This window comes from Micromys minutus, assembly GCF_963924665.1.
Source record: "Micromys minutus genome assembly, chromosome: 1".
Classification (NCBI taxonomy): domain Eukaryota; kingdom Metazoa; phylum Chordata; class Mammalia; order Rodentia; family Muridae; genus Micromys; species Micromys minutus.
The window spans coordinates 90,599,080-90,743,258 of record NC_137969.1 but is presented as its reverse complement, the minus strand read 5'-3'; the positions used below and the strand labels follow the sequence as shown (position 1 = coordinate 90,743,258).

Genomic DNA, 144,179 nt, shown 5'->3' with positions numbered 1-144,179 from the left:
GTGTGCATATGAGTATGTGTGTTTTTCCATCTGTGTGAGTGTGTCTGTCTGTCTGTGAATATGTGAGTATGTGTGTGTGTGTATGATTAATTACAGAGGACTTTAAACGCCACTGCAAGATCTTTGGGTTTTAATCTGAATAAAATGAAAAAGCATTTTTTTTCATAGTCTTAAACAAATACTATTTTTAATTAGCTTTGTCACAATACAATTTAAAGACGATTCTTGCCAGTCTAAAACTCTGAGTTTTGGCAAACATCTAGCTGCATGGAAGCCCTGTCATCACCCAGAACATCTCCACTGCCTGCTCAGTGGAGGATGGAAGCTGAGAGGTAGCTTGGAAGATTGTGGCAAGAGACTTGGTAACAGAAAATGACAGCTAGCCTGGGAGAACATGAGGGTGGAACCGGATTCTGGATGTAAACTGAAAGTAGAGCCAACAGGTTTTTCTGGCAGTTTGGCTCTAAGTGCGAAGGGGAAAGTCACATGTGACTCCAAGGTTTGGCTCAAGGGCTAGGGCTGTCACTGATGGAATGGAGGTGTGAGTGCATTTGTGTGTGTGCAAGTGTATGTGTGCATATGTGTGTGTGCACGTGTGCATGTATGTGTGTGTGTGTAGGGAGCAGACAGGAGTGTGGATGAAACGGAGGGGTGTGGAGGGAGCAGACATAGGGGCAGAATCTCAATCTCAGATGCCTCCAGTTTAAGATTCTAAATGACATTTACTCGGAGCTGGAGAATAAAGAACTCTGAGATGTCCAGCTAGTGGAGCAATCCACTCAGGAGATTTCTGAGGGAGGGGATTTAGGAGCGTGCACAAGATCCAACCTAAGCTTCGTCGTTTCCAATGAGAAGGCTGGATTTCCTGGATTCTCCATGATGGAAACATCCAGAAATATTTCTAGGATTTACGGATGGCTGCAGGACCACATAAGAATCCCTCACAACAAGACCAGCTGTGATCTTGACTCTCTTTTACCGAGCCTGCACACTTAACCATAAGCAGCCAGGAGGGACTTCGGTGCTCATGAAGATAAAGATCTCACAGCCACAGAGTCAAAGGCTTGAAAATATCAGAAAGATCACCCCACTCCACAGTTACACCAACAGTCCAGCTAAGAGCTCCTCAGTGTCATCCGAAGGGACGTGTCTCCCACTTCCAAGGTTACTCTTCCCGGTTCCACTAGAGTTCTGTCTTGCATGGAGCACAGACCTACCTCGATGTTGTTCTTTTGTTTGCATCTAAGATACCGGAATAAATGCTGAGCTGTGTATAAACAGAACAAGAGTTTTGACTGGACCACAGAGCTCTTGGCTTTCAGTACTTTATGGGGCCTGTCAGATGGTTTAGGTTTCAAAACTTAAAACTCTTGGCTTCACTCCCCCCTACCCCCACCCCAATCTCTCTGTCAAGAGGTTTCCTGGATGTTGGGAGGGAAAGTAAACCAAATGGGCGTTTGTTTCTCATCAGTGAAAGCAAAGAGCTTGGGAGAGGTGCTCTGACCTATTTTTGTCCTTGTGTGGTGGAAGGTTGCCAAGGTTTTCCTGTGGTCAACACCAGAGTTCAGAGGTCAGGACGGCGGCGCTGGAGAAGTAAGATTCAGGAATGGGATTCAGTATATTGGAGCCATCAGGACGGTCTTAGATTCACATTCAAGACACCTTAGCCTTCATATCCCTAAATCCTCGGCACCTGGGCCAACATTGTTCTGCTAATAGAAAGTAGACACAGGCCTATGGGCAGCTCTCAGCACCTCCAGATCAAGGCTGTGGGTGCCGTGGCCACTGGCATTTGTTCTGAGCCCCAAATGCAGGTGGCCGGCTCTTTTTGGCTACATTTCTAGGGTGGCAAGACATGAGGTTATGGATTAAAAGATGAAGGGGTGGAGTTGACTCAACTCATTTGAGGACTGTCCCAGATTCGAAGGAACACTGTGGGACCCAGGAGAACAGGGACTGAGTGAAAGCAATTTGGGTAATGAGTCACCAGGAGGTCCTGGATTACTTTGCACTTGCATTTTCTTTGATGATCCATCCCAAGTGTGAATTCAAAGTGCATTTTAAAAATATATTTTTAATGCAGATGTCAAAAATCAGCATAAAATACAGCTTTTTTAGTAAGTCCAAGATGACTCAGAAAGTTTAAGCCTCTTTCCCCTTTAACAGAGGGGACAGGCAGACACTTGGCTGCTAACTTCTAACACCATGCCCTCGCTTCAGGGGCTGTACTGACAGCCTTTTTCTTGACTGCCTGGGTAACTTAACACTTGATTACCAGCCTGTCCCTTAGCAACCCCCCTCCTCCCCCACCCCATCCCCTGCCGCCCCTGCTGATGAAGGGAGCTAATGTGTCCTGATCACTCAATAAAAGCCAAGTGTTTTCCAACTCTGATGGCGATGACTTAACCTACCTGAGCGTCTTTCCCATGGGGCATGCTGTCGGGTTGTCCCCCTGCCTGCTAATCTTCCCTCCCTCCTCCCTCAGCAAGCTTCCTGCTTGGCCCTACTAGGTACTACGGGCGCCCATCTGACTTTCTCAGATTTGCTTTCTATTCTTTTGGCAGGCTCTGGAGCAGGTGCGATTCCCTTTGTGTTTGTTTAGAAATGCTCTTGACCACTGTGAGGACTCCCTTAGAGTGGTTTGGTTTGCTTCCGTTGCTTTGTGGCTGTGCTTACAACTTTGTTTATATGGGTACAGTTTCTTGGAACTAGAATATGTATTCTCCGGAGACAGCAGCACTGGGTAGACATAATGACATTCCTTGGATTTGGAGGGTCCCCAGAATGTAGTAATCTCTCTCCAGGCACTAGAACTGTGCAAAATGGGTAGGACTTTATTATTAAAACTAGAGCAAGGGCCATAACATGGCTCAGCAGAGAAGGAGGCTTGCTGCCAACCTGATGGTCCGAGATCAATTCCCAGAACCCACAGGACAGAATCAGAGAACTGACTGCTGCGTGCTGTTCTTTGGCCATACCCACATCCACATAAAATTACCAAATGTTAAAAAAAAAAAAAAAAAGTTAAAATATACATAAAAGCAAAAAATCTACTCATTCATTCAGCTATTCAGAAAAAAAAATATTCTTTTTTTTTTTTTGAGACAGTGTCTCAGGCTGTCCTTGAACTTCTGATTCTGGACTACGGTGTACGCCACCATGCTGAGTTTATGTGGTGCTAGGGTCTGAGCCTAGAGCTTCATGAATGCTAGACAAGCACTCTACCCACTGAGCTACATCCCCAGGCCCTGTGAGAGTGTCAAAGCCAAGAGCTGAACTAATGCAGCCGCATCCATCCCAGCCTTGATCTCTTGGGGCCATGCCTGTCCTGCTAGGATGAGCTGTGCACCTCGGAACTGGGAACCAACTTGAGCCCCACTTCCCCCGTAAGTTGCTATCGTCAGGAATTCCGTCACACCAAGGAGAAGAGTGACTGGTGCAGGCAGGTCACCCCTCACTTGTTCATGCTTTCAGGTTTTGAAGGCTTAATATTGCTGGTAGTCGATAATTGGCTTTATCGACTAAGGGGTGCCTGGGTGAAATCGCTGTCCCGGGAGTTCATAGTTTGGGAATTAAGCAAAATCAGAAACATAAAACTGTGCTATTTCAAGTTCAGTTTGGAAGGAAAGAAATGGTCTTCTCCCATGGGCTTAAGCAGTGAAGTCAAAATGTAACAAACACGCACAGACAGGAGCATCGGAATGAAAGCTGATTCCACCCATTTGGAGAACATTTGCTGACGGCTTCCTTAAGGCCCGTGGCTGGCTTGGAACGGAGAAACAGTTTCTGGGCTTTTGTTTTTGTTTGGCTTGGGTTTTTTGCTTTTGTTGGTTTGGTTTAGTTTTTGTCTTGTTTCTCCGTGTAACCCTGACTGTCCTGGAATTCATGATGTAGGACAAGCTGGCCTTGAACTCGGAGATCTGCCAGCCTCTGTCTTCTAAGTGCTGGGGTTAAACAGTTTCTGTTCTTATGGGGCAGTATTCAACAGAGCGGGCTTCAGATAGTAAGAGGGAGGTTGCAACCTGAACCTACTGCTGCTGACTGTACCCTGAGTGAGCTGCTGACCCTTCCTGAGCCTCACAGTCCTTAGCCAAAAAAACGGAGGGCCAGCAAAACGGGAGAAAGTTCCACAGGGTTGCCCTCTGACCGCTGCAAATACACGTGAACATATACACCATCCATACACACTGTATCTAATTTAAAAAAACTTGGTTAGGTTTGGTTTTTCAAGACATGTTTTTTTCTGTGTAGCCTTGGCTATTTTGGAGCTCTCTCTGTAGACCAGGCTGGTTTCGAACTGACAGAGATCTGTCTGCCGCTGCCTCCTGAGTGCTGGGTTTAAAGGTGTGCACCACCACCACTTGGCTGACAGTTGTATCTTTTAATGTTATATTCATCATTAATGTGAGGAAGCATACACCATGGTGGTGTACATGTGATCAGAGGGCAGCTTCGTGGAGTCAGATCTGGACACCTTGGCATAGGTTCCAGGGACTAAACTGAGGTCACTGAGCTAGCAAGACAAGTTTTGTTTCATCGATAGAACACAGCTGTGCTCCGTGCACCATCACATGTAAGCGTGAGCTGCCCAGTGTGTGACTGCCAGACTGGACTCAGTCCTTGTCTGTTAGAACAATTGCTTGTGGGCTTGACTGTCCCAGCTAACACTGGGGTTCAGAGTCTGTAAACTGGGTGCCCTGGGAGCTGTGTCCCTGCTCTGGACTGAGTCAGTTCTCACTGTGTGGGTGGGGCCGGAAGCTGCACTGATCAGTCTTGTTCTGTGCAGGCTCCTAATGTGTCCCTCGGGTTTCCGCTCCCGCCAGCCCCTAGGTTCTTGGACTCGCTTGGCCCCTGCCTCGGCTCTTGCTGATCAGGTTGGCACTGGTTTGTCTGCTTGCTGCTGATTTCCTGTCTGACTTAACTGGCCAAGTCCAAAACCCCCATCTGTCTTGTGAAGACAGTGTTACCTGTCTTAGAAGTCACCACTAGGCTCTCTGTCTCTCACCTCGACGCAGCAGCTGCTATCCTCTGCCCCAACGGGACTGTGCTCTGTTCCACGTGGCCAGCTCATTATACATTCTGAGTTCCGAGAGTGGGCAGGGCATGCGCAGAGATGAACAGCTTGGCTTCTCCGAGACATTGTCACAGTCTTCATCTGCACAAAAACTGTGCTGCTATCGGAATGGCGGCGCGCGGCTTTAGTCCCAGCAGTCTGGAGCAGAAGTGGACTGATCTGTGAGTCTGAGGACAGCCTGGAGCGCGGACTGAGCAGAGACTTGGTTCATCAACAGTCCAGTGAAGAAGGTGAGAGGATCTGGATTCAGAGGGACATATGCAAAGTTCCCCGGGCTGACTCTTTGTCCCAAGTTCTCTGCTTGGAAAATGAATTTGACTCAGAGTTTAAAATGTCAACAGTGAATAGATAAGTTAGGGCATATTCATCCATGGAACAGTATTTAATAAAAGGCAAATGAAGGGGGGGATGGGAGCAGGGTAGACGAAGGGGATACATTTCAAATGTAAATACAGAGTGTCTAATAATTTTTTTCTAAAAAGAATAAACAAAACAAAACAAAAACAACAACAAAAACAAAAAAACAAAAAAAGGCAAATCACCCTTCCGCAGGACCTTTGACCCAGTGATTTTTCACGAGGAGTTTATGATACACACACACTTTCCCAGTAGTTCAAAGATGAATATACAAGAAAGGGCCCTGAAGAAGTGTTTCTACTAGTAAAAAATTAGAAGCTAAGGGGACATCATAAAACCTGCCACCAAAGCTGGTGACTGGAGCTCAGTTCCTGAGTTCCACATTGTGGAAGGAGAAAACCGGTCTCCACCAGTTGTCTTCTGACCTCTGCATGGCACTGTGCATATGTGCATGTGTATAGGTATAAACACACACACACACTAGCTCATACACATGTACACAAGCATACATACACACACATGTACACATACACACATACTCACACACAGATACACACATGTACACATACACACAGATACACACATGTACACATACATACACTCACATGTACACACGTACACACTCATATGTACACATACACACACTCACTCATATACATGTACACATATATACACACACATGCACACACAGATACACACATGTACACATACATACAGATACACACATGTACACATACATACACTCACATGTACACATGCACACACTCATATGTACACATACACACACTCACTCATATACATGTACACATATATACACACATGCACACACAGATACTCACATGTACACATGCACACACTCATACACATATACACATACACACATACTCACACAAAAAAACACACAAACTTTCACACACTCACATACATGTACATATACATACACATACTCACACATGCACACACACACTCGTACACATACATGTACACATATATACACACTCACACACAGATACTCACATGTACACATGCACACATTCACTCACACATGTACACATACACACTCAAAAACACACAGTCACACAAACATACACACTCACACAAACAAATGTGATTTTAAAAAGAACATTCTCCATGAAAAGAGGTTGTTGGTTTTTTTTTTTTTGTTTTGTTGTGTTGAGGCGTGAGGCATGAGGCACTGTGTGAACTCACAGGATGATTTTTGTGGCGTCAGCTCTCTCTATCCACCTTATGTGGATCTAGGGGTCAAGCTCATGTAAGGCTTATGTGACAAGTACCTTCATCTCCTGTCCTATGAAGAGACACTGTGACCAAGGCAACTCTTATAAGAGAAGGCTTTGGACTGAGGGCTGGCTTACAGTTTCAGAGGGTGAGCCCATGATCACCATGGTGCTAAAGCAGTCACTGAGAGCTTTACATCCTATTCACAGGCAGTGAGCCGAGGGAAAGACTGGGCCTGGCATGGGCTTTCAAAGCCTCAAAACTCACCGCAGGAGCACTCTTTCTCCAACAAGGCCATGCCTACTAATCCTTCCCAGACATCTCAACTAACCAAGGACCAAGCCCTTAAACCTATGAATCTATGGGTGTGTCTTAGTCAGAGTTTCTATTGCTGCAGAAACATCATGACCAAGAAGCAAGTTAGTGAGGAAAGGTTTTATTCAGCTTACACTTCCACATTGCTGTTCATTACCAAAGGAAGTCAGGACTGGAACTCAAGCAGGTCAGGAAGCAGGAGCTGATGCAGAGGCCGTGGAGGGATGTTACTTACTGGCTTGTTCTGGCTTGCTCAGCCTGCTTTCTTATAGAACCCAGGTCTACCAGCCCAGGGATGGCACCACCCACAATGGGCTGCCCCCCCCCACACCTGATCACTAGTTGAGAAAATGCCTTACAGCTGGATCTCATGGAGGCTTTTCCCCAGCGGATGCTCCTTTCTCTGTGAGAACTCCAGCTCGTGTCAAGTTGACACAAAACCAGCCAGTATAGAAGGCCATTCTCATTCAAACCAACACACCCACTGAGCAATCTTGCCATGTTTTTTTAGGTAAAAAAAGCCTAATGTCTATGTCCGGCATGTTATTTTTTTCCTCTTAGAAAAGAACATAGTCTCATACTTACATCTGCATAAATGCTTTTTAAATAAGAGTAAAAGCTGCTGCTTGAAACATTGTAAAGTTATCTGGAAAGAAAACACCATATTATATTTGTTTTATACTCATCCCTGGGGACTGGTGGCTCTGGAACCAAATCCAAGGTCTTGTGCATATGAGGCAAGTGTTCTAACCACTGAGCAACACTCACATGCCTTAAGTTACTTTTGTAATAAAGACATGGATTCACTGTCATAAACCTACCATCACAACTCAAAATAGACTGGGGGCTTGAACAACAAAAATCTATTTTCTCTCAGTTCTGGAAGCTGAATATTCCGGCCTAGGATATCAAGACTGTTGGTCTTGTGTAGATTGATGCCTATATGCAGGTAAGGGCAGGCACAAGGAAAGGCAAGACCTGTGATTGGGCAGTGGAAAAGAAAAGTGGGACAGAGAGTACAAAAAGGAGAGAAGAAAGGAAGATGGAGGAAGAGAAGGACGACCCAGATCTGTGTGGCTTTAAATAGCCACAGGTAGCTATGAATATCTTGCAAGGGATGGATTATCACAGGAGAATTTGTCTTGTCTAGGTGGGCAGATTATATCAATATCAATTGGCTCTGAGTTTATAATGTGGATGTTTTGTGGGATGAGAATTTACTGATATAAATCTGATTGAATAATTCCAAGCCTCCAGAGTTCTGATTTTGACGGGTTACAGGGATTTGTGACAGCTAACCACGAGATGGGCAGTCATTGCATGGGACTGTTGTGGCAGCGACCCACCATGGGAACTTAGTGAGATGGGTGGTCAGTATTGGGGCTAGCCATGGAGGCAGCAAGACCACTGGGGCCAGAGCGTAGCTGGCAGTAGGTGGGATGGCATTTCCAATTTTTAAATATTTCCTGCTACAGTCCTGTTTTATGACTAGATGGTTATGATTCCTTCAGAGAATCTGAAGGAACTGTCTAATATTCATTCTCTCTCTTTCTCTTCCTTTCCTTCCTTCCTTCCTCCTATAGGCCCATATTCAGTCAGATTTCAGTGTACTCTTAGAACCTAGTTTAACCTTGAAGACTTCCAAACCGTCCTACCCGCAAACACAGTCGCACAGTGGGTTAGATGCCAGCACGTGAGTGGCTGAAGGGACTCCGCTGATGCATTTCTCAGAGGAGCCCCTGGGATAAATTCAGCTAAAAACTGAAAGACTTGAGTTTCAAAATATTTCATATTGGAAAAATCAGAAAATACTGATGTCCCAGCTCTCAAAAGGTTGAGGCATGAAGTCCCCCCCTCCCTCCAGCCTCTGTGGTACTGAGGTCTGCAGATGAGAATAAGCACACACACACACACACACACACACACACACACACACACACACACACACACACCGGCTCAACTGAGGTCTACAAACTCATTCAGACATGGCTTCGCTAACACATCCAGAACAACCTCTGAGAAAACTTCGGGCACCTCACTGCCCTGTCAGGTCTACTCGTAGAATGAAACATCAGGAAACACAAATCTGGGTCAATGCATCCCTTTGATGATGAAAATGAGATTTTGGGCTTGGGGGCTCGGTGTAGGAGTCTGGTTTGTTCAGGGCCCTGAGTTTCGTCCCTGGCATAAGAAGGCAAATAAAAACCAAATAAACAAAAAAACAGAGGAGAGTGAAAACTTTCACAAAGGCTGAGAAACTGAGTATGCTTACATTTTTTTACAGTTTTTTTTTACCATTTATAATTTTTTACAATTTATTTTACTATTTTAAAGTGTGTGTGTGTGGAGGGAGACTTGTGTGAAAGAGCTCACAGAAGCCAGAGAGGGCAACAGATCCCTTGGAGCTGGAATCCCAGGAGAATGTGAGCTGTCGATGTAGGTGCTGGGAGCCCACCTCTGATCCTCTTGAGTGAGCTCTATGTGGTTTATCTGCTGGATTCTCTCTTCAGCCCCAAGTCACTTTTCAAATAGACATGGGGGTAGAGAGGTGGCTTCTCGGTTAAGAGCTTACTCTTCTACAGAGCATGTCGGGGTTTAGGACATGTCGAAGTTTAAGTAAGAATGGCTTCCATAGGTTCAAACGCTCGAATACTTATTCCCCATTTGGTAAAACTGTCTGGGAAGGATTAGATGATGTGGCCTTGTTGGAGGAGGTGTGTCACTGGCCGTGGACATTGAGGTTTCCCCAGTGACTTGTCTACCTCCTGTTTGCAGATCAGGATGTGAGCAGGCAGCTGTTCCTTTGCTTCACCATCATGGCCTCTAACCCTCTGGAACTGTGAGCAAGCCCCCAGTTAAATGCTTTCTTTTAGGAGTCGCCTTTGTCACAAGTGTTTTGTTAGATCAGTAGAAAAAAACTAAGATAGGACCCAAGTTCATTTCCCAGCACCATGTCAAGAGGCTCACAACCACCCTTAACTCTAGCTCTGGGGCAACGGATGCTCTCTTCTGGCTTCTGCAGGCACACACAGACACATAGATACACAAACAAACACATTTATAAACAGAAAATAAATCTTTTTTAAGCTACAAACTTTCCACTCAGATTAGAAGAAACAGGTGTCAAACATCAGAGAAGTTTCCCCCTGTATAATAAAGGTGACTTAGATGGTGAAGTCACACTTGCTTTTCTCTTCTTCACTTAAAAAAAAAAAAGCCACATTTTAAAACTTTCCTTTTTTTGTTAAGTTTTTTCCAAGAAGGGAAAGGTTGAATTTCAGGTCACTTGTCCACGCACTTCCTGAGAAAAGCCACTTCCTTCATTAGCATTGGGGACCTGCCTGAGACCAGGGGAGAGCCTAGGCTGGGAAGGCTGGGACTGTTGTCAAACTCCTCAGAGAGGTCGGGTCTGTCTAAAGACCTGCTGGTTTCTGTGGATTTTTTTTTTTTTAATCCTGAAACTCTCAAGGAGAAGGAGGGGTTAGAGATCAGGGTCACAGAGTGAGAACAGAGTCAACAAGGGCAGTTTGGCTGGGCTGGGATTTTGTTTTTGTTTTTGAGACAAAGTTTCACTGTGTATCCTTGGACCTGCTGGGTTGACCAGGCTGCCTGAAGCTCCTCCCGAGCCACCTTTGTGGCTCTGCTTTGTGACTGTTGGGACTGCAGGTGTGAGCCATCAAGTCTAGCTTCAGCTGAGGTTTTGATGCGGGGCAAGCACAGATAGGGGTTCTTTCATGTCCATACCAAAGACACACTTGTACTCCATAATAAAAAAAAAGAATCAACTGGCTTGTGTTTGTTCTTACCACACACACTGCTGCTGGCCTGTCTGTTCTGAGTTAACTCCTCCTACACCAGATGCCCCTGGAAGTGAACAAGGTTGGCAACATCAGAAAGGAATCAGACTACATTTCAAGAAAGCTTGGGTCAGACATCCAGAGAATGAAGGGAGAGTGGGGGGGGGGGGTGTAGCAAGAAAGGCACAGATTTCACGAGTCTCAGAACAGTGGCTGACCTCCTGAGAGAGCTGAAGATGACTGACTGTGCAGTCTTCTGGCTAGAGATGACACAGACACAGGCTGTGTGTGTGTGTGTGTGTGTGTGTGTGTGTGTGTGAGAGAGAGAGAGAGAGAGAGAGAGAGAGAGAGAGAGAGAGAGAGAGAGAGAGAGAGAAGCTCTACATATCTATATAGCCTGACACTGACTGTTCTGGAACCTGCTTCAGTGAAACATTCCTTCACGTGCTTGCCCCAGTAAAACACCATCATCCAACACAACTGACTTTCCTAAAGGACCGTGACCTGTGAACTGCTTAGCCAAGTTCCAGACAACACAGGTGGGAGTTGCTCCAAAGAACCTTTCTAAACGGGTCCACTCCCCCACCCCCATCCTTTCCACTACCTCTGGTGGGTGGCAGGCTAAAAGGGAGGTGAAAGTGTTTAAGAACCATCGTTAAAAATCAAAGTTACGCTGAGCATTGATATTATCCTAAAAAAGAGGGTGGATCTTAAAAATGACCTGAAGAACTGTAACACACACCAGACTGTTGCTCTCATCACAGGTACAATGAATGCTCGGATCCAGGCTTCTGGGAGAGCCAGTGCCACGCCCACAGGAAGTCTTGAATTCTCTGAGCTGCTCTTACAAACTGTGACCTACAACAGAGGCTGGAGGCTGGGTCACCAGCCATCTATTGGGCCAAAGCTAAGCCAGTTGGAACCAGACCCCCCAACCCCTCTACCTCTTTACCCCCCACTCCCCCACCTCCAGACCCTCCTATCCCCACATCCCATAGTAGACTTGGGTTTGCTTATCAAATCCCAAGCTCCTACAACAAACACAAAAGAGTCACTTCCCATGAGGAGGTCAGCCTTCTTAACTCCCTGACTGGCTCTCTCAGGATATACAGTGTGTGGTCTCAGGGCAGAGCCAGACCTCCACTCAGCAGGCTCCCGTAGCCCACACTAAGCTGGGCTTGTATGGAATCATCTGAGCAGTCATATCCTCCCCGGATATTGAGAGGAGACTTGCAGGGCAGTGCAGAGGCTAAGAATGAAAGCTCACGAAACTATGAGAACCAGAGTTTGGATCTCAGTGTTTACGTAACAAGCCAGGCATGACCTGGTTCCTTAAGGGGAGGAGATAGAGGTTTGTTGGGGTTTGCTGGTTCCAGCCTAGCTGAGCCCTCAATCCAGGTGGAGAGACCCCATAAAGGAGTAGACAGAGTCATAGGGGAGTCTTTTTTGCTTCCATATTCACACACCTGCAATACACAAGTATGCATACACACATGCATAGCATATATATCTTAGTTAGGGTTTTACCGCTGTGAACGGATACCATGACCAAGGCAACTCTTACAAGGACAACATTTAATTGGGACTGGCTTACAGGTGCAGAGATTCAGTCTGTTATCATCAAGGTGGGAGCATGGCAGCGTTCAGGCAGGCATGGTACAGGAGGAGCTGAGAGTTCTCCATTTTCATCTGAAGGCTGTTAGGAGAAGACTGGGTTCCAGGCAGCTAGGATAGGAGTCTTAAAGCCCATACCCCCAATGACACACTTCCTTCAACAAGGTCACACCTACTCTGTTGTAGATTGGTTCTACTGCTATTTGTGTTAATTCAGCTCCCAAATTACACAGGAACTGGCATGTCTGCCCCCAGCTGGCTTTGACTGGTGAAACAAAGTTGCCTCTGGAATCTTCCAGTTTGCATTCTGACTCAAAGTTAACCACAGTTGCAATCACTTCTCCAGAGGACTGGGCAGATGGACATACAGCATGCATTCTGCTCAGAGCTTGGAAGAATCCACACTGCACCGGGCCTGTGTCCCTGGAAACCTATTCTTTGAGGAAGCTGAGGTTTTAGCATGGCTTCTGTCTGCCCTTGGCACTTCTGCATTTGTAGGTCTTTCTTTGCTTAAAAATAAATAAATAAATAAACCAGGTGTGGTGGCACAGGCCTTTAATCTCAACACTCCAGAGGCAGGAGAATCTCTGTGAGTTTGAGGCCAGCCTTGGCTACATAGTTCCAGGATGGCTGCATAGAGAAACCCTATCTTAAAAAAAAAAAAAACAACAAAAAAACAATAAACATACATACATACACACACACACACACACACACACACACACACACACACACACGAAACTGGGGAAATGACTCAGTGGTTAAGAACACTTACTGCAATCTCACACCCACATAACAAGCCAGCTGTGTTCTCACAGTCTCACACTCTCACCACCCAGTGCTGTCAGGGGTAGAAACAGGACCCTGACTGTAACTGGCTGCAGCTGAGCTAAGACAACTTCAACTCCAGATTCAGGGAGAGACTCTGCTTCAAAGAAGGTGGGAAATGGTAGAGGGAGGCTCCCAACATCCTCTTCTATTATCTGTGTGTGCGTCACACACCCAAATGTTACAATGTCACAAGTTAGGCCTTGTAGTATGTTCCCACAATTCTCGATGTCTGGGAAACCTGAGCCCAGAAATGTGAGGAAAGCCTAGGCAAAACAGATAGGGACTCTGTCGCAGAAACAAAACTAAATTCAATAAAACGAATTAAAGAATTGGAGTAGGGTAGCAGCAGAACACCTGTGTGTGAGTGAAAGATTTGATCCACAATACTGCACACACATAAGCAATGATAATCAGACTTACATAATTGGTAGAAAGGTATGATTCATGATGATATCACTACTATGAACTCAATTATTAATATATTCTCTTTCTTTTGCTTCCTCCCACCATTGGCTTGAAATACTGAAATTAGCATTTCTTTTTTGGAGGGGAGGAGGCAGAGATTCTATACCGTCCTGGAGGCTGGGGTGGTGGGGGTTCTACACCATGGGTTCTACACTATGTGTGGAAATGTTGGCTCTAGAGAGGAGCCACACTGTTTTAAATCTGTGCCTGTGAGATATTGGAGGGGAGTGGGTTTAGGGTCAGTCCAGTCTACCCTCAGGGGAGTGACTGACAACCTTTTGAGACTCATAGACGCAGGAGAAAGGTTTAAGATGCCTCCTTAGCTAGAGGCCCTCATTCCTCCTTCAGGCTCATCTGTTTGTCCAAATAAAAATGCATGTGTTTGTCAGGGCCCCCGTCCTTCAACTTAAACACCAGGATACCTTGTCATGTATGGGATAAGAAAAGGGTGGGTGTGACCAGATTAACTAGTGAGGAAAGTTGGGAAGACCACCAACCAAGCAGGAACTCTGGGCCCAGTCCACACCAATACTAATTCTTTCGTCCTGAAGGTTGGGTGGCTATTTGTTTCCCTGTGGGGGATCATAATTATTAGCAGTTCAGAGAATCAATATTTAGTCTTTTACCCATCCTTACCCTCATCTACCTTCTCTTATGCTAGAAAACTTTGTTTTTAAGAGAGAAAGTGTGCATCTGTGTCTTGTCTGCCTCTCTCTCTCTCTCTCTCTGTCTCTTTCTGTATGTGTGTGAGTGTGTGTGATGTGTGTATGATTGCAGGTTCCAACAGAGGCCAGAAGAGGGTGTTAAATTCCTTGGCACTTGATTTCCAGGAGGTTGTGAACTGCCCAACTTGGGTGCTGGGAATTGAACCTGGGTTTTTTTTTTGCATGTGCTTTTAACCCCAGCACTATCTCCAGCCTGAACAGGAAAGTATTACCAGTTCCACTGGGTCTAGGGAACATCCTCCGTTATTTTAGACATGGTCATCATATCTAGGTTTCCAGATCAATAGACTCGACCAACTTTTGAATAAAAAAGAAAAAAAAAACCCTTTAGGGGAAAAATGTGTCTGTGTCTGTGCTGAGCTTTTGAAAACATGTTCTTGTCAGTATCCTCGGATAGACTAGGTGCCTTTCTTCAGAGACCAGGAGTTAGAACTGCCCCTGAGGACTGAGCCACCGGCATTTCACACACTGGTGTGGAGGAGACATTTTTGTATGTGGGTGAGATGTCCCTTGTTTCTCTCAGAAACTTGTGTGGATGGAACCTTTCTGCCTGTCAAAACTGTCTCTCATCCAAAGGTGTTGAGGCCACACTTGGAATCCTAGTACCTAAGAGGTTGAGGCACAAGGATCGTGGTGAGCTCCAGGCCGGGCACAGACTATACAGATGGAGATCCTGTCTCTCACACACAAATAAGTCTGTCATCATTTTAGAAAGCTCCAAGGCTGACTCTGTGAGAGCCTGACTGTGGCTTCCTAGGAAGAACGCCTGTGGCTACATAGCTTAATCCCTTGGGCTGTATCAAACAGCACAATCTGAGGTCTTGGGGTCTTGTTTTCACTTATCCAAGCTCACTACGAAAATTATTGTGTGGGGCATATACACGTGTCTGCATGGATGTTTGCACACCATAACATGGCTGTGGAGGTCATAGGGCAACTCTGTGGGATGAGTTCTCTCCTCCCACATCACACTCCAGGGACCACTTCAGGCTGTGTGAAGCGATCACCTTTACTAGCTGAACCATCTTGTCAGCCCCTCCAGGACATTTTGAAAGCAGTTCCGGTTTTCCTTTGTTAACCCACTCATAACGGCTAACTGCTTCTCAACCAGCTGGCTGGTTTCCCAATGGCAGCCACTACTGAGCTGGCCAAAGGCTACGGCGTGGTAGAGAAGACTGCTCGAGTCTCTGTAGTTGCCGCTGAACACAGCATCCTCCTAGGCAGCATGGTGCCTTTAAACCCTTACCTGCAGCCAGTACACCGTGTCCCACACGTGTGCAGTGAGTTGTAGAACCGATGACACACCCGGAATACGGAGAGCAGCAAACACAAGTACCACCGCTGCTCCCCAAACCCTTGGCAAGCACTTCATCCACTGAGCCACACTGCCAGCCAGATGCTAACTACAAAGTTGGAATCTAGCTAAGCCCCTCCCTTCCCGAGTCACACTAGGCTCTCAAAGCAGCACACGCAAACACTGCACACTGCCCGACCACCAAATAGGAGCAGGGCATGGAGGAAGAGTAAAATGGATATCTTAGAGATTTAGAGGGGTTCTGTTTAGGCCTCAGAAAAGAATTCGATCCTGGGTTTGGACTGAGGGTTAAGATGAGGGCAGAGGAGGCCATTCTCGTCTTAGCCGCCCTTTTTGTTGGCCCTGGGCTTGTGGTGGGAATAAGGAGAAGCCCTTTGCTCACTGTTCTCTGGAAGGACTAACAGGCAACCACGCCTGCTGTTGGGGTGGAGCCTTACCACTCAACCCTATTTCCCCAAGGTTTTGTGATTAAGGGAGGAGCCAGGAGTGGGACTCGGGCTTGGCACTGGTAATGAGCTAGATGAAGGCTTATGGAGGACAGGGTGGAGCTGGGTGGCTCTGGGTAGGACCGCCTGTGGCACGCAGGGGCAGATCTGAGGAAAGTGTCCCTGCATCACCCATGACTAGGCAGCCACCATCCATGGGAGGTCTGGGACATCCTGGGCTCAGATCTCAGCCTAGCTGTTTGCTCTCTGTGGTCTTGGCAACATCTCCGAATCAGATTTGCCCTTTTATAACACAAGTCCAGACAACTGGGTGAGATGATGCCTGGCCTCTTGTTTCTCTGGCTCTCACCTTAGAGGAGAACTGTGCCCATGGGACCAGACTGTGGTTGTTACAGGGATGGCTTTCTCTGCCGTAAAACACACCTAAAGTGACAGCTGATAGCCGTTTGGCCACACGGCTGAGGGGAACCCAGCCTGGGTTTGTCATATCTTCATTGTACTCTTCTCATTCCTTCTAATCCTAAGAGGAAGGAAAACATTCCTGCAGGCCCCTGAGCTCTGCACCTCTGAACCTGATTGCATTCTGCAATCAGGCCACAGTCATGTCAGGCTCAGTTTCCCTTCCTCTCGCTGTTCTGACACTTGTTGCAAGCCAGATGGACTGAAGTGGTGAACACACACACACACACACACACACACACACACACACACACACACACACACACACACGGAGGCTACCCAGCAAGGGAGTCCCCAGTAGGCAGCTGTGGCTGGTCACACTGTATCTTTTCCTGCTCGCATCAGCCACTTTTCTCATTTCTTTGATACATTCTTTTCCTTCACATACAGTCAACCACACTTCACCCTGGGCAATCAATGTGGTTATCAGACTCATTTACAGAGCATGGGTGACCCAAATCCGCCTCTCTGGAAGGTCTGCCCCCAGCATGGATGATGGCTCCTCACCCCAATGGTCGTGTAGATGGACCTCCTTTCCCTAGGCTTCCCCAGCCTATACACTTCAGGACCCCTGCCCCGGCCCCGAGACCCCAAGGCCTTGTACAGTTAGGGCAGCACTGGGTAAAACTGGCTGGGGAGAGTTGCTGGGTACACTAGAGAGGGTTCAAGGGTCTGCCCTTGTTCTGTGAGGGAATGTTAGCTAGTCAACAAGCCCAGCAAGGATGATCATTTGAAGACTTGTGAAGATGATGGGTAACCCACTTGGAGGGTGGTGCTGACACAAAAGCCACTCAAGGGAGGGTCTGGCCTGAGGAGACACACCATCATGGCATTTGGAAGGCACAGCCCGAGAAGTGTGAGCACGCTGGTCACACTGTATCCGTGATGAAGAGGTAGAGACCTAGCTGATGCTTAGGGAACTTTCTCTTTTTACTCAGCCCAGGCCCCCAGCACAAAAACTGATTGATGTGTTTCCAGTCCATCTGAGGCTTCCAACCTCAACTAACCAGGTCTAGAAACTCCTCACAGACAAGCCCAGAGGCATGTCTCCTCAGTGGCTCTAGATCCTGCTGAATTGACAGTTGAGATTAACTGTCACGGTACATCGGTACATACAGTATTTCTGTGGTTGTTTTGATGTATTGCAGGATATAGCTGTCTTCGGTGGGGGAGGGGTAGTGAGAATACTTAAATGATAAAGTCTTCAAATTTTGTTCGTTACTTTTTAAATAAAGTGTCTACCGCAGGCCAAGAGCTGTTACAGGAACTGAAAATTACAGGGCAAAAACTTAAAAAGCCGAAGTTCCTGTCCTCAGACAGCTTGACTTCTGGAGGAGGAAGGCAGACACTGACTGAACCAGCTTCCGAGACCGGCTCAGCATTGCCCAGATCCCCATGGACTCTCTGGAACCTGGATCACAGTAACCTTTATTGTCCTTGTCTGCCTCCGGACCCGCCCCTTCCGGTCTGTTCCCGTCCAATCACATCACCCCTCCAACTCACTCTAATCTGGCAGCTTCTCTTCTGCTGTATTCAATGTGAAGGAACCAGAGAGAGGAAGGCATGGAGGAAGAGAACTGGGGACCCGATAAATAAAAAGAGTGAACCTGGTAGTTACCGTTCTAGGTTTGTGTCTGAAGAAGCCGCCAGTTTGGTGAAAAAATAAGGTCACTGAAGAGAATGTGCTACTCTGCGTTTTATTTTGTCTCTCTGCCAGAATAACTAACTTAAAAACAGTTTGAGGAGAAGAGAAATTTATTTTGCTCATGGTGAGGCAGGCCGGATGGAGCAGAACCCAACATGCCAGCCCGGAAGCAGAGAGACAGATAGGTCTGGAGGAAAGATAAGCCTCTGCTCTCCCCTGACTTATCTTTGGGACCTCCTTCCTCCAGCTGGGCTCCACCTCGTACAGTTCTCAGAACCTCCCAAAATAGCACTGCTTTCTGGGGACCGATCCTTCAACAGTGAGCCAGTGGGAGACATTTCCTATTCAAGTCTTAACAGGTGCTCCTGAGAGCTCACATTGAGGCTGTGGCTAGGGCTCTATCCTCCCGTGGGGCAGCCTGTGGACTTGGGCCTCCCCCAGCGCCTGGAAGCTCTCTGCGTCCGACTGAGCAGTGTAGAGAGAGAGGCCCATTGGCAGCCTCCTGAGTGTGTTAGTCCCCGGGTGTGGGTCTGGGTCGTTTCCTCAGTTCTCCACTATGATCTCTGACCATACTAAGTGTCATTCACACCTAACTGCTTCTGGGACTGGGCTTTTGCCCTTTGGAAACTTCCAGAAGGCTAGTGGGATGAACCAGCCCGTCTGCCTTCTGTCTCCATTCCTACATCTAGTTTTGAGATCACACCAGTAATTGTCTCCCTTCTCAAGACCTGTTCAGAGTTCACTTCCCCCTTACTACAATTTCTACTGTTTCCAGGATCTCCCGTGATGGCATCACACTGACTTTTGTCCCTAAGCTTCGAGATACTATGCCCTCCCCAGACGGGGCTGCTGTCCTTTCCAATTAGGAGGGGGAGTGTCTGAGATGCCTCGGTGAGCACCTCAAGTGCCAAATAAATTCTCTGTTGCTCCCAGTGTCACCAGCCTAATGCCACCTGATGACTACCAGCTAATTACCTCCTCCGAGTGGTGATTCCTTTCCTTAAATCCTGGTCTCTTGGCGCATTGAGCAGACTACCCCATGGAGCAGACAGCAGCTGCAGTGTGAAGGTTTCTGGTGTTAATAGACTCCCCCTGATGACAGCACCTTCCTATCAGAAACCAAGACTTTTAAAGCCCCAGATACTAAGGTCTGGGGACAGAGAGCACAGATTCCTCAAGCAGGTCACTGGGAAGGGTGATACATGGAGCAGTCTTGGGCTTAGACTGAACCTGTTGGGGAGACAGTACCTAATGATGGTTGTTGAGTAGTACCTCAACTTTTGCAGGCTATTAACTCCAAGATGGTGCCTCAGCTGCCGCCGAAGTGCCCACTTTGTCGCTCTGAGGCCAGCAGCTTTGTGTTGCCTACAGGCTGTGCTTACTGAGCCACCGCCTCTTTGCTGAAGGGGAGGCGCCCAGCTTAAGGCAAAGTCGAGTTTAGTCTCATGGCAGTAGGGAAAGTAAACCTTTCAGGACTGGTGCCGGTCAAGGCTCTACTGGTTAAAAAAAAATAATAATAATAAAGTAAGAAGAAAAAGCAAATCACAATCTGGATTATCAACTAAGAATCTGTCTGTCTGTTTCTGGCACACCCCTGTTGGTGTGACCGCCTCTACTCTGTAGTCTTTGACAACCACCGACCAATTCCTCATTTTAAAAATGCCATTTCTCAAACATTTGGTGGGGGAGCTGGTGGCACAGCTCAGCCAGCTCAGCCCCTGCACAGCTTGCAAGAGCTCTGGGTTCAAGTCTCAGCACAACAGAAAGACAGCAAGCAAAGAGTTGTTTTTGTTTTAGAACAGAGTCATACAGTGTGTGACCTCTTTGGAATTGCTGTTTCAGGCTGCATAATTTTTCTGAAAATTCATCCAAACAGTTGTGTTCATCACCAGTTTATTGGTTGTCATGAGCACACTAGTGTGTCTCACAGTCACCCACGGAATGACACCTCAGCTGTTTCCAGGTTTGGGGCTATTCTGAGCAAAGGTCCTGTAAACATTTGTACATAGATTTTTGTGTGAACATTTCTCTGGGACAAATGCCCAAGAGTATATTTGCTGGTACTTAGTAACCGGATGTTAGAGTTATTAGAAAGTGCAGGCATGTTATTGTATGGTGTGTAAAGATTATCCCTGTGTAATTCACATGCTGATTTCTCTGTCCCCATCTGGTTGCAATCCAGACCTGGCGTTGTAATGCTTATTCTAAGAATCTTCCTCTCCATGTTGTGTCAACACTGCTCCCCATTTATCCTCTGATTTGTCAATAACAGACGATCAGCCAATGGCTGAGCAGGGACGAGAATAGGGCTGGACTTTGCGTCCCACCCAGGGAAGTGGGGGGAGGGAGGGGGGAAAGAGAGGGACCTGGAGCAGAGAGAGCCAGATCAATATTAAAATGCGAGTCTCTCGGGGAATTTGGCTGGGAGATAGCCAGATTAGCTCAAAGGATTAGAATAGATTAATAACTGCTCAGATATTGTACTGTAAAAATAAATTAATAAATAAATAAATCTTATAGTCTCTGTCTCATTCATTTGGGAGCTAGCGGGGATAAAGAAAAATTTATCACTTAAAATTGCACTAACAAAAAAGGTGCTAAATAGTTCTTCAGAATGGACACAGGTCAGCGCTCACCCTTGATGTCCGAGCGACTCGCCCTCAGGTCTTCCCTGCATGTGTGGTGCTGTGTTATCTCACTATGGCGTCTGTTCCCTACTGCCGGTGCCTAATTGCTTCTGTCTTCCTTAGCACAACTCCCTGGTTTCTAGCTGCAGTCTTTAAAGTGTTGGGTTTTAAGAGTTCTTTGTATACTGTAGACACTAATTCTTTGTCGGGTGTGTGCTTTGCCAAGTTGTAGTTTTTCTCTGTCTCTGCCTCTGTGTCTCTCCGTCTCTGTGTGGTTTAGTATTCACACACATGAGTGTGGAAGTCAGAAATTGATGTCTGGTGTCTTTGTTTCTTTTCACATTTGGAGACAGGGTTTCTCACTGAACCTGGAACTCACTGACGGGCTAGAGGCTGGGCAATAGGCTGAGGTTCTGCTGTTTCCACCTTCCCCAGTGCTGGGATTAGAGGTGGATGCTGCTACACCTTGCTTTTGATGAGGGTACTGAGATCTGAACTCAGGTCGTTAAGCTTGTGCGGCGAGTACTTTACCCCTGAGCCATCTCCCTAGCCCTGTGCGTTGTCCTTTCTCTCTGTACAGCCCAGCCGTCTGGTCTTCAGTTTACATTCATCGGGTTTTCCATCCATGCCTAACTTTGTCTATCCCCAGAACTCAGAGAGGGTTTCTATTTTTTTTTTTCCTGAAATTTTCATAATTTCACATTTAACCTACAAACCCATGATTCATATCAAATTATGATATTGAAGCATGCAGATTATGTTTTATTCAGACCAGGTAAACTTATTTTTCCAGAGTTGAAAAGCCTATTGTTAGCAGGGCATAGCAGCACTCATTTTTAATCCCAGCTCTTAGGAAGACAGAGGCGGGTGGAACTCGGAGTTCAAGGTCCTCCCGGTCTACAGGGCACAGAGCTAGTTCCATGACCACCTGGGATACACAGGAAAACACTGTTTCACTTCGCACTCTAGTGGTTGGCTTGCTTTGAAAGGATTGGTGCTTTCCTGGGTGCTGCCGGTAACGGTGTCTCTTTTTGGCGGGCAGAGGTGCACACACCTTTAATCCCAGCATTTATGAGGCAGGTGGATCTGTGAGTCTGAGGTCAGCCTGGTCTGCAGAGCAAGCTCCAGGCCAGCCAGAGCTGCATAAGAAACCCTGCCTAGAAAAAAATGAAAACCAACAAAAACACCCCTGCACCCCCAACATACACACATACAGAGTGTCTACATACGGCAGGTTGGACAGCAGAGATGTGCCTGTTGGGTAAGTGCCTCTGGCACCACGGTGGCCAGGAACTGGAGTTACAGGCAAATGTAAGTCATTGTGTAAGTGCTGGAAACAGGGCTGGAGAGATGGCTGAGTGGTTAAGAGCACTGACTCATCCAGAGGTCCTGAGTTCAAATCCCAGCAACCACACGGTGGCTCACAGCCATCTATAATAGGATCCCATGCCCTATCTGAAGACACCTATAGTGAACTTATATTTAATAAAAATAAGTTTTTAAAAACAGAACCTGGATCCTCTGAAAGGGAAGGAAAGCCAGTCAGTGCTCTGAGCCATCTGCCTGGCTCCCGTTTCTTTAGCTCCTTGTCCTGCCTTCCAGGGTCATCTTGAAATGGGTTATAACCAGCATCTGTGGCTGTATCTCCCAAGGAGCTCTTCCCGGATCCTCAGAGACCACCCATGTTGGCCCCAGTGGTAGGTGAGGAGAGGTGGTATAGCTTTGGGTGTCTGGAAGCTTCACGGCCTTTTCCAGTCTGGCCCAAAGCCAACACTACACCACTGCACTCAGGTGGCAGAAGCCATGGTGAAGAGAGAATGGGCTTCAACTTTGCCTTCACTGTGGAAGAGTATGCGAAGTTGGCAGAGCCGAGCCATCTCTGGAAGAAAGACACCATCGATCACAAGGTCTCTTTGCTCTGGCAAGCCGGAACTTTACTGTTTCCAGCCGGAGCTGGCTCTATGGATTTTCAGATCGTTTCCAGTGCCGCGCCTTTGGTGGTTGCTCTCTGGCTGTGTGTGGAGTTTCACCCTGTGTTTACAGACAGGCACTCAGCCACAAGCGACGTGTTACGTGGGGGCTCTTTCTCCTTCTTGGCATTTTATCTAGAAATTTCCAGATGACCTGGATTCTGTCTGCATTCTCCATTCTGGCGCTGTTATATGAGAATCACCTCCATGACTGCATGCTCATTTCATTTGGCTCCTTCCCTTGGCTCACAGGTCTGTGCAGCCTCTTGTCTGATGTTGGAAAACCTCTGCTTTGTTTCCTTGACTCGCTTTCCCAACTGTTTATAAGAGAGTGAGTCCTGTATTCATTATTCCTTTGTTGATGGAAGCAGAGATAGAATTGTGGAAGTAGGCCCAGAAGAATTTGATGAACTGGGTTTGGTCTGTGAGAAAGAAACATACATTGGAGAATGACCAAGTGAAATTTGGGAGGTGGTATTACCATTAACCAAGACTAGATCAGCTTTTTTTGTTGTTGTTGTTATTAATTTTTTTTTAAAGATAGGGTTTTTCTGTGTAATAGCCTTGGGTGTCCTACAACTCAGTTTGTAGACCAGGCTAGCCTTGAACTCACAGAGATCTGCCTGCCTCTGCCTCCCAGTGCTGGGATTAAAGACATTAGCCACCATACCTGACTTTTTATTTATTTTTAATTTTTTATCTTTTTTCTTGCAGATCAGCCTTACAAGGCTTTAATTTCAAGCATGTTAAATTTGAGAGGCCCGCTGAATGCGCAGGTGGGCATACAAACATTGCTGTTGGATACATAAGCCAGTTCAGGTTGGAAGTCAGGTTACAAACACAAAATTCGAGAGTTGTCTGGGCATAGATGGTGCATGGAGCCTCGTTAAGATCACTATGGAAGTAAGGATAAGCAGAGAAGAGATGCTGAGGAAATCCCAAATCATGTCACCCTGTGTCTGCATCTGACCATTCTATCTGCAACCAGCCTACTCTGGCGCTGACCTCTGCTGGCCTCTCACTTTTCACAGCCATCTGGATCTAGGCTGACTCAGAAATTTCTTTAACCAGTGAACAGTCACAGAATCTTCTGGAATCACTTAAGTTTCACCTGGCTCCCAGCAGATGGGCTCTTCTGCCAAAACCCGGGATGGGAGTAAGATAAATGGCCTATAACTTCTAGAGTGAGCTGTACCTTGGCCAGAACCCCTTGGCAGTCCATGGTGTTGCTCATGCTAAGGACTCAGAAGAGGAAAGACCAGACCTATTGCCCTGGGCCAGATGAGTCATGGTTACACACATGAGCCAGGCATGGTGGAGCGTGTCTTTAATCCCAGCACTTGGAAGTCAGGGGCAGGCAGAAATCTCTCAGTTCCAGGCTAGCCTGGTCTACAAAGTGAGTTTCAGGATAGCCAGGGCTGTTTCAGAGAAAATCTGTCTTAAAAACAAAAACGAACAAAAATTTCACTTATATTTTTTGTGTGTTTGTGTTGGGGGAGGGCACAGGTAGCATCACACACATATGGAGGTCAGAGGACTAGCTGTTTCCTTCGCCGTCTGAAGCCTGGGGCTTGAACCCAGATCTTCAGAGTTGGTGTAAGTATCCTTAACCACTATCTCGCCAGTCTTATTAGTTACATGCAAGAAATGTTGCACAAACATTCCTCACGAAGCTGCTAATAAGTTAAAATATTGAAAACTACCACAGGGTTAGCAAGTAGGTTATATCTGTGGTGGGTACTCACTAAAACAATTCTGCAGATTCAGGGAGACTTTAGGGTATACACTTAATAGATGAGCATTTTGTTGGTCAGTTTAGTGTAGTGTTTGGGGAACTGAGTAGACAGACTTGGGGTTCCTTGTGGTGGACTCAAAGGGTGACAAGGTGAAGGATAAGCCTGAGCCAGGGTGGCCAGAGGTGAGGAACTAAACCCACAGAAGGCACTGGAGATTTTATCACCAACAGAGCAGTGGTCACCCAGCCGTTCACTAGTGTCAAAGCTGAGGCGCTGACAGCTGCGTGTGATGGACGGCTGACAGCAACTGCCAGATGGTGTTGAGGGCTGAGTGTGTGGGAGGGCATAGCCAGGGAGCTAGGGAACTCTTTTGAGTAGTTAGAGTGAGCAGAGATCAAGAAAGACACACATGGAAAATGTATGTTCACAACTCATGTTTGTGATGGTAGTGTCTTTAAAGAACCATGAGATAGATCCAATAAAGGGGGAACAAAAGAGACTCTGCGGGGTTGGGCTAGTACACAATATGAGGATGGTTTGAAGATGGAATGGGGAGGGGGGCTGGAGAGATGGCTCAGAGGTCCTGAGTTCAATTCCCAGCAACCACATGGTGGCTCACAACCATCTGTAATGAGATCTGATGCTCTCTTCTGGTGTGTCTGAAGACAGCTACAGTGTACTCACATACACAAGAATAAATAAACCTTAAAAAAGAAAATGAAATTGATCTCAACTTGACAGTTTTGGAAACACCAGAGAACTCACAAAGGATGACTCTGAAGAATGAGGGGTGGGGAGGATCAGAGGTTTTTACAGAGTGGAGGGGAAGTCTGCTATAAACAGCAGGTACATGGAGCAGGGATGTGAACATTTCTGTTACCCAGGACCCCATCTGGCCAGAGGTGAGGCTTTCTCCAGGAGCCTGGTTGTCTGGGTGCAGGCAGGAAGCAGGTAATTTGCTTCATCTGAGGAAGAAAAGTGTTAATCACCAAGAGTGACAGAAGCTTCTCTGCTCAAAGGTCTGGGTAAATGAGAGTAAACAATTTGGGTTCTTCTGGGGAGGCACAGATAGTGGGAAAAGGGAGCTCTTCTGTCTCTACTAACCCAGCTTCCCTTCAGCTCACTTTCTGATCAACCTCCTGTCCTGGGACCCAGGGAAAGCCACCGAGCTTTGTCATTAAGTAGATTTCCCATGTATCCCAGTTCACACATGCCATATTGCCTCTGCGGGCTTGTCAGAAGTGGTCTTTCTAGCCCACGGAGGTTTTCACAGAGGGATGCTTCTTGCTCCACACTCTGCCTATTGCTTAGGAGTACCTAGAAGAGACACTGACCAAGGTCATTGTTACGGTCAAGTAAAGACAAAGCCTCCTTCTTTGATGCTTCCAAACTGTCCTGGACACGAGTCTCACTTTGCTCTGGCCCTTGGCTTCCATGAAACTCAAGAGCATGATATAATCCATTTCCTCAGCTCCTAGCTTTTTATCCAAAGAGGACAACCAGGGCCACCAAATTACAGCCATACAAGAGTGACTCCTAAGCTGGCAGCTGGCTCCATGTTGGTGCAGGAAGGGGAGCTCCTGCGGCCTAAGGGAGTGAGACTAGCACTGTAAATAGAAGGCTTTAGGGGACGCCCCATTTCCAAATGGACACATCAGACACACCAGGGACCACAGGGTTTTTCAGAGCCTGAACTGCTAACAAGGAATCTTATGGACCTATTTAATCAAATCCTATAATGCTGTTTTTCAGTAATTCTTAGAAGGGCTGGAGGTGTCTGTAGCGTGGTGGCATGCGCGAGGTCCTGGCTCTCAATCTCAAGCAATGCAGAGAGCAAGGGATCATGAGAACGTCAAATACTCCTTGGAAAATTATGAACATGCATTTTGGAGGAGGAGGGGTGGTGCTGAAAGACCCTCAGTGACATGGTACATTTGCCAACTCCATGTCAACAGCAAGGCCAGAGGCTTGAGAGTCTGTTTCATCAAGGGTTACCTGGTGTGCACTTCTAGAGGAAAGCGCTTCTCTGTAGAATTACCTTTAGACTTTACAAAGCATCACTGTTGACAGGGATGGGAAAAGGCTCAGCTTATGACATTTTAATTAGAATCCACATCTTGGTTCAAACCAGGGAAGGGGTCAGGCAGCAAGGCAGACAAGAGGATGCCACATTCTGTATGATCCTGTAAACTGGAAAGCAGCATCTGAAGTACACTGGGGGCATGGGCTTGTTGAAACCACAGCGTTAGATTTATCATGGGTAGTATCTCGGCACCCATGTGACAATGGTAATAAATCTGACTGGCACCTGAAGTAGCCTGGGGAAAGATGTCATCGTGGGAGAAAGACGGTCTAACCAATATTCTGCATGTCAGTCTTCTGTGTGGGGTAAAGTGGGTGCTCACACAGCCAGGCATGTGCTCTACGCTGTCTTAACTCTGCTCATTGCCAAACTACAACAGAACCAGCTCTGCAGGGCCACTCTCATTTTCTTGAAAAGGCGGGCACATTTGCTATGGGTGAGCAACCTGAGGCTTGTAGCTGTCTTGATATAAATCTGTAGTTTATAGCCTGTTCCAACTGTGGGCAGCAGATAATTTTTAGTGACCACCTGTTGTAGATGGCAAGCTTATAGACAGAGAAGAGGATTACTGCTAAAACATTGTCTATCAAATGTGGCCAACAACTCCTGCCCTTCTTGCCCTATAAAAATAATGGCTCACAGTAACTATAATTTGCTATTGTGTGCCGGGCAACATTAAAAAAAAAAAAAAAAAAAACCTATGTTTAAGAACCATATAAACCAACTTTATAGACAGAGCCAACAGGGTTGGGATTCAAAGCTAGAATGTGATTTTATTAAAAAAAAAAAAAAAACACAATAAAAACATGTAGAATATAAGCATTTGTTAGCTTTCTCTTGTGACAAAATACTTTGGGTAAATCAACTTTCACAAGAGAAAAGGTTTGACTCAGTTTCAGGTTTCAGCCATGGTCACCTGGCCCACTTTTGGGCCAGTGGTAGCCAGGAAACAGAAGGCAGGAAAGACCTAGAATCAGAATGTCCCCTTCAAGGGCATGCTCCCCCCTCACCTAACTTCTCCCCACTAGGCCTGGCCTTTAAGGGTTCCATCCTCTCAACAGTACCACAGGCTGGCAAGCTCAGCCTTGACCACCGAAGTCTGCCAGGGGATACTTCAGATCCAAGAACTACAGGCATTAAGAACAGGAGAGGAACTAAATTCTAAATTTATAGGGAAGCAATTGGTCCTTCACACAAGCAGGTTCACTCAAAGGGCTTGGCAATCAGTCTCCCATGCTGCCTTGAGGTCATGAAGTACCACCAATAAACCCATGTGTCACACAGGACTTGGACCCAGAGATGAATGACTAGCAGGGGCAGGTGAAGTTTGCCACTCAAGGGCATTTTGCAATGCACCACTGCTATTTATTCCAATCTACAGAATGGCTTAAATACAAATTTGTGTCAGGACCGAAAAGGGCATGTGGCAAGTTATGGAGTTGAAGAGAAACGGGATACACGTAGAACATTCCTGTACCCTTGACAGTTTTTCCTGGTGTATCAGAGAAGGAAGAAGCTATTGAAACCACACAAACCCTTAGTGATACAGCACTCCTCAGTTGGGTTGATGCTTGCTGCTAAGTACACTTAGCCTGTGTACATGTACATAGAGGGCATACATGTACATATTTCTTCATGTGCATATACGCATGTGTGTATATAGAAGCACAAAGTAGACATCAAGACTCTTCCTCGATCACTCTCTACCATATTTTTGGGGGCAGGGTCTCTCCTTTGACCACAGGACTTTCCCTTCCTAGAGCTGGAATTACAAAGAGGTGGCCACACCCATTTGGCCTGGGGATCTGAACTCTGGGCCTCTGTTTTTAAAAAGGCTGAGTTTATCTATAACATTCTTTAGTTAACCCCATACACTCTAGTTTGCATTCAAATATTGGTCCACATAAAAACAATTTTTAGACAAAATGGCTATTCTAAAGTCCTAGTGAAGCATTAAATTCACTTCAAGTTCAATAAAGTGTGTTCAGCTTGCCTGTAACTTTTAACTACTAATATCTAAAGGACCAGAACACGAAGATTTTCCATTACTACAAGACTTAATGAGATAACTGGTTAGTTTGTAATGTGACACAGGTCCCCATGAAACCCTGTGAACCGGTGAGATGGCTGGACAAGCAGTAGGCAAGTGCCTGCACTGAGCCCTTCTGAGGACTGCCAGTTTAACTCTAGCTTCCTAGGGAACTATCCCAGGCTCCCTTCCCACTTTGCTGAGGGAAGTCTTCACTGCCAGGGTGAGTGGATCTGTGAGATTACTTGGCCTTCCCTTTGAGAGCAGTACAAAGGATGTCTCTTGGGATTAGGAAAAGCACAAAAACAACCCCAAAAGCATCAGTGTTATGAAAGACTTTCCACAGGACCAGACATGTGACCTCTATAAGAACATGGCCATAGACTAAAATTTTTCTAAAAAAATTGTGTGGGGAAAGGAATATGCATCTCTAGTATATGATGGTAGGGCAGTTTGTGGGAGCCCTCTCATGGGCCCCATGACACACACACGTACGTAAATACACTTTTTACTTATTTATTTTTTAGACAGGGTTTCTCTGTGCAGTACTGGCGTCCTAGATCTTACTTTGTAGATCAGACCAGTCTCCAATTCAGAGACCTGCCTACCACTTTCTGGGATTAAAGATGTGTGCCCTCACTGCAGTTTAAATAAGGGGTAGGGAAGAGGTTGTTGGCTGACCCTTTCTTAACACAAACAGCCAGTTTTATATGTGCAGCTAACATTTAGAGACATTTTAAAAGACCTGATTATTCAACTACAAAAGGCTTTGAAATAGCAGAAAGAAACGAGTATTTGCACAGCAGCACTGCTTGATATATATCCAAATAGTAAAGTTTGGGACTAAAGTTTTGGACCAAGGACTTTTTACCCATTCTCCTCTACCAAGTGTCATAGGCACTGTTCTCTTGCTGTGGTGACTAAGTCTTTTTCTTTTATAAAGGAAAGCATTTAACTGGGAGATGGGAGGGACTAGCTGAACAGTCTCAGGTTTAGTCAGTTGTCACCACCGGAAGAGGCGTGGCAGCAGACACTGGCAGAAGCCATGCAGGGAAGGCTATGGCCAGTGTCCTGGAGAGTCTTACATGGCTGCAATGGGAGAACCCTGAAAAGATGCAGTCCCAGCTTTGTTCTGGGATTGCTTCTTGCTGCTGCTGTGCCTTCTCAGTGTCATTGCTGTATTCCTCATTTCTCTGACATCCTGTGATTGGGCAAAGAAAGACCCTTTCTGCCTACAGTCTGTTATGATTGATTCTTAGACACTAGTCTACACTATAGGGCAGATTTCTCTGCAGAATCAATATGAAGATGTACTTTCATAAATTAATGTTGCTTAGATGAGTTAAGGATTTTATAGAATTCCTGATTTGGTTCAAATAAATTTAGGAAGTTAAGATAATACTAGAAAGTCTCAGGAGAGGGTTTTAGTTGTTTTGCCAGAAAGATAAATGCGAGTACAGTGAGCTCTCACACACTAAAGCACACAAATTGTACTATGAAGAAAAAGTCTTGGAACAATGAATGATCAATGAAAAACATTCATTTATTCTAGGTCAGGTCCAAGGGTGAGGTCATGGGTGTACACCATGATAAAGCAAGATCATGTAAACTGTTACTTTTAACTTATGAACTTACAGAATGAAACACTGCTTTGGACATCATTCTGCTGAAACATTTTATCTGAGTCATTCTTTTCTTAACAAAGAGAACTTTTGTCTGAGAAGCTACCTAAAGGCTGAGAAAAATAAAGTGTGACTGGGCTGTGCATCCACCACACATATGTATCTGTATGTATACATACATGTAGGCATGTTTACACACTTGTGAAACTGATGAACTAGTGATCGGGCCCTCTAAGTATGTGTATGCAGGATTTCCCCTCATTTCTTGTTTCTTGCTTGCTTTCCTAAGAGTTCAGAGTTTCCCAGGCCCAAGTAGTGAAGTGATTCTTTTTCTGATCCCCTAATGCTATCAGCAGGAATTAACTGCCAGAAGCCATCAGCTCTACACCCCAAAGGACAACAGAGCTGAGTTACCAGAAGCTATCAGCTTTTGGTTCAGTCATTTTCTCATACCACCTCAGTTTACCTGGATGTCAAAGCCAGTCTTTGATAAAACATGGAACAGTCGCTGAGAGCTACATCTTGATCCACAGGCCAAGGAGTAGGGGGTTGGAAGTAGAAGAGAAAAGCCTGGGCCTGGCATGGGTTTTCGAATCCTCAAAGCTTGCCCCCAGTAACATACTTCTCCTCTAAAAGGCCACACCTGCTAATTTTTATAATTCTTTCAAACACTTCCACTTCCTGGTGACCAATCACTCAAATATGAGACCATGTCATTCTTATTCAAAGCAGCACACCAAGTAACCAAAGACATAGTAAACATTCAAGGTTTGATGAAGTAAGACATTTATTAGAACCTCTTTCAGTTTGAACTAGATTATAACTTTGAAAACAAAACCATTTTACTCTACCAGCAAGCGAAAGGGACTCTAGTAGATTACTTCCTTTTGTGTAGATTGCTTTCAGGTCACCATATAAAGCTTAGGAAAGGACATCAGATAAGGTAAAAGGCTTATTATTCAGGGTTATCGAAAAGTCACCAGGCAGGGATAATTACCATTTTGTTACACATGACCTTTGACACCCATTTGTGGTACTAGTTCTCAGAGCAGAGCCTGAAGTTTCTGACAGCCACTTACCCCAGCTTCACTTGGCAGTGCCACAAGACACAAACCATCTGCTTTACTGACCACTAGCCCTGGCTTTGAAAGCAACAGATATTCAACATTATTGGTAGTTCTGCATCATTAAAAGATTTCTTCCTACTGCTTACTACTCAAAAAACTAAATCATTGCAGACTCCCCAGCACTCAGTGAAAGCTGTTGTGTGACTGTAATCTGACTTCCTTTAATTTTTTTTTTGAATAAAACTATAGAAAACCTAACCTTCTCAGTTCAGTTTGTTTTATAAGCTTAACTTACAATCTCAAAGGACTTAAAAGTTTCTAATAAAATATTTAAAAATCATGAGAATAGAAATAAAGTTTAACCAGTCCCCAGAGATTTGAATGAAACACACTTTCCTAACTGTAAGGGAATGCCTTTCTCAAATAGTTTCTTTCCAAGAGTCTGCAAAGGGTGATATGATGCTCATTTCATGAGGACCAACGTGGAACATTTAAGGGAAAGAAAGGCTACAGTATTTTGAATACTGTTTAGAGTCAGCTGACATACCCTCTGCACTAGATAAAGTGCTATGTTTATTTTTTGCTTACCAATATACTAGAGAGCTAGTGCCTTTTGAAAAATAAGGCTTAATTTCCAGGTTTCAGATTTTCAGTTTAGTAGTATCGTCTTTAAAAATACTAATAACTACTTTATGTTAAAAATGTGATGACATTAAAAAAAAGAAAAAAACTCACAGACCCTAGAAAACTGAGAACTATACCTAAATGTTAGCCCTGGTTTCATTATATGCTGATTTTATAAACCATCTCTCAAGAAAGTGCCCACCCCCCATGAGTGATGCTGGTTTGTAATAGTAATCTGGTAAAAGGGATCTCCACAGCTTTCATGGAAACAAACCCAGGTTTCTGTTGTTTTCTCCTGTGTTCTCTGAAGAGTTCACACTGATCACTGCATTTAAAACAGTCATGACCTCAACTCAATCCTGTACATGAAAACAATTTGTACTACATGAATATCACATTTTATACAGTTTGAGAAACAAACACACAAAAGTATAGTGAACAAATGCTATATTTCAGATAAGCTCACGATTGCTTACGGCACCGTCTACAGAGGATGTCTTCAGACTGGCCTTCACAGGTGACAATGTGGACTAGAGACACTTTCCACCATCCACAGAAGCACTCCTTGCTTTCTGCATCCATGAGCAGAATATGATCATCAGACTGCTAGAAGACCACAGAGGACAAACAATCCAGTGAATGAAGACAGCACTCACCCCAGACAGTTGTGTCTATATAAAGTGGGGTCTGACTAGGTCTGCTGAAGAGTAGAAGATTTTTTTCCAAAATAAAACATGACCATTTTCCTAAACACCAGAATTTACGTCTTTTAAAAAAATCCTTGTAGACCCAAGTTCAGTGAACTTTCAGATTAGAATCTATAGTTCAGTTGAGTGTTCAGGACTACAGAAGTCATCTTGAGTTTTTCTACGAAAGTATGTACATATCTTCCTCATGGAGTTGGGAGTTATGGTTACCTAAAAGAAAACAAAGAGAGACATCCCAAGTTAAAGTTCAAAGTCCTCACTCACAGCAAGTGTCTAGGTCATAACTACCTTTCTCTTAAACAGATCAGCCCCTCATTTGATAAAGCAAACAGTACTTCCTTATTCTCTTCCAATAAAGGAACATTTTTTTTTTCTGGTAAATAAATATAAGTTATATATAGTGGCACACCCCACAATCTCAGCACCTGGGATGCTAAGGCAGGAAGGTCATAAGTTCCAAGCCAGTGTGGGGATACACAACGAAAACCTCTAAGTCAATAAAATGTAAACACCAAAACCAAAACGCAACAAATTCTAAAACTTAAAAAAAAAAAAAAAAAAAAAAAAAAAAAAAAAAAAAAGATCAGCACACTGGTTTTAAAACTTAAGGTTTACATTATCAGTGAAAGTAACTTTCACCTCACCCCTTATCACAAGGGTCAGGAAAGACGTATGGGAGACTCAGGGACACTGATGACAAATTTTGGTTCAGCTAAACACCCTTTATGTGTCCCTGTGCCCTTTCCCAGAAGCACAGGCTAGGTTAAGGTTAGGGCAGGGCACTCAGCACATTAGTATTTTCCTTTCCAACTCTTCAACTCAGAACAAGAGCCCTGTGAGCCCCAGCAGCTGATGCCCCTCTCCCCTAACTTCGCACTGAGTGGCAGCAGCTCTCCATCGCTCTGCTGGAGTAGGGCTTAATGCTCAGTTACTCCTGTCTTCTCTCTTAGGCTTTACAAAGCTCACTTATTTCTGCCACAATAATTAAATGTCATGTCAGTCAATGAAAAATGAACCTTAGAAATTCAGAACATTGCTATATGCAAGACAATCATAGACTTGAGGAAAAGCCAACAAATAAAAATAAATTAAAACAATTCAAGGATTCTGTAATTTAATTGCTTTGAAATATCTACATTTCATTTTAATCATAAAATGCAATTACAAGCTGAAAATCTACTTATGAATGTTGGCTAGTTTCCCAAGAATAAAGTTTACTTAAAGAAGAAAACAAAACAAAACATACTGTCTACCAGGAGAGCTATTTTTGAATAGACCCTCGGACAATGAGAAGAAGACTTTAGTGAGCCAAGCAGCAGGACTGAGGAATATGAGCAAATAAAGGGATTAATGGAATAACAGGGCTGTCAAATAATTCAGCAAAGTTATTGAGTCCCAGACAATCTTGAGAACTGCATTTGGTCCCCTTCAAATAGGACATGCATTCTCCCACACTGCAGGCTTACCGGGCCTGGTGACGTCTTTCCACTCTGTCTCCTGGAGCTGGGTGTCTGGGATGATGGACTTCTCGGGGATGAACTCTCTGCCTTGCACTTGGCTGCCATGGCCAACAACCAGTTCTTATTCTCTGGGGAGCTGTTCTCCTTGCCCACCATGTCAGATCCTTCCCCACAAGGTCTCATAGAAAGAGGCAGTGGTCCACAGCCTTCAGAAGCGTAAGGACTGACAGGAGAAGGAGGCTCTGAGATGCTCGTGCCGGCACTTTCAGGCTTGCTTGATTTGGTAGGACTGGCAGAGTCTTGGCTAGGGACTTCCTGGGTGCCGGAAAGGCAGCACAGATCCAGATGAAGACTCTCCACTTGGCCGTCAAGCTCAGTGACACAGCTGCAACTCTTCACACACTTTTGCTTCACACTCTCCAGACAGCTCGAGTCGAGACGCCTCTTCACTCTACTTCTAGATTCAGAGCAAGCATCTGCTTTCGATGACTTCTGGCTCACAGGAATAAGGGCTTTTCTAGGAGATGAGATCTTTGTCTCAGAAGCAGGTGGAGTGACAGGTGGCGATGAGGAAGGTGTTCGGGTCACCCAGTTTCTAAGCGACATCTTGAAAGATGAGAGTGGCTTGGGAGACACAGAAGAGGTGGAGCCTCTTCTGCTGACTGGAGAACGGGTCTTGGCAGGGGTAGTTTTGACTAAGAACGTGGGGGTATTTGAAGGAAGAGGGAGGTCTCCTGCACATCTTGGAGGAGAAGCTGCAGAGGGAGAGGAAATGGATGGACTGCTTTTGGCCTTGGGAGCTTTGGCAGGAGTACTCTGGCTATTTGGTACTGTTGCTGAAAATGAAGAGAAGCATGAAAATCAGAAAGAAAACCAAGTAGAGTCCTTGATTTTTCATCATCTAAAGGCTGTTTTGCCAGTAAACAGCTACAATCATTCCATTTCTACCATACCTCCTAGCACTTGCTTTCTCTCCCCTGTCTAATGCCAGCTTCCTAAGCACCTGATGTAAAATCTACTTGCTAAGCCTAGGAAAGATAAAACGATTGCACCAGCAAACCACTCAACAGTCTCCACATGCAAATGACACACAGCACACAAACCTGCTATAAATAACGAGAGCAAAAGGCACATGGTGTGTCACCATCTTTTACAGTTGTACCTTTTATCCTAGGAATTTGGAGATAAACGTGATATTCTGACATAATCTATCACCTCATAATATGAACATTTACAAATGTATTCCAAGCAGTTTTCAAGTACATCATTATTGCTAACTGTAGTGACCATGCCATATAATAACCATCTTTTCCATGTTCCTGCTGATATGCACACAAAACTTTAGATTCTTCAAATAATATCTCCCACTTGCTAATCTGTTCTTCTCATTAGTACCTGGTCATCACCATTCTATTCTGGATTTTTTTTTCCCTTAAAGACAGAGCTTTACATGCAGCTCTGGCTGTCCCGCTTAAAGTCAAGATATCCACCCCCTCTGCCTCCCAAGTGCTGGGATTAAAGTGTACAGCATTACACACTCAGCTCTCCTTAAAAAAAGGGGGAGGGGTGTATTGGTGTTTTGCTTGCAAAACCTAAGTATGCCTGGTACCCAAGGTGTCAGATCCACCGGAAGCAGAGTTGTTAGCCACTAAGTGGGTACTGGAATTTAAACCCAGGTCCTCTGATAGAACAGCCAGTACTCTTTAACCACTGGGCAATCTTTCCAGCCCTCTGTTATTATTTTTTTTTTTTAAAGACAGGGTCTTGGTTGAGACATGAGAGTTCTTGTTGTTTTTCTCACCTGACTTTTCCCCCAATACCCATGCTTGACCCATATCTGGCAGCTTACTACAGCTTATAATTCCTACCCTAGGGAATCTGCACAGGCAACTGCATGCAGGTGACATATACTCACATACATAGATAAACAAAACAAATTTCTCATATCTTTATGACAAATATGAAGGAGGAAAAGGAAGAAGAGAAGAATGTGATGATGATGGTTTCTTTCTAATTCCAGTCTTTAAATTTAGTGTTTGGATTCTACATAGAAGAAATATCATGCAGTATTATTTCCTTTTTGTGCTTGGCTCTCTGAATGGCTGAACAATCCAGGTATGGTGGAATACATCTGGACTCTCAAAGTTTGTAGGCTGAGACAGGAGGATCATAGGCTAAAGGCCAACTAGGGTTATAGAGTAAAATCCTGCTTCAAAAAAAAAATCTGATCCCTCCCCCCAATCTAAAATTTCCCATTAAGCAGTGTTTTTACTGCTTATACACAATTGTCTTTATTCTCTTGTGATCACACCTATGCTGATCCTGTACCTCGGATATTATGCATAACCTGCAGTGACTATGTGAATGCAGGTGTCTCTTCCACACGTGGACAACTGCTGGATCATACGGGAGCTCCCTTTTTAATTTTTAAAAAAGAAATTGCTGTCTTATGTTCTTGAAATTTCCAGTAGAAATAACTTATAGGAACACTGATAGTGGACATCCTCACCTACACTTGTCACCCTTGTTAATTCCCTTTGGGACAGGGTTTTACCATATTCCCAGACTGGCCTTAAATCACAGATCTCCTTAACCTGGGATTCACAAGAGTTCTACACTATACTTTTAACAAAAGCTGAGGTGACTTGTGTCGCTGTGGTTTGAATTCATACCTTCCTGTTGACTAGTGGCATTTAAACATTTTCTAAAAAGACATGCCTTTTGAAATGTTTTCTTTTGACAGATGTTTACTAACAGCATTTTGCACATTTAAAAATTTCTAACATAAAAAACTTTTTAACGAGATCCTGTTTCTTTTACTCTATCACTAACACACTGTACATGAATGCAGGCTCCACTGACATTTCTGGCAGTACACTAAGGAACAGATACAATATAATCTTTAACATGGACATATACATTTTAACAGGAATGCAGGTCATTAGTAGAATCTTAGTCCTAAACAAGTGACACTGCTGTTCGGTTCTCCAACACATGTACAGACCTAAAACTTGGCACAATCACTTGGTACTTGACTTGGGCTCAACCATCCACACAACTTATCTTGTCACACCTGTGAAGTGAAACATCCTCACAAGAAGTGATCCTATCCAGGTTATCAGCTTTCCCACTTAATTAACAAATGGCTACTTATTTTCACAAGTCAAAGAATGACAAAGAACATTCAGAATTCAGTGCCCCAAGGCAAAAATCCCCATGTTTCAAGGATCTGGTAACACTAACCTCATATTCAAAGATAGACTCTTTCTCCAAAACAGCTCCCCTTCAGAAGACATGGCTTCTTAAGCCCTTCACTAATATAGCCAGGAGAAAGGTTTACAGTACAGTTATCATATAATTTTTGCATCTGTTTCCTAAGCTTGATAGTGAGACCAGAGGATGGGGATAAGGACTTTGTGTTTAGTAAGAATTACTAAACAATGTGAAACTTCACAGATGCTAATGGTGAGGTGCTGATAGAAGCACTAGGAAACAGACAGCAATTATCCTGTCTAATACAATGACAACAAACCCTGGAGCTTCATGTCAGAGTTCTGTATCTTTGCAATTAGGATAATCGTCTTGTCATTTAATGCCTAGACCAGAGCATCTCAATCTTGGCTGCATAGCACTAACCTAGAGAATCTTATGAAAATACAAACAGTTGACCTCCACTCACTACTTAAAAAAAAACCAAAAAATCCACGAGTAGCAAAGTATAAACTTTTCAAAAGTTCCACAAATTCTGATGCTTAGCCAAGACTGAGAACCTCTGGCCTCAACAGTGCTGTGAGATCCCCAACTGAAGCACTGTTAAAAAACCAGTAAGTAATAGAGCAGGTGCTGGCTGGAAAAGTAGGTCAGAGGGAGGAAGGTTGTACTTTGCAGTTAGTATCAAGAAAGTCAGAGAGCCCATCTGAAACCGGGACAGAAGTAATTAAGTAAATAGAACCTGGGAAAGTAGATGAACATAATTCTCAAAAGAAGCCAGCAGTGCAGTTAATAGCAGACAATCTGTTATAGAGTGCAATGCTAGAGAGAAGGTCAGGCTAGTTCAAACTCACTCTTCCTGACATCAGAGGCATGTCACAGAGGCTTTGATGACTTCAGTCATGCATGAACTTCATTTTCTGCTACTACTACTTTCCCGCTGTCCCTCAGTGCGTTAGCAGAGGAGGCATGCCAGCGTTCTCCTGCTGTACACCTTTAGCCACACCATGTCGTCTTCCAAAGAGCCACACATATGGCTCACCAATTACTTCACTTAACTAAGTCAGTGAGGCCCCTCTAACACAGAAACATTTGACAGCAATTTTCATTCTTTTCTCTCACTATGCTAATAAGCACCTCCTTTTACTTGATGTATTTACATCTGAGATTTGAGTCTTCAGGTCATTGCTAAACAAAACTAAGAGTTACATGACAGTCCACAAATATTTGTTAGCTAAGTCCATTGCTGTGCCTTTCATAGATGATAAACAGAGCTGTGCGATCAGGATATTTCTTTTAAGAAATGCCAAGGGAGAGATGGCTCAGCAGTTAAGAACACTGACTGCTCTTCCAGAGGTCCTAAGATCATTACCAGCAACCACATGGTGGCTCACAGCCATCTGTAATGGGATCTGATACCCTCTTCTGGGCTGCCTGAAGATAGCTACAGTGTACTTACATACATAAATCTTAAAAAAAAAAAAAAAGGCAAGATGGTGCTTTTCTTTTAAAATATTACAAAACAAGAGCAAACCTAGCCTCCCATAGTACACAGCAACTAATGAAACAAACCAACAAGAAACCTTGGAGAATGCATATATATATATATATATATATAAATATAAATATCCTTACCTGGGCCAGTGCTCACTTCTCTTTTCTTCTGAGAGGTCCAACCCACTATGGAATGTTTATCGCTTCCTGGCCTCTCCTCTAGGCCCCTATTCAAGCGCCAGATTTTTAGTGTATTATCATCAGAGCAGGTTGCAATCTAAGAATGAAGAAGAGAATGTGAAGTCTCACACTAACAAAATAAGAAATAGATGTTGGCTGAGGGCTCATGAGTGGTGACTGACTGCGCTGTAATGTGACACAACAGATGACACCTGAAGATCCCTTGTGATGAGCCATTCTCGATTTCCAATGGTACGTTAGTTTTTACATGCACATGCATACCAATGAAGAAGGGAAGAGAGCACCAGATTCTATGGGAATGAAGGTACAGATGGCTGGGAGTTTTGTATGTGCTAGGAACAGAGACTGGGTCCTTTGCAAGAACAACAGATGGCTCTCTCCAGCACACCATTCTCTCACCTACAGCTTTATAGTTGCAACTCATACCTTTAACTTTTTAACATAACATTATGTAATTATAGTTTCCTTTTATGAAATGATCAACCAATACATATCAGTTCTACAAGTTTCTTCTAAATTCTGCATGCTTGATCTTATTGCTAAAGCAACAAGAATATTTCCCAGATCAGACATAGCCCATGTCTCCAGCAATCCCTGACAAGTGCAATAGAACCACTCTTCCTCAGATTGCTCCTTCAGATAGGTAAAGGAGCAATCTGGAAAAACAAAAGTTCCCTAGTCTGAAAGAAGTTAAAAATAACCTTTGCCCCCTTAAAAATATCTGACCATTCCAGATCTTGGTCCCGAGCCTTTTATGGCAGAGAAAGCCCAGCTTGAAGAGCTAGAGGCAAATGGCCACTAATGCCAGAGCTGTTCCCCAGCATTTGTTTATACAATTTCTCTATTTCAGTCACTAAACAGAAAGGAAAAAAAGAACACACGTTCTTTTAACTTGTGGCCCCCAAGAGACTGGCAACATTTTCCTTCCCTTACTGGGAGGCCAAAAGACACATACTTTACTCAATGAAAAATGTTTGGAACTCCACAATTGCTCTATAGTGACAATAATTATATTTATAGACACTTATAATCTACTTCTTCACATTCTTCATCTTATTTAAAAAGCTGGGCACAGTGACATACACCTGTACGCCAAGCACCTGGGAGGTTAGGGCAGGAAGATGGTGAGTTTGAAGCTGAGCTGGACAGAAGCAAAATATTCTCTCTCAAAATCAAAAGTCTACAAAACAAGAAAAAAAAAACTGTTCAAAGTATCATGATGAAATAGAAAACCTGGAATTCAAAATAAGACTTCTATTCTTGAATTTAAGGCTTAAAAAGACAAGCTCAACCTCCCCAATTCTACGTTTTCTATTCTTTAAAATTATTTTAAAGAAGTTTTAAAAGGAGTGGTCACTAGATGAGTGTAGTCTTGCTTGCCATTTGAATCTTTTCTCATAAAAAATACAATACTTGGGAAAAGTTGGCATAATTAAACAATAAAAAGCCGTTTATCTTAGTTAAGTTCACAATGGTCTTTAAAAAAGCAAGGCATTTTATTTGATACTACATAGAGTCTTGGAGAGAAAATGTCACTAGGATAATAGCTACAGTGGTGAGTTTAAGAAAGGTCTGTATGAACAGGAACAATGCTGCAAGCACATGAAAGTGTCATAATGAAGTGCGTCCTTGTGCACACTTACAAAACTGAAACAATGGAATAGCAAGACAAACAAGCAAACAAACAAAACCCTAGGAAAAGTCCATAGCAGCTCTGAAACTAACAGGCCGCCAGTGCCATGGATCTGGGAGATTAGAAAGTCAAAACAAAGACAAAAACAAAGCTTCCTATATATAAGCATAGCTTCTTCTACTTCTGGCCTTTCTACATTTTAAGCTGTTGGCTACTAGTTAGTTTTCTGATCTGCTTCTTGTGGTTTAGCCACAGTAACTTGCGCTGTTAAGACTGGATAGTAACTACTTTGTCAGTTATATGTGAAACTCCACATCACTTTGTAGCCAATAGCCAGCAGTTACTATGTAAAAAGGGCAAAAACTAACTTTCAACTTATTTTTAATTTCTCTATATCGAATTTCCATTTTGTTGCTATTTTCTTGACCCCTTCACACCTTCATTTACTGCTCTGAGCCTTAGAGGGTTTTACGTATGTGTGAGTAGGGTATGCATGGGCACACAGGAGGAAGAGGAAGTTTGGGTATGCTCCTTCTATAGCTCTTCTGAGACACGGCCTCTCACTAAATCAGAAGTTTATGACCATCCAGCCAGGCAGGCTAGCTGGTCATCATGGTCCTGGAATGTTCCTATCTCTGAATGCCATTGGCAAGATTATAGGCATATAGCTTTTAAAATTGTTGCTGGAGATTTGAACTTTGGTCCTTATGATTGCATAGCAAGTGCTTTTACCCAAGGTGCCATCCTTCAACCACTTATTTTTTTCATCTTTGATTTGATTTAAAAATTTTTAAATCTATTTATTTATTTGTGTGTCTTTAAGCTTGTGACAGCAGGCACACATAAAGGCCAGATGTGCCGGATCCTCTTACAGCTGGAGTTATGGGCAGCTGGTTACGAGCCTCCTGATGCTGATGTGGATGCTAGGAACCAAACCCAGGTCTAACTCTTCAAGAACAGTGTCTGCTCTTAACTATCGAGCCATCTCTGCAGACTTTCACTTCAGATTTTAAGATTAATCTATCTTCAATTCAAAATTCCATTCCATATTTAAAGAAAGGAATGACTTAGTGAATTAGAAATCCAGTACATAATAATCTGTCATATTGGAGAGAAAAAGCAGGGAGGAAAAGAGTGTGTGTTATAATGAGCATGTGATAAACATTCTGGATTCTTTTAAATGTCTAAACATGAAAGCCTACCACTTTAAATAAACTATGGAAAATGCACAAATCTAGAATCCATTTTAAAAAATCAGTTATGAAGACTCATTCACAAACCTTAGTAAAGTCTGATGGACACCAGCACACAGATGTGACTTCTTGAGAATGACCCAGGAGCACAGTAGGAGGATGCCAGGGCATAGAAACCTAGCCAAACCAAAGAGAGCAAGTCAGTAGGACAGAGGCCAGAGCTTCCTTGACTATTTCTTAGGCTTTAGGGTGGTTAACAAAGTTAGAGCTACCTAAGTTCAACAGTCAAAGGCAAGCCTACAAGTTCAAACAGCAGCTGGCTCTTATCAATTAAAATGCAATTTTGGTACTGTTCCTCAGCCACTGAATGCTGAAGTTCAGTTCCAGGTACTGTTCTTCAACCCAGTCCCTCTTTACACAGTATACACATATCTACATCTTCTGTAGGCAGGCACTTGCAGGACTATTAGAATCAACTAAATTCTGAAGGTACCTGAAATGGGCAACTGGCTGTTTTAGGATAAGAAGAAAGGTTTATTTTTCTGCTTAAAGCAAGACACACAATTATGGCCAAAATCCAAAGTATCATCCTTTTATTTTAAATCAGATAACCTTCAATTTGAAGGGAGGGACATGAGCTACATTTTTATGATTTTTCATTCAAACTCTCAGTTAATCTGTCTGAAGGACAATTTAAAATTTCCAATAATCTTACCACATTTTAACGTACTAAGATTTAATGTATTAAGAATTCAGATTGTGAAGTACTGTGTATATCACTAAGGATCCTAAATGGATGCTTTCAGTGATAGGCACTTGATAGCACTGTACAGTCAACTCTTTCCAAAACTATCGAAATCTTTTAATGCAAACGGGAACCCAGCTTAATAAAGAGTACAAGCTCACGTGGCTATCATTGGTACATATATTTGAAAAGGTGCATTGTGAACATAGTCTCTATTTTCCTGATGCTCTGAATCATTTGCATAAAGAAGGCAACTTTGAAAAAAATTCTTATGACAATGAATGAGTCAGCTTAACAAATTCTTCAGATCACAGCTAAGAGAATAGACACTGGTTCATAAGTTAACTAACTCAATCATCACTCTTGGCTCTGTTATGAGGCAAATGTACAACGACCAAAATCACAAAAACAAAGAATATACTCTAATTTGCCTTGTTAAAGTTTAATGTGTTAACAAATACATAAATCATTCCTACAATGCTACAGACTGTAAGTCATTCTTTCGCAGAAAAATACACTTTAGAAAGGATGTTAAAAGGCGGTTTCACACTATCCCAGCAGCCAGGAATTCTTCCTTTCTATTTGTAATGACCCCGGTCCATTAGGTTTCTCTTTACCCAAGACTCAAAAGATGGAAGGCAGAGGAAACTCCACACATAAGTGTCTAGGCAACATTTCTTCATGTTATTCTATGGCCCTGCTCCTTCCTTAGTTTCTAGCTTAGGGTCTACCTAGGGGAACTTAACTCTATATACAAAATAGTAAAGTTTTAAGAAAAATCACGTGCCTGCCAACAGAATGTACTCAGTTATGAACTTTTCTACAGACTTAAAGAAAAAAAAAAAAAGACCCCTATAAAAACTCAGAGCAAAGCAGTAAAGTCAGCATTTAGTCACTGAATTCATAAACCAGGTACTTTATATAGTATCAAAAAATAGGTAGAAGTTACCTAAAAAACAAAACACATGTAATTAAGCATCACATGACCTGTTCCTTGGTATATATATTCTTTAATGTACTAGGAGAGATGAAAAGATCCTCTAGCAAAACTGTACAAACGGTGACAGAACTTTAATAGTACAAAATCCCGAACAAAAACTGGTAAGCCTATAAAGCAGAACTTTCTTTAGCCTTAGAAGTACTGACTGGGTTAGAAGTAATGTGCAATTGCCCAAACCTCGAAAACATACTTAATCAAAGTCAGACACAAAATGGCACATATTATGTGATACTATTTATACAAAGTGTCTCAAATAGGCAAACATCCATGAAGAGAAAAAAAAAATAGTGATCACACTGAATTGCACACAATGATGCAAAAGCATTATTTAGTGATGCTGGGGAATCAAATGCAGGGGTCTGTATATGCTAGGGAAATAACTTACTATACTCTGAACTCTTAAGTAGATTTTAGCCAACTCCTAAATTGTTTTAGTAAAAAGGGAAGGAAAGAAGCCAATTGCTGATAAGGTTTTTGTGAACCTTGGTAAGCTCAGGACTATCTTAGGGTACTTATTCTCAGACTACTATAAAGAGGATTAATTTTTCTCATGAATCTCAAATGGCTTTGAATTAATTTTCCAATTAAGTTTAACACCAATCTGTTATAAAAACCATTCCTATAATTATTTGATTTCATTTCTTCCCTTGAGTAGGATGGAAACTATTTTAAAGTTAAAAACAAAACAAACACTTAAACATCTTGGGGTGGTCAATACAGAAAACTGTCCTTTTATACATGTTCTACTTTTTATAGAATGTTAAAGACACAAAGAATCTCAAAGTTAAAATTCTGAGGGACCTCTAGAAGTAAATGGCTCTCACCTTTAGACCTCAGAAAGCACTTTGAATACTTAAGCATACAGGGAAAAAAAATCTCCCTACTCTGCCCAATTGGAAACCAAATCTAATCTTTATTTTTGCCATGAGATCATTTACACTTCCTAAAGTGTCAGGCTCCATGTTCCGCCAGTCAGCGGCAGAATGACCATGCCAAATGAGTTTATTTATATCCACTTCAATACTATTCAGTAGTTGTATCAGAAACAGACAGGGAAAGAGAGGGTGGAACAAGGGGTGGGAAATTAGAAAGCAGAACATTGTCTTTTTAGAATGTTGGGCCTTAGGATCAAAGTCTACAAATGTAGTCCATTCTCTTTCCCCGAAGATATAACTCTTTTCTGATGCAAGGCCTTTAACACAGATCAGTTTCAATGAGAGCCTAATCTAACCCATTAGAGGAGTAGTAGTAGCAGAGTTAAGACGCCCCAGTGGTTGGGACACTCAGCATAAAAGGAATTCTGCTTAAACTCCTTCTCCCTTAAATAATGGAAAAAGGAAACTGAGCCATCTCACTGGGTAAATTCAAGTTTAGGAGCAGCAAGCTTGCCAAGATCTCAAATATCAGGCCAGCACAGTGAGCTATGTGCAGACAGGCAAAATGTCCATCCTGTCTGAACCATGTCGTTCAGTGGTGATGTGGAACCAAACCTGGAAATTTAGTAAGGGTCTCCAAGATTTCTAATGGGCCAGAAACCCCAACAAGTACCTAGTGTGCGCCACCTCAATTCTCACTAACCAAATACAACATTTAAAAAGGATCCTGTGCTAGAGAAATTTAAAGAATTGCCAAGAAAATGTGTATGTATATATTTAGTTACATACATAATCACATAACTGTAATTAAATAACATCTAAAATGGCTTAAAACAATAGTTGGTATAAATGTATTTTTGCACGAATACTTTAATCTAGTATTTATGTATGGAATTGGCCATCCTATGTTATTTAATATGTCTAAATTTTCAGTTGGTGTTTTTCTTTCCAGAAAGAAACCACAAATGACAAAGACTTGTAGACTGAATGAGATTCTGTAGCTTGGGAGTTAAAAGTAGAGAAAAATGCAGTAAGACAGTGAGGAAAGAAGAAACAAAATACAAAGAGCAAAACTTTGAAACTCAAAAATTCAAATATAAGAGAAGCATTTGTACCATGTAGAGACAGTTTAAATGAGGAGAGCTATAGTGTACTCATATACATAAAACAAAAACAAAAAACTTCAGGAAGAGTAAAGAAAGCAGGTAAAAGGCACTTTTGTAAGATGGGAGTCTCAGATATACACTCATAAAAAAATTTCATTAAAACTCCAATAACCAAGATGCCCATTAGAGACAGGCCAAACACAGCTGCCTTGGCCAGAGTGGCATGTCTATCTTGTGACCACTGGGAAGACTGTCACTAGAAGCTGTCTGTGGGGACCCTGTCATTCTTGCAACTCCAGGGGTAAGAATCATCCTCTGCCCTTCCCCCAGGACTTCTTTCCATTAACATCATTTAAGTTTCTTGGCTTATGGCACTTGCTTTAGAATATGGGTATATAAAATAAAGTTTTTAAGAAGCATATATTCATTTAATAAACAGTAATAGAGAATCTATAAAATAAGGAAATATTAAATAATTCTATTAACTGCATTAAAATACCTGATAATAGCCTGAAGGCTAGATATTGCTGCAAGAGAAAAGAATAAGGAAGAGTTATTACATTAACAGCTGTGTGCAACTGTTCGAATGAAAGTCTATGATGGACACCCCAGAGTCTGACGATATGGAACAGAATGCGCAGTGTACATAATTTTCAAGAAGCAACAGCATTGGAGGTTATGACCACTTTTCAGAATTCTCTGTCTCCTGACATCCTGTCCAGCAGGACACAGAACGCGCCCCCCCCCCCCTTTTTGATACATGGTAATAGTCCTAAAAGGAAGTGCTCAGCAAGAAGTGACCTTGCAAACACTTGGTGGAAAAAGCAATCAGTGTGTGCTTGTGCTACACAAACCTCACACTGGACCACAGTTTTCTATTTGTGTGGGGACTTGACAACTCACCTTCCAAATGTAGGCAGCTTCATCACTTGAACCACTGACTAAAAACTGGTCATCTGGACTAAGACTTGATTTTACATAAAAGGTAGAGTTCTGGTGTCCATTGAAGACAGCCACTGCCAGGGGAGAAAAAAAAAAAAAAGACTTGGCTGCCATCATTTCCAGTATTCCAATGACAAAACATACAAGAGTTACCACTGTCTCAGCTTATGTTACCAAATAGTAGGGAGCCAAGTGTTGAGACAGAACAAAATAAAACACAGATTAAAAATAAGGTTTGTAGGCTGGAGAGATGGCTCCAGTGGCACTGACTGCTCTTCCAGAGGTCCTGAGTTTAATTCCCAGCAACCACATGGTGGCTCACAACCATCTGTGATTGGATCTGATGCCCTCTTCTGGAGTGTCTGAAGACAGCTACAGTGTACTCACATACATAAACAACTCTTCAAAAAAAAAGTTTGTATTAGACCCAATTTACTTAACCCAGCATAAGCTTGCTATGAACTGACCAAGTGTCATATGACAATGTCATGAAAAAGAATGCAGGGCACCTAATCCTACAGTAAATACAAACTACACCTATCTTAATATCCTACAGGATTTTCTCCACTGATAGCATACTAATCTTACTACTGTGAGCTTCTTGAGTGTATGTCTCACTTTTTCTAGGCTGTAGTACTTTAAACAGAATAAAACTTCAAATATTTGTTGCATGAAAAGGTAAAAATAAGGGCAAAGAATCATTTGAATTCTGGCTGACATGCCAAAGTTTATTATTTTATTATTATTTATTTTTTGGCTTTTTAAGATAGGGTTTCTCTGTGTATCCCTGGCTGTCCTAAACTCAGAGATCCACCTGTTTGTTTTGTTTTTCCCTAATCTAACTCTCTAACAGACTGACCAAGAGGGACACAATGTGTGTTCATCTGTAAACTGCTTCTTTAGGTTTCTGACTAGACACAGAGAAAGAGCAAGTAACCACATCTTGTACAATGTGCTCAAGAATACTGGCATCAGAACACTACTAGAAAATTTAAGCTTAGTTACCAAAGAATGTAAAGACAAAACAGGAAAAAACCCAAAACATTTGAATGCTTCACAGAGGAAGAGGCAAGAGTAAGAATGTCAATGGCTTTTGTTAAGTATCACAGAAACCCATACCATTTAAAAAAAAAAAAAAAAACACTGGAAAAAAAACCAAAACCTTTGTATTCATACCTTTTAAACAAAAACAAAAACTTGGTTCCAAAGAGATGGCTCAGAGTTAAGAGCACTGACTGCTTTTCTAAAGGACTTGGGTTCAATTTCCAGAACCTACACTGTGGCCTTTAACCATACATGCAGATATAACACACAACAACAACAAACCCCTCACTATGATAAAGACCTTCATAATAGAAGTTCATTCATTCTGAGGACTGCTTTAAAACTGAAGTTATTTATACTTTGCAATGAACTAAGAATGGAAAATTATAAATTGAATTTCCTAACCCCAATTTTTTGTTTTTCAAGACAAGAGTTTCTCTGTGTAGTCTTGGCTGTCTTGCATTCTGTAGACCGGACTAGCCTTGAACTCAAGAGATTTGCCTGCCCTTGCCTACCAAATGCTGGGATTAAAGGTGTGCACCACCATTGTCGAGACTAACCCTGTTTTTTTTTTTTTTTAATGCCCTCTGCTGGTCTAGGAAAAGCTGGTATGAAGCACATTACAAATGTTTCAGATATGGCCAAAACTCCTAAAACCGAAAGGTAGCTTTCATTATAATTAACTCACTTTGACATGTCACTCTGAGGTGAAGACAGAGTCTTATTATGCAGCCAATGATGGCCTTGAACTCCTGATCCTCCTGCCTTAGTCTCCCAAACACTGGGATTGTAAGCATGTGGTATTATGTCTGGCTTCAACTTAAAATTCTATGCTAAACTGAGCATGAGATGTCATTATTAGTACATTCATTCATACTGTGAATTGGAAAAAACAACTCCCCCCCCCCAAAACACATGCATGAAGTCCTTGTCCTTTCCAAAGTCTTAGAAAAGCAAGTACTTAACACATCCTGTTTATACATACATTTAACTCTTTTAGTTTCTGCCACAACCCAAGGTCTCTTTATCATGTAGTCTTGGCTGTCTTCAAACTCAGTGACCCAGTTAGCTCTGTGACCCGAGTGCTAGGACTAAGTACGTGCCCGCACACCTAGATAGCATTCTAAACAAACCTATCCAGAACAACTTTAAAATTGCAGAAAGGCAAACTAAACTCAAGACTGTTTGGTACTATATTAAAGGAAATTATACTTAAATAGTATACACTTGATAATGAACCAGGATTCAGTTCCATCTTGTGTGTATGTCCTGTGAGCTGTATATAATCTGTGGGGGTCAAAGGTCAAAGACACCAGGTGTTTTCCCCAGTATTCTATCTCCAAACCTAGATAAGTCTCTTACTGAACCTAAAGCTATCCAATTCTAAAAGACTAGCTGGCCATAAGCCCCAGAAGTTTTAGAGCTTCCCCAGGAGAGACTATAGGCGTGTGCCACGGTGCCTGTTTTCACGTGAATGCTAGTGATCCAAGCTCAGGTCCTCATGTCTATGTGACAAGCACTTTACCAACTGAGCCATCTTTCCAGGCTGTAAGTATACCCCTCTTCCTCTTTTTTAGTTGTACTGGGGATTGAACCTAGATCACCAGATACGTACTCTACCAAAGGGCTAGATTCCCTAGCCTATTTTGTCTTTTGGTGAAAGATTTGAACAGTCATATTAATTATGGTTATTGCTACAGCTCATGTAAGATGGCTAGGGGAAAATATTTAGACATTTCTCTAAGAGTACAACCAAAATGACCCAATTCTATAGAATTTCAGGGATTTCTTGTTTATCAGTGCATTTGGGAACTAAATGGCTCTGGGATGAGGTGTGACATTCAAAGGTTTTTTTTTTTTTTTTTTTTTTTTAAGCAAACTAAACTTGAGGAAGAACTATGGTACCAGAACATATGTATATTGCTTAAGTAACTGATTATCTTAAAATAATGCAATCCCTAATTCCCTTCCTTTAAAATATATTTATTTTTATTTTATATGTATGAGTATTTTCCTTGCATATTTTTATACTATGTGCACACCTGGTATCTAACAGTGAAGCCAGGAGTGGGCATTACATCCCTGTGTGCACTGGTAATTGAACCTGTGTCCTCTGCAAGGGCAGCAAAAGCTTTTAACTGCTGAGCCATCGCTCCAGCCCCCACCCCTAATTTTATATTCTTGAGAAAGACAGAAAAGAAAAAAGGTAAGTTTGGAAAAAAAAACCCCAGGAAACAAATGGTTTTATCTAACATTGAGAAGGCAAAAACCTATCAGGAAAATCTACAATCCTCTAGTTTTGAAAGAATAAAAGTTGAGGACAGTTTTCTTTATTTGCAAGTGTATTAAATTGACAATCAGGATAATTTTAGGGCTTGGAGTGATGGCTTAATGGTTTGCAGCATTGGCTCTTACAGAGGATCCAGGTTTGATCCCTAGCACCCATTTGGTGGCTCACAACTACGTATAACACTAGTTACAGCTCTGTAACACCCACAGACATCAGGCATGTACTTGGTACACATACATATAGGCAAAAAACCCCAAACCAAACCAACCCAACAAACAAAAAAATAAAACCCCCAACCCAAACAAACAAACAAACAACTAAAGCAAACAAAAAAAACTTCATACATATAAAACAAGTAAATCTTAAAAAAAAAAAAAAAGAAAAAAAAAAAGAAAAAGATAACCCTGAACATAGATGAAAAAGCATGGTTTTGGGAGACTCACAGTAGGAATCTGTTAACTTATAAAATGGTCATAGTAACACATACTCATGATAACAGCACAGGAACTAATTAAAGATGGCAGAGTCCTCATGTGGCTAATGTTAATTAAAAAAAAAAAAAAACAAAACAAAAATGAAAACCACTACTGAATTATCATTAACAAAAGAGCAAATCTTAGTTTCCTGATAAGAGAATTTGAGTAACAACTCACCTGGAGAAGTCTTTAAGCCAGTCATATTGAACATATAGATGTTGTCATCTGTGCAGTTAGCAAATAAAGTAGAGCCAGTAGAGTCCAAAACCAAACTCGAGTATCCTGGGAAAAGTTAACAGAGTGTTAAGTGAGGTTAAAGTGTGGGAACAAAAACAGTATATATGCCGTAAGATTAATTGTTTCAAAAATAAAGAAATCAAAACTATTTTAAGAATTTTATCTTACATCCATAGAGAACATTAACTGTTTCATAAGTTTTTGCTGAAATTAGCCTGGTAGTAACACTTTAATTCTTTTTCTATTTAATGAAAATTCATATTTCACCCCAAATTCTATAAGGCTTACCCAGTTTTCGAGTGCTGGTTCCTGGGTAGAGGAAAGACTTGGATGCTACGGGCTCTTGTCGATAAGCAGTGTAATTCTTGCGTAAATCCCATACCTTGATTATTCTAAAACCAAGACAAGTACTTTATAAACCATCTCTTCATAGACCAGTGCTTCTCAGTCTTCCTAATGCTGGGCCCACTAATATAATTCCTTATGTTGTGGTGACCCCCCACCATGGAGTTATTTTCATTGCCACTTCGCAACTGTAATTTTGCTACTGTTATGAATTGTAAACATCTGAGATGCAGATGGTCTTAGATGGCCCCCGGGAAAGGGTGGACTGACTCCATAAGGATTGACACCTGCCAGTCTACACCTACCCTATCAATTCACTTCCATGAGTGTGAAATGACTTTTGTTTTCTGGCACACTGCCCAGGTACACGGAGGACAGCTCACTGGAATCCAACTTAACTGTTGCATATGACTGTTTCCAATGCCAAGCTTATAGCTCGTATAAACGGAAACAGATGTGATGTGACCCAGTGATGAGTCACTGACACTTATTCCAGGGCAGCGGGAAAAGGAAGATGGAGGTCAGATGTCGATAGTCATTGCTCCATTGTTCTTCTAGAAAAAACACTTCCTAACCTCTAAGACTGCATATATCCCCTGAAACACAGGGTGGACACCCCACACTTTATTTCTATACATAACTCCTTAACTAAACACATTTTCCTGTGAAAGAGAAAAATGTTTTCATTTTACCTATTGGAATAATTGTCTTGTTCCTTACTTTTTTTCTTTGTGGGTTATCTAGAACCACACATTTATCATAAAATAGCAGTACCTTTAGTAAGAAATATTTTAAATTAAAAACTTGAATACAGAATTATATTTGGAAATACAATTGGCAAAGATGTACATGTAAAGAATCCCTGCATATAAACAATCCATTTTTACAGTACTCCGTAGAGTAAAGAACAAATGAACAGGCACTGCAGACGTACTTGGCTATCAGTATTTAGATCAATCACAGATAACACATACAGTAGTATGTAGGCCTTAACTGTACTGTTTATAACACAAGCAAGCTACCCACCCTGCAGCAGCTGACACTGCTATGTGTTAGAGACACTGTATTATCTCAATACACACATGTATTAGCTCAATTTTTATTTTCCAGTGTGACCTGTAAACTTCCCAACTCTAGCATAAACTGTGTCTAAGATAAGGCACATACATAATTACTTCAATGGGACTAGGTACTACCATAGCTCACAAAAGGCAGTGGGGTAAAAAGCAGAAGAAATAGTCTTTTACCCATCCACGGCTCCTGCTGAGACTAATGTATTCTCATCCTGAAAGAGGACCACAGTAACACTCTGCTGGGAATCCTAAGAGTACAAAAAAGAAAAAAGAAGGAAATTCTGTTTGGGGCATCACAGCTTCACCAGGGTACTGAAAACTAGCTTTTCTGAAGCTGCTGTGAGACTGTCTTCTAAAAATGTCAGGATGTCATGATGTCACTGATGACACCTCAACAATACAGCTGCCTTATAAACAGGACCCAAAGATGTCCACTAATAGACTGCAAACATGAAAGAGGGACTCTCATAGGGTCCCACATATAGACAAACAACTATAAGCAATGAAGAAATTCTGAGAGCAGGAGAAATAGTATCCCCCAGAGAGGATACTTCCTGTCCAATTATTCCATACCATGTGGTCAGTCCTGAAATCATATGTACTAAACAAACAGAATGTCATATTTATATATTTAGACATGTATGCATGTGTATATAATATACAACAATAACAAAGAAGCCATGATTTTGAGAGGGAGAGAGGTAGGAGGCAAGAGTAAAGGTAAAGGGAAAATGTTAATTAAAAAAAATTATTGAAGAAAAAAAAAAAAGCAAGGCATGGTAGTGCATTTCTCTAAACTTAGCAGATGGGAGACAGAGGCAGGTCTCTTGTGGGTTCAAACCCAGCCTGGTTACATAGTAAGTTCTAGGTCAGTTGGGCTATTTAGAGATCCTGTCTCAAGAAAACAAAATGAAACCAAACAAAGTCATGCTTACAAGAAGCAAAATTTCCCTAGTAAGATGTTTCAGTGGGCATGACACCTGGTGTGGAGCCTCAAGAACTGAGCTAAGTTGTCCTTTGATCTCTCCATGCCTGCCATTGTTTACGTGTATAACATGTACACAATTCTCTCCTTCCACTGTGTGAGTTCCAGGGATCAACTTTAGGCCATCAGGAATAAGAGAAAGCTCCTTTACCCACTGAGCCACGTTGCTGGTCCCTTAATCTTTTTCCAGTAATTCTACATGTTACTAAGGAAACAGCTTAAACACTACTATTAACATAAATATTAACATTTTCATCAGCAACATGGTCCAGAAGATAAAAATGCACTTGCTCTGCAAGCTTGGCAGCCTGAGTTTGATCACAAGAGACCATGGTGGAGAAAAATGACTTCTAAAAGTTGTCCTCTTATTTCTATATAGTCACACCAACATGAGCACACCACACAAATAAACAGGCTACGACTTGTTCCAGTCTACTCAGAAGCTCAACACAGAAAATTGATCTCTCCTGTGTCTGATTCACCAGAGAATGTTGCTATATGTTCAGTTACGTGTGCAGAAAAGGCACTGGTTAGGGGAACTTTATCTCCTAAGTGCTACTCCCTTAAAAGTTCTCTTAGAATCCAATGAAATTTGATATTTTAATGTCATCTGGTCTCCACAGATTTAGGGTATGGACTAAAGAATGCACTGTTTAAACACAATAGTTTAGCAGCTACACTTCCCCCCTAAATATTTATTCAGGCTGTACATAAATATCAGAAAACTGCATTGAGATCAATGGCCACTTTTCTAGAAAAAATATGTGGGCATGTTTGAGCTTCTGTCTACTACACACACAACTGCAGCAGTACATTCCATATACACGGTGTATGGGTGGTAAACTACAGCAGGGTCATTTGCTGGTATGCCTAATCCATATAGTGCCAAGAGGCAAGGCTGCTGATAGGCTGTGGTGTCTTATAAGCTGAACTTGACTTCCCATATGCCTGACCCTGCCCTTAATGATGTAAGAAGCACCCACTCACTTTCCACAGTCATAGCAATTCCCCTACCCCAGCATCATCAGCTACTGAGTAACCGAGTCATCCTCACTAGGCTATATCCAGTAGCTGCTGGCTATCCTCAAAAGGTTGGGGAAAGAGATCAGACCTACACTCTACAAGGCATCATGCATACTCGAGAATGGGTTCTGGGATGTTGGCTTAAACAATCTTAGGTAGCCTACTTTTTATTTCTGAAGGCTTTCTCCCATCTTTCTACAAGATCAAAGGGTACAGTTACCCTCTCCTGTTGAGATAAAACATTTTGCAAGTGTGGCAGTTAATTCACTTTCATCTGGTTAAGAAAGTGAAACCACATCCTTGAAGCCCAGGAAAAGATTTTGCAGTTAAGATGCTTGTTTAAAGTAGCTAGTAATGACTCAGTTTATTTTTATTTCTTTAACCACTGTTTTAAAGCAGTGATTCTCAACCTTCCTAATGATGTGACCCTTTAATACAGTTCTTCATGTCGTGGTGACCTACAACCTTAAAGTTGTTTTCATCATTACTTCATAACTGTAATTTTACTGTTATGAATTGTAAATATCTGATAATGCAGGATATCTGATGTGACCTTCAAGGGGACACAACCCACACATGTTGAGAAGTGCTGGTCTAAAAGCTGTGCATATGTTTATTCTACATCAAACTACTGTGTCCCAAACATCAGGGTTCCCTTAGTTTTTATCACTCAAGATGACTTGCCCCTTTTCCCCAAGTCCATATGACTCTGAGATCTTGATGTATATGTATTGTACATGGGACCAGCAGCCGGCATACCAGTCAATGCAGTTCCTGTTTAATAGTCTTTGCTTAAGCATTTGCATGTCTGTGAGTGCTTGGGCCTTTCTCTAAAAAATGTACAAATCATATAGAAGAACAATCTACCAGATCTGGCAAGCATCCCCAAAAATTTAATACTAAAATTGTACAAATTTCAGCATTTCTCTTTCAGTAAGTTGACTAAAACATCTAGAAGAAAATAACTAAAACTCCATCCATCTTTATATTACCTATTTTCATTAAAAATAACATAGTGCATGTTTCAAAAAACAAATAAAAAATGTACATCTATGACTCATTTCCCATGAAAAGCTTGCACTCGAAATTTAACATGCTTCTTCAAACTACCTTTTCACCTTTTAACAAAAAGTATGTGTGCCTCAGAAAACTGAATCTTTACCATGCTCCCTATATAATCCACTGGAGTTGAGAACCATTGCAGTGGCACTAAGTAAGTTATAAACAGTTAATACCAGAGAAATGTTACATCCATCTTTTTGCCTAACAAATTCCTTGATTCTCTTTACTGTTAAGAGGCACTAACATCACACTTGGTGGCTCATACCTATAGTCCTAACACTTGGTAGGCTGAGGTAGAAAGATCACGTATTCCAGGCCAACCTAAGCATACAGAGATCTTGCCTCAAAAAGCAAACAAAACAACAACCCCTATTTACACACACACTTCTCTAAAACCTTACCACAGCCGGAGCAAGTCCTTTTGAACTCTGTTTCTTCTTGGGTTTTGAAGGGGTTTGTTTGTCTGCAGTATTGTGAGCTCCACTGATTTGATTCACTTGTCTATAAAATCCATCTGAAAGGTTCCAAGGGAATTGACTTTAGTGTTTTCTGATTTCAAACTAAATGTAATATTTAAACATTTACATACAACCTCAACATTTTGTGATTTTTGACTAACTAGTAAAATATAAAATAATTATTAAAAAAAAAAAAAAACCTGAAGAGGCTCAGAGGTAAATACCTGTGGCCAAGCCTGATGACTTGATTCCCAATCACAAGGTCAAATGGGAGAATGGATCCACTCTTGTGTGCTGGGTTTGTGCATACACACAATAAGTTAAAAAACAAAAACCCCAACAATCCCAAAGAGCTAGTTTATCTCCCTTGGTGAGTTTATAACATATGCAAAGAAAAACAGATATAGTTATACCTGTTTATTCATAACAGCTAAAACATGTAAACAATCAAGGTATTCTTCAGTGGATACAATGTGGTATACCTGAATGAAAGAATAATTCTGTGCTAAAAAGAGGTGAGTTATACATGTCATCTATGTGTCAATATCGCTAGCATGTATAATATTAAAAATAAACCCTGATGCAAATATTGGATTTGGGGTAATTATGTATCAGCCAACACCCACCAGCTGAAAAATTTACCAACTGAGTAACAGGAGAAGCTGTGTATGTGTAGGTGTTCAGTACACATGGGACTCTCTGCACTTTAATGTTACTATGAAATTAAAACTGCTCCACAAAAATGGCTTAATATTTTAAAAACAATACATAAATCAATGATAAACACACCAGTGACCATCTCCTTTAATACCACAATTTTACAATACAAGCTTATATTCATTTAATTTGACTTTTTAAAAAGGCAAAATTAATTTTTTTTAATGTAAGGGGAGAAAGGGAATGTACCCCATGATGCCAGAGTATGGAGCTCAGAGGACAACTTGAGGGAGTTTGTTCTCTCCTTCTACATATAGGAGCTGAACTTGGGTAGTAGGGCTTTGATGACCAGCACCTTTATTTGATAAACCATCTTGTCAGAATGAACAGGAAAACTAAAAACAAAAACTCCTCAAACAAACCTTTATTTAGTGAACCTATGCATTAGTAGCTTTAATTCTATCAATATTGTAGGCAAGTGGAATTATAATTCAGAGACAATATGAAAATAAAAACATGTATTAATAGCTTTGCAATAATCATTACCTTGAGAATTGAGCAGGACCCGGAACACAAGTGCCCCCTGCTGGTATCAGATAAAATCACTAGCATTTTCATTTTATTTTAGTAAACACAGGGTGAGTCACACTTATTAAAATTAAGACAGAATCAGTTTACCTTTTTTGTTGCACCTGGTGTCCCAGATCATAATGTTGCCATCTCTGCCACCTGTACAGAATACAGCTGTGGGAACAGTTCATCAAGATGTTATAAAACTAGTCAAAGGTCAAAGACACATTTCCATTTAAATTTTCCAGAGAATACATTCTCCAAAAGTACTGAGTTTGGCACCAGATATTATAGTAAGAAAATGATAGCACAGCAATTGTTAACACATAGGAGAACTTACTATCATAAGATATCTTAAGTTCTACACACTTTTCACACACTACCTCAATTCTGCCTGTGATCTAGTAGGTAGGCACTACTCTTCCTATTAAGTTAGGTAAGTAACATCTAAAAGTCTTCTTAGCAGGTAAAAGTACTGGGTATGGAAGAGGCACCAGCACTGAACAGAACACAACTTCCATTTATTTGTAGTACTGTATTCTCTAGGTAAAAGTAAAAGTGAAGTATGTAGCTTCAGCTGCAAAGCACTGCCTGGTATATATGCACATTTACAAGAAATTTAAAAAGCAATTCTGCTTCCTATATGGAAGAATGAGCAATTAACAAACTAATTCAACCATCATAGCTATAAAATGAACAAAGTACCAAAACAACTACTTGAGAGCTTTGTGAATACTGAATAAAAATACCTAATTTTGTAGGAATTAACAACTAAATCAGGTGATTAGACTGGAGCAAGCAAGGTAAAAGGTAACTAATTGCCAATAGATAAACCTGTCAGTTTCCTTTTAAGACAGAGGAACTAAGGAAAGAGGATGGGAGTGGAGAGAGGCTCTATCACAAGAGCTGCCCAAACAGGCGAGCTAGACAGAGAACCTTTACTTATGTCTTCAAACTCAGCCCCATCTCTGGATGACATGTTAAATTGAATGTGGATAGATCCACTGCCCTCCTACATTAACTGCTGTACAACTCTGAGTAAACTAAAAACTGTTTAAATATACAGTTTATAAAAAAGCAAATATTGTTGTATGTAATATGGTTTGAACAGTTTACCCCCTTGTGTACCAGCCAGGTAAAAGTAGGGCTCTACCCTCACCAAAGCAGCTTCTTTTGCAGCACACGGAAACTGTTTACAGAGACCCACAGCTGCTCAAAATGCAAATAAGTCATTGTTGTATGACTACCCTCAATTGGTCCATCTATAACATAAGCCCTATACCCAAGACACAGTGAACATTGCAGAAGCCAGAGTGTTATAGATTCTGAGAGCCAGAAGAGCAGAACACCTGCTGTGAGATAGTGACTTCTAGATATAATATGGTCACTGTGCCTTTGAAATCTCAACAGGATGGCTGCCTAATCAAAACCCATAGAATGACAGTACCACTGACTTGTTAGCATGGATGGAGGGACTTTCATAAAGCTTTAGATGAAAAACTATAGGAAAATCAATTTTCTCCCATAGTTCAGCCTCCTGATAAATTTCTAATCCCCAGTTGTCAGCCTTAAATACACTCACAAAAAAGCAACATTACATGGACTCAGTAGGTTGTACATTGATAGTGTCAGTTCCAAAGGAAACTCCGTTTCCCCAAATTCCAAAAGGCAGATGGGGCAAATGGCTATCTGTGGTGCTTACTGGCATTCCAAAGTACACTTTGGCCTCTAGGTTTCTTTGGAATCACAAGTACCTGTTCTAGTTTTCTAAGTCCTAGCTCTTCTCACCACCTCCTCTACTCTAAACTCCCCCCACTCCCAATTACTAGTTTTCCTTATAATCCTGCTATTTCAGCTTTGCTCTCCCTGTCTGCACCCTTCTCACTTTGTCCCTCCTGCTTTGCTCATGGTCAGGTCCAGTCTGCTGGCCACGTTTAGTCTACTTTCTCCCTCAACTTTATTCTTCCCGATGCCTTCGTCTGTTTTCTCTCATACCTACAAAAAAAAGCTCTCTAATACCATGGAGCAGTCATGTTGTCAGTTTACGTGTATATGCTAGTGTGGCCCACTTTCCCTGAGGCTGAACCTAATCTGCTTCACTAACCAGCGAGTGGGACACTGTGGGCAGTTTCCAACTCTGCTAACTCATGTACCACCAGAAGCCAGGATAAAAGCCACTAGCTCCACATCCACCCCAATGCATTTTCTTTTACATGACACTGGCATAAACTTATCCACTGTCAAAAATTAGGCAAATGCAATGACAGATATGGTCTTTCCCTTCCCAACACTGTTAAATTAGGTAAAATTTAACAATCATTAATTATTCCTATAAACATTATGTAAACTTAAGTTTAAATCTAAGAGGTCAGCAGATGAGAACAGACATTCTCAACTTCACACAATATATCAAAACTCATGATATACATTGCCTAACAACAGCAACTACAACAGAATAAACTTAACTTTGTGACCTGAAAATGGTGGCACATGTCTGTAATCCCAACATGAGGGTGAGGTGGAAGATCGCAAGTTTCTGAGTAGTCTGAGAGCCTGTCTCAGCCCAAAGTCTAAACCACTCAATAGCTTAGTTCCATATTCCTCAGCATTTGTACGAATAAATAAAAACAGGGTATTTTGCCCAGTAAAACAGCACATGCCTTTAATCCCAGCACCTGGGAGGAATCTTGGCGATTTTGAGGTCATCTGCTTTACATGGTGAGGTCTTCATAGTAAGACCCTGACCCCAAAAACTCAGTTGGGGTTTAGTCTGGTGCTAGTATTCAAATGCTAAATATCTGCCCCCCCAAATCTAGTTGTGCCCCATTAGCAGATCCTCACACACACCAAGTGATGCTATGTAAACTCTGCTCTGAAATTAAAACTATTAGTTAAATAAAGGTGGCTACAGCCAATTAATTACTGAGGAGAATAAAGAGAGGTGGAGTTTGAGTTACTGGCCTGGGGGTGGCAGGGAGAGACCATGAAGGATAAGAAGAAAGAAGAGCTCAGAAGAGAAGATGGAGAAAACAGGTCTCCAGCAGTCATGATGGACCAGCAGCATGGGCGAGAACAATGCCCCACAACACCACACTGCCTGAGCAGAAATGACCCAGGAAGATTCAAACACCAAGTATTTGGGGGAAGCAGCCAGTCTAGCGTTAAGAGATCTGATTAATGACAATACCCCGTAACTGCACAGAGCCTAATAAAAAAAGTTTGAGTCTCACCCATTAGAAGCTAGACAGGGATAAGAATAAATCAATTATTTTACAGCTAACAATACTATCTTACCCACCTGCAAAGTTGGTCATAGAAAAAGTAAGATTGTTCTAAGTCTATTACCTTCCCAGGAAAAGCTGAAGATAATACTAAAGAATGGACATAAGGGGCTGGAGAGATGGCTCAGAGGTTAAGAGTAGATCTGGTTTGATTCCCAAACCCTTCACCATGGCTCACAACCTCCTTAGCTTTAGTCCCAAAGAATCTAGTGCCCTCTTCTGGCCTTTGCAGGTACGTCACACATGCAGTGCACAGACATACATGCAGGTGAAAAGACCCATACACTTAAAAACATATAATAAAAACAAATTTAAACAGGCCTTAAGATTCTCAGTTAAAATAAAATCTCCACCACTTAGTCAGTTAAGTAAAGTGACAACTTTGAGAGAGCAAAGACAGAAACAAAAATGTCATTGTATCTCCCCACCATTAAGGAAAATGACAAATACCAACCTACCTTTTTGAAACTTGGAAAAGGCTACAGACTTAAGGCTGCACTGGTGGCCTTTGCATGTTCCCATTAGCTCACCAGCTTTTACATCCCAAAATTTGGCTGTCTGATCACCGGCTGCTGTAACCTTCCAAAAATAATATAGTAAATTTAAGGAAGAAATCCTTCATCAGCATCTACTCAGACCTAATAAAATGGAAGTCACTTACAAGTTTAAGTTCACCAGGAACCCAGGCCAGGTCAAAAACAGCATTCCAGTGAGCCATCCACTCTAAACAAAGAAAATATAAATGTGACAAGCCCAGAGTGTGTTTTATGATAGTCATACCATAGAAGTTTAAAACACCTTTTATGGTCCTTTAAATAGAAATGTGTGTGAGTACTTGGACCATAAGGAGTAGCACTATTAGGAGCTGTGACCTTGTGGGATAAAGTGTGTTACTATGGGGGCTGGCTTTGATGTCTACTATACTCTGTGCCTAGTGCAGCAGTCTCCTGCTGACTGTGGATCAAGATGTACAATTTTCAGCTCCTCCAGCACCTGCACCTGCTGTCTGCCTGCAAGTAGCCATGCTGACAATGGATTGAACCTCCAAACAGTAAGCCAGCCCCAATTATATGTTTTTCTTTATAAGAGTTGCTGTGGCCATGGTGTCTGTTCACAGCAATGAATCTGTAACAAAGACATCTTGGGAGTTTTCATTGTAAGATGGTAGCTAGTACTTTACTGTGTCACAGACATCACAGCCTCTCCAGAACACATGCAAGAGCTAACAACATCTAAAGTCAAATGAGGGAGAAAAATGACTCAGTGGGTAAAGTACTTGCTGTACCAGCAAGAGGACCTGAGTTCACAAGCCCAACACCCAAATGAATATAAGGTGCAATGAGTTCCATGTCCAGTGAGAGAGATCTTGTCTCAAAAAGGCAGAGCATGATTCAGGAGACCATCTAACAACTTCTGGCTTCCACACTCATGTACATGGGTGTACATGCACTTTCTCAAAGTCCCCCTCCCCCAAAGAAATAAAATTATTTTCTGTGTATTAGAAGTATTCTCTAAAATAGGATCTTCTCAAAACATTCTCTATGTCAAAAGCCTTCACAAAGTCCTAACAAGGAAATAACATTAGTCTGACTTTAGTTTGGCATTTGAGGTCCCACTAGCTAGTTCTGTGGAGGCACTTACCTCTCCCTGTTCTTTTATCTACCTTACTCCATTCAAGCTGATCATCACCCTTGTATTAAGACAATTTACCAAAGGTTTTATGAATTAAAAATGTTAAAAATTACAGACTCACCCTTGAGGCATGTCTTTTTGCTAGTTTGTGATTCTGTATTATATAATCTGACAAAGCCTTCTTCATTAGCAACTGCTAATATGTGTTCCATACTGGGAGCTGCAGAGAAAAAAAGGATATATAAGAGTTTTGAAGATGAGTACAAAGGTATCAAATGACTCAAAACAGGGCTAAGAGATGTCTCAGGTCAAGAGTATTTATTGCTCTTACAGAAAACTGGGGTTTGATCCCCAGCACCCACATAGAAATTCAATCGTCTGTAACTGCAGTTCCCAGGGATCTAAGGCCCTCTTCTGGCCTCTGTGGTACATAAACATATACACAAGCAAAACACCCATACACATAATATAATTTTTTAAAAACTGACTCTAACCATCAAAATAGTTTTCAGATATCAATGGCAAATAAAAATACAGACCACCAAAGGATAGAATCTATTGGTTTTAAACTTCTTTTATGACCTTTCTGCAATTAAACTATTAGACTGGAGACAAGAATTTCTATTTACATTTTCCTAAATGATTGCTAGGAAAAAACCCTCATTTTAAAAACATCTCTGTACCTTATAAATCATCAGCTATGAGAAAAAATTGAACATCTACCTGTTACTTTTCTTTTAAAGTCTATTTTCCCTCTAAGTAGGAAGCAATGTTCTGTTCAAGCTCAGTGTGTTTAGTCATTTTCTTACCAGTACAGAAGGTACATCCAAAAGGAGGAACTGGGACTCCTGTTTCTCCGTAAGATGTGTGTTCATCGTTACAGCTGCACTGATAACTACTTAGAAGGGACTGTAGAGGGTAATGTGAAGACCACCCTAAAACAAGACAATTTCTTTAAGAAATGTGACATGTTTTAGCATTTCCCACAAATTCAAAGATAAATACCTTTATCTTGTTTGTCTTTTTGAGGCATAGAAGAAATGATCCTGCTTCTGCCTCCCAAGAGATGGGGATGAAAGGTACGAGATACCACTATACTTGGTTAATATAGAACTTTACATATGTAACTTAGATCTACTCACTATCTACGGTGCTCCACAATACCATTTTTGGTATTTTCATTTCATTTCTTTCTTTTTTTTTGACACAGGGTTCAAAACCTGTTTTACAGGTTTTGTGTAACAGCCCTGGCTGTCCTAGAACTCACTATGTAGACCAGGCTGGCCTTGAACTTAGAGATCAACTGCTGAGATTAAAGGGATGAGCCACCACTGCCTAGACATTTCTGCTATTTTCTTAAGCCATTTAAAGAAGAAATCAAAACACACAAGGTATTTGGGTTACATTATTTTTTTTTTTTTTGAGGCTAATTATGTAGAGTTCTGTCTGGCCTTGAACTTACTATATGGCATAGATCAGACTAACCTTGAATTCATTGATCCACCTACCTCTGTTATACCATCTTAAATGTAGAAAATTTGTGTATTATGATCAGCACCAGTAAAAAAGAGATCTGACTCTTCTAGCAGACACAGCCATTAAAGCATTACCAATTAAATTGCTACTCCATTCCAGAAAAAGTTGGTTTTTGCTTTGGGAGTGTCCAATGAAGAAAATCAAGCAAACAGCAATCACAATACAATCAGCATTCAAAATTCTAAACCAGTCACAGTATCTGAGATAAGACTCAAAAAAAGTGGTCTGTCCCTTCCCCTAAGGAATGGGGCTTTACACTGATTGTTCTTCCAGAGGTCCTGAGTTCAAATCTCAGCAACTACATGGTGGCTCACAACCATCTAAAGCGATCTGATGCCCTCTTCTGGTGTGTCTGAAGATAGCTACAGTGCACTTACAATAAATACATAAATAAATCTTTAAAAAAAAGGATTGGGGCTTTAGAGAACAACTCAAAGTAAATTTTCATTTCATTCAGAAAGAAAGTCAACTTTCTAATGCACATCATGGCTCTAAATAATACGTCATCATCTAAAATCTGTTTAGTATGTACGTGTAGGTTGGCTCACTTAAATATATAAAGGTTAAATGTTTTTATTCAAAACAACTTTGAGACCAAGAATGTTTTGAATTTGCTTACATTTTACTGGTTGGGTGTCCTGAGGCTTTTGAACATCATTTTAGCACTCAAAAACCTTCAGATTTTTTAGATTAACATGCTTAGCCTCAGTAAGAGAAACATTTCATTCAAGAAATAACTGCTAATCAAGGATCAGATGAAGTAATAAGCTGACAAACTGCAAGTGCTAAAAATGTTAAACTCAGATCTTAGGGTACAGCCAATTCTCACATTTTTGCTTATTTAAAAACCTGTACTGAACATCCAGCAAGTTGTCTATCCTGAGACACTGCAAGGAAGGTGTAAGATGGGGACATGAGAATACCTTCCTTTTGCAAAGTAGAAGGAAGGGATAAAGATGATGGGAAAGAAGCCCTCTCAGACAGAGAAAGATGATAGGAAAAGGAGCCCTCTCAGACAGAAGACATTTCAGCCTAACAGAAACACCACTTAATCTAGTTTGAGAAGAAATAGTAGAAAGGAGAAAAAGGAACTTAATCTAGATTTTAAAAAAGCTTGTGGGGGCATGGCTCCATGCTTTCAACAGTAAGTAACCCTGTAAGCAATCTGTGAAAGACCACTAAAAATATGTTATATATACAAATACTCATCTAGAAAAAGTAAATTCGAAAACAAAAGGCTACATGTAAAGAAATGTAAACACACTTGTATAGTGTGGGATTTTAAGTCTATTCAAAGAGGAATCCCGTAAAACTGAAAATACAATTTGCTTTGGATATTTTCACAATTATGCTAATTCTTTAACTCTGCCTCTTTACCTCAACTAATATTCATACTAATAAGCTAAAGTGACTCACTGAGAAGTCCTACTTAGTCCACTATGTCTGCATCTCCCCACAATCTACTTTTGGATCTTTATTGTGCTATGAATATGAACCTGTAGTACTCCCTAGTCCAACACTCATCTGGAGTCCATTCTTCCCTCAGTGCACAGCTCAAGGCCACACTCACAAGAAATAAACAAGGCTTTGCATTTTCAGAGGACCAACACCTTGACAACTGAACCCACGTTATTTCCAAAAGCTCCCTTTCCTCACTTGCTTCACTTCCTTTCTACCATCACAAAAGGAAGGTATTCTCTCATCTTCACCTTATTGTCAAAAGCTAAGCTACTATGTGTCCATTGCAAAATTTTAAATAAAAACAAACAAACAAAAAGGAAACCAGTGAGGTCCTAACTGAGACAATGAGACTATAAGGCACCAGACACCTAATTAAATTCATTTCTTTAACTATGGTGATAATTAAGCACAGGGGAAACCTTCGAAACTATCGAACCCACAGAAAAATAGCACTTTATATGCTTTTTGATGGGGCATAACAGGGTGAGAAGAACTTTTAAATTACAATAGGATAAATTTGGGGGAGAAATAAGGTAGAAATATTCAGAAGAAAAAGCAACCATATAAAACACTCAACAGTTGAAGCATTTGCTCACCTTTAAAAAAATAGAGACCAAGACTACACCAAGTTGGTATGGTTGTTTATAATGTCCGACGTTATTTAAAAGGTTAAGATATATTTTTGCATGTTTAAAGCTTATACCAAAAACTTTTAGATATGGACTTAAAAATTCATAAAAATTAATAAACATCAGTAGAGAAAGGAAACTAAGCATATTTGGAGGCTTTTTATAATCCAGGGAGTAAAGTATCAAGTTCCAGTCTGGGGAAATGAAACAGAGAAAATGGAAGACTCAGTTTGTGGTTAAGAAGCTGAGTCAGTGGAGATAAAAAAGTGATAGAATCAAGCAAGCTTGAAAGGAATATTTTTGAAAATGTCATAATGAGAAATATGGAGTCTCTGAATGACCAGTTTAATAATGTTACTCCCCAAAATAGGTTAACAGATTTTGAAAAAACCCAACTCAGTCTGAGGCATAAAAATGTAAGATGCTTGTATGCCTAACTGTCTAGATTAAGATCAACACACAGTTTTTACAAAAATTAACCCAAAATATAAGGAATGGAAGAGTGGGCAGAAGTGACCAAGGGTGGCCCAGCAACACCAGAGGGGAAAGGAGATGCACAGATTTCAGGAGGTAACAATAAAGAAATTCCAGGCTGAAAAGTGGATAGACAGAAAATGTACCACACAGGAAAAAAAGGTGGAGTTGAAACTCAGACGCAGTGACTCTAAACACCGCTTACAACCATTGTGCAGGGCGGCCATTCCTAACACAGGGAAAGTTACTTCTGTAAAGTTCTAGGAGAGAGGCAGGATGTAACTACAAGAGTATCCAAGCAGATAGTACGAATACAAAGTTTTAAATCGGAGCAAAACCTCAAGGAGCTTTTCCTTTTCAAAGTCTTCAAGGCCCACTCTTCAAAGTCTTAGTTTAAAGGCACATAAACCTAATCGTATTGCCAATTACAATTTCTGTAAAACTGCCCAAGAGAACTGTAGGAAGCTGGCTTCCTATATGCTAATAGGAGAATATGGCTGAATTCCATCGTGAAGAGGAAAACGAATTCAATCCCATTTCGGGAAATACTTCGGCACCAAAACACATTTTAAAAACAACATCCTTCCCTCTATTACAACGTGGGTGTGGCTATGGGCATCTTTTAAGTCTGTATTTTAGAACTTTACAGAGCCTGCAGAGATGGGGGAGGGGGCTTTGGCGCCGTAAAAGCAGATGTAGCGACTTCTCCGCCTGATTGACACAGTCAACTGCGGGCAGAGCGCGCGGGTGCATAACAACGAACTCGCAGGGATCGCTAAGGGTCTGCAAAGATCGCACGTCGCCGGTGCCAGTGCGTCCCCCATCCCCGACCCACACCAGCGGGCTTGCTCTAGTTAACGCGCGATATTGACGTAAGCAGCCAGGGGCCTGGGGCGCCAGTTAACGTCCTAACTTCGGCCTCCGTCCCGATCGAAAAAGCTCGACTGCGGTGAAAAGCGTTCGGAAGGAACCCAAGCACGATGTGCTCCGGCGGTCCTCGCTCGCCCAGATTCGCTCCTGCCGCGGGAGACCTCGAGGCCTGGATCGGCAGCGATCCAAGGTGGAGCGCCTGAGGGGAGGTGGTTCCCGCCACGGCCAGCAGCCGTTGGGGCCGTTACTCACCGTTCCTCAAGACGCCGAGCTGCGGCTGGCGGAGCACCGAATTGAAGAGCATCTGGGCTTGAGGAGAAGGCTCAGCTGAGGGGAACGCCGAGAAGATCGCCCCCAAGTTCCGCAGGAGCAGCAGTTTGCACCCTCCACAGCGCGACGGGGTTTTGCCTCCAACTCCCGCCACTGCGAGCCCCGGCCGCCAAACTCCGCGCCAAACTGACGTCACGCTTTCTGATTGGCTCTCGTCTCAGCGTCCTGGCGCCTCCAAGGCTCGGCCCCGTTCTAAGCCCCGCCTTCCTCTTGCTCAGCCGCGGGAACCCAGGGTTTACGAGCTCCCTGAGCGCCTGCGCGGGGGGCCCACTGAGGCGCTGGCGAACCGCGGGGCTACCGGGGCGCATGCGTACACTGCCTGACAGCTCGCGGAGGGAAAAATTCGCGAGACCGCGGCGGGAGAAGATGGCGGTGCTGGGGTAGAGTTTGCAATCTTTGTGATTAGGCGAGTCGGGTAACTATTCGGGCCATGGCGTCAAACTCAACCAAGTCTTTCCTGGCCGATGCCGGCTATGGCGAACAGGAGCTGGACGCTAACTCTGCTCTTATGGAACTGGACAAAGGTACGGAAGGCGGGGAACGGGCGAAGCGCCTGGGGAGTAGCGCCACCTTGTGGCGGCAGCTAGAGGGGTTAGAAAGGCGCATGCGCCGTTTTATGGGGCGGGAAGCACCGCTGCTAGTCTTAGAGCCAGCACTTAGGTGCCTACAGGACTGCCGGAGTGGCCTTGCACAGTTGAACCAGAGGAGGGCGCCTTTGACCGCTTGGGGGCACAGTCTCCGATTTCCCAAACAGCAAATGACATAATTCCTAAAAATACTGAATTCTGAGGTTTTTTTTTTTTTAAACGTTCAATGCAGGTGAAGCGTTCTTCAGGAGAGCCAAACGATTTCCTGAGCGTTTCGTAGCGATTTGTCTTGTGAAACTGCCAATTGCGAGTTCTAAAACAGGTTCCATATGGATGAGAACGTCTGAAAAGCATGGCTGTATGAACTCATTCTCTGCAGACAAGTCCCACAAGTTAGCTTCCCTTGTACAGATAGCTAAGAGAAAAGATTTTAGGGTTAGGAGTTGAATTCTCCTAAAGTGATTATGAAAAGAGTCGTTCTCATCTAGCCTCGATTTGTCCGCAGGGTGGGCACAGTTTAAATGGCAGTGGTGTGCAAAAAGATGCATTTATTAAATGCTGAGGAGGTTCTCCTTTATCTCGAGACCGGTAAGGGAGGCAAGGACAGATAGTTATCCATATAGAAGTCCTGTGTTAATGTGAGTGTACTTCCGGGATTTCTACACTATAGATAATTCTTGGTTAACTGTAACCTGTAGAGGACTGGACTAGAAACTACGGATCAACCTGCAAGTTCACTTTAGTTCCTTTGACTTGAACATGTTTATTGACCTTTACGGACTTAAACAAAAAAAAAAAGTTAATGTTTTTTTGGAGTTGTTATTGATAGGTTATTTCTCTAATGCTGGTGAAATGAACCAGTTTAAGCCAGATTAGATTGTATTAAAGACATGTTTATTGGGAAGCTGCTCTGTGGTGGGTGAGTTCACTGGCCCCAAGGACCGAGGCCAGGCAAGTCACCCTGAGAAAGGGGAGTGAGGTTAGATAAGGGAGACAGAAAGAGAGAGGGATGATGTGTGCATAGGGAGAAGAGGAGAGAAAGAGACCAAAGTGTCTGGATTCTATAGAGAGAAGCCTCTGAGGGAAGGGCGCCCAGCCCCTGGGCTGGTAAGTTCAAGGCTGGAGGCAGGGTATACCAGGTAGACTGAGGGATGCTGGGAGAAACTGAAGGTCAGGTCAGCTTTGGTATGTAAAATATGCACCTCAGTCCCCAGGTTGAAACCAGATAGTTATAGGTAAGAGTTTTTTACATTTTACTAGTCTTGTGAAGTCCATGTTGACCTGGACTTCCTAAACCCAAGATGACTCAACTTTTGATCTTCAACCTCCCAAATCCTAGTCCTGGTGTGGCCCACTACACTCGTTTATTCAGTGCCAAATACTTTACTATTTGAGCCACATCCTACCTAGTGTTGGATTCTTAAAGAAAGCCTTTACTTTCTCTAATACACCAAAATGTTACAGAATCTGAATTGGGTGTACATTCTCATCACAGAAAGACTGATGTCAGTCTGCTATATTGGTTTTTACTCCTAACAAGTTATAGATCTTTTTTGCCTCTGAAACATATAGTTATAATAGGAACTTTTTCCTTTAGTATTGTATAATAATTCTCTTCCCACATTTTTATTGCTCTAGTGTAGCTGGTCTTGTCCCATGCTAAGACTAGATAGTATTGTAGAACAGGGATAAGGATGTGGAGCATGGGCAAACAGATTCCTAGAGTTACCATCCAAAAGTGTGCTGTGAGCCTGTGTGATGGCTTACCATGTGCAACTCTTGCTGTGCAAGCCTACCGGTCCGACCGGTCCTTACAGCCACAGTGGGAGAAGAGAACCAACTCCTGCAAGTTGTCTTCTACTTCTACAGGTATTCCTGTGCTTGCATTCACACACATGCACATGTGCACACATACATAAAATAATAATAAGGTTTACATCTTTAAAAAAAAGTTGCCACAGCTGCAGGGATGACAGCCTTTGAGAGGCCACACTGCTTTTTTGTGGGACCAGAGTTCAGTTCTCAGCACTCACATCCCAAACCTCACAACTGCCTGTAACTCTAGAGGGTCTGTTGTACACATATCTCCCCCTCCCCTACATACACATAAAAATAAAGATCTTTAAAAGAAAAAGGTGCAGTTAAAATGAAAAATTAATACAACCTTTATAATAAGAGTCAAAATAAAAATACATATGTATAAGAAATAGGTGGTTAGTGAGTGTTTTACAGATGAGTCCCATGCTCACCAAAATATGTTGTATAAGCCAGAGACAAAAGTGTGACAGATGGACCCAGGAAACAAAGCTAAAGGCTTGAGTCTCACATATTACTCTAATAAGTATAGCTTTTCCTAATGTAGATTATTATCATCAGACCAGGAATTTTCCCCTCGGGTGATTGGAAGTTGTCCAGATGCAAACAGGCAAGATCTTCCTGCAGAGAGAAAGGTTAAGTGACATCACTAGCCTGATGACTCTGTGCACACCTGGCTTTGGAAAGGATGGGGTGGAAGTGGGGAATGAATGTGACTCATTACCTTTCTTGCTGCACATGCAGTGGAAGCTGGTGAACTTAATGCTGTGGGAAAGCCTGATCTTGGAGCCCTAATTCACTCTTGAGAACTGGGTGAGAGTCAGGACAGAATCCACACTAGGATTTCCCCTGGGATGTTACTGTCCACCCAATTCCACACATCTTAATTCTCCCTGTGAAAAAGACCACTGTTGTACTGCCCACATGTGCATGAATGTAATTGGTGTTAGGGAAAGTGAGGACTTTACTTCTCAGCCCTTTTTAAGAGAGAATGGCCTTAGCCACTGGGTGTGTACCAGGCGACCGACTCCATGTCATTACTAGTGGTTTTAAGTGTGGACACATGGGCCATATGGGTTCAGACTCCTTTCTTCCTGAGGATATTTATTACCAGACTACATTTAGTTTGACAGCATTGGTAAGTGAACCTTTAAGGTTATGTAGAACATAGGACAAATGCTAGATTTAGCAACTAGTTTACCACATTGAAGCTGAATTAGGGTGGACTCTGCAGTCTGGTTGGTGACCTGTGATGGACAAGGTCAGATAAAATAACCAGGAATCCACTTACTGAAACCATGACCTCACTTTTATGTATGACTGTGAGCTGTTGTCTTATGCTTTACAATGGGAATTATTAAGTAGTCTCGCTTCTTATTTGTTTTAAACCAGTATTTTCTCGTGTGCAGTCTGCATTATTATACATCAGTTTGTTCATTTGCAGTGTTTTCTGACGTTTTGGGTAAGGATATTTAGTAGTTATGTCAGAAATTGACTGCCATTTCTACCTTCTAAATATGAAGTGACCTTTGTTAACTGTTTATTAAATTGACTATGGGTTGCCCTCTATTGTGTAGTTATTCTTGGTTTATTTCTTTGTGGTGGTGCTGAGGCTTGAACAAAGGATCTTATTCCTGGTGTTCTGTTGCTTTGCAGTTGAGCTGTATTTTAGCCCTGTGTGGTGATACTTGGATTTTTTTTTTCTTTTTTCTTTTTTTTTTTTTAGTCCCTGTTAGCACCTTTAAAAAGATGAATGAGATGTATACATATTAATGATTCAATTTTTAACCATATTTATCTCAGCTAAAGAAAATGCACAATAATTGTCTAAGATGCTCTTTCATGGTAATGCTTCATTAGTGGTGCTTTTAGTGAATATTGATGGTATTGGTTACTTACTGTCTCATGACTGTTTACTTGAGGAGTAGCCTATATGAGCCTCTTCTTATAAAGGTGGAGGAAAAAAATTCTCTAGCTGGTCTTTCAAGACTAGCATCTGACATATTAGGCCCTGCCAGTAAGACCATGCTTTGATTTAGCAGCTAGAGATGGCAAAGAGCTCAGGGTGCTCATAGTTTCTGTGGCAGCAGCAATGTCAGCTGCATAGGTCCTAAATGACAGAGCTCACTGTAGCATCTTTTGTCTCTTAGCAACAGTAGTTGCTCTCATCTAATCAGTTTGGCAGTGTGGTATTAGGTATTCTTAGAAGTTTAGCAGGCTTAAATGCCAGGTGTGGTGACACACCCTGTAACCACAGGGCCTGGGAGGCAGACAGGATAGTCACTCCTAGTTTGAGATCATTCATAGTGAGTCCCAGGGCAGCCAGGTCTGCATAGTAAGTGCTTTTAACTGCTGAGCCTTCTTTCTAGGTCCTAAATGGATTCTCTTAGACATAAAGCAATGAAAAAGAAATTATTTTTAAAATGTTGAAAGTTGATTAAGACTATTTAGGAATATAGAATATCAGTGAATTTAAAAGGCTGTGTGGAAAAGCAAGACTGTGTCTCAACAATCAAAACCCAAGAAGTTTAGTCTTAAAAATATTTAAGAGATTGTTTTAGTCAGGATTTCTGTTCCTGTAAAATTCATCATGACCAAGAAGCAAGTTGGAGAGGAAAGGGTTTATTCAGCTTACACTTCCACATTGCGGTTTATCACCAAAGGAAGTCAGGACTGGAACTCAAGCAGGTCAGGAAGCAGGAGCTGATGCAGAGGCCATGGAGGGATGTCACTTACTGGCTTGCTTCCCCTGGCTTGCTCAGCCTGCTTTCTTATAGAACCCAGGTCTACCAGCCCAGGGATGGCACCATCCAAATGGGCTGGGCCCTCCCCCCATGATCACTAGTTGAGAAAATGCCTTTCAGCTGGATCTCACAGAGGCATTTTCTCAGCTGGGACTTCTTTCTCTGTGATAACCCTAGCTTGTGTCAAGTTGAAACAAAACCAGCCAGTACAGAGATTAACTACATAGTTAATCAGGTAGATTTTGATGATTTCAGCTAAGAAATTCCAACATATGTGCCTGAGATTTATGTAGTTTAAAAACAGTTTATGGTGTTGGAGAAGTAGCTCAGCAGTTCAGGACACTGGCTGCTCTTTCAGAGAGCACTGGCTCAGTTCCCAGCACTCACATGGTAGCTCACTGCCTAGAGTATCAGGTGATCCGATGCCTTCCTGTGGCATCTGCAGGCATTGAAAGCACAAAGTACACATTTATACATACAAGCAACGTGTGTATGTTTATAGCAAATAAATAAAGTCTCAAAAATTATAATTATAGCTCTTAAATTTAGGTCTTATGATTTATGTTTTTAGTGTAAGTTTATATATAATCCAGGCTAAGGGTCAAGGTTCATTTTTTAGTTAGGCGTTTTCAGTCTTTCCAGAATCAGTGTTAAAAAGTTGATTTCCATATTAGTCTTGGTCACTATTGTCTTGTGAAGAGACATCATGACCAAGGCGGCTCTTATGAAGAAAGCATTTAATTGGAGGCTTGCTTACAGTTTGAGAGAGTTAGTCCGTTACCATCAGGCATGGTGCTGGAACACTAGCTGAGAGCTTTACATCCTGATCCACAGGCAGCAGGCAGAGGGAGAGATTGGACCTGGCATGGGAAAGTCTACCCCTAGTGGCACTCTTCCTCCACCAAGGCCACACCTCCTGATCCTTCTCAAACAGCTCCACTAACTGGGGACCAGACATTCAAACATGAGCCTATGAGGGTCACTGTTATTCAGACCCACAGCTATGTTGGTTCTGTTTTCTTCTTTTCCTACCATGAGTATTTGATATTGTTAACTCTTCCTTGAAATAATAAGTTAGTCATGACCTACAAACTGTATTGTCATTTTCATTCAGTTGAAAATACATTTTCTTATTTTCCTTCTGATTTTTTTTCTTTTCCCTGTGGATTACAAAACAGAATATTGATTACCAAATACTTGGAAGGTTTCTGGGTGTTCTTCTGTACTGATTGCTAATTTAATTCTGTTGTGATAGAAACCATAAACTGTTTGTGTGTGTTTTTGCTTGCTTGTGTTTTATTTTTATAGTACTGGGGATTGCTTTTGAGAGTGCTAGACAAGTGCTCAAACACTGAGCTGTAGCCCTAGTCTGTCTCCCTCACCCCCACTTTTGAGGCAGAGTTCTTACCAAGTTGCTCAAGCTGACCTTTTACATGCTCTGAAGGTTAGCCTTGAATTATGATCCACTTGTCTCAGTCCCAATATGCAAGGCTATATGCTTATATTACCAACCCTAACTGACTTTAGTCCTTTAAATTCACTGATATATTCCTGAATAGTCCTAATCAACTTTCAGCATTTTAAAAATTACTTTTTCATTGCTTTATGTCTAAGAGAATCAGTTTAGGACCTAGAGAGAAGGCTCAGCAGTTAAAAGCACTTGTTACTCTTTCAGAGGACCCAAGTTAGGAGACTCACCAGGTGTAACCCCATCTCCAGGGATCCAATACCTTCTGGCCTATGCAGCCACTCACATGTATACATGAAATTAAAACTTTAAAATGAATGCTTATGAAATTACTAAGGCATTTACTTATTTGTTTGGTGGCTCTTTTGTTTTACTTTTGAGGTATTTTTATGGTATTGTGTTTTGCTTTGTTTTGAGATAGCCTTAGGTGTCCCAGGCTGGCCTCAAACTTGGTTTGTAGCTGAGGATGGCCTTGAACTGATCTTTTGCCTCTTCTGTGTGGTGCAATTACAAGTATATGCCACCATCCGTGCCCTGCCTCCAAATAACTAGGATGTATGCCATTTCATTTATTTTTCAGTGTTGGCTGTGCTGTTGGACTGCAGTCTTCCTGCCGTGGACTCCTGGCTGTCTGGCTCTGGGCACGTGCCATCTTGCCTAGCCTTCCATTCTTAGTTTTGAACAGTGCTTCTTTTACTTGTTGAAAAACCGCTCTTACTGTATTGATAAGTCAGTATTTGACACTTCTGCCTGGCGCTACACATCTGTAATTAGTTCCTCTGGTGTTGTTTCATTAGGTCTGAGGTCTGGCAAACTCGGGGAGCAGTGTGAAGCAGTCGTGCGCTTTCCTAGGCTTTTCCAGAAGTACCCGTTCCCTATTCTCATCAACTCAGCATTCCTAAAGTTAGCTGATGTTTTCAGAGTTGGGTAAGTGTTCATAATGCCTCAGCATCCTAAAGGACAGGTTTCTTGTATTTCTGTTTGATGCTGTGTCTTTTCTCACAGTTACTCTGTGGATTTGTAATGCTTTGTACCACACTTTGGTATGAGATTTAATGACAGTTTTAGAAAAATTAAAAGGTTCAGAGAGCAATTGTTTCTTTAGGAAACAAGATAAATCAGAACAACCTTATTCTGCAACTGTATATGTGTTTTGTAAAACTGTAGGGTTTTTTAAAAATATATATATAGATTGTTTTTAGAAATTCCTGATTTCATTTACTGACCTGTGACATAAGATGCACTTATGTGCAGTTTTTGGAATGTGTAAACTCTGGATAGATGCCCACTTCCTCATTTCTCTCCTCACCCTTATCCCCCCCCTGCCCCCCCCATGGGTGGAGGAAGATCACCTGACACACTGACTGTGGCCATGGAGTGACTGCAGAGGTTAATTCTGTCCTGGAGCTGTTTCCTTTGTCAGGCCTTTAGGCATCTTTCAGCAGGGCTACAGGCATTACAACTGCTTCTGCTCAGGATCCACCGTACGCAGACTTTAGTGGTTCTTCATGGTGAGACACATAAAGATGGCAGGACCAGCACTGGCCATTAGCACTGCTCTGACCCAAGTTCTAGACACCTTTCCTAGAGTGAGCAAATTCCTTTCTCATTCTTTTTTCTAGAAACAACTTCCTCCGGCTGTGTGTTCTCAAAGTGACCCAGCAAAGTGAAAAACACCTGGAGAAGATCCTAAACGTGGATGAATTTGTGAAGAGGGTTTTCTCAGTGATTCATAGTAATGACCCTGTGGCGAGAGCCATAACTCTCCGGTACTGTGTCACTGTGATTCAACACAGACTGATTAAGCTGTCATTATGTATCTGTAAGGACTTGTTTTTTTACTAAGACTGCAAGAATATGGTAACCATCCTCATTTGTAATTAGGTTAACATCTGTAATGCTGCTTTTGGTTGTTAATTGCTTTGCTTGTGTTTGAAGCATCCCAATACATAGGAGCTCCAATGTGAGAACTAGGTAGATTTCAGAACAGAGTAGCCTTGGCCCCTTTTAAACTTGTGAAGTGTCTCAGGTTGGCATTGAACTTGGGAATCTTCCTCTGTTGGCCTCCTGAGTAATTGGGGTGCCTTGTCCATGCCTCTGTGACTGGCTGAATTCTGTTTGTATCATTACTGTATAATTGGGAGGACATTTTCGAAACTCAGATAATTAACTTATTGGTCTCCTTTCTGGGTTTTTCTGTTTGTATAGTCCTCTTTTTAACTAGAAGGTGCAGGAAATTACTACTTCACTGAGTTTGATTCTTTTTCTGGGTCAAGCATAGGTTTGGAATTAGTGGCTTTGTCATCCTTCTGCCTTTTGAGTAAGTTGAACATCATGTGATATTTTAAAGTCAGTTCTTGGCTAGGGATGCAGCTGATTTGGCTGTCCTAGCACTACTGCTATGTTCTGGGTTCAATTCCCAGCACTGCGTGATACTGAGTGTGGTGGTGCACACCTGTAATCCCAGCTTATGGGAAGCTGGGGCCACGGGATCAGGGGTTCAGGGTCATTTTGGCTACACAGTAACTTCAGAACCAGCCTAAACTGAATGAGACATTAAGATGTCATTGATTGTTACCTTTAAAACCATCCAGCAAAGCAGTGGGGATTTATGAATTTAGTCTCAGCACTTGGGAGGCAGAGGCCAGCCAGATCTACAGAGCAAGTTCCAGGATAGCCAGGGCTACACAGAGAAACTTTGCCTAGGAAAAAAAAAAGAAGTAACAAAACAAGACTATCCCAGCTAGCACACTCGAGGCAATAGGTTCACTTCGAAGCACCACAGAAACAAAGGGGCTGGGAGAGTGGAGACAGTAACCATCTGGGAACTTAACACTGACACAGCCTCGGCACAATGGACTCCGAGGCAGAAGGATCTCTGAGTTTGAGGACAGCTTGAGCTATGGCAGCTCCAAAGAGACCCTGTCTTTCCATAAACTGAAAAGGTGAAGAAGATTGTACCTCAAGGGCTCATGGATAGAATATACATATGCTTACATTAACACAGAAAGAGATAGTGCTAAGAAAGATGTTGGAGTTTCATGTGTACGCGTGAGTGCGTATATGTATTTATGCATACCACATGCATATCTATTACCCTTGCAAGGCCAGAAGTGGGTGTCCAGTCCCCTGGAACTGGTGTTATAGGAATTATGAGCTGTAATTAGGCGGTAGGCGGTAGTAACTGAACCCAGGATCTTTGAAGGAACAGCAAGTGTTGGCATCTGTATTAGCTGATCCTTGTCAGTGATTATAAGGTCTCAAGGAATGTTGTCAACAGTGGTTATTTTCTGAGGGGGTCACTCAGTTAGGGACTCTGTCTGAATTGTTTCTAAGCAACTAAGGAGAATAATAGAATTTTAAAGAGTATATTTTCGGGACTGGAGAGATGGCTCAGCAGTTAAGAGCACTGACTGCTCTTCTAGAGGTCTTGAGTTCAAATCCCAGCAACCACATGGTGGCTCACAACCATTTGTAATGAGATCTGGGGCCCTCCTTGTCTGACATGCAGGCATGTATCTATGCAGAACCCTGTATACATAATAAACAAATCCTTTTAAAAACTCTTTTTAAAAAAGTATATTTTCCCCCCGTCATTTGGAGGTAGTTTGAATATTTTGACAAGGTTTATACTTGAGTGTTTCACTGAGTTCCAGCAGTTGGGCCTTAAGAGCTGTTGCTACGAATAAAATTGGCAATTTCTAGTAAGTTTTCAAAGAGCTATATTTTAAAAACAAACCTTTTAATCTTCAACAGTACTACTCAAAACAAGAAGCACTAAGGAATTGTTTCCAAAGGTGACCAATGGAGTTGTGCCTTGTTACATCACAGAGTAAGATACTGCTGGCCAGGATGTGTTGCCGTTGGCCTACTCTGATCCTTTCTGGTAGAGTATTAGATTAATAATAATTTATTATTTCTTTTGAGAAATAGTTTCCAGTTTTTCTCATGAAATTTAATATAAATTAAAAGAGTCCATATTATGTTTCTTTGTTTTTTGAGATAGGGTCTCATTGTATAGACTGAACTTGACTCTGAGAGATCCTGCCTCTGCCTTAAAAGTGCTGGGATTAGAGGCATGCACCAGCATGCCTGGCCATCTGTCTTGTTTATGAGGAAGTCACTTGCTCTGTGCAGTGAATTTCTTCTCTGTAAAGTAACAAGGTGAGGTGTGTCAGGTTAGATGTTACTAGGATATTGTAGGAACAGTGCCTAGGACTCTGTAGGAACACAGTGTGTTTGTTTCAGTTTCTGTAGCTTTCTGAAGTCCATGGCTTTCTGCAGAAAGGATTTCTCAAGCTCTCTGGTTTTTGTTTAAACATTTATTTTTATTTTCTAAATATACTTATTTCATTTTATTTATTTATTTTTTACATTTTTTAATTGTTTATGTGTGCATGCATGCGAGAGCTCTCTCACAGGAGACACATTTGGGGATTCAGTTCTTTTCTTTGACTGTATAGGTCCCAGAGACTGAACTCAGGTTGGTAGGGTTGGTGTCAGGGATCCCATTGAGCTGTGTCTGGCCCTCTATTTTCTGGGCTTCCTTTCCTCACTAGTGTGGATACTGGCATGAGCTGCAAGGGGCAGCCTTCACCTCTGGAACAATCTTTTGATATGGTAGATGAAAAAAGCTTTATGCCAGTATTTATTGATTGGGGTGGATTGTGATTCTGCTTACTAGCAAGTATGTTGTATTCCTAATACCTAGTTAAAGTAGACTTCTTTATGCAACACTGATGTTGGTATTGATATTGATGCTTTTATAATTTAAAAGTCTGGACTCTGATTTCTGACCTGTGTACTTCGTGATGATTTCTTTTAGAAATGTAGCTCTATGTGTCAGAGGCAAGGTAAGGAGAGGATGTAGCTCAGTGGTGGATTGTTTGACTGACATGTATGAAAGCCCTGAGTTCAGTCCCCAGGTGAAGGAAGGAAGGAAGGAAGGAAGGAAGGAAGGAAGCGGGTAGGAGAGAAGGGAACTTAGCTTTTGCTATGTAAGCTATTTTAATATTTCTGTTATACTTAAGCTTACAGGTATGCATAGATTTGAGTCATTGCTAGATTCTAATCATTCTTAACCTGAGATTTATAGTGACCTAAACTTTTTGGGTTGATAATCTCGCTTGCCTTCCTTTTCCTGTCCTGATTTTGAATGAAGTGTATTAAGTGTATTTTCATGCTTGTGTTTCTGTTTTTGTAGGATGTTGGGAAGTCTGGCGTCAATCATCCCTGAGAGGAAGAATGCCCATCACAGTATCCGTCAGAGTTTGGATTCCCATGACAATGTAGAAGTTGAAGCTGCTGTGTTTGCAGCTGCAAACTTCTCGGCACAGTCAAAGTAAGCATGGGCCTTTTAGCAATTTGGTTCCTGAGGGAATTTTTAAAAGAATAACATTATCTGTAGTCACTAAGGTATGTGGAAAGGTGTAAATAATGAGTTGTATTTTCCAAGAAGTTGTACAAAATGTTGGGGGAAGAATATATAAATGTTAATTCCCAGAAGATGGTTCTCAGAGCCTGGTTTGGGGAAGCTGCCTTTGGTAGCTTTGATGTCTGCTGAATAGCCTTCCGTAAACACATCCATGATCCAAAATTGCTACTTTCTGATTGGCTTTGGTACAGTTTGGCAAAGATAACTTAAAATAAAAACTGACTTTGACATATTCAGGATCTTAGTGTGTGTGTGTATAAATGCATGCATGTATGTGTACATGTGTGTGGAGACTAGAGGTTAACTGCAGGTTTGTCATAATTCTTAGGTGATGTTCATCTTTGTGTTTTGAGACAGAGTCACTGGCCTGTAACTTACAAAGCAGACCAGCCAATAATTTCCAGAGATCCACCTGTTTTTGCCTTTCCTGATGCCAGTCTATAGTCTAGGGGTTAGGAAGATTCAGATGAGTAAGGTGTTTATCACGAGGACAAGCCACGTGTGGCAAACACTTGTTTTTCACAGAGACATGACTAACAACAGGTGAAGTAAACTTATCCTATCTGCTGCTCTTGGGAGAAACCGAAAACATGTTCCAAGAGCAGCACTCAGAAGTCCCCTCACATAGCTCCATGCGTTGACTATATTTAGAAACCATATGCTGACACAGCAAGCACACCATAATTGACTTTTTAAAGTGTGTGCTTTGGAAGTTGAACTTAGGACCTCAAGCTACATGGTTACCAATTGAGCTACTTCACCAGTTGAGTAGTATTTATTATTTCTATTTATGCATGTGTACGCCATATGCATGTAAGTGCCCATGGAGGCAGGAAGAGGGCAGCAGATGCCCTAGAGCTGCTGCAGACAGTTATGAACCTTGTGATGTGAATTCTTCAGTAAGAGCAGTAAGTATTCTGAACCACTAAGTCATCTCTCCAGCCCTGTCATTTTATGTTGCTTTCTGAGACAGGATCTCACTGTGCTCTGGCTGTCCTGAAACTCACTATGTAGACTAGGCTGCAGAGATCCTCCTGCCTCTGCCTCTCAGGTGCTGGGATTAAAGGTGTCAGTCATTACATCCAGCCCCATACATTTTAAAATAGAATGTCAACTATGGTATTGTTATCATGTTAGACTTATTTGTAATTAAAAAGAAAACCAAACAAAAAAAACCCTGCCATCCCCAGACTGAACTGCTTCAGAAATGTATGCAGTGTATCTGATTATACCTAACTCAAGTCCTCCCATTCCCCCAACCCTCAGTACTTCTCTGGCTCAGTTTTACTCGTGGAGCCCACAGACAACAGAAGAGATCACTGGACCCCTGGATTGGAGATACAGGTGGTTGTAAGCTGCTGGTTGGATCTTGAGAACCAAACCTGGGTCTTCTGCAATCAGAGCCACTGTTTTCAACCACTGAGCTATTGTTCTTAAGGAGCACTGTTGTCTGTTGCTAAAATACTCAGCCCTTCTATTTGAATTTGAGTTAATAGTCTCAAAAATAGTAGTTGAAATTTCATTGGCACCTTAATTCTTTGTGAGTGTTTTGTTGAGTAAAATGGGAAGTTAGTGTCTTTACAAGGAAGACAGCAAATTAGTGTCTGTACAGCCAAGGAAATATGTGGTCACATTCTTTGTTTTTTCTACTTGGAGTTTTGTAATTCTCTAGACTGAGTCAGGAATTCCATCTTTTCAGCATGTCATCATCTTGCATAACCACAGGCTGAGGAAACAAGTCTTTCACTTTCAAAGAAATGACTTTCCCTTAAGTATAACAAAACTACTTTGCAGATACATTTTCTTAATTCTTTTTACAAGAAGGTATTGTTGCACAAACAAAGGCTTGAGAAAACTTTGATAGTTTCATCACAAAGCAAGGCAATGCTGTGAGAATTTCTCCGTGGTGTGACCAGGCAAACCTTGCCCATCCTGGAAGGTCCCAGGACAGCTGACAGCTAAAGTATTGTAACTTTGAGGAGCCATTGAGCTCAGTAGGTTTCCTCAGAGCCTGGGAAGTTGACAGGAGTATATGGCACCTTTGGGGCCACACTTTGAAAAGTCTTCATCCAGTGTGTATAATGGTTTCCCCATACCTGTAGATGGAGTCCCCTTCCCCTGATCTTTTCCCCACTTGTACTGTAGCCCCTCCCAAGGCAACATACAATTAGGACAGACTTGCATATAACTGATTGGGAGTGGTGGCTGGATACTCAGGTAAGCATGCCGTGGCCCTCCCTGTTTCTCCTTTCTATGAGGGAACAGAGTCAGTCAACGAGTCCAGCTGTGGTCTTTAGAAGCAAGCACAGCCACATTCAAGAAGATGGCAGCTCTTTAGCCTGATTGATAGTGCTAGTCAACTTTACGTTGAGCATTACACAGGGAAAACTTTGTGATATCAAAATCTGGTTGATAAGGAGGGTATGCAGGTTAGGATGGATAAGTGGTCTAAGATAATACAAGTATACTAGAGGAACTCAGCACACTGGGTCAATCAGAGCATACTTATATATCAATCTCATTGCCTAGGACATTTCTTGGACCAGGATATAGCTTAGTAGTATGAGGCTTGCTCAGTTTGTGCAAAGTCCCAGATTTGATTCCTAGCACTACAAATAACAAAGAAAATGTTGAAAACAGAAGAAAGCACACATTGCATTAGCTGTCAGGAGATGAAGTCTTCATTGTCTGGTGTATAGATAGAGGATTCTCATTGACTTAATTGGCGGAATATACCTTAGCAGGGAATACTTTATTTAGACTTGTATTGAACTGAAAATTGTACTTTATGTCCTGCACATCACTTAGTTTGGCTGTGTGAGCCAAGTTATGTAACATTTTATTCCAAATGTTCATGTTATTAAGTTTGTTTGTATTGGATGATGTTTCTGTTAGAATCAGATGTATGTTGAAACAGCTTCTTTCAGGCAGTTTGGAATATGAAAAGTCAGTCTGTATTTCTTTTGCATCTTAGGTACTCCTACTATGGCCTAACTATTGTTCATATAGTCAGAGCTTGTGTTAAGGAGCACCCTCAAGCATGTGTGGCGTAGGGACCTTGGTTCTTGCTATGACTCAGGTTGAAGCAGTAGGAACACTGGTCAACATCTTCCCTCAGAGCAAAGCTGGAAGAGTGCTCTCAGAGCATGCAGAGTCTCGGTTGCAATTTGGAATATTGATGCTGCTATCTATAATTGTGTTCTTTTCACATATAAAACTTAGTCACAGCCTGGCAGTGGTGGCACATACCTTTAATTCCATTGCTTGGGAAGCAGAGGCAGGTGAATCTCTATGGGTTTGAAGCCAGACTGGTTTATAGAGTTAGTTCCAGGACAGTGAGGGCTATACAAAGAAACCCTCTCTCAAAAAAAAACAGGAACTAAAACCAAGCCAAAACAAAACTCAAACCCACCTTAATCACATTCAATTCTTTGATTTTCAATGTTTTTGTCAATTGTTTTTAATTTTCTCTTTCCAAAGGGATTTTGCTGTGGGGATCTGTAACAAAATCAGTGAAATGATTCAAGGTATGTATATTTTATTTGATAATGTGAAAAGACTTATTAGGAATCTTGTTAATAATGTTTGCTCTGTTTATTAGGTATATACTGTATGCTGGTCATTATTTAAAACAATACTAAGTATCTTCTGTATGCCAAAAATGCCTGAGGTGCTTAGAATATAGAAATAAAGCAAGACCCTTAATTGTCTGTAACCTAAGTTCTAGTCTGGTGAGCCGTAGACAGGTACAAGCAGGATGTATTGAGTGCTGCACAGAGACTGGCAAGGAGAGTCCCAGCATGGGTGACATGGTGGAGGGCAGGAGGACGTGTGCTTTACCCGAATTGATGACAGAACCCTAATGAAATGACATGAAGGAAAGGGTGTGGCCTGCAGAAAGGGGAGCAGTGCCAGTAGGAGCTTTGTGGTTCTGTCTGATAACATCCGTCAAGAACTTTCCCCTGACAACTGAGATCTGGCCCCATGTTATCTTCATAGCACCTGTAAAAGGTGGCTCTGGTGTTAGCTTTGTGCAGTTCTCAGGAACAGTGCTCCTACAGAAGTGGCTTGCTGTGCTGTGCTGTGTGTGCTGTGCTGTGTGTGCTGTGCTCTGTGTGTGCTGTGCTGTGTGTGCTGTGCTGTGTGTACTGTGCTGTGTGTACTGTGCTGTGCTGTGCTGTGTGTGTGTGTGCTGTGCTGTGTGTGCTGTGCTGTGTGTACTGTGCTGTGTGTACTGTGCTGTGCTGTGCTGTGTGTGTGTGCTGTGTGTGTGTGTGTGTGTGTGTGTGTGTGTGTGTGTGCTGTGCTGTGTGTGCTGTGCTGAGCAGCTTGATATGTCAGATCTTTGCACATAGATGAGATGGAGTGAGATGGTGGGCTCTAGCCGTTTGGTTTTGAGACTACAGCTTTTTTTTGCCTTCCTAAAGTATGGATTTCTTTAGGATTTTTTTTTTTTTATGTAATTTAAACATAAAGAGAATTTACTCACTCAGAGAACAAAAGACAAATGCAGTTTTAGCCTGTTCCCTTTAATTCCCTTTTCTGTCAGTCTGTCTTTTTTTTTTCTACCAAAAAGTGTTCTGTGAGGCTAGCTTTGTAACATTATGAAGAACATCACCCCTTCAGTGAGCAGGTTTTTGTGTTGTTGATTTTTGTTGTTGATGATGGTTTTTAATTTTATTTTGTGTGTAAGTATATTTTGCCTGCATGTGTGTCTGCACCGTGTGCATACCTGATGCTCAGGAATGCCAGAGAGGGCATCAGATCCTGTGGAGCTTGAATTAGAGAAGGTTATGAGCCATGATGTGGACAGTGAGCAGCAAACTCAGGTCATCTAGAAGAGCAACCACCGCTCTTGACAGTTGAGCAATCTTTCAAGCCCCTTGAGCTGATATTTATTAAATGCTTGCTGTGTTACATAAGATATCATCTTTCATTAAGATAATTCAAGGGGCATTTTATAAATGAACCATTTACAAAAGGATAAGTAACACATGCTATGGGCTAAGCCCCCAATAGCTTTTATACCCCTCTGGAGCCCAGGAGCAAGAAGTAAGCAACAGAACCATTTGACTTTTAAAAGTAGTGTGCTAGACATGGTGGTACATGCCTTTGATGCCAGTGCTTGGGAGGCAGAGACTGGCAGAGCTCTATGATTTCAAGACCAGCCTGGTCTATATAGCAAGTTCCAGGACAGCCAGGGCTACATAGAAAGACCTTGTCTTTAAATACTAACAAAGCAGGTTCTACTACCATACTTTCTGATAAATCTACTGAATTTGTTGGTTAGTTCTAATGAAATTATCTTTAATGTTACAACCATTATGGTGTATAATACAAATTGTAAGTGAAACTTTGCTAATTAAGCTACACCTTATTTTTAATTACAAACAGTCTGAACTATCATTACGTAATGGTCAGGTACCTGACACAACTGTTCTGTCCAGGCTTAGCAACACCAGTGGACCTGAAGCTGAAGCTCATTCCCATCTTGCAGCACATGCACCATGACGCTATCTTGGCCTCCAGTGCCCGCCAGCTCTTACAGCAGCTGGTCACATCCTATCCCTCCACCAAGATGGTCATCGTGTCTCTACACACTTTCACTCTGCTTGCAGCCTCCTCTTTGGTTGACACACCCAAGCAGGTAATTTCCATTTTCTTTAACTGCTTATTCTTTATAAATGTACATATATAGTTTGTGATAAAAATAAGAAACTACCCTACGATTTAATAATGTTAAGGTCTCTTTGATAAAGATCAGTTGGCTTTTTCTTTTATACACACACACACACACACACACACACACACACACACACACACACACACTGTGAGCCCTGGAGGACAAAGGCATTAGGAAATATGTAGAAGGATATGTTGTTTTAGGAAAGAAAGGATGGAGCCTGAGAAGTCACAGGTACTATTTGTGTGTCCAAGCCCAAGTCTGTAGCAATTAGAGCTCTGAGCTGCAGGGAGTCCTTTCTGTAATCTAAGAGTCTCCCTAAGTAGCATAGCTCTGGCCACTGTTGACAGTTTTAGGAGTGATACCATTCACAAAATGACTTTGTCTCTGTAGATTCAGCTTCTGCTGCAGTACTTGAAGAATGACCCCAGGAAAGCTGTGAAGAGACTTGCTGTTCAGGATCTGAAGCTGCTTGCTAGTAAGACACCACACACGTGGAGTAAGGAGAATATTCAGGTACACACTACTTAAGAAAAAGAAATGCTAAATTACCTAAGCCAGGGTGATACAGGTCAGATGAAATTTCTGCCTTTAATAATTCACAGTGAGGCTTAAATTTCAACAACTGAAACCACCAAAGATGAACTCAAACCAGAGTGACATTCTTGTGGATGTTTGTCTTTGCTGTGTGTAGTTTAGTTCTTCTCTTAGCAGTTATCTTGCTTATATAACAACTGAATGTGTTCCCATGAGTGCAGATGACATTCAAGGCCAGAAGGCACCAGATCCTTCTGGAGCTGGACTTAAAGGATGTTGTGAGCCAACCAGTATGTAAAACCAAACACAGGTCCTCTGCAAGTTACTCTTAACTACTGATCCATCTCTGTAGCCCCTACCTCCTCTCACGCCATGATACACGTTTCTTAAGTAAAATAAATATAACTCTAAGACAAGTGGTTCTCACCCTGTGAGTCATGACTCTTTTGGAAGTTGAACACCTTGTCTTAGTGGTCGCCAAAGACCATTAGAAAATACAGATTTCTACAGTATGCTTCATAGCAATAGCAAAGTTATAGTTTTCAAGAACAGTGAACTTTTTGGCCTTCAACTTAGAAGAGATATGGTGCTGCTTTCTTTTGTCATTCCGAATCCGGGTTCTTCAACACCAGCCGCCTCCACCATACTGCTGAACTTTGACCCCAGTGAGATCAAAGTTGTTTACTTGAGGTGCACTGGAAGTGAGATCAGCACCATATCCACCTTGACCCCTAAGATTGGTCCTCTGGGTCTATCTCCAAAAAAAGCTGGTGATGACATTGCCAAAGCTACCAGTGACGGTAAGGTCTCAGGATTACAGTGAGACTGACTGCCCAGAACAGACAGGTCCAGACTGAGGTGGTGCCCTTTGCCTCTGCCCTGATCATCAAAACCCTCAAGAAGCCACCAAGAGACAGGAAGAGGCAGAAAAACATTAAACACAGTGGAAACATCACTTTTGATGAGATTGTCAACCGGTCCTTGGCCAGAGAGCTTTCTGGAACTATCAAGGAGATCCTGGGTACTACACAGTCTGTGGGCTGCAATGTGGATGGCCACCACCCTCATGATGTCATAGATGACATTAACAGTGGTGCAGTGGAGTTCCCAGCTAGTTAAGCAACAAGAAAATATTTCAATAAAAGAATCAGATAAAAAAATTTTTTAAAGAACAATGAAAATAATTTTATGGTTAGAGGTCATCATAACATGAGGAAATGTATTAAAGGAACACAGTGTTAGGTTGAGAACCACTGGTCTGAATTTTTTTTTTTTTTTTTGCCATTAGAATTCATAAATTGAGTTGCCATTAGAATTAATCTGGAGTCTTGTTTCCCAAAGGGAAGAAGAGGAGTTTGGGCTATTCTGGGTATAACATTGCCAGTGTGACTGAACACAACAGCCCTGGTTCCTTGCACAAATAATAGGATGTGAAAGTGGGGAGGGAAAAGGTTAGAGAAAGGGTGTTGGAAGAAACAGGTGGGTATACGAGGGGATAGTGGGTGCATATACTCATTCTGATTGTGTATACCAGAAGGCAATGGGTGAGCGTGCTCATACTGTATTGTGTGCACTAGAGGGTACTGTGTGAGTTTATTAAAAATGTATTGTGTATACATATGAAATTATCAAACATTAAAAGAGAAGACAAAACCTGAGGAGAATGCTCAGATGTGAGGTATGCCTACAATACCAGGTAAGAGGCAGGTGGATTAACGTTGGCTACACAGTCAACCAGGCTGGGCTGCATCCAGAAGACACTGTCTGGGAGAAAAGTCATCCACTTGGAGAAATTAAGAATGTCTATGTCTAGAGACCAGAGGGCAGATGTGTGTCCAGGTATATACAGCCTGGGGACTAGTAAGTGCTAGAGAGAGAAGGTGACAGAAGGTAAAGTGAGAGACAGCAGCTAAGCCTGGTAGGAGCAACTCACAGACCCTTGAGTGGCAGGAGATTGTGAAGCTGGTCTTCCTAGCTTTGTCTCTGTCCTGCGTCTGTTGATGGGTCCATGCATAAAGTTCTGTGAAGCTTCTCATTGTCAGGATGTCTGCTCTAACAGAACAATCATTGAAATGTATGGACCTTGTGTCTGTTTTTTGTTTGAGAGTTCTTTACAGTAAATCATTAGTAGATTACAATCAGTAGAGTGATATACTGTTGCTTCTGGCCTGTTGGCTGAGAGTAGGAGTGTAGAGTCAGCTGCATTGTGCCAGAGGGTGGAGCCAGTTTTGCCGTATCAGTGTGATTTGGTTCTGCTGCTCACTGTCAGCCTGGGAAAAGTCACTCTGCTTCAGATTGATGAAGCTCTCCGGGAAAGGAGGCAGGTCACAGGGCAGACCTGTGGAGTGAATGACACTAGAAGGGCTTCCTGGAGAAGTGGTCGGTTCCGCCTACTTCACACTGGAGCAGGAAGAGGACAGGGTGATATCCTGGCATAGGTACTGAGTTGGCAAGTGATACCAACTGAAAAAACGCCTTGTGATTTTACTCAGTTATTTTCACGTTTATTTCTCAGTTTGTGTGGTTGGGGTTGTGTGTGCACATGGAGGTCAGAAGATAGTTAGTGACTCTCCTTCCACCATGAGTCTGCCAGGGATTAATCTCCACTCATCAGGATTGATAGCGAGTGTCTTTAACCATTGGTCATCTCCCTAGCTCTGTTTTAGTTAGGAAAGAACAGTGACTATGTGGATGAGAATAAGGGAGAAGAAGTTTGCAAAAGCAGGAACACTCGGGTTACGCTCAGAAGCAGGATTACTGTGGTTGTCACAGTGACATTTTCTGCTTTTGTGACTTGGTTAGATGTCCTTGACATGGGAGTCCTCTTCAAGCTCATGATGTTTCAGTGTGTAATACATATGCTATATTCTAAATATTGTAGGTGTCTGTGTGCATGCTAGTACCTCCTCTCTGGTTGGCTTGTTTGGACAGTGCTGGGGTCGGATTCAGCACACACCCCAGTTCCTTGCACTGTCCTTGCAATCTCCACTTACCAGAACTTGGGGGGGGGGGTTGTTTTGTGTGTGTGTGTGTGTGTGTGTGCGTGCGCGTTTCTTATGTGTTTTATTTTCTTTCTTGCTTAATAATGAAAACACTTAAAGCTATCAGTTTTCTCTTTCATAGATTGACTATATCCCATAAATTATGATGTATAATGATATCCTTGCCATTAATTTGGAATGAATTTTTAAAAGACTTATTGTAGTATAATTTATATATAGATATTTTCTGGGTTCAGTTTGATGGCTTTTTACACACATGTTTCTCTAAACACTGCCACAAACTGAAATACAGGACATTTTCTTTGCACTAGAACTTCCTCGGATCTGTCTATAACCAGTCCTTCTCCAACTGCTGATGATACCCAACTTGACTCTGCCCCTCTAATTGTGTGTGGGGCTGAAAAGATGGCTGTGCATAAGCGCAGCTGCCTTGCAAGCCTGCTGACTTTGTTATGTAGACAACTGTTTCAGGGCATTTGATCCCTGAGAGTGTGATTTACTGCACTTGTGTGGCTCAGCCTTAGGACACACCTTTAATCCCTCTGGCTGGAATACAGACCCTCCCGCCCCCTGTGTGCTCACCTTGACTCTCTCCCTCTCCTACTAACAGCCAGCTGCTCCATCTTTCTGGTCCTGTGCCCATTTTTGCAGCAACTGCTGCTCTTGATGCATTTGTTTAAGTGGGTTTTTCTTTTGGTTGAAAATAGATCCATGAGGATAATAATTCCTAGAGCTCATGCTGGACAGTGAATAAAGCACTCATTTTTTTTTCTCTCCCCCTAAATTTCCTGCACAGAGTAAAGACTATAAATGTAAAAGTGTCTCCATCCACACATAAGGGGTTGTGTGTCTGTCTTTCTGTAAGAATGAGAATATTGTATGTGCACTCTGAAGCTTTGGTCACATATCAGTCCACTTTGGAGAACATGCCTGTAAGCAGTGATATGTTCTTTCTGGCTTTACCATGTGCACTTTGTGTTCCAGTCTCGCTGGGAGGAGTTAGAATCATTTCCAGTACCTATAATAGTTTATCATAATCACCTTTGAACGGGAGTTTCTAAGAGTGATTGGTAGTTCCAGTAATATGTATTTAATGCCTTTAATTTGAAAACTATGAGAGATTTTAAATACCTAAGTTTAAATGGATTCTTAGGAAGTGGGTCTATTATCAATTTTTATTGGGTTTTGCTTGTTAGCAGGAACTTTGTGTGTGCTTCCTGGCTAGTTAGTGATCTTGTGTGATGCAGTTTTGTCAGTTGGCCATTATATTGAGTCTTAGTACTTTTTAAAGTTGTATTTTTTTATTAACCATAAGAAAAGAGACAAATAAAATAGTTTTATTTTGTCTAGTTGTTTTTTTGTTTTGTTTTGCTTTATTCTTTTAGTTAAGTGATTCATCTAATTTTAAATGTTATTAGGACGTTTTATGCATTTACATCTCATCTATTTCTTGCCTGAACTTTTCTAGATTTAAAAAAAAAAAAAAAAACTTCTGTGTCAGGTATAATGGCCTGTGCCTCTAATTCCAGAATTTGGGATACAGAGGCAGGCAGATCTCTGTGAGTTCAAGGTCACTCTGTTCTACCTAGTGAGATCTAGAGCAGTCAGGGGTATTCTAGAAAATAATATAATAGTAGAAATTTGGTGTTCTATTCACATCTCTCCCCATATTCTGTTAATGGTTTTATTGGGATATGACTACATTTATGATTTCCTAAATTTTTATTTTTAGTTTTAATTTTTTTTCTGTTAGTAAGTTTAGTTCAACAAGACAGTTGTCCTGTGATAGAGGCTCACATTGCCCACCATGAAGTAGAGCCCTTGTGCTCTGAGCACATGCTGCTAGTTCACTGCAGTGAAAAACAAGACCACGACCTACATCATATTTAGTGCCTTCGCCTGCACTGTCAGTGACACAGTGACCAAACAGCCAGAGGCCAGCAAGTTTTCTATGTACTGAGTTATTGAGAGGTAACATCCACACCCAGTTTGCCTTTATTGGTGTTCACATTAGTTCACCGCATTTGTTATGAGGGGCCAAGATGGGGTGGGAGTCAGAACTCACTACACTTAAGATATGCTGGACTCTGAGTTTGAGCCTCAGCACCGGGAAAATGTAGTAAGAAAGTCCTTGCTGCCACACCGTGTGTTTTCTCTGGGTTGCTTTGGTTTTTACCCAAAGAAGCCATTTTTTCTGTTTTATGACACCGCCTTATATCTGGTTAAGTCTTTATAGGCTCCTTTAAGGACTCTGATAGTGTGACCTGTTTTGGTTTTTATCATGGAAAAATATGTCTTCAAGTTTTGTTGTTTTTTTTTTTTTTTTAGCTAATAAACATAGATAAATTGGACAGTATAGACGTGTATGTGTTTTAATGTACGTATCTCTCTGCATTTCAGGCACTCTGTGAGTGTGCACTGCACACTCCTTATGACAGCTTGAAACTCGGGATGCTGTCCGTCCTCTCCACGCTGTCAGGGACCATTGCTATTAAACATTACTTCAGTGGAGTCCCAGGTAAGGCCAAGAGAAGGTGGGAATTCTGTTAGTTGTTCCTGTCTTAGGTTGTTCCCTCTGTAAACCTTCAAACTGGGCAGCTTTCACTCATGTGCTGCTGAGTTATTTGAGGATTGCTTCTTAATTAGTACCCATGATGATAGAAGTGTGTGCCTTTGATAGAAATGCCCTTGTGATTCCTGGGGACAACTTGCTTATCTAGTAGAGTTAAGGCTGAAGTTTTTTTTTGTTCTTTCTAATGAAAGTTTTGTTGCATTTTTGTTACTTTCTTTTACTATTAGTTGATTTGAGTTAAACAACTCATTTGTCCTTTCTGTGACCATGTGGCCCAAGTTTATTGGGTAAACTCCCTGCCACATCTTGATAGGAACTAGCAAGCTCGGTGTCTCTGTTGTCCTCGTGATACTCTGTTTCTTGCTGTGAGTGTCTGCATGTGATCTGGACTAATGGTTGTTCTGACAGACTGAACTGGGAGCCACAAATAAATAGAAGTGTGGGATATAATGCATTGTGGCGATAGAACAGTGACAGGGAGACATTCAGTCTCTGGAAGGCACTGCCATGGAGGCTGTGTGTCACAGCTGGTTCCTGTGTTATCTGTGTACACTGTGACCTAGAGCCAGTAATGAGGCCACTGTCTGTTTAGTAGATGGGTTTGGGGGCTTTGATCTTAGCTGTTCTTTGGCCTCTCCTTCCATGTTTCAACCTTAGTGTTGCAATCTTTCTAGTAATCCTGTGAACTACTCACTATATGTTTTGTATTTTGTATAACAAGATGTGCAACATTTGAATCTTAAAACTGACTGTTTTCTTTGCTCTTGTTCATCATTCAGCAGTTTGAATTGCATTCTGATGATGGTTCTGGTGTCTCCAGAGGTTGCCCATGGCTGCAGTTCTTTGGAGCCTTGACCAGAACTGGAGTCAAAGATCACCCCTTTCATAGTCTAGAACAGTGGTTCTCAACCTGTGGGTTACAACCTTTTTAGGGGTCAGATATGAGATATTTACATTACAGTTCATGACAGTAACTGTTATGAAGTAACAACAAAATACTAGTATGGTTGGGGGTCACCACAGCAAAGGAGCTGTATTAAAGGGTTACAGCATCAGGAAGGTTGAGAACACTGATCTAGAGGGTGAAGGCTTTAGCTGAGCTGCTTGACACATCCTTTGTTTGACTCAGAGGATCTACCATGGTTCTCAGGATGCTTGGTACAGCCAGATAAAAGCCATTCTGATTCATTTATTGTCTTACTGACAGAGCATATGGCTAAGCCCAGCTAGGTGTAGAAAGATGAGTAACCCTTGATAAAAGGAAGCAAGAAATTGCCCTGGGATGGGAGAGACTGTCCTGGCTTTCTGTACAAACAGTGCATCATCCAACCATCCAGTGTGTTTCCAATACGTTATTCTTTATAAATCATTTACTTCTAGTTTTTAGCCTGATAGTTAAATTCTTGCCTTTGGAAGTACGTGACTTTGTCTTAGGACATTATTTCACATGAATTATAATTGAATTTTCAAAAATCACCAGGTGTGATAATATATGCCTTTAACCCCAGCACTTGAGAGGCAGAAGATCTCTGTGAGTTCCTGGACAGCCAAGGATAAAAAGACTGTCTCACTAATAATAATAACAACAGTAACTAACAATAATAATAAAATAATTAAAAATTTTATGCTTTAAAAGCATGGCATCAGTCAATATCTACATATACTAATGGTGTATAAAATTTCAGGTTACATTAATGTGCATAAATGGAGATAAAGTTATACAAAGAATATTTCAAAAAGCAATATATTTATGCTGGTTTGTGAGATTTGGAGAAATTTCTATTTCCTTTTGGCTTTTCTGCTCCCTCCCCAACAAATTTTCTAGTAGTCAATCTTAATAGGGGGAAAATATCGTTACAAAACATCACATGAAGAAGAAAAAGAACGGCTACACCCTAGGAGTTTATTTTTCACAATCCTGAAAAAACCTGGCTGTGTAGTTTCAGCTTTGTAATATATTGTCCATCTTAAAACATCAGTAAATGGTTGCATAGCTTACATTGGCTGCAACTGTGTTGTCTCATGCCTGATGTAGTTTTCAACCGTGTTGACTTCATGCCCAAGAGTTAAGGTCCTCTGCTACAAGAGACAGGTCAGACTGGACAAGAGACATGGAGGAGTAAAAAAGGCTGAGAGATCTGATTCTTCGTGAGACTCAGACATTTACCATCAAGAGTTTCTCTCCTATAAATATCCACAGCATAGCACTTACGTCGTAGTTTTAAGAGATACTGTAGAAGAGTGCTGTGTTGTGTAGTTACCGAGTCTATGGCTGTGATGAGAGTAAGCTCCTAAGTGTCTTTGTACTGTTCTCTCTGTAAAATAGAGTGGATCCACTGAATCGCAGTGTCCCTGACAGGTGTGTGGTCATGGATTCTTATGTAAACCTTTTGAGGTATAACATCAGCAGGAAGAAACAAGCAAATTATTCTTCCTTGACCTTGCTTTATTTGACAGGAAGATGACATTAGCTGGGAATCTATCAGCATCCATACAGATGCAGCCTGTAGTTACTTTGGCTTCTATACTGTTTCTAAGTCAATTTTTATTAATGTTTTTATGGAGAAAGTCTTGTATTGATTTCAAAATGCAGTCATTGAAAAATAGGTAGCACACTCCTATTTTACTCCAAGGAAGAATAAATGGTGGTGGTGTATTATTAATGCAGTCAAAGTAGAAAATCTTATGAGAAAATTAGAAATTTGCTCATAAAATTGAAACAGTTGAACCTCCAAGCTGAATTGCTTTCTTGAACTAAATGAATGCATTGTCATCTGAGTTCCTTTTCTCTGCTTGTTTAGGAAATGTAGGTTCTTCCTCCAGATCTTCTGATTTAGTCAAATTAGCCCAAGAATGCTGTTACCATAGCAACAGGGGCATCGCAACTCATGGAGTGAGAGTGCTGACTAATATAACTGTGTCTTGTCAAGAGAAAGGTGAGCACACTCAGGACGGGCTTGTGTGCTGCTCTGCAGCCTGGACAGCTCTGGGTTGGGTTGTTCAGTCGTTAGATGATGGGTCACTGATGCACTGTTCTGACGACTGTGTCTCTGGGCTGTCTAATCTGTGTAGAGCCCTTAGGACTGCAACTGTGGAGTTGACATGTCTTGTCGGGCATTGCCTGTTTTCCTCCTTCTGTTCACTGTAGTGTGTGTGATGCTGGGGACAGGGACAGCCTACCTAAGATTCGGCTGTACAAAAACTGAAAAATTACTCAGGTTATCTGGGTACTTAAATAGCAAGTGCCTTCACTTAGTGGCAGTTGAGCTGACAGGAGCATGATTGGATTTTCATAGAACCCATCTCTAGGTACATGCAACATTGACCTGACTTATACGCACAAGGAAGTGCATTTTGGACAGTCTCCACCTCAGTGATCATGTTGACCTTTATAGGGGCCACAAGCTCAGCAGTCCTCCTACCCACAGCACAATATGTTTCTTGTCCCAGTGTTTTTTTCTTTTTTTTTTTTTTTAAGATTTATTTATTTATTATATATGAGTACCCTGCAGCTGTCTTCAGACACACCAGAAGAGGGCATTAGATCCCATTACAGATGGTTGTGAACCACCATGTGGTTGCCGGGATTTGAACTCAGGACCTCTGAAAGAACAGTCAGTGCTCTTAACCACTGAGCCATTTTTCCAGCCTCCCAGTATTTCTTCACACTGTTTGCCAAGGCCCTGCAGTAATTTGGGAAACATTCTCAAACTGGACATTTGATTGATTTGACTATTTGAGTAAAAATCATATCTTTCATGTGGTGTAAGAAATTGCTGTATGGTCTGAGTGACCTAAGTTACCTGTGACATGTCCAGCCTCAGGGACTCACATGTGCTTGGCAGTACAGTGCTGCGGCTGCGGGACATACCCAGAACAACTGCACCTCATGGTTTGTCTGTGGGGCTCTTTTCTTAGCTGTGCTGGTAGTGATAGTCCAGTTTCTCTTTACAGCTTCATGACCTTACTTGTTGATTTAATATGAATATTTTATATTTTCAATAATGTGAGAGAGTTGAGGTATCTGAAGAGAGCCTTTATATTTCAGAAACAAATTGTATGTGCTTTTATAAGGTTCTTTTTTAAATTATTCATGCAGGGTATTCACGTTTTGGTCATTCTTTCCCCTTGCCAGGAAACTTAGATTTACATGTTTGTTTCCTGTATTAGACGTGAAGTCTCTTTCTGTCTGTGCCTTTGTGTGCTTGTCTCTCTCCTGACCACCCAACCTAATGTTTTTTTCCAGATCTCTTGTCACTGGAGCAAGATGCTGTTTTTGGCCTGGAATCCCTTCTGGTGCTTTGTAGTCAAGATGACAGTCCAGGTGCTCAATCCACTGTGAAGGTGAAGATGACATGATTTAATACACTGCCTCTTTCCATAGCCTAAATTGTGGGGTAATCACTAGGGCGCAGGCCATCTACTCTGCCGTGGTTCCTCAGTTTTACCATTATAAGGCAAATGCAGCCATGAGCGAAATGTGGAAGGAAGGACATCACTGTTCTAACACAAATGGGGGCCAGACTTAGCCCACAAGCAAGAATTTTTCATCCCCTGGCTTAAACATTTACCCTTGCCCTTCACTTTAAAAATTGTCACTATGCACCTCAGTCTGGGCTGGTACTCACTGTGTAGCCCAGGATTACCTTGAATTGGAAACAATTCTTCCACTTCTGCCCTCCAGGGTGTTGGGATCACAAACTTATACTACAATGCCCAGGTTGAAAAGTGGCCTTTTGACTGGTAATATCCTAAAAGGGAGGCACAGAGAAGTCTGAGAGTTGGTGTGTTTTGATGAGCTGTTTATTAAATTGCTGTGGACTCCCATGGTGCTCATTGCAGTATGAACAGGCAGAACTCCAGCACTGTTTTAATCTGAGATAACCCTCATGACCGTGAAATAAAAACTTGATAAATTACTAGGTATCCATTTCTAAATATTTATTAATTTCCAAAGTATAGAGGTTTTAGTTTATAAAGAAAGGGAAATTGTGGTTAGGAATTTTCACCTTCAGAGGCTGGGGAGATAGCTCCACAGTTAAAATGTTTTCCATGCAAGAAAAGAGTTGGTCCAAAACTCATCTGAATGCTAGGTGGATGTGGTGGCCCACCTGAAATTCTAGCTCAGAAGATGGAGATAAAGCATCCCTTAAGCAAGCTGGCTTACAAAGTAGCTGTATCAACAAGCTCTGGTTTTGAGAGAGAGAGACACACACACAGACAGAGACAGACACAGATTGCCTCAAAGAGTAGTTGGAAGAGTCACTGAGAAAGAAATCTACATTAGCCTCAGGTATACATACATGTAAAAAAAAAAAAGGTTTAGTTATTTACTTTTAATAAAGAGTTTTTACCTTCTGCCTGGTAATCCAAGTACTGGGGAAGAACAGAGACAGGAGGTTTCTTAGGAGTTTGAGGCTAGCCTTGGCTATCAAGTAAGTTGTAGGTCATGCAGATTACATAGTAAGACTCTGTCATTGTTGTTATTGTTGTTACTTATTTTACTTTTGAGATTATAATATAATTGCATTATTTCTCTCCTTTCTCCTTCCAAACCCTCTCACATTATATACATTCTTAAATACATGAATGCAACCTGCTTCTATCATGTTACTTGTATGTATCTTTTCAGGGCTGACCATTTGTTATTGGGTAACCAGGTAATGCACTCTTCTCTAGGGGAGACTAATTCACCCACTCTCAACACCCCTTAGGTGCCTATAGTTCTTTGTAGGGTTGAGGCCTCCTGGGCTTTCTCTCTTTCATGTCATCCATCATGTCTGTTATGTCTTTCATTGCCCTTGTTCCTGGTCGTGTTGGTGAGACTTCATGGGTGTAGTTTGGCATTCTTAAAGACACACTCTCACAGCCCCTCCCAGATCCTCAGTCACTTACTTAACTCTCCTCCACCCCCTCCTCCACAGTGTTCCCTGGGTCTTAGGTGCAGGACTTGTAGATGTGGCTATTGAGATAGGTCCTACAGCTTTGGTGATGGATGAGGACTAACTGCACTTACCTATGGGTATAAGTCAAATATTACAAGTGTCCTTAGGGATTATTCTAGTTTAATAAAGTGGTTGTAAGTTCTCCAAAATACATGACTTCACTAGCCCTGGGTAGTCGGTTAGATTTCCAGTGCCAGGTCTGATTTCTTTCTTGTTGAGAAAGTCTCAAGTCCAGTTAGAGAGCTCTTGGTTACTGAAAGAGTGTATGTGCCACTATTGTACCTCTGGGTTTATTCATAAGATATTGGACTTAATATAGTATAGGGCTGTACATAGAGTACCAGGAAGGTTCCAGTGTTAGAGGCTCTTCCATGTGTAGTAGGATGTTGATATTCAATAAGGAAGTGTAGCACCAAGCCGAAGGCAGTAAATCTTTTGCTGTAAAAGTAGGTGTGGTACTCATGTGAGCACAGAGTTGAGAGTAATTACTTTATGAGTTAGACCTTGAAAAATGAATTTTAGTAATTAGGAAGGATTATTTGAGCCTAAGCAAGCCATATTTACAATCAAGTCGGGGCAATAAATGTGCCATTCATATTGAAAGGGTTGTGTCTGAGTGACTGATCAGAGGGAAGTATAAGGTATGGGGGCCGTTGTGTGCTAAAGAGTGTGGACTTGGTTTTGTAGGCAGTGAGGAGATGTTAGGGTCTTGCCTTTGTTGTAGTTACCTCTTTGTATAGTGTGTGTCCAGCTGATGAGGATGTGTATATAGATATTTCTTGAAAGCCTCTTAAACATACTAGAAAATTAAGGCTGGGGGGGGGGGGGAGACTTGTTGAAAGCCACCTATCTTGTGTGGGTGAATGTTGACTTTGTTTGTGACATGTTCCCTCATTACACTGAAAAGCTTACATGGTTGGAGTCTGAAGGAAAGACAGATGGGCCATGTTTTCTAGAGATTAGAACTAGTGGGACATTTGTGGTAGAAGAATGGGAAGGAGAATTTTAGAAACAAAAAATTAGCTGTGGAAAGTGAGAAGCTTTCATGTTTTAGTTTCATTTAACTAGGAAAACACAGGTCATAATCTACTGAGAAACTCCCCAGCTGTCAGGTCTTGGATTTCAGTTGAGCAATAAATAAGAGAAAATTAGAAGCGTCTTTCCACACTGATGCTCCTAAAGTCTTCAAGGGCATCTGAAGCCAAACCATGAGTAAACCGAGAATGTGCTCTGTTCACAAACATTCTGGAGTCTGTCACCATCCTGAGTTCTTTTTCTTTAAAAGATTTATTTATAAGTACACTGTAGCTGTCTTCAGACACACCAGAAGAGGGCATCAGATCCCATTATAGATGGTTGTGAGCCACCATGTGGTTGCTGGGATTTGAACTCAGGACCTCTGGAAGAGCAGTCAGTGCTCTTAGCCACTGAGCCATCTCTCCAGTCCCCATCCCATCCTGAGTTCTACTGTGGGTAGTTTACTAACACTCTGTAGTAGCAGGTCCTGGGATGTGCTGTGGCTTTGTCTCCTTGGGGTTAGCCTCATGATTTTTATCTGCCTATTGAATGGTCACATTGAACCTGATGTGAGTAGTTGATGCACATTCTGGGCATGTTTCAAGTATGTCACACTCCTGGTATGGGATCAGAATCTTGTGTTTCTTATGGAAAAAAAAAATGGTGAGCCTACAAAAAATAAGTCCTTGAGTCTCCGTAACTTGTACAAGGTGTTCTTTAAAGTTTCATACGGGAATTTGAAGTGCAGCAGTGCACTCTCCCTCTTACCCCTTTGCAGTACTAGGGACTGAAGCTAGAGCCTCATCACAGGCTCTGCAGTCCTCTACTAATGGCATAACTAGGCTGTTCTCTCTGTGCAGAGCGCTCTCAGCTGTATGGTGAAGCTGGCCAAGGGCCAGCCCCACTTGAGCCGGTCAGTGGTTGACACTTTGCTGACTCAGCTGCACAGCTCTCAGGACGCTGCCCGGATCCTCATGTGCCACTGCTTGGCAGCCATTGCCATGCAGCTCCCGGTCCTGGGTGATGGAATGCTTGGTGACCTCGTGGAGCTCTACAAGGTGATTGGACGGTCAGCCACAGACAAGCAGCAGGAACTTCTGGTGAGGATCCGCTTTCTAAGCCTGCTGTAAATGACTAGGAATGGGTGTGTTGGCAGATATCTAAGAATGTCAGCACTACTGTTAGACTGTAGGTGAAAAGCAAACAGGTAAACATGATCTCACAGGACTGGGCAGTGTACAGTGTTTGCCCAACATGTAGAAGATCCTAGCTTTCGTCACAGTACCTCAAAAAAATATTTAAAACTAAGACAGTACCAATAACTTTTGTTGTTTTCTTTTGAGACAGTGTCAGTGTAGTGCAGATAGACCTTGAACTCAGGGTAGTGCACTTGCCTTGAACTAGCAAGTGCTGGTTGGGATTACAGTCATGAATCTTTGTACCCAGCCACCACGAGCTTTTTCTACAAGTTAAACCTCCCGAGTTTAGAATTTAAGCACCTGAGCTGCCCAGAAGCTCATAACTTATAAGCAGCATTGAGTGAGCAAAGTCTGTGCTAAGATTTCCAGTATCTGAAACACATTTGTTCACAAGCATTTCAAATAGAGACACTGAGCCTGTTCCTCCATTTGGTTTAGAAGCCAAGTCAAGTTCAGGCTGGGACTCAAGTAAGACAGGAACCTGGAGGCAGGAGCTGGTGCCAAGACCATGGAGGGTGCTGCTTACTGGCTTGCTCTGCCTGCTTTCTTATAGCACCCAGGACCACCAGCTCCTCTAAAATGGCTTTAGCTTGCATCAAGTTGACACAGCTATCCAGCATACGTGGTAATTTTAAATCCAGTCAAGTTGACAGTAAAGGTCACACTCCCTGTGTTAACTCCTCCTCTCCCTCCTCTCAGGGGAAGCAACCATCTTTTCTCTGTGTGCTGTACTTAGATAACATCAGTATGTACCCCAAACTAATATATGCATTGCTTTGCATATTTTAGCTTTGTGGAAATATTATGCTGCAAGTCAGCTTTCATGGTTTGCCTTTCTTGCTAGTAATTTATATTGATCTCTGGATTTATTTCACTGATGTATTTCACTGTGTAATTATATCATAATTCATTTTTCCTTAATAGTGAGCATTTTTTCTAGTTACTTGCTTTATAAGCAGTGCTCTGAATAAAAGGAATACGTTGCTTAGTGACTTGAACATGTAAATGAAACAAATGTCACAGAAAGCTCACCTTGTTCCTTTTTATCATGCTTCGTTATTTTGTGTCAGTGTGCACAAGTGAGTGAGGAGGTCCAAGGACAACTTTCCTTCCACCGTTTAGGGCTGAGGTATTAAAGCCAGGTTGTCAGGCTTGACAGCAGTCTTGTTTACCTGATGAGCCGTGTTTACTCTTCTGTTTTGGTGATCTTTAATTTTTATGTCTGTCTTTGAATAAAATTACATGTTTTCCTTACCTGTTGTCCGGTAGGTAAGTTTGGCTACTGTGATTTTTGTAGCCAGCCAGAAAGCGCTGTCTGCGGAAGTGAAGGCAGTAATCAAGCAGCAGCTTGAAAGCGTCTCCAGTGGGTGGACTGTGTACCGGATTGCCAGGCAGGCTTCCAGAATGGTATGGGCTTCCCTTTTGAGTGAAGGTGCTTTGTGGGATGTTAGAGCATGCACTTTAAGTATTATTATCATTATTATTATTGTTATTATTATTATTAAGTCATTATTATAGTCAGAACTCAAAAATACATAAGGAAGTTGTCTAAGCCAGTGTTCTATTGCTGTGAAGAGACACCATGGCCAAGGCAACGCTTGTAAAAGAAAAGCATTTAGTTGGGGCTGGTTACAGTTTCAGAGGGTTAGTCCATTGTCACCATGGTGGGAGGTATGGCTATAGACAAGAAGATACTAGAGAAGTAGCGAGTGTTTTATATCCTGATCCACAGGCATCAGGCAGAGACATTGAACCTAGCATGATGTTTGAAACCTCATACCCACACCCCCCTTCCCCCCAATCCCCGTGACACATTTACTGCAACAAGGCCACACCCTATGATCTCTTCAAACAGCTCCAGTCCCCGGGGACCAAGCAGTCGGATGTGAGCACATGGGCCATTCTCACAAATTTCTTGTTACTTATGGTCTCTGAGGATGGCAAAGAAGTAGTCCTGACTTAACTTTCCTCATAAGCTGGGGTCAATGTGATAAGTAGGTGATGTTGCACACTGCGTCTGGACATTGTTAGCACCACTTTTACTTTGCTATAGGTTGTGGTACCTGAGCCTCTTTCCACCTGCTGATTCTGTCATTATTTATCAGCACATATTTTCTTCTCATTCTTTCTCCAAACTGGTCATTGAATTTCTTTAAGACGTACAAACCATAGTTAGCACAGAAGCCTGGGGCTCAGTACAGAGACCAGAGTGTGAGGAACACAGCTCTGGTGGTTGGAGCAGGTGCTGTTCTGTGTCAGCTCCCATGGGAGGAGCGTAGATGGCACTGGTGACTGATGACACTGAGGATTGGGCATCTCTGCCTCCAGGGTGCTGAGTGCCATTCACCTTCCACCAGCTCTGTCACCAGCTCTGCCACCTCCTAAGTATCTCCTACAAAACAATACACAGCCACTTACATTCTCTGTATCTTAGACTAAAATTCTAGACTTGATTTACAATTCACTCCACCTATTTTCCTGTTGGAACCGTTTGAGTAAAGAACTGAGGCATTGTGTTATAAAAAGCAGCTTGGCATATTTTTCCTGAAGAAATATTTAGACTGTCCTGAGTTATGTAATATGAGACATGATGTTTGGGCTGATTCTGGGTTTGTCCTTTACTTGCTGATGTACTTGCCTCACCCTGGCCTCTTTCTTTCTTAGGGTAATCATGACATGGCCCGAGAGCTTTACCAGAGTCTGCTGACGCAGGTTGCATCAGAACACTTGTACTTCTGGCTGAACAGTCTGAAGGAGTTCTCACATGCAGAGCAGTGTCTGACTGGACTGCAGGAGGGTAGCTTCAGCTCAGCACTTTCCTGCATTGCTGAGTCTTTGAAATTCTACCACAAAGGGATCGCCTCCTTAACAGTGAGTGCTCTCCCCATTCGAAGTGATTGGTGTAGGATGCTCTCCTCTCTGCCTTGGGCTATCCCCTTTTGACAACTTGTGAAACATGGTGGTGATATCATAAAATACATATACAGAAATAAAACTCTCGTTAGTATTCTTAGTTGATGATAACTTTTTATACCACATGTAGAGAAATTTGCTGCCGAGGCAGAAGGGGTAAATGCTGTGAAGGGAGTCTCCTTCCTCCACATTCTTGATTGGTAAGGGGCTAGCCTGCTGTGATGCCACAGTCACGCACAGACCCTATTCTCCTTTTTCCTGTTTGGCTGCTCACCAAGTCAAGGTTTTCCAAGGTGTTTTGTGATGTTAAGGATTGAACGTTAGCCTTGTGCATGCTAGGTAGATGCTCTCTTCTATCATCCCCAGCGAGTGTTTTACTTTGTAACTTCCTAAATCAGCAGCCCTTTAATCCAGTTCCTTGTTGTGGTGACTCCCAATCATAAAATTACATTTATTGCCACTTCATAACTATAATTTTGCTACAACTATAAATTATATTGTTAATATCTACTTTCCTTTGGTCTTAGGTGACCCCTTTAAAAAACCCAAAGGGGTCATATCTCCAGGTTGAAATTTACTGCTTAATAGTAAGAAAGAAGTTGTTGAAATTCTCATGTGCCATTATTTAACAGTTTGGATTGCAAATAGGAGACCCTACACATTTCTTATTTTTTGAAATTTTCCCCGGTTTCTAGAAATGATCCTCATCCCTAAATAAGAACTTACTCCCTAAAAACAGCATTTTCTGTATTAGTCAAAAGGCATTTCTCCCTAAAAATGAAGAGGTCCTGTACTCAACATTAAACATTTTTAAAGCATTGTGACACATATATATTAAGCTGGGGCCTATTTGCATATGTTTATTATGTATTTTAAATAGTATTAAGACTGGGCCATTTCAAAAGCAATGTTCCAAATGAAACTAAGAGTAAATGTCATAGACCAGCTATGCAGACAACTGTGGTACATTTGGAATCCTACTAGAATTGGCTGGCAGTATTTAAAACAAGCATAAAGACATAGCATCTCCGCTCCCACCACTGTCCATCTCTCTCACACCCGTAAGCTTCAGACTAATGCCTCAGCAGTCTCTCCAGCCCTCCTCCATTTTCAAAGCAACCCTGGCTACCTCTTTGCCCTTGACTGTTCTGGAAAAGGAACGGTTGTTATGCTTTTATCAGGCTAATAAATGCCACAGAAAACGGCATTTTCTGATTTGGATTGATAAGATTACTTGGTTTTCTAGTTTATGAAGAATGGGAAGTTATCATCATTCGGTGGTAAAAAGCACCAGGCAGGGACTTAAGGCTCAGTTCTGGCAGCTCTTCCCTGAATTCACACAGTGGCTCTCAACTCTGTCACTCTAGTTCCAGTGGATCCAATGCCTCCTGACAAAACATTTGTTCATAGAAAAATGAAAATTTTTCAAAAATCTGCTGAGCAGATAAATTCACATAATAATGAGGCAGATGGGAATAGATTTTTTAAAATTCTGTTGAATATTTAGCAGTTTTCTGTTTTCGTTGTTGTTTTGGTTTGGTTTTTTGTAATGTCTGTAGTTACTGAGTAAAGCCAGGATCTTTACATAGAGCAGTTGACTGACAGTGGGCTCCCTCTGCCTTAGACTTCATTCTGCACTGACTCAGTGCCCCTGAGACAGGGCTTTGGGCCTTAGTTTTTCTCATGCTGAAATTAAGTTACTATATTCATCACATTACCAAAGCTTGCTCAGTGCCAAATGCTATTCTTTAAAGATGAAAACAGTAGCCAAGAAGCTGCATGTGCTGGCTCATACCTGTAATTCCAGCACTTGGGAAACTGAGGCAAGAAGGCTATCCTAACTGTGTCTACCCTGGACTGCCTACTGAGCAGCTTGAGCTACAGTGTGAGGCCCTCCCTGAAAGAAAAGAAGAAGCACATACACTACACCAGAACAAAACAGAAAAGGAGGAGGGGGGAGAAGGCTCAGATTCTGTGTTTAGTATGTTCCATGTTATACACAGCAGCAATGCAGTGTCTGGTTCCCTGTGCAATGCTGTATGATAGCGGGGTCTTGCTATGTAGAAATAAAGATTATACATGTTTAGGAGATGGGTCTGAGATTCACCTGGGGGGTGTTGCCTGGCAGGTGCTCAGTCCTGCCTCCATCCCCTCTTTGTAATAGGTAGGAATCACAGAGGTGGAAAGTGCATGAGGCAGAGAAGAGTGTGGGTTTGAGTGCTGCAGAGTAAGAAAGGTGACTATGCTTGCACAACAAAACACATACAACTGTTTTCATGCTTTTCTCAGGTTTCTTCCTATTTTAGCCTAATTAGATCTGTAACACAAATAGAACTGCTTAGTTAAAACAGCCACTGAAGTGAGTTAGGAATCAGCCAGCCATTTACTTCAGCCCAATGTGAAAGGAAGTTTGCTGTTCCTTTTCCTGGGGACTGTTTGTAGACCTTTTGATTATCCATGGTGTCTGCTGGATCTGCTAGCCTTGGAAGACAGCTCACCTAAGCTTTAGCTCCAGTGTCAAGAAGAGTAAACAATGTCCCACTGTCTCCTCTGACACCTCAGACTCACTTAGCCTATGTTGTGTCTCCCAGATGTCCCCCTACATTTTAGGCACTAGGACCTGTTAACACTCACTCTCTGGCCATGATGAACACTGACTGCTCTTTGCCGTGTCCTTTTCTGTGTGTTCTGTACTAACAATGACTCTTCTTCTATACAACACACAAGCTCATCACCTCAGCTCGTCAGCAAGACCTTCCCAGCTTCTCCTTTGGTTTAGAGTGCACGCTATGATGTTAATGCCTGAGTTTTTTGCTGTTTTGTTCTGTGTCCCAGCCACATATACTTACCTGTGCTCCTGTCTCTTCTAAGCTTGGTAACAAACAGTAAGTTGAAAATAGGAGGTAGGCACGAGAGAGAGGCCTTGCTAGAGGACCCAGGTTTGGTTCCCAGCACCTACATCAGGAGACTCACAACTGCCTGTAATTCTAGCCCCAGGGGAGCTGAAGCCCTATTCTGACCTCCATGGGTACTTATACATGCGTGGCATACACACACTCAACACACTAATTTAAATTTTTCATTTTTAATTAGAGTTATTTTTATTTTCTATGGTTTGCCTTCCTGTATGCCTCTGGATTAGGAACTAGAGTTACAGGTGGTTATGAGCCGCCATGTGGGTGATGGGAATTGAACCTGGGTCTTCTCGAGGAGCAGCCAGTGCTGTTGATCTGTGAGCCATCTCTCCAGCCCAGTAATACATTTTTAAAGTTTGCAAGTAACAGCTAAAGAGGCAGTTGTAGTAAAGCACTTTCTTCCATCTTCCTACTCGAACAAATTAAACCTGACATTAAAGACAACTGAAGTAGTTTCTTTAAAGAGTTTTAATTTATTTTACTAATGAATACACTGTGGCTTTCTTCAGATACACCAGAAGAGGGCATCAGATCCCATACAGATGGTTGTGAGCCACCATGGCATTTGAACTCAGGACCTCTGGAAGAGCTCTTAACCATTGAGCCAACTCTTCAGCCCAACCTATTCTTTAGTATCTTAATAGAAGCTATTTTATAGCTAAAACAAAATATTGAAAGATTTAAAAAGTCAACATAGTCAAATATTGAGGATGGTTTAGTTTCTTATACTCAGTGCTTCAAGGGTCCCCACAGTTGGAGAAGGGAGCAGGCAAATGTGTGCTGCTTCTGTAGAGGATGCAGGAGTCATAGGCTCTGTCTGTTGTTTACAAGTAGAACGCTCCGCTGAGGGCAGTGTGCGCCGCTGGGGATGCTGGTGACAGGAGTGTGACGTGGTAGTAAGAAACCACACCAGGGCTGGAGACATGGCCCAGGGGTTAAGAGCATTGACTGTGCTCTTCCAGAGGATATGCGCTCAATTCCCAGCAACCACACGGCAGCTCACAACTGTCTGTAACTCCAAGATCTGATACCATCTCATAGACATACATGCAGGCAAAACACCAGTGCATATAAAATAAAAAGTAAAATTTAAAAGGAAGAAACATATCAGTATATAGAAGCAGCTGTCTTGTTAATTTACCCTGCCTCCATTTACTGTTAAGTTAGCACACTTAGTGTGTGCTTTTTTATTGCAAACACATTGCTAGCTTCTCTACTCGGATGTTTGCTAACAGTTGGAGGCTCCTGCTGCTGGGGCTCAGCCCACTACCACTCTGCTCTTAGAGACTTTCCTCTTGAACGTTTGTGTGTGATAATCTGTTCTCAGGTGCCTGTCTCTCTTGGGACAATGAAAATGTTAATGCCTCCTGTGATGTCTTACTAGAGACTGAGCAAATCACGTGCTAAGTTTAGGCAATAAGGAACCTCTGAAAGTCAACAAGTTGTTCAGGTTTTCATGCAGTGCTACCAGTGATGAGTTTCTCTGATGTTACGTCTTTCACACGGTAGTTTAGGTATTTACCTATCAATGTTATGACTTGTGCATAAACTGACAAACACAGTCCTTCCATGGCTTCCAGGAAGGCGAATTACAAGGTACTCACATAGGTACGGGTGATCCTTGCATGCTCAAGGCCCCATTAACAAGAAAATTGCAGCTTTACATGCGTTCCATAAGCTCCTCCTGTGCTTCAGTTCTCTCCGGGTACTTGTCCTAGCACCTTGTAAATGCTGTGTGAGTAAGTGTGTGCTGTTGTGCTGAAGCATCCTCCTCTGTTTTATGGGAATAGACACGAGACGGTCTCCCTGTGTTTCATTCAAGGGCACTTTTTCCTGAGGATTTGTAGTTAGGCGTGGTTCAATCTAAAAAGGCAGGTGTCTTTGCATGAAGCTCCTTTCTTTATTCCAGGCTGCCAGCACTCCACTGAATCCTTTAAGCTTTCAGTGTGAATTTGTAAAACTCAGGATCGATCTTCTCCAAGCCTTCTCGCAACTTATTTGCACTTGTAACAGCCTGAAGACAAGCCCTCCCCCTGCGATCGCCACAACCATCGCCATGACCTTAGGGAATGACCTTCAGAGGTGTGGCCGAATCTCCAATCAGGCATGTCTTCTCTCTCCATGTGCATGTCATTGACAGGTTGTATAAATCAAAATCAGTGTTGTGTGTCAAATACTCACTCTTCTGTTTGGTGGAGTAGGATGACGTTGTTTAAAAAGCCCGGTGCTGTGTGTTATTCAGAAAGGAAGGAATGGCAGTAAGGAGTGGGAACATCTGTAAAAGTATTATTAGTCTTGTCTCCAGATATCGTAAGCAAACTTACACCCTGTGAACATGTATAACGTCATTAACCATCTTTGTTGATTTTGTGTAACTAAGTTATGAAGATGACAACTCGGTGTTTCTGTACTTTAATTTTTGTTTTTCTCCTTTGTAGATGAAGCAGTCCATGGAAGAATTCCGAAGCCTTGCATCCCGGTACCGGGATCTCTATCAGGCATCGTTTGACGCAGACTCTGCTACCCTGAGGAACGTAGAACTGTATCCTATAGTTCTTGTGATTCCATGTTCTCAGGAAGGATTCTCTGAAACGTAGAGTAACTTGCTCTGCTCAGCTAAAAATATAGATTAGATAACCCTAATATTTATTATAATTAAGTAGTAATTTCTTCCTTTGAAATTTAATAGGAACAAAATAACTTTTTTAAAAAAAGATTTATTTATTTTTATTTATATGAGTCTACTGTAGCTGTCTTCAGACACACCAGAAGAGGGCATCAGATCCCATTATAGATGGTTGTGAGCCACCATGTGGTTGCTGGGAATTGAACTCAGCACCTCTGGAAGAACAGTCAGTGCTCTTAACCATTGAGCCATCTCTCCAGCCCATATCTTTACTCTTAAACTTTTTTTTTTAAAGTTTTTAAGGGTTTCTCTGTGTAGACTAGACTGACCTCAAACTCAGAGATCTGTCTACATCTGCCTCCTGAGAGCTGGGGTCAGAGGTATGTGCTGACACTGCTCAGTTAACTTTACTCTTAAACTTAAGCATCTTTTCAAAAGGGATGACTTCCTAGTGGTCTCGTCTACCTTAAAGAAGAACTGCCACAGCCCTGAATTGTGCCCAGGGCAGTGATACAAACCTGTCATCCCCAATACCAAGGAGACCAACACATGAGCCAGGAGATGGAAGCCAACTAGTAATTCAGCAAGGCCCTTAAACAGCCACAGTGCAGTGCACTTGTGACTAATGATTTTAGTTCCATCTCCTTTGTTGTAGTCACTGCTACGTCGTTCCCTGGAATCTTCCATATTTTCTTATTAGCAGTTTTCAATCTTATTGAAAGTGTTCTGAAGTTTTCAGGCTTATGAGTTAGTTCTTGGAATTTTCATTGATTGATTGATTGACTGACTGACTGACTGACGGACTGACTGAAACATAATGAATGCTCTGTAGCAAAACTATGTAGTGGTCTCTGCATTCTCGTGTGTGACTTAACACTGTTGTAGCCAACAGCAGAGCTGCTTACTGATAGCTCATGCCATAGAAGCCCTGGTTTTGGATCCTGAATCAGCAAGGTGAGTTGGACGGTGTTTGCTTTATACAATTTCAAGTGTGTTGTTACCTGGTGATCACACCAGTGTTTTAGAAGAGGAGAGAGAAAAGTCCTCCTGGTTGCCTATAGTCTCAGGGCTAGGATAGAGAGGGGCAGAGGACCCTTTCCCGTTTGCATTTACTACTGCACTGACCTAGAAAGGTAACTGAGAAGAGTTGTTTGAATGTGAACACTTTTTCTATGACTAAGCTTTGATGGGGAAATTGAGTTAATAATTCCCCTTCCCCCAATAACCAATTATTCAGAATAGTTGTGTCTATTAAGGAAGACGTCAAACACAGCATCCCCCTCTGCCTCTCACTCAAACTTGAAGCCAGGGAAGTCTGAGATTGCACTCAAGCCTTGGCTTACCGCTTTGTGTCAGTCCAGTGTTCGAGATCTCTGCCGTGTACATGAGAATGTCAGTCTCAGCCACACAGATATTTTTCTTCCTCTACTGCATCCATTGTAATATTTTTATTTCTCTTCTTAATGAAAGTTAAAGTGTTGAACAGAGCCCCGGAGTCAGGCAGATGAAACCACATCTCATCTTTTCACTGCTAGTTCTGTGAGTGTGTTTGCACTCACTCAGGCTTGGGTGCATAAGCTGTAGGCACAACTCCTTACGCCCAGGTAACAGAGAGTGAGCAGCTGACACACAGTGCTGAAGTGCCTTAGCAGCACCAGTCGCCCTGACAGGACTAGAGGACTAATAGTGTGTGCCCGTGTGACTTACATGCCCGGCATGCACTTCCAGATAGCCCTTTTCAAATTTATTTAGGGTTTTATCTCTGGTAGAAATGTTTCAGAGAAGGGGATGGGAAGGAATCTAGGCTAAGCTTTCCTAACTCCGTCCCAACAGCCCCTGCTCGGTCAGCGCTCCTCACTTCCAGGCTCTCAGCCACCCCCAAGTCTACTGGCATGCTCTCTGTACTCCACCTGTTATACATGTGATGTCATATCAGGATGCTACCTGCTGGCTCCTTCTCAAGTGTCTTTGTATGGTGACAGTGAAGCACCTTGTGCATAGTTAAGAATTACATTATTCGTAGTCAGATTTGGGTTTGAATTACAGCTCGTCACTTAATAGTTACAAGATTAATCTTACCAAGCCTCAGTTTTCTTATCTGTAATTGGAAATAACTTCATTTTTTAGAAGATGAGGTTAGAGTGTGGACCATGTTTATTTAGGAAATGCATGGAAGTGTTGAAGGAGTCACTGCTTGGATGGATTAACTGCTGGTCTCTACTTAGCTTCCAGGAGTATGGGTCCACGGGAGCTGTCCACGCTGATAGTGAGTATGAGAGAAGAATGATGTCCGTGTACAGCCGTGTCCTAGAGGAGGTGGAGTCACTTAACCGGAAGTATGCCCCAGTTTCCTACATGGCAAGTGACCATCGTTTGCTACGTTTTTACTCTTTAAAGAGGTGGTTTATAATATATATCTAGCACTTTATTTTATTATTAAGACTTTATTGTAAAGAACATACAAATTAGAAATATCATGTAAGTGTAGCCAGCCTTTCTCAGCCCACCACCTGAGAATAATAACACAGGAACCTTTTCTTACTTGCGAACACTTAGGCCTTACAGCTTAGGCTTGTTCCCAGCTAGCTCATGTACGTTAGTAACTTTATCTAGACTACTCCAGGCTTGTCACATGCCCTGTTACCTCGAATTCAGTCCCATATCTTCCGACTTCCTCTTATCTGGCTGGCTAATCTCACCTCTCTCAATTCTTCCCACAGTTCCTACCTCTGCCTGGGTGTCCTGAATTTCCTCTCTAGCCTCAGCTGTAGACCATCAGCTTTTTTTTTTTCCCCCACCCTTCTGGACCATCAGCTCTTGATTAAGCCAATCAGGTGATGGAGAAGAATGTTTACAAATAGGATGCAGGTGCTAAGCAATTAGAATAACAATGCCCAAGTCCAGCCCATAGTCAGCTGGCTGGCACTAAATCAACTTCTGAATAATACAAAGACAGCCTCTCTATGGTCACAAGCAGATTATCCCAACAGTCAGAGATTAGGCAGATGTACATTCTGTAATCCCTGTCAGTGGACTTCTGCGCAGTTAGGGTAGCCAGTCTCTGGGTTTTACATTTTCACTACGCATCTATCCACCAAAATACCTGTGATGAGGATTAAAACCACCACAGCAGCACTTAGCCTTTCTCCTGACTGCATGCCCATACTAATGTCAACACCTACTTCCCCGGGTGCAGGCAGCTTTTATCAGGTCCACCTTGTGTGGTGTGGTGCAGACCAACTTCTTTATTGCATGCTTCTGAAACAATCAAATTGAAGCTGCAGTCGTTTCTTACTCTAGCTCCAAACTAGAGTCACTTTGAAAACACCAGTATCCAGTCATCCTCCCAGCCACCCCCAAAGACAGTTGACTCTAAGCCTGGAGCAGGCCCAGCCCCCTACAGTGATACCAGGACTGAGAGTAGAAGCCAGACACTCACAGTGGGTCCAGCCTTAGAGCTTTCAACCACAGGGACAGACAGCCAAAGTAGTGGAGTGTCTAGGGCACGTTTAAGGCAGGCTGGTAGAAGCTGTGCATTGTGTTGTTGAATGCAGTATGGGCTTACTGTATGTCTGGTGGGTTTAATCACAGCATAATCCTGCCATTAGACAAAGGACAGCATTTTTTAGAAGCATTCACATGATTCCATCATGCTACCAGGGTTGAAAACACAGAATATAAAATTAGTGAATAAATCTAATTTAAAAAGTAGAAATCTGTGATTGCAACTTGGTGTGGAGGTAGGGGGTGCTGTTTGAGACAGAGTTTTTCTTTGTAGTCTTGATTGCTCTGACAGTCACTCTGTAGACCAGGCTGCGCTCAAACTCAGAGACCTGTCCGTCTCCTGAGTGCTGGGATTAAAGGTGTGTGTACCACCATTGCCCAGCAAATTTCTTTTGTTTTTCTAATTAATTAATTAATTAATTTTTTATGTATGAGTGCTCTGTTGCATGTACATCTGTCTACAGACTAGAAGAGGGCATCAGATCCCTTTCTAGATGGTCATGAGCTGGGTAGTATAGTGGGTGCTGGGAATTGAACCTGGGTCCTCTTCCTCTGGAAGAGCAGCCAGATCTTAAACACTGAGCCATCTGGCCCACAACTGTTTCTTTTTCTTTCTTTTTTTTTTTTTTCCTTTTTTTGGTTTGTATGTGTGCGAATGTGTATTTGTTTTGACTGAATTGTTATCTGTATAGCACATGTGTATCTAATATCTGAGGAAGCCAGAAGGGTGTCAGGTCTCCTGGGTCTGGAGTCGCAGGTGGTTGTAAGCTAGCACGTTTGCTTAAACTTGAACCCAGATCCTCTGTAAGAGCAAGCAGTGCTTTTACTATTGGGCCATCTCTCCAGCCCAACTGATTGACTCTTGACATGGTTGACGATGTTTTGTGTAGTTGTGGATGTTGTGCCTTCTGCTGTGTGGTGTGTGCTCTTGGAAGCATTTGTTGGCAGTTTTCTCAGCTGACCTCTCTCTCCTACAGCACACAGCCTGCCTCTGCAATGCCATCATCGCCTTGCTGAAAGTCCCTCTTTCATTTCAGAGGTACTTCTTCCAGAAACTGCAGTCTACCAGCATCAAGGTGAGGTAGAAAAAGCATACTTAAGATTAATACAGGTTTAAAAAACCAGCCAAGTGTAGCTGGAGAGATGGCTTGTTGAGTAATGGCACCTGGCACAAGTTCAGTCCCCCAGACTCGTGTGGTAGAAGAGAATGATTCCTACAAGTTGTCCTCTGACCTCCACACATGTGGCATAGTGCATGCACACACACTCAAATGTAATGAGACCAGCTAGCTCTCATCTGAAGATTTAATGTGACATAGCTAAGATTTAGTATCTTTAGCATGGATAAAAATTTAGTCCTAAGACTTTAACCTTCATCTGATGATTGGAGGAAGGAAGTGGGGTTTGAAAGTTACTGTAATAAGAGCTGCATTTGGATATGGGAGCCTGTCTGCCTCTTACCTTCATGAGTGGGTGCCTGCAAGCCTACGGCCAGGGTTGTCTGCGTCCGAGCAGGCACAGCTCTGATGGAACCAGCTCTACAGCAGCACCAGGCCTGCCTTCAAGTCCTGTGGCCACTGAAGGACAAGCATGGGAACTAACCCACAGGGAGAGTCAGTGCAGTGAGATGCTTAAGTGAAAAGCTATTTTTAATTCAGACAGTGGAATTGTCACCTGAGAGAAGACAGGGGTTCTTCCTGTCAGTGAGTGTGTCCAGTGAACTTTGTATCCATTTAACACTTTTGGTTGCAACCGATGTTCCAAAAAGACCTTAGTAACCAGCAGAGGTGATTATAGAAGTGAGCAGGCCTAAGGCAGGCAGGCTGTCTGCACACTGATAACAAGTTCAGTCACACTTGAGCTTTCTGCAGTTGAGATGCATCTGGGATTTGCAGCACTGGTTTTTTTGTTTTGTTTTTTAAGAAAAACTAAATTTAAAATGTTACTCAGCAGCCTGGAGGCCACAGGATCAACCCTAATACCACCAATTTGTTTTGTGTTCATTGTGAAAACTGACTTTTATAAATAGCACATATAACTCCATCAATGTGAGTTATCTTAGAATTTTGTTTGTTTGTGTTTTAATTGAGTCTATCTTAAATTACTTAAGAGAATTAAACAGGGGCTGGAGAGATGGCTCAGTGGTTAAGAGCACTGACTGAGTTCCCAGAGGTCCTGAGTTCAATTTCCAGCAACCACATGGTGGCTCACAACCATCTGTAATGGGATCTGATGCCCTCTTCTGGTATGTCTGAAGACAGCTACAGTGTACTCATATAAATAGAATAAATCTTTAAGAGAAAATATTAAACAATAAAAAAAATTCCTAGAAGCAAAGAGATACCCAGTGGACATAAACATTTACACATAGCATTTCCCCTGAGGAAGTGGTTCATCGCATCTTTCCCTCCCTCAGCAGAAAGCCTCCCAACAAGATCCCCACTGGCAGTGCCTTTGCCTGCCTCCTCAAAACAGGTCAGAGTGAGAACCCGGAGGTATTAAAAGGAAGCTTGACGTGGCCATTCCCACTGCAGGGTGGTGGCGCACAGTGGGGTCATGAGGACAGCTTGCTGCCAGGATGGTCAGGAGTGCAGTTATCCGTTACCAGTGGTCAGCGTGGCCTGGTTTGTTGAAGAGCTTGGTTTTGGTCGTCAGCACTTACTTGACTGTTCTGTTCCAGCTTGCTCTGTCACCTTCGCCCCGGAACCCTGCAGAGCCCATTGCTGTACAGAATAACCAGCAGCTGGCATTAAAGGTAGAAGGTGTTGTTCAGCATGGGTCTAAACCAGGACTGTTCCGCAGAATTCAGTCTGTGTGTCTGAATGTTTCTTCCACACTACAGAGTAAATCCAGCCAAGACTACAAGGTATCAGGGGGGGTCATAACTTAACAGCACAGCTGGGGCTGGGGAGACTTGGTCGCTTTCTTTTTTCTTAGCTTAAACTAGTTAGTAGACAAAGCATTCCAGCAGAGATCAAAACATGAATTCTGTGACTCTTAGAGCAGTATGGAACCTTTCTGAGGTCCACACAGCAAGAACTATCTGACCTTGTGCCTCTGATCAGGTTTCTTTCATATCCTGCCTAATCCCATGCAACTCAAAGAGCCTGGCCCTGTGCTTCTAGAGGGAAGAAAACAAGGTCACTCACCTCCTCCTGCCTGCTTCCTGCCCTGAAGCCTTGTTCATAAGACCCTACTTCTCTGGAGCCAAGTTGGGGGCTTCACCTTCTCATGGAGTAGTGCTGCCTGCTATGGCGCATAGTATACAGTGTAGGTCACCTTTGCTTCCCTAGATGTCCTGAGGTAGGTAAGTTAGCTAGCATCAATCAGGTTGATGTTGCTGTCCAAAACCAGCATCTTACATATGTGCCCATGAGATACCAGTGTCTCTTTGCTTAGACATTTCTTTCCAATTTGGTGGTGATTTAATCCACATATGTCCCCAAGTTAACCTGATGTGTTTGAACTAAGTCTGTAACAAGAGATGGGGTAGAGGTTTAAAGGGGGCATATTGGGGAGAATGCTCAGTGGGTAAAGTGCCTCCTTACAAGTGTGAGGACCTGTTTGGCTCCCTACAACCCAAGTACAAAGCTAACCCTAGAGATGGGGTGAAGACAGACAGATCCCTGACACCCTGGCCAAATAAACCAGTTAGAACGAAGTTCACTGCTACACTGTCTCAAAAATAAAAGTGGAGAGTGGTTGAGGAAAACCCAGCGTTGCCCTCTGGCCTCCACTGCACATGTGCACACACAGACACACACATTTCATCACGGTTTTGGTAGGAAGCTGAGGAGGGACTGGTATGGCCGTTGTCTTGCTTTGTTTTCTTGGGTGCTATCCTGTCACCCTGCACTGTCTGCCCTTTCATTTTCATTGGTTAATGGTGCCCTCAGCCACTCTGATACCTGTTAGTGATGGGTGGTGGACTGTATGAGCTGTGTGTAGAATACGCCTGCTGTGAACAGTGAGGAAGCAGCTTTTGCTGCTGTAACAATTCTTGTGTTGCAGATCCCCATCGACAGTGTGACCAATGAGATGGAACAGAGGGTTGAGCCACACAATGATTACTTCAGCACCCAGTTCCTGTTGAACTTTGCTGTCCTTGGGACACACAGCATCACAGTAGAGTCGTCAGTGAGAGATGCCAACGGCATTGTCTGGAAGACCGGCCCCAGGACTACCATGTTTGTCAAATCCCTGGAAGACCCCTATTCCCAGCAGATTCGCCTACAGCAGCAGCAAGCCCAGCAGCCTTTACAGCCGCAGCCGCAGCCACAGCCACAGCCTCGCAGTGCCTACACCCGGTTTTAGCTGTGCTCCAAGCAACATACTACCTACCATACTGCACAGCCTCAGACTACAAGAAGACTCTTACCGTCCTGTGTATTAAGTGTAGATGTCACAGTCTGAAACTCAGTACCCACTGATTTCTGTAATGTAGCATTCTGGTGATTATTTTTTTCTTTTAGGGTAAGAAATGACCTGGCTTCTAGTCCAAAAAGTGCTTTTTGTTTTTTCATTTCTTAAACCCAGTCTTCTGTCTCACACTTAGCATTTTTGTTGTATTATTCCTTGTGGTTGGTGAGCTTTTCTTCTTTCAAGAATAGTCACAGATCATTGGTAAGTTTAACTGTGTCTCTACCAGAACTGTTGTGCTGACTGGCCCAGACCTGGGGTTGTAAGGTAGGCAGAAGGAAGGATGTGGAGTGTGCAGTGCTTGTCCAGGATGAAGAGCGAGGCCTTCATGAAGGGGCTGGAGGATCAGCAGCTCCTGCCTTCTGGTCTGTGGGAGCCTGTGCTCCACAGTCACAGCATCCTGCTGGATCGTTGCACCTCTTACTCACCTCCCCTCAAACGAGAGAGAGAGAGAGAGAGAGAGAACAAAACAGCTCACAGCTACTTAGAAAAGTTGGAAATGAATAGCGTGTTGTTGTTTTTTTCCCCTCTGGTGTGTGACTACTGTGGGCTTCTTACATTTTTTTTTCTACAAGTGGAATGTGGTTCACATGTCTTCCTGTTTGAAGTAAAGGGAACGGATTCTTCCCTCTGGTTTCTAATAGATGAGACATTAACTCCACACCTGAGGTCTAGATAGCAGTCTCCGTGACGCAACCTCAGCTGGGCTGCTCAGGGAACAGATCTGGCTAGCCAGAAAAGTCCTTTTTCTACTTCAGTCATGGTTGGAAACTCCATGACAACACACTTACACCAGGCTTGATTTAACCGCGGACTGGCTGCTCAGTGCTCTTGGACCACAGTTAGTAGGCAGGATAAGCTGAGCTTGCTGATGGCATTGGTGTTGGATGCGTTGTGACTGTTAATGGCGTGAGCCCTGGATTTCTCTGTGTAAATAAACCTGCTAATTTCTTTGCCTGTGTTTTACTTTTTTTCTCTTCAAAGTCATTTGAAGACAAAACTGATTTATAAGAGGACCTGACTTTTAAATGGCATTTGGAGTTTTGTTTTTGTTTTTTCCTGTCACATTACTTCGGGTCTGAGAAGTGATTGACAACATGGGTTTCCCTGAGGTCACTTTGCATAGCCAGCTCTGTGCATCATAGCGTGTGCAAGTCTACTGTATGCACTGTAAGTGCCCTCCCCCAGCCAGTAGCTGCACACGGTGAGTAGTCTGCACTTGGTCAGCATCTGGGGACCCGTGCCCAGCTCTGTCCTTGCTGGTTTTGGAAAGAGCTGAGTCAATGCCCCACTTTGGGCTCTGGAGTGAGTCATGTGTCTCTCTCTGTAGAGTCAGACTTCAGCCTCTGCAAATGACTGAATTAGACTAGGCTTCTCCACTCTAACTCAGTTTCATCAGGTAACTGAGAAAACAAAGATGAAAACAAATTGGGGGAAAATGTCATTAATGCCAGAAACTGAACCAAGGAGCAAGGACCCAAGTACCACTTACTCTGTCACCAGCCTGGCTTAGCACCCAGAGGAAGACCTTTTTATTTCTCTTTTCTTTTTTGGAAAACAGGATCTCTGTGTAGCCTGGCTGTGCTAGCACTCGCTTGTAGACCAGGCTAGCCTCCTACTCAGACTGCCTCTGCCTCCAGAGTGTCGGGATTAAAGGCACGTGCCACCATGGCCAGCCTGTGCTTTTTACTTTTAAGTAGCTAATACTGTAGAGCGAGTTGCAGGTCTCTAGTTTGTTGTACAGTACGGTTCTCCAGAAGAATGCAGATCTAGTAAGACACTGTTCTCTTTTGTGGCCCTCCCAAATTTTGTTATTAAAAATGTTTTGATGGTTGTGGTTATAAACTCTTGGATTCTGTGTACTGTGGTGACCCCTGGACCTCAATACAAACTTGGAAAAGCACGTCCTGATGGTTCAGAGTGTGAAAGTGACTGAAGCAAACTAGACTCTGTATGCCCAGCAGACCCAGGAGTGGCAATGTGTGGCTGAACGTTCAGTGCAGTGGGGTTTTTTTTTTTTTTTTTATCAACCTCTAAGTAGCTAATCAGGGAGAGGATTGTCTTTATAAATTTGACACTAGAGAATGAAAAGGATAATCAAAGAACATACATGTGCTAGGTAGGAAATCAGCGTGATTCCCTTTTTGGTAATTGACTGCCTCTCAAAAGGCAGACCTGCTTTTCTTAGTGCTTAACGAGTACTGTGTAAGTGGGTGGGGGCATAGTCTTTGCACCTACACTACCCACATTCAAACTTTGACCCTAGAAACACTAAGCACTGGGTTAATGATGCTGTGATGAAACACCATGACCAAAAGCAACTGGAGAGGAAAGAGTTTGTTTGGCTTGCTTATCCCAAGTCACAGTCCATCCATGGAAGCCACAGTAGTAAGTCCTTCAGGGAAGGAACCTGGAGGCAGGAGCTGCTGCTTACTAGCTCGATCTCTATGCCTTGCGCAGCCTGCTTTCTCATAGAGCCCAAGGCCACCATCCCTAGGATGGCACCACCCACAATGGGCTGGGCCTCCCCATCAAGCACTATTAAGAAAGTGCTCTACAGGTAGATCTTGTTTCAAGTTGCCATAAAACTAGCCAGCATACCCTACCTTGCCTTTCTTCATTCCTGACATAGACTTGTGCTTTATGAGTAGACAGGAGGATTGAGTGTTACAGTATTGCTACAGTAAAGCACAAGATCACGCCTACCACTCAGCTGGTGCATTGCTCTCGGCACCACTGCTGCTGGTGCTAATTTCCTCCCCATTGTTTTCAGGGTTGGCTATGGTGTGTTCTTTTCCAAGGTCTCCAGAAACCCAGGTTGTACTTAAACTTTCTCTGTGGCTGAGACTGGCTGTGAAGCACTAACCCTTCTCCACACGACTTATGAAATGCTGCCATTTCAGACACCAACCTGGCCGGGTGGGTCAATTCTTAAGTTTTCTGACAACACGCTTCAAGCTACACTGAGTAATAAGATGTATTTACCTAGCCAAGCTGGGATTTCTTACCACTGCATATTATAACTCATTAAAGTACTTAAAAGCAAATATACACAAAATATTATACAGACTGCTTCCATTTTGATGTTGATGGCACCTTCCAGGCAGCACAGATAGAAGTTGGAGGGCCTGGGTGGTGACAGAGACAGTGACATGATAAAGCTTATGACCCTCCTCCCCATCTGTCTGCCCTTGCCCATCACCAAGGGCAGACACCAGGGTATGGGGATCATTAGGAAGTTGGAACTGGAAGTGTGTTCAAGGCCTGTTTGTTAGAACATAGTGATCGCTATAGCTCCTAACAGTGAGCCATCTCTACAGTGCTTGTCCCGTGTGTGGCAGATGATCATAGGTCATTAGGAAACTGGCCAGCTGCTGACATTCCCTTCTTTTGGAGCACTTGGAACATATGTCCCTCTACTTAATCAGAGACAGCTGGGAGCCGAGTTCCTGATGCAAGGCCTGACAGGCTATTGGTGACTGAGTTCTTCAATGTTGCACTGCAAGAGACTAATCACAGGACCATGGGGGCATCATAAGGTCTGTCCATGTTTACTGTGCCCCTGGGATGCTCAGGCGTGTATTTAGCCCTGGTTAGGATTGCACTGCCTGGGGGAACTCATCTAGACTCACATTGAAGACAGTTGGCATGGAAGTCTGCCCTTAGCTCCACCTCCACATCTAAGCGACTGATAGAGAACACCTTTCCTCCCCCTCAGCAGAAAAAGTAACTCACTGGCACCCCAACTCTGCTGCTAAGGCTGCAGCTTTTGTCCAAACAAGTTTGTGAACTCAGCTTGTTCTCATACTATGTATGCCCAAGGCTTGGGCGGCATTGGTGTGGGAAGTACAGAAGTGTTCAGGGCCATGCCTTTGTTTCTCACTGGGGTGAACCTGGTGCTAATGAGAAGCCTCCTCTGGCCTTGACAGCCTGATAAGCCAGCTTCCTCAGAACCTGATTTCTCCACAGGTCTGGATGGGCCTCTCCAGGTAGCTGCTTTACCCTGCTGTGAACCTTAGCTCTCTGGAAAGGCACACTCAGCCCATGTCTCAGTGTTACCCAGCCTCACCCTGCAGGTATATGTATCTTAGATCTGGGGGGTGGTGTGGGGGATGGGAGATTCCTACAAAACCTGGGGTCTCTCCTGACTCCCGCTGTCCCAGGGTGAAAACCCATTGGCTTCTCAAGACCCCAGAAATACTCTTAGTCAAATTGTCCAGACAAGTTCCTACCCAGAAGTGTGTGTAGCTAGCTGCATTGGGTGTTGTCTTGAACATGGAATCTTGGATGCATGGTGGCTCCTGTCACCAACATCCTCTGATGTCCTGTGCCCCGAAGCAGCCCCTGGCATGTCTTGGAGTCTCCCTTCTCGTCACACTTTTCTGACTCTTGGTGCCATCTGTGGAGTGGAGTTAGTAACACCCTGCTAGGTAGCATTGTGAAGAGTCACATGATGAGTGTCATCAGCAGAGTTTTCACCTTGAGTCAGCTTCCTCCGACAAAGATGGTGTGGGCCACGTGGGCTGGTGGCCCAGGAGACACTGTGGAAAGGAACATCAGCTGCAGGCCAGCTCTGCCTCAGAACAAAGTGCTGGGCCATGTGAGGACCCAAGGTCAAAAAGGAATTTCTTCTTTCCTCCCTCAGGCTTCCCTATGGGCACAGCCCTGGGCAGGGCCAGATGTACCGGGTGCTTTCCCGGCACAGCCAGCAGTTAGCCAGCTAAGTCAGGCAGAGGGGTAAACTATGACCTTGGCCCCGTACCTTCAGCGGGTTCACATGGAGGCTTCAGCTGACAGCTCATGGCCCAGGGCCACCTGGGAAGTTGTGGTCTTCCCAGCAAGCACCTGCCTTCCAGAGGGCTCCGGCCTCCAGACAGATATAAATGACCCGAGAGACTGACTTGGAGCAAGTGGTGAGGGCTGTGGCCAAGCCGGGGAGAAGGAGCAGAGAGAAGATGCCCAGGGAGAAGCCCAGTGGGGAGTCGGGCAGGGAGGGCCCCTGGCTGCTGAGAGTGAGGGCAGAGGCTGCTCCTCACACAGTGAGAGGGGTTGTCCACAGCACTCCCTCACCCTGCTTCACAGCCTCACACCTTCCCGGAGTGCTGGCTTTCGCATGTTTCAATCTCTTCTAAGCCAAGTACTATTATTCCCAGTTCACCCCAATTTGGAAGGATGGTTCTGCCCATTAGGTTCCTGATGTTACCCAAAGACCCTGCACACCTAGACTCTACCTGGCATGGCAGCCACATTAGGCTGTCGAACCCTCTGTGTAACCCAGACTGCAGAAAAGTAGCATCTTGGACATTCCATGTGTTTGTCTTGTGCACATGCTATGATGTCTTTGTTCAACTCTTCCAACTCAGAAGATGGAGGTTGTCTGTCCACGTCATTTCCCCGTGTTCCTCCACTCACTGTTGTTCGAACTAGTCAGGCTACCTGGCCAATGGGGTTGGCCTCACTGGATAAAGTGATATCTAATATTCCTGTTTCCTTTTAGTAGGAACAGACTCCTCTGGCTCTCAATTCCCCTCTCATGCTGGCTGTCCTGTCCTTCGTGAGGGACCTGCTACTCCCCTCAGAGACACAGTGTAAAGACGACTGTGTGGCCCACAAATGTCAGAGAGGCCAGCATGTTCCTACTGCACCAAGGCTCTGGTCTGAGTCTGAAGTAGGAAGGCATGCACCAGTTGTAAAGCTAAAGCTTACAAGAACTGTTTTCCCTTTGAGCAAGCACTCCACAGAAGCAGAACTGTGGAACCAACCAGGATTCCAGAATGAGGCCTTGTTGAAAGGAAGGAGCAGAAGAGGTGGAAAGGGGGTCTGGAGAAATGGCTCCATCAATAAAGTGCTTGCCACACAAGCAATACAAGCCTGAATTCAGACCCCCAGCATTCACACACACACACACACACACACACACACACACACACACACACACACAACCATAGCCAAGAACAGCAGGAAGCGCTGATGCTTGTTGATCCATGTCCCTAACCCTCACTGCCCTCCAGCAACAGCATCCTCTTGGTCAGCAGGTAGAATATCGTCTTTGTAAGTCCAGCCATGTTCTCATGAGTTGACTAAAGCTGTGTTCCATGCAAGGCCCTCTTGTGAACAGGTGTTACATGCAGAGTGTCTGAGGGACCGCCTGACACCAGGACTTCTGTTCGTCCATGGTACTCAAGAGAGGTGTGAGAACAGCATCAACCAAAAAGGTAAATCACTCAGAAGATCCTGGGGAGAAAAGAAAGTAGCAGGGACAAGAAAGACAAGAAAGGAGAGGAGGTTGCATCCTAGCTTTGCCTCATCACTGCAAGCCTGGCCCTGGGAACTGAGGAGAAGCATCAGATCCCTAAGGCTCAAATCTGTCACTTACCCAATCGCTGCCTTCCTCCTCACACCCCTGACCCACCTACTTTCACCTGAAGCTTCTGCAAAGAATGTTGGCTCTCAAGACCTCTCTCTGCATAGCTAGCCCAGTAGCAGGGAACCACAGTGCCAAGGTCTTACTCTCTGCTCTGGAGATAGAAGGATGCCCAGTATGGTTCCTGCCCAAGGCTTCCTGAGTAGCCTAGGTGTCTTGTACTGAAGTGGAAAGTCCGTGCCTTGGGCAGACAGGCAGGACTCTCCAACAGCAGATCTTCCCCAGTCAGAGAGATACATGGAAAAAGTGTGTGTGTGTGTGTGGGGGGGTGTCAAAGCAGAAAGGCCAAGAAGGAAAAACAGCCGTCAGGACCTTAATGTCCCAGACACCGAGAAATGCCAGGGATAGATGTGTCATGTGCGGGCTGACCATGACCCCTTGTGACATGTCAACTCTCAGCCCATTCCCAGAACCCCAGGACAGTGCACAGCCCTGACCCTTGTGCCATGTGGGCCTTGGCACGCAGGGACTTTTCCCTCCAGCTCTTCCCAGCACCGTGCGGCAATCTTGTCTCTTTACCAAATCCAAAGTCTTTTCCAGAGGCAATCCTGGAAAGCCCCCAAGCTGGTGCTGCCTAGCTTCCATCCTCCCTTCTCAGGTCATGGTGTCTGTCTCTCACAGAGGTGTTGGCTGTGCATCCTTGTATTTAAGGCATCCAGTATGGCGTGTGGCATAGAGCAGGGCTGTTGATGCTATTTCATTACTGAGAAGTCAGATTCAAATGGCCTTGGTGTAGTTCCTGGTCCCCCATGCTATGTTTGATAACTGGACTAACAATGCGAGTTATTATTAATTACCCAGCCATTTTCTGGGTATTGCTCCACTCAGTCCACTGATAGCAGTTGATCCTGAGCTATAGAGCAGGTCCTCTGTGGGGACCTGGTGGTCTAAGAGGTGGTGTAGGATGCTCCTGAGGAACAGCTCAACTCTGTGGAGTGACCAAGGAACAGCTTTGTCCCTGCCCCCAGGTCTCACTCTCTCCGCGGACCTGAGGTTGTAGATCCTAATTAGAAAGCACTCAGAGATCCTGAAAAGACTGGCTTTGTGCTGCAGGACAAAGGGCTTTTCTGTCGGAGGAGGAAGAGTGAGGCAATTAATGTAAACTAGGAAATAACAGGGCTGATTCCCAGAAGCACATTGATTTAAACCACAAAAGCTCCTGGAACAGGCTTGAGAATCATAAAAGTCTGAGCAATCAGTAACCCTGAGGGAGGGAGCCATTCCAGGCCCAGCTCAGTCTGTTCTTGGAGGTTGTATTGTTCCTCAGAGTCTCAGTGGTTGGATTTAGAGCCACGGTGTTCACAGAGGACACCTATGACGTCCACTCTTTTTAAATTTTTCCAGAAGTAGCAAAGAGTTGACTGCCCACAGCTCAGCTCATGCTCCATTCTTTGCAGGATAAAAAAATCTTTGGGTAGAGGAGGCCCTGCCACCATGTTTGTCTCTGAAATCTGCAAAGCAGACATGAGTCTCCACAGTGCCCAGAAACTGGAGAGCCACCAGTGTGCTCTGTGTCTGGGTAAAATCAAATTCACCATAAAAAAAACAATCACATGACTCCAGACTGTATAAACATTTTCAAGTATGGCTCCAAGGCAAATGAATAAAGCCTCTAAAGGGCAAAATTCACCACAATCAACATATAAAATAGTGGGAAATATTATTTATCATGTTCACTGAAGTTGGATGAGGTAGCACACATCTGTAATCCCAGCCCTTAGAGGCTAAGACGAGACACTCATGAGAAGTCCAGCTTTCATAGTGATTTCCAGACTAGCATGGGCTACCTAAGGAGCCCCATCTCAAAAACAAATAAACAAACCAAAGCAAAAGACAAGTTATCAAGAAACAGACATATAACCCAATAGAAATATGGGCTGAGGTCAATGAACAGTGTATGTGAGTGCATACACACACACACACACACACCCCACAAGGGCTTTCTGTCTCAAAAGCAAACAAAGAAACAACTAAATAAATAATATACTTTTAAAAATAATGTGACTCTGAGTGATGTATTACTTAAGTAAGGAAAATACTCAAAAGATCTAGCTTTTTTAATAGTAAGAAACAAACTCACTTCAACTGCTTACTTCCCAGGATATGTCACAGGAATAGAAAAAAAAAAAAAGCACATGTGTGTATTTTCTTATCACCAATGCTCTGAGACATAACTGGAGCCAGGCCCTTTACATGTAGATGGGCGTTTAGCAGAGTAAACAGGCCAAAAGAGGCTTGCAGACAACTGCTCAGTATGTGTGGGACTTCCCCTTCTCCTTGCTCCAGCCTCCTTCTGGGATGGTCAGTGGGGAAGGTACAGGAGGTCTGTAGTGCTCAGCCACAGCGCTGCCAACCCTGCCCAGCTATCGTCTGCGTCAGGCAGCTGAGAGGATGGACGGGAGGGCCATGCTGGGGATGCTGGGTATAGAGGATGCTGCCTGGCTGCTCTGAGCCCTCCCTATGTCCCAAACCATCCTGCAGACCACCATGAATGCTGTTAGGAACAAGTGGATAGAAAAGACTCAGGGACAGAAGCTGCTTGGAGCCAAACAATCACCAAAGAGCTCCAGGAAAGGCCTGCGGGTTGTGCATCCGTAAGTGTGCCACTGTGTTGGGTTACATGGCCCCCAGTGGTTCCTGTCTCCTCTTCCTGATCTTCTGGACTCTCCACAAGCTCAGGTGCTCCGTGTGGCTGCCAGGCCCTGATGGATGTCACGTCACACAAGGTGTCTAAAACCTTGGGAACCCCCCAGTGCAGTCTCTAAATGGTGTCATTATAAGGTGCCCAGCAGCAGGGGGTCCCGAAGAGGGCACGTTGCCCAGAGACGAGCACATGAGGCATGGGGAAGGGCCGGGCAGAGAAAGGACACCAAAGGTGGGAAAGAGGAGAGAGTGAGGAAATGTCCTGGGGGAGTCACCTCTCCGTCCTCCTTCCCCCTTTTCCCACTTGATCTAGTGCTGGGGACAGAACTCAGGGCCTCACACAACTAAGCTCTGGGACCACCCCTAAGCTACACCCCAGTTCTTTCTTCACAAGAAAAAAAAAAAAAGGAAAAAAGAAAAAAAATGAAGCTGGAGAGATGGCTCAGGGGTCAAGAGCACTTGTGTTCTAAAGAACTTCAATTTGGACCCCAGCACCCACATCGGGAAGCTCACAACCAGGTATAAGTCCAGCTCCAAGGGATCCAACACACACACACACACACACACACACACACACACAACACAGGGTCTATGAATAGAGGGTAGTGGGTAGAGTACTTGCCTTGCACTCAGTAGTCTGGGTTTGACCCTCAGCACCGTGTAAACTGGGTGTGGAGCGACCGAGGGGATAGAGACAAGTAGTTGGATGCCCGGAACTATTCTTACTGAGTGTGAGGCCACTGTGGGCTCCAAGAGTTCCTAACTCAGAACAAAGCTAGCCAGCTAGCTAACTAACTAGCTGAAGAAATAACTAGCTAACTAAGCAGCCCAATAACCAGCACAACCCTTTACCTAGTACCTGCTTTCTAAATCATAGCAGTGTCTGGGTGCGGAGACGGATGAGCAAGACTGGACTGCTGTCTACTGCTCCAGCGGTCTGACCCTTGTCAGTATATGCACGCCAACCTAAGCAGGGCCTGAGCCGTCATGAGCAGGGAGAGCCAGACACGGGTGAGGCCTCTGGCAAATTCAACAGTGAGGAAGGCCATCACTCGAAGACACTGGTCAGTGACAAATGGCCTTGATGTCCCAGCTAAATGGAGCTGGAAAGATGGAGACAAACCAGGTTCAGTGTCCCCACAAGCAAATCTATTAGGTTGCTTCCAAGTCCAAGATTCCAAGATGCCTCGATTTTATACTCTCTGTACTGAGTGCTCATTGAAGGTATGGGTTTCCTTCCCCCAGAGTATTTCCTCCCTCCCTCCCTCCCTCCCTTCCTTCCTTCTTTTCTTCCTTCCTTTCTTTTTTCTTTTAGTTTTTTAGTTTGTTTTTGTTTTGTTTTTTTTAAGACAGTTTCTCTGAGTAGTCCTGGCTGTCTTGAAACTCTGTAGACCAGGCCGGCCTTGATCTGCCTGTAGGTCTGTCTGACTCTGCCTCCCAAGTGCTGGGATTAAAAAGGTGCATCACTTCTTTTATAAATAATAATGGGATATATATATATATATATATATATATATATATATATATATATATATACAGATACATACATACAAATATATATATATATAGATATATATATCCACTCACTGCCCAGGGCCCTGACTGCATTTTCTAATTGGAAATCATGAACAGGAAACTATTCCTAGCACTAGCCCTAACTGGGTGTCACATCTTCAGACTGCCTGCCAGACAGAGAACAGGAAATGGTCTGAAAGGGAATCAGTTCCCACCAGCACACACAGAGGGAGGCAGCTGGTGAGGGGACACAATGAACACAGAAGGCCTGGTGCAGGACCTACCCAATTCTATCTGCGTCAGTCAGCCCTGACCCGTGGGAGCAGAACCTGTGTGCCAGCCAATCAGATGTTAGGACTTAAGGGATCTAGTATGAGAATGAGATGGTACATACCAAGTGAAGCCAGGGATGCAAAGTTCTGGAAAAAAAGCAGTGGGGAGTCTCAAATACCTTGTGTCATCATTCCCAGCCTGGCCTGGGTCAACATTTCCCATCAGTAAGGCAGGGCAGGCTGCCCTCATGGGCCTCCTGGGGAGGGATGAGTTCTGCTACCTCTAAACAGTTCCTAGAGGTGGCTGTGGGGTTGATGAGCAGAGAGACAACCGAGGTGAAGATGGCAGAAATTGGCGTATGTCTCTTACCACCTCCCTCCTAGTAACCTAAGTATGCCGTTGATGCCTGGCTGCCTATCGTTTCCTGCGTCACGTGCTCCTTCACCGTCACGTGCTCCTTCACCGTCACGTGCTCCTTCACCGTCACGTGCTCCTTCACCGTCACGTGCTCCTTCACCGTCACTGCTCCTTCACCGTCACGTGCTCCTTCACCGTCACGCACCGTCACGTGCTCCTTCACCGTCACGTGCTCCTTCACCGTCAGTCAGCTGTAACCCACAGCCTCACATATCAGGCACTTCCACAAAATGGAGTCCAACTCAACTAAGGGGGCAGAGAACAGCCCGATGCTCATCAAGGGAAGAGGCAATCTGGCTCGGCAGAACTCGGGGTTCGTAGAAATTCTAAAACGGGGCAATGGGAGAAGGAGAAACAGACAGATGACTTCTGAGAAGTTCTGGAAACCCAGAGAATGAGGGGAAAAAATCACAGGCCAGTCAGGACATAGAGCCTGGCGGGACAAAACATCTTTTCTTGTGCCCATATTTGCCTCTTTCTGTTTTGTTTCTTTTTTTCTTACATTTCATTTTCTGTTAGGGCAATGTCTCATTGTGTAGCCTAGGCTGACCTCTAGTTTACAGCAGTTCTCCTACCTCAGCCTCCTGAATCCTGAGATTTACAGAAGACAGCTACCACAGCAGACCACCAGCTTATCCCTTCTGTTCTCTGGGTAGTGCCTTACCCTTAGAGTCGAGAGTCTTTCCTTGTGCTAAAGTCTCAAGCAGCAACTCTTAGTGGTCAAATTCACACAGCTACTTGATGAAAAAGAAAAAAAGAGCTTTACCAAGACTTGACTTTTCTTTCCTTTGGCACTGGCCCTTGGTGAATGCCCAGGCCACTCTGTGTCAGGTGAGTGAGGTTCTGTCACAGTTATCATGGATGCCTCTCCTACACTCCTGAAGGAAGATACCTGGGAACCTTGATCAGCAGCCTCTTCACAACAATTTGAAAGAGAAAGGGATTTCTCCCAAGGAAAAAAGTGTTGTCTCCAACATGGCCACAGCAATTTCCAGGTAGCACCCAACTGACAGTCCATAGAACTGTTACAAAAGAAAGAAAACTCCTTGCGGGTGGTGGTATGAGAGACCTGCCAAGACTGCAGTTCGTTCAGCCACTGAGTTATTAACAAGGAAGACCAGGACTCTCCAAGATTACGCCCACTGAATAAATTAGTGGTCTAGCTCACAGACTACTCAGGAGATTTGAACTGTTATGAATCTGTCCTCTAACACACAGCCAAACTTTGTTTTTCTGGATAGAAAGAACACACTGGGGCTGGAAAGATTTCTCAAAGGTTAAATAATAAAAGACGTGACTTGGAATCTAATAAAACCTCAACCTGAGGTATGTGTGTCTATGTGCTAGGAAAGAGAAACAGCAGGAAGTAACATGCCTCTGAGGGTTGGTTTGACATTGGCCTAGTGGTGTTTGGGTACCTTGGATGGGTAGGATTTGCCTCAATCCTTTGTTTTTATCAAAAAATAAAGGGAAGGCAGGAAGGAAAGAAGGAAGGAAGGAAGGAAGAAAAACTGAACTTGGTCAAATTACATACATTAACAAAGTTGTGGGTCTGAAGAGATGGCTTAGTGGTCAAGAGCACTTCCTGTTCTTAGAGAAGACCCAGGTTTGGTTCCCAGGACAGCCACATGTAGCTCTGGCTCTGGGGGTTCTGATGCCCTCTTCTGGGTTTCAGGGGCTCCCTTATGCATGTGGTGCAGATAAACTCCTGCAGGTGCACACACACATGCATGCAAGTGCATGTACATGTAAGTATAATAGAGACATGAACCTAAGGGGGAAGGATGCTATAGTCTAGATCAAGAAGACAATAACAGTCCTGCGGCTGCCTGCTCACTTCGGATCATACCATGCGCCATGCTGGATTCTGAATGCTGAGAAGCACAAAGGCTGACAGGATGTATCAAGGCACAAGTGGGGCCAGAAGGGTCTGCAAACTGCTTCCCACGGAGAACGTTCCAAGGACAACTGAGACAAAGAGGTTGATGCAACACCTGTGCTCTTTCTCAAGAAGGGATGCCATGGGAGAGAAGCATAGCTTCCAGTTCTGATGATTCAGGAACACTGAATGGCAGTGACAAATCAGGGGAGGGTGTCTGAGATTCTTCACACAAAAAAATTATAAGCTATAATCTAACTTATAAATCAAAGCATTCTTCCCTGAGAGGCCACTGTTTGCAGGTTACCTGGAGGTATGAGTCTCAGAGATCTGGAAGAGCTGGGACCCACCCTGAGGTCACTGGCCCAGATGACATACCAAGTTCCTTCTAAAGCTCCGAGTATATCACGTTGGTTTATGTGGGAGTAAAAAACAAACACACGGTCATTTGTTCAAAGAGCCTTTGTCCTCACCTGATCAGAGGCAACGACCTGAGTTAGGTGAGTTCATAGTCCATGATGACCCTGCATGTGGCTCTTGCCCTTTCTGTGAAGACCTAATGAGTTACAAATATCCTCAGGTGAACTCTAGCTACACAATGGTATCCTGGGTGTTCACAGCCTTACAGTTTGAAAGTACAGATATATATCCTCACCATATGGATGTGTCCTAGTTAACGTTGCCAACTTGTCTACAGTCATCTGACAGGAGAGCGTTGGTTGAGGGACTGCTAAAGTCAGATTGGCCTGTGGGCATATACGTGTGTAGGGGGATTATATTAATTATTAGTTTATGCAGGGGGGCCCAGCCCATTATGGGCAGCACTATCCATAGGCAGGTGGTCTCAAGCTGAATCAGAAAGCCAGTTGAACATGGGCCTGTGACCAAGTCAGGGGACAATCCAGCAAATATCATTCCTTCACGGTTCCTGACCTGCCGTCCCTCAGTGACAGACTAGCACCTGGAAATGTAAGCAGACTCTTCCTTATGTTCCTTTCACTGATAGTGTTTTACATAACAACAGGAAGAAAACTAAAACAAGGCATAATAGCCTTCCTAGATCCAGTCACTACCATAGATGGTTACCCGTGGTTGTGCCAAGGCCCCAAAGAGTAAATGGTAGACTCTTGACAGCAAAGAATAGCTTAAGAAGGAAGTGGGAGTGTGGGTTTTAGATTTGAAGAGATGAGAAGTGGGATCCGTCAGTAAGAGATAAGAGGAAGAGGGTGCCCCATGCCTGTGTCACTGTGCACAGCTTGGCGGGGGAAGAGCGCTATATGCCAGTCTTATGAGTTGAGCTTTCCTAAAACTAAATCATATTGTACCTTTATCGAGGACTAGAATAATTGTAATCACCTCTACACACCAAGAACTTCCTGACACATGCATTTACCTATCAGTTTGGTAGCAATGCAGCGGTGACTTCTCTCCAGGGACCAGGGTCCGACAATGGGAGCAGTTGCCCCTGCCACCTCTGCCTTCGCTGCACTTTGCCCACAGTGGTTTCCCAGCAGCCATCTGCTCAGCACGAGCCCTGTTCTCCTGCTCTCGACGGGATCAGGGATCACATCTGAAACTGTGTTCAAAGGGAGACCCAGGCCTTCTGTGAGACAGAAGCTGTGATGTGGAAACAGGGGGTGGGTGTAGCGTGCTGAGCTGTGGAGAGAGAGAAGGAAAGGAAGCAGATGCCCGGGGAGGAGTGAGACTGACACAGGCATCTCTTGGCTGGGACTGGGGAGCTGCCCACTTCTCTGGTTTTTATTGTCTAGAATCTGACACTTTCATATCCTCTGGCTGAAGGAACAGCCATTTGTTTGAACCTTCATGCATCTGACTTACGGAAGCCTGGGGGACCTCACGGAACCAAATGTTCACTAACAGTGTTGGACCTGAGTAAAGAGACAGGTTCTGATATGTTTGCCTGGAAGACCAACCTCAGGGCCCTTCAGCTCCTTCCTGTCTGTCTGTTCTGTGGCAGCTTTGGGGACATTTCCCCAAAGGAGGTGTGGTGGAAGAGGCTCATTGCCTCATCCGTATGCCTTCAGGCCCAGCGCTCGCTCTGCTGAGTGTGAGCTGCGCTCTGCCGAGTGTGAGCTGGCCTTCACTAGTGGAGTCAACAGTTCGTCATCTCTTCTCCACAGGAAGGAGGTGGGTGCCCCTAAAGCTGTTTTCACAGGTAGTGACATACCACAGAGGCAGTTCCTTGGACAGCTGGGGATTAGTCTCTGGCAGTGACCCCAGTACTGTCTTCCTCCCCCCACACAGTCCCTGGTTCTGCTGGGCACAGGCCTAGCATTCCTTTCTACACCTCTCCTTGACCTCCGCCCACAGACTCTGCACCTGGCTAGCATCACCAAGAACCTTGTACCGACATCTGGGAGGTTCCTCATGCTACAATCTACTCTCATTTGCTTAAGCGCCTGACTATGTGTCTATCTGGGAGCCTGGAGGCCTGTGTTCTGCTTGGTTTTGTGTCTCTGGTCTCTAGTACAGTGGAGAGCTTAGCTGTTTCTATAAACATCTGGGGAGTGAACGACTGAGTGAATAAATAAACAATTAAACCAGCTCAACTCCATTCCCTTCTGACATTGTGAACATGCTGGTTTTCTCTAGTCATGTTTATGGGGAAGGAATGTATACATGTATGTGCATGTGTGGATACAGGCACACTCAGCTGTGGACATGCATGTGGAAACCAGAGACTGCTGTCTTTCTCTACTGCTTCTTAGTCTCTTACTGTACTTGGAGCTCACTGTTTTGGTCAGACTGTCTGTCCGGTCAGTCAGCCTGTGGGGTTCACCTAACTGTCTCTTACACCACATTACACATTACATATTCGAACTCCCAAGCTCTGCTTTTACGCCAGTGCCAGAGACCTGGGTTCAGGTCCTCAGATCTGTGCAGCAAGCACTTTGCTAACTGGGTCATCTCTCCAGCCCCTTATGTTTCTTTTTCCCCTCATTAAAATTTACAATTGTATTTATTATGTGTTTTGTGATGTGGGGTTTGGATACACAGCACATGGCATGCTGGTAGAGGCCAGACGACAACCTTTTTGTCCCTCTCACCCTGTCTTTACGTGTGTCCAAGGATCTAACTCATCTGGCTTTTATGGCAAGCATGAGCCCCTGGCCACCAATGTTTCCTTGAAGTTGTATCGTTTTTCTTTCTTATATGAAAAACTGTGAAACAAAGACCTTTCTTTTCAAACCTACTAGCACCAGGCTGCACATACTGGGCAACCATCCTTAGAGATGTGTGTGTGTGTGTGTGTGTGTGTGTGTGTGTGTGTATGAGTGTGTGTGTATGTGAGTGTGTGTGTATGTGTGTGTGTGTGTGTGTGAGAGAGAGAGAGAGAGAGAGAGAGAGAGAGAGAGAGAGAGAGAGAGAGAGAGAGAGAGAGAGTATATGAGTGTGAGAAAGAAAGATTTCTTTTGGCTTTACAAAGCTTTAACCAGCAATCCTCTTCACACTCCTCTGTTGGAGAGTTCCGCATGTGGTAATTACTTTCCTGCCAGGTCCTTGCCCCTTCCCTCCTGTGGCCTATGTCACCACCTCAACTCAAATGACCTTTGGTATAAACAATCAAGAAAAGGTTTTGCTCAAACATCAGAGAAAGGGGCAGCCAATTAGCTGTCCTGGCTGCTGTGGGGAAGTCCTCCAGGACACATTCCTGCCCTTTGTCACTTGCTGAGAGGAGCAAACAAAGCTGCTGGTAGCTCACCAGTGTCCTGACTGAGAAGGCAACAGATGTGTTTGGTGCTGTGGTGACCTCCCTAGGGGACACACACCCCTGCCATTGCTGTGTCTCTGAGGCCAAAGGCTGCTTTTTCTTCCCACTACAAGGGAGAGGGCAGAGTGGCTGGCTCCAGCATAAGGCTGTGGAGGATAGAGGGGTGAGGGGAGGAGAGGCAGACAGCCAGGCCATAGAGAGAAACTCTCTCACACTACGTGGGTCCCTCTCTGGAACACCTCTCGTGGAGTTGCAAGGTGGCCCACACTGCAGTGCTTTCAGGCCCCAGGCTCTCTGGGCCATCTGGCCCACATTACATTCAGGGCGGAGGCCGGTTCCGAAGGGGAACAGGTGCGAACAGGGGGATTCACAGGGAGGGAGCTAACATGCAGTGCCTGGGCTATGTCTTCTCTCCTGTGCCTTCTCTTCTCTCCTGGAACGTGATTGCTGCCTCTTCTGAGCTTTCGACATCCAGGTCACCTCACCAATAGTCTCAGGCTGAATATGACAAAGCTGCTGAGGAGGTGAAGTGCCTCAAGACCCAGCCAACTGATGAAGAGATGTTGTTCATCTACAGTCACTTCAAACAAGCTACTGTGGGGGAGGTAGACACAGATGGGCCGGGGCTGTTGGACCTCAAGGGCAAATCCATGTGGGGTGCATGGAACAAGCTGTAAGGGACTTACAAGGAAAGTGCTATAAAGACCTATGTGGAAAAGATAGAAGAGCTAAAGAAGAAATATGGAATGTAAACAACCAGATTTGGTGGCCAGCCACACGTGTGACATAATGCCTTGTTTTTTCCTAATATAGATGATATGACTCTGATACATTAGGGCCAGAGTTAATCACTGCTCCTCCTCCCTGTGGAGTTTTTATCTGCGATCAATTAAAAGTACGTTTGTTACTCTAAAAACAAACAAACAAAACAAGACTCTTACATTGTGTATGTTCTGAATTAGTAATAATCTTCTCTAAACAACCTCTTTTTCACATGTCAGATTTGCTAAAGACTGTTTAATCTCTCAATCCCCATTTATTAGGCAAGACATGAAATTGGTGGACTTCAGACTTCAAAAGGAAGGAAATCGGCAGGGTGTGGTGATTCACACTTTAGTCCCAGCACTTGGGAGGGAGAGGCAGGTGGATTTCTGTGAGCTTGAGGCCAGACTGGTCTACATAGTAAATCCCAGAATAGCCAGGGCTACAAAGGGAGACCCTATCTCAAAAAACAATCAATCAGTCAATCAATTAACCAACCAAACAAACCAAGTAAAATAAAATTAAAATTAAAAACTAAGGGCTGGAAACATGGTTTAGAGGTTAAGAGCACCAGCTGCTCTTACAGAAGTCCCTGGTTCAATTCCCAGCACCCCTATGATAGCTCACAATTGTCTATAACTCTAGTTCCAGAGGATCTGACATCCTCACAGAAACATACATACAGGCAAGGCACCAATGCACATACCAATAAACAAACAAACAAATAGGAATAATTAAAAAACGAATAAAAAAAAAAACGAATAATAAGTAAAAAGGAGAAAATCTTGTCACTGGGAATAGCTCTGAAGTGAAACATGACAGCTGCAGGAAGACAAACCTTCTGCATGGCTTCTCTTACATGTAGAACCTAACAGGTGAAACTCACAGAGACAGCAGACTCTGGTTACCAGGAGTGGGGCAAAAGGACACTGACTTATTACAAGGTGAGTACGCTGTAGCTGTGAGGTATCACATGTGATTACGGGAGATGTCAGTCATACACGAAGTTCTACAGTCCAGGACTGTTATCGCAGAGACCAAGATAAAGGGATAAAGATAACAAGAGAGATGGGGAGGGGGAAGCTAGCTCTGTGTGAGAAGATGATTGTGTTAGGGATCTGGCTGTGATAAGCATGCCATTGTGTATACCCACATCAAACGCCTGTTTCTGCGCACTTGCCCACTGTGCTCCATGACCTGCATGGAGCCTGACTGAAGACTTTCAAGGGAATTATATTGTCAACGAAACTATAAGGCTCATCAGATGTGTGTACATGTTTAAACCTTCAAATATCTGGGGGCCTTCACATCTGTATTATGAGAAAACATGGTGTAAAATTGTCACAGCTCCTTAGGGATGGACTTTTCAGTGCACTTGCGCACACATTTCTCTGGGTCTGTTCTGCTGGGTATAATGGTGAGTCTCAAAAATGTCCACCTCACTGCATGTCCCAGCTCCCTTCCTCACGGCGCATCTGTGAACCTTTGTTTTGATTTTGTCCATGTTTATCTCTGCATTTACCCCGCTGCAGTGGCCCTGACCCTAAAACCTCTCTATTACCCAACTACATAATCTGCGTATTGTATCTGAAAAACTAATGGAATCAGCTTTTATAGGCCAGATGTGAACTACAGATAGGAAGGGGTTAAGACCAAGGGTTTTGATAGAACTATTCATGATTACTTTGTATCATTCTTCCCAAAGATCAGATAGTGAAAAGATGATCCACAGAAAAGAAAGCAAAATGAAGAAGTAATGTAACAACATCTCTCTCCAAAAGCTTTAAAAGGCACATAAGAGAAAATTCAAGTGACCGATAAACAGTATGAAAAGGCATTTGGCTCAGTTGGCACTGTGATGTAAATTCAGTTCCAGCTGTGGTCTGTGGCTGTCTCTGGTGCACAGCTGGAACTGCCAGTCCAGCCCTGAGGACTCTGCCTAAGTCATAAATGAACACATGGGGGCAAGAGAAATCAGGCAAAGCAGATGGTTCCCAAGCCAAGAGGCGGTGCTCTTGGATAAAGACAGTGTGGTGTGTGCACAAAGTGGGACGCTATTAAGCTTTTACAGGAGGAAAATCTGCCATGTGTGACAGCACAAATAAATCTGGAAGACATTTAAGTGACATTAGAAGGCGGAGAGAGAAAACTGATGCGTAACTTCAGTTAGTGGGATCTAAATAAGTTAAATTCAGAAGAGTGGAAAAAAATGCTGGTTGTCAGAGCTGCGGTTGGACTGGGGTAGCGCCGCTCAAACAAAGCATTGGGGAGAGCAGTAAATCCAAGGGGCCTACTGGTACAGCGGGAGGAGGAAAACTTGTTTGATAATAAAGCTCTTAACCCATGTCCGGAAGGGAATATAATCAGCAGAAACTTCCAGGCAATGCCACCATTCCTTCTGTGCCATTCCATGCAGGGATGACATTTTCAACTCAAGTGATTCTAGACTAAATACTGAATCTCAGTTAAAACTGTTAATCACAGTTTATTGACTCGATTGAGGTGACTACAAAGTTCTCACAGGAAGCAATAAACTTCAAAGTCTGTATATGTCGAGATCATTCTAATGGCCACCTGGACAAGGTGGCGGTACAAAGTCTGGAGAAAGGAGTGTAAGATGTACCAATGTTCACCATGAGTCAGCACAAACTGGGACTACTGGCAGATGTGTGCACTTCTGCTGCTGCAGGGAGCTGTTTCCAGCTTGACACAAGAGACCCCAACCCTACTAGAGGCCTGGAAGTTCAGTGAACAGGGAGCTGATGGAGCCTGTGTTGAGATTTGCAAGCAGAGAAATCTGCAAGGAAAAAAGTGTCAAAGAACCAGTAAAGAACTGTCAGATCACTGTGGCAGAGGCAGAGTTGAAGACATTACTGAGAAAACTGGACTCTCAGCTCTTTTGGCCCTTGTCAGCTGGGAGGGTCCTGGGCTGTCTTGTCTCCCTTCTGTGTGTTATTCTTCAGGCTGGTTTCTGTCATTGTGCCCTTACAGCTCCTCTGGGTACCAATATTTACTAAAGAGAATAGACACCTTTTATCCAAAAATATCTGGCTATTTCTGACTTGTGTATCCCTGTTCCAAACAGGTTACTGTAGTTTAGAGGCATTCTGTTTCTCAAGAGTTCAGACCCAGGAGGCAGTGGTTAGAGTCCAGTGCAAGATGGTAGGTGTCTTTGGGGACATCATGTTAGGAAGGAATTGTTACAGTTGTTGAGGGCCATGATTGTTGGGGAAAAGGAAAGAGCGTCGAGGTGTATCCACCTATTATCCTAGCACTTGGGAAAGAGGCAGGAAGATCAGGAGTTCAAGGCTAGATTGGGTCACACGAGACCTTGTCTCAAAACAAAACAAAACCAAAAGGGGCTCTGAGGACATGGTTCAGTGGATAAAGTGCTTGATGAGCAAGCACAGGACATGGATTCAGATCCCTGGTACCCATATGAAAAGCTGGGCTTGGCTGGGCCCCTTTACAGCACCTAAGGGACCAAGTCACTGAGCCATGACAGATAGATTTGGGGTTTTTTTTGTTGCCTGATTTTTGGTTTTTCAAGACAGGGTTTCTCTGTGTAGCCCTGACTGTCCTGGAACTTGATCTGTAGGTCATTCTGGCCTCAAACTCAGAAATAGGCCTGCCTCTATCTCCCAAGTGCTGGGACTAAAGGTGAGAGCCACCACACCCAGCCAGGACTTGGAGCTTTGAAAGACATGGCTATTGGAGTGCATTCTAGGCTAAGGGAACAGTGTGAGCCTCCACTGAGACCCAGAGCACAGCACTGCCCAGAGAGGACAGTAAAGACAGGCAGTCTCGGAGAGGGAAGAATTGGAGTTCAGTAATTACTCAGCTGGGCTTTAGCAATCTGAAACATCCAAGTGAAATATCCGGAGAAAGACTGGGGACAGACAGGTCTGCGAAGGTACTGCTGGGAGCTGTCAGCAGAAGAGAAACAGACAACCATTTGTTAAATATGGCACACAGACTGACTCCAACCACTTTCCTTATAACATTCATTTAAATCCTTAGCCTCTTCCAGAGTCCCTTTTGTTTTGTGTGGAGAAAGTCTCTGTAGCCTCCGATTTGCTACCTTAGCTGAACGTCACATAGTCACACCGTCTTGCCTCCACTTCACAGGTATGTGCTGGTGTGCCCTACTATGAGTATCAACATTTCTATCACAGTTTTGTTAAAAAGGAAATAGACACACAAGAAGTTCTTTATCAAGGCCATTTAGCCAATCAATGGTTGAGTGGGACTCAAACCTGGTACCCAGAATGTGGATGCTGGAGAGATGGGCATGAGTAGGCTGGCTTAGGAATAGAAAAACCCATTTGCCAGTCAGTAGCTCAAAATGCAGCAGTCTTCAATTTATGTGACTGTGCTGACCATACATTTGCTCAAATTTCTTTTGCTGCACACAGCCTCCCCACAACGCCCCCTCCCCTTATATCGCCTGGAGTCCTTTTGGCTACAAATGCCTGGAAACACTTGCAGGCCAAAACCACAATAAAAAGTGCCACCATAAAACAGAAATGCAGAGGTAGGCATCTTTAATAACTCAGTGGCTCCAGGTCATCAAGAACTTCATCTGATCTTCTGTGTCTTTAGCTGCTTACTACTTGAAGCTGTTCTCTTCAAAAGCCAGCTGCCAGAGTCCAAGTTCAAGTCAGCACACAAAGACTGTCAGCGCCCACCGGCAAAGGTTTCGGTCTCTGCGGCATCTTCCTTTTATTCATAAAGAAGCCTAGAAGGTAGGATCTGCCTTCAAATCCTGATACCTATAATTGAGTTACACACCCACCCCTAATCAGTCACTACCCCTGATTGGTTTAGTGAAGTTAATGACCACGTGGAAGACAACAAATCAACAGTAATAAATTCGGGGTTGTCTTTGAACAGATAAGGCCTGAAGTGGACTGGGAACTGGAGCAGGAAAGGTGGGGAGAGTGGTAGTGTGAAAGATGAGAGGGTTGGTGGAAGATCACTGCTGTTCCTAGCCATGCCCTCTAGAGGATGTGCATTGATCCTCCTGAGGATGGGAATGGGGGAGGGGAGTTACTTCCTTTACCTCACGTGGTGATTTGGATAAGAATGGCCTCTATAGGCTCATAGCTTTGAAGACTTGGTCACCAAGGAGTAACACTATTTGAAAGGATTAGGAGGTGTGGCCTCACTGGCAGAAGTGGGTCACTGGGAGTGGGCTTTGAGGTCAGCCTGTGGCCCAGGATGTAGCTCTAGGCTACTGCTTCAGTATGTGAGTGCATGCCACCACACTCCCTGCCATGGCGACAGTGAGAGCTGTAAGCAAGTCCCAATTAAATGCTCCCTTTTATAAGAGTTTCCCTGGTCACTGTGCCTCTTAACAAGAAATGACAGGAACTAAGACAATGTGTAAAGCACAGACGCAGAAGCTGTGAACGGACTGAGGTATATCTGTAGTGTTAAAATCCCATAGGAAAGTGGTAGCAACGCCTAAATAAGATCCCAAGGTCAGGAGTGCTAAGGTAAATAAAGTCAAGCAACTCTGACACACAACTGTTCACTTTGACTGTTTGTCTAGTCCGCCTCTTATGGCTACAAAAAAGTAGCCCATGTTCATGAAATCTGTCTGTGACATTCGCCCTGCTGAGTGTTAGACAGACATTAACTGGAGGTCAGATAGTTAGTGTGGGAAAGCAGGTGAATAAACAAGTCTAGTGTTGAGAATTTCAACGATGAAAGTCTTTACTTTCTACAAGAGAACAAGATTGTAAAGATGGCTGAGCCAGCTGTGCTCAAATCAAGACTGCAACATAATCTATAGATCCATAGGAACATTGATTTACATATATATACACAGTACACAAACAATATATATTTAAACATATACGATAAACACACATACGTGTATATATATATATCACCTAAACAGTAGATATTCTTTCAGTACTGGTTATAAACATATAGTTCAAATGTTAGTATTAATTTAATTCACTATAGTATAAGGCATTATAAACACCGAGAGGAAACAGCTTTGTTTGTTAAAAAAATAATAATAAAGAGGAAAATTTCTCCAAAGCACTTTGAACAGTGCAGCCCTGTTTGGTGGCAGAGTGAGTGCTCTCTCTGTGCTCACACTCCCGAGTTGATGCCTTTTATCCTTGCACTTGGGGGCACTATGAATCTTCACCAGGGATGGCTGTAATGTGAAGAGTCACTTCTTCTGGGAACTTCATCCAGCTCCCCAAACCTGCTTTCCCTCCTTAAGTCAGGGTCTTGTCCCCCTCCCCCGCTTCACCAGCTCCTGAGACTGCACAGAGGAATCTCAGCCAGCAGCAAGGCCTGAAGTCCCATAGTCGCTCAGGCTTGGTGACAGTTTCACTTCTAACGTTGCCCTCTTCATTGCTTTGGTCCCATGTCATTTCTGGAAGACTGACTCCTCCTTTTGCATTGTCTGTTTCTGTCCAACGTCATGTGGATTCATCATGGGGAGACAAGGGAGCAACTGAGCAGGTTTTCCGTGTGAGGGAACGGTCATGTGTGTGAGCTGGCGTGACTGGTGGCTGATGATGGTGCGTGTCTGCTGTCTATGTGGTGATCTGTACATGTGGAAGAGCCATCTGTACCTGGTGCAGTTAGTGTTGCTCAGAGCTAACGTGCCACAGGGGCTGAAATGGGAGCAGTATCGTCAGTTGGCTGTTATTAACTAAACCACGGTAAGTAAAATCCATTCATTCTAAAACCATGCAAACTGAGATGTGCTTGCATAGAAACAGCATAGAAACAGATTAGTGACTTTCTTTATCAGATGACAACTGAGGCACAAATAGGGCCAAGTGATTCAGTGATGGCCACACTACAGGCAAATGATCGCTTGAGATCTAACTCAGATCTGCAGATTTCAGCTCCAGCTCTCTTTTGTGTAGGCCACTACACAAAAAGGGGCTGTTGGCCCATGGTTGACTTTCTCTGTGCCTGCCCTCCAGCACCAGCCAGAGAAGGGTCCAGCCTTTTCTTCCCCTTCAGTCTTACTAGGTGGAATATGCTTTTAAAAGAAAGGGAAGCAAACAGACTCAGTACAAACCCTTGCCAGGTCTTACCTTCCCCCTTATCATGGGCCATTACAGTTCCCACTGCAGTTATTTCAGGGCAGAACATGCAGCATGCTGGGGTGGGGGGTGTCAGAAGAGTATCCTCTGATACAAAGGTGGTCTCGGTGTCACTGGTTCAAAGAAAAGCTCTATGGATCAGATCATTGCCTTGAAATCTGCTAGCCTCCAGCTTGGCTGAGGGTGGTCCCTGCATGTCTTATATAGGGAAGTGTCTTAGTTAGGGTTTCACTGCTGTGAACAGATACCATGACCAAGGCAACTCTTGTAAGGGCAACATTTAATTGGGGCTGGCTTACAGGTTCAGAGGTTCAGTCCATTATTATCAATGAGAGAACATGGCAGCATCCAGGTAGGTATGGTGCAGGAAGAGCTGAGAGCTCTACATTTTCATCTGAAGGCTGTTAGTGAAATACTGGCTTCCAGGTAGCTAGGATGAGGGTCTTAACACCCACCCACGCCCACAGTGACACACCTATTCCAACAGAGCCAGGGCACTTCTAATAGTGCCACTCCCTGGGCAGAGCATACCCAACCATCACAGAAGCTAACTTTGCCAAGACATAGGAACAAAAATCTGGTGTAGATTGACTTCACCAACCTGGATTAGACTTTGAGGAGTATAATATCAGGTGGTTTATTCCAAATATATTTAAGCCCAGCATAACTAAAAAAAAAAGTTTCCTGGTGTACAAAGAAGCATAATTACATTGAGACTCAAATCAGGGTAGTGTCATCTCTTGCAAGAAGATGGGTTCTGGAGATAGGCTAACTGTACTAGCTTAAGGACCTACGGGTCTGGCCTGGTCTCGGTCATACAGATAACATAGACGTTATTTGGACTATAGCCAGCTCTAGTCCTGATTGTGAGCATTTAGGGGAGCCTCTGGCTGACAGAGAATTTAGATTACTAAGCCATCTCTGGTCCTGGTTGTAGGAGCTTGCTATGCCTGACCCGACGGATAACACAGATCGCCAAGCTTTTAGTCACGCCCGATTCCTCGATTTCTGGGTGGAAGAACAAGTTCTTCATCTTCCCCGTTGGAAAGATGTGCCACAGAGGCCGAGAGGAGAACAGTGTCGTCAGGTGGCTGCTATTAGTTTTTCAGGTAACTGTGTGTTTAACATTCCCGGTTTCGAGATCTGTGGGCTCTACTCCTTCGTGCTCTGCTCCTAACATCTGGTCCTAGCTGCACCTAGGCTAAATGATTCTGCTCCTGCTCAAGCTCCTCCTCTCTAGACTGCAGCCTCCAGGGAAGGAACATCTGGCTTGGGAAGGAAAGTTGCCCGCAGGGCCTGGATACCATGAAAACAGCAGAAGAGAACGGTGGTTGTGGGGAAGAGGAGGAAGGGAGAGCCAGCCTGTGCTCCAAGGGACACCCTCTGGGTAGGATTCTTCCAGCACTAGTAGAAAGGTCTAATGGTGACTTCTCCCTTCTGTCTTTTCTACTATAGCTCTCTGGCTTCCTTGTGAGTCCACTTCATCTCTCCTCTCCCTAAAGGAGTCACCAAGTGGGGTCCTTCCATCCCCTTGGGTTGGAGTTTCCCAGCAGTCTCATTAAGTGATTCTAGGTGTGCCTGGAACAGACACTCAAGGGAGGAGGTCAAAGCCACTAACGACAGTGGGCTGAAGCTGTCTAAAAGAAGGGAGGAAAGGAAACCCAGTCTGCTGTTGACTTGGGTCCCACACATGTAGCCATGCACTGAGAGACAGCAGTGTTCTGTGTGGCTGGCTTACCTCCACACTCACACATGTCTGTGACAACATTTACACAGCATTTCCTTTGGGGTATTTCCTTTCCCATCTAACAACTTCAGTGCAACAGCCAATCCTGAAACCCTTCTCACCCACCCCCCACACACGGAAACATTTCCCTCGGGGTGACTAAAGAGAAGTTAAGCTATTTGCAAGCATAACCACACTTTTATAGAAGAGTCTGTCCATCCATCCGTCCATCTATTTGTCTGTACCTTTGTCTTCTGGATTCTCATAATGTTTACATATGGCTAGATATACTGCTGTGAACCAGTTTGTGTGTGGAGTGTGAGGCAGCGTGTTTAGGTCATGTTGTCCTTCCAAACTATGGGGAGCAGAGACGCGGACTGGCACAGGCAGCACAGAGGAGCAAGGGCTCATAGCACACTCGTCCCATCCTCAAGTCCTGCGGCAAGTCTGTCTTCTGACCTGCCTCTTGACGATGGGTAACCGGGATCCCACCTGCAGAAGCACAGCTTGTAAAGAAGCAGGAGCTCTGTGGCATAGAGCTGACTGGCTGAGTGCTGTGACTGATACAAGTAAATTCACCAGGATCCAGTAGGGACAATTATTTTATACCTAGTTGAACCTTGGTCACCCCACCCAATCTGTGGGATTCTATTTCCTTGGATGCCAAAGCAAATCTCAAAGTGACCAGTTCCCCAAAGGTATTTCAGGCCGTTAGGGACACCAGCAACTTGCACACCGCTCAGTTCAACAGTTGCATCTGTAGCCCCTCCCCCTCCGGCAGAGCCTGATTCTGTCTCTTATTTGCAGCTGCCCTGAAACCTCTTGAAGGAGGACACCCCACATTGCAGGGGTTCCTTTTCAGTCCTGTGATTAGGCACAAACCATGTCCAAACGCCTGTTTTCAAAGAGACTGCTTCTTACGTGGGGACTAAAAGTGAAAGTGGCTGCTTTCTCAGCCACAGAGAAGGACAGCAGCAGGCGACCTGGAAGGTGTAGTTTATAAGAAGAGAAAAGGGGAGGTCTGTGTTAGAATGGGCTGGGTGTGGTGGCACGTTTCGATTGGGCATGCTAATTAGGTGAACGAATGGGACTTTTGATTGCTGCACTTCAACACTTTGATACCTGGACCTTGGGAGTCAGCCTCAGGAGGAGGAAGTGGCCAAATAAAGGAATAAACATTGCTGGCTAGCTTTAGGAATGTAAGCTAACGGTTTTTAGTAAGGCAAAGGGAATCAGGGAGAAGGGCAAGGCCTGCTAGAGCTACGCTTGCCAGGCTCCAGCTGGCTAGAGTCCCTTCACCCTTTCTCCCAAGAGTAGCTACTGGCCTGACCTTAATTCCCAATCTCTGTTCTACCTGTTTATTGGATCCCATTGCTTCCTGTTACAGCCACAGTGAGCCTGTAGCTGAGCAGGAGCTGGAAAAAAAAAAAACACCTAAATATGTATTTTTATTACCCAAACATCTGCTGATAGAAATTAATATGGACATGTCACTGGAGAGCGTTTGTAAGGTGTGTGACACAGCCTGTTACTGGCTTTTCCACCGTTCCCTTTCCTTACTCTTACCACTGCTGTCAAACTGGGCAGAGTGGCAGAGTGAGCCTACCCCTCCCCTCCTCAGGTACAGGTGGACAAATTACTGAAGGTTACTACAGAGGGATAACGCTGTACAAAGGGTATTCGGAAGGACTGGGTGTATATATCCCTTAGCCGTCAAGGCTCACATGACCATGAGCCCACTGCAATGTATTCTTGTCTATGGGTACAAGGACAAGAAAATTGCAAAGCTGGATATGATGGCTCACGCCATCTGGTCTAAAGAGCTGGCCCCAGGTCAGCCAGGGCTACACAGAGAAACTGTGTGGAAAAACTAAAATGGTAAATAAATAAACACAAGAAAGTTTCATGTCAACGAAGCCGTTAAACACACATTACTAGTCACAAATCTCAACGAGCTGCACCATCAGAGTTGAATTAGCAGCAAAGCGTGACTGAAAGCAAGAGTGGAGGCAACTGGAGACTTTGACCCACTTATGACACACTCATGAGGAAACGCCAGCCGGGGCCAGCGGGGCCCAGACAGTGCGGGGCCGGCGGGGCTGCTGTCAGCCTTCCTGGGGGAATGCTCACACCAGAATCCTCAAAATTTGGTTCCACCTTAGCTTTGCTTATAAATTTCACTTAGCAAGTTGTCATTAAATAGGTTTTAGAGGCACATAAAAGTGAAGATGTTACCGACTGTACTCTCCTGAGAGCTCTGACCTCACTCGTGGATCAGTGTATTGATGGGTTCATAGTGTGATGGG

General features: G+C 43.3%; 2 protein-coding genes and 1 pseudogene across 4 annotated transcripts; 2 read left to right on the top strand and 1 right to left on the bottom strand.

Annotated features, from left to right (window-relative positions):
* Positions 1 to 32,858: 32,858 nt before the first annotated feature.
* On the bottom strand, positions 32,859 to 67,013 carry DTL (denticleless E3 ubiquitin protein ligase homolog; the record flags this gene model as incomplete). 2 transcript variants are annotated; one of them, XM_080910042.1, is made up of 15 exons in its annotated part: positions 32,859 to 32,957; positions 34,214 to 35,043; positions 39,053 to 39,188; positions 42,026 to 42,115; positions 46,568 to 46,680; positions 50,594 to 50,698; positions 50,942 to 51,045; positions 52,246 to 52,319; positions 55,543 to 55,655; positions 56,935 to 57,000; positions 60,566 to 60,686; positions 60,769 to 60,830; positions 61,861 to 61,959; positions 62,549 to 62,674; positions 66,962 to 67,013. In XM_080910042.1, 15 exons carry the CDS (start codon positions 67,011 to 67,013, stop codon positions 32,859 to 32,861), a joined length of 2,190 nt encoding a protein of 729 aa, XP_080766168.1. The 2 variants fall into 2 exon arrangements, with proteins under 2 accessions (XP_080766168.1, XP_080766169.1); XM_080910043.1 differs by lacking the exon at positions 62,549 to 62,674.
* A 413-nt stretch (positions 67,014 to 67,426) lies between these two features.
* On the top strand, positions 67,427 to 116,357 carry INTS7 (integrator complex subunit 7). The gene is made up of 20 exons (XM_080909825.1): positions 67,427 to 67,563; positions 74,451 to 74,580; positions 75,276 to 75,422; positions 78,857 to 78,994; positions 82,568 to 82,614; positions 84,535 to 84,734; positions 85,164 to 85,286; positions 90,710 to 90,827; positions 93,683 to 93,817; positions 95,128 to 95,225; positions 98,704 to 98,943; positions 100,312 to 100,449; positions 101,707 to 101,913; positions 106,780 to 106,974; positions 107,309 to 107,412; positions 108,382 to 108,450; positions 109,722 to 109,854; positions 111,978 to 112,076; positions 113,681 to 113,866; positions 115,012 to 116,357. Exons 1-20 carry the CDS (start codon positions 67,470 to 67,472, stop codon positions 115,312 to 115,314), a joined length of 2,904 nt encoding a protein of 967 aa, XP_080765951.1. The 5' UTR covers positions 67,427 to 67,469; the 3' UTR covers positions 115,315 to 116,357.
* On the top strand, positions 85,891 to 86,426 carry LOC308436055 (large ribosomal subunit protein uL11-like; annotated as a pseudogene). Its single transcript has one exon. The product of its transcript is annotated as a large ribosomal subunit protein uL11-like (transcript).
* Positions 116,358 to 144,179: the final 27,822 nt, after the last annotated feature.

Excerpts from the sequence above, each read along its gene's own strand:
- INTS7 (XM_080909825.1), top strand. The coding sequence starts at position 67,470 with ATGGCGTCAAACTCAACCAAGTCTTTCCTGGCCGATGCCGGCTATGGC. Across the intron at positions 84,735-85,163 it reads TGGTTGACACACCCAAGCAG|ATTCAGCTTCTGCTGCAGTA; the intron begins GTAATTTCCATT and ends TTGTCTCTGTAG. Across the intron at positions 85,287-90,709 it reads GGAGTAAGGAGAATATTCAG|GCACTCTGTGAGTGTGCACT; the intron begins GTACACACTACT and ends TCTGCATTTCAG.